The sequence below is a fragment of the Tiliqua scincoides genome, chromosome 1, assembly GCF_035046505.1.
Source record: "Tiliqua scincoides isolate rTilSci1 chromosome 1, rTilSci1.hap2, whole genome shotgun sequence".
Taxonomy (NCBI): Eukaryota; Metazoa; Chordata; class Lepidosauria; order Squamata; family Scincidae; genus Tiliqua; species Tiliqua scincoides.
Genome location: NC_089821.1, coordinates 150,143,470 through 150,287,185, shown reverse-complemented (window position 1 = coordinate 150,287,185; position 143,716 = coordinate 150,143,470). Strand labels below are relative to the sequence as shown.

General features: G+C 41.6%; 1 protein-coding gene across 6 annotated transcripts; it reads left to right on the top strand.

Moving 5' to 3' along the window:
- The first annotated feature begins 23,081 nt into the window (after positions 1 to 23,081).
- Positions 23,082 to 125,960, top strand: FBXW11 (F-box and WD repeat domain containing 11). Of its 6 annotated transcripts, XM_066611156.1 has the most exons (15): positions 23,082 to 23,368; positions 37,351 to 37,430; positions 55,518 to 55,619; positions 89,519 to 89,581; positions 91,457 to 91,682; positions 100,728 to 100,914; positions 101,853 to 101,943; positions 111,679 to 111,816; positions 112,773 to 112,891; positions 114,466 to 114,715; positions 116,593 to 116,711; positions 117,863 to 117,973; positions 118,442 to 118,520; positions 120,705 to 120,892; positions 123,543 to 125,960. In XM_066611156.1, the coding sequence occupies exons 3-14, from the start codon at positions 55,569 to 55,571 to the stop codon at positions 120,864 to 120,866; spliced, it is 1,596 nt and encodes a 531-aa protein (XP_066467253.1). In that variant the 5' UTR covers positions 23,082 to 23,368; positions 37,351 to 37,430; positions 55,518 to 55,568; the 3' UTR covers positions 120,867 to 120,892; positions 123,543 to 125,960. The 6 variants fall into 6 exon arrangements, with proteins under 6 accessions (XP_066467253.1, XP_066467246.1, XP_066467275.1 ...); XM_066611149.1 differs by lacking the exon at positions 37,351 to 37,430; XM_066611178.1 differs by lacking the exon at positions 55,518 to 55,619.
- The last annotated feature ends 17,756 nt before the right edge of the window (positions 125,961 to 143,716 follow it).

Below are 143,716 nucleotides of genomic sequence, written 5' to 3'. Positions count from 1 at the left end.
TTTTTACATCTATCAATCTGTAAGTGTTTCCATTTGTTATGAATGGCAACTTCTTAAAATTACTCTTTCCCATTCCCCATCCCCTTTTGTCATGTTTTGCTAGACCAGGGGTCTCCAAACTTTTTGGCCAGAGGGCCACATCAAATATCTGGTGTGGTGTGGAGGGCCAGGAAAAAATTTTAAATATAAAATTTAAATAGAGATGGAACTTAGATGAGTGAATACATGAATGAATGGGATCATTCATTCAACCTCTCTGGCCCTCAGAACACCCTCCAGATACAATCAGAGCATAGTTCTGGTCATGTTCAGTTGAGTGGGCCACAGGCTTTCAGGGGACAAGAGGTTGGCCACGGGCTGGAAAGAGGCTTGCTGCGGGCCGCATCTAGCCCCCGGGCCGGGGTTTGGAGACCCCTGTGCTAGACTATAAATTATTAGGAGAGTTATGTAAGTGGTAATTCATACTGTGCCTGGGTGTTAATGTTAGGCACTCTCACTGATTGTAAATGGAAAACTGCACTTTCAACATACAGACTGACATCTATACTAATGATATGAGGTCAGATATGTTTGTCCTTTTCAGTGTGATACAACAAGTAGACAGTTGTGACACTGGCAAGCAGCATTTTATCTGAGAAGCGAACAAGATGTGGGAGGCAATTACACAAGATCCCTCTTTGGTATGCAACCAGCTGTGAAGGGAACTAAATCAGAAACTGCTGGTGACATGGCTATTTCAGCAAGCATCAAACTTCACAAGCTCAGAAGGCATCTCGATTCTGAAATGGTTGCTTATTTCTAAAATGGCAAACTATGTGCAGGAACTTAAAATGGGTGGAACAGAGAGCTCAAGTTGACCACAGTGAACCAAATCAAGCCATGTGCTGCTGCTGTGCTGGCAGCAGTGTGTTAGGCCAAAGGCCTCCTACAGCACTCCCCACTTGATGAGTTAGGCACTACTACCCTATACTAAGAGTTCATAGGCTAGTCTGGCCTAGACAGTGGGCTAACCTGATGGTGTGGACCCTGACCCCTGCCCAACTTGGCTGTTCCCTGTGCTACAGGAGAGTTTGCAAACTGAAACACAGCTTGGTACTGAGCAGGTTAACTGTTACTTTTTATATGATCCTTTTTCATGATTACTAACCTCTGACGTGGAACATTCAACTCACCATATTCTTCAATCCAGTGTTGCCTTTGACTCGCCTAAAGTCAGCATGAGGTTTGTTACCCGGAGTGCTAGATCCCAATTTAACACTCTGAGGGAAGGTATAGCAGGTAACAGCTTGTTTATTGCTGGTACCAAAGCAAGGAGCCCAGTTGCCTCAGATCATGTGCAAGTGTAGCTAAACACAGCTAGCTTTTTATACTCATTTCAAACATAGACAAGCATAGACAAAGGGTCCTGTAAAATTCCATCCCTGCCATACTCAAACACCCCCTTTACCCCTCCTTTTAGTTGTTGCTTTGGCAAGATAACACAGACCAGCTCTGTCTGGTCTTCAAGGACTAAGGCACTAGAGAGCCAGGCACTGGGTCAGGGGTGGCTCACAGCTTCCTGCTAACAAACATTTTAGTGCCAGAGTCAGAACTGATGTTAAAATGGTGTTAATTTGGCCAGAGTCTAGTGAGAGCTCTTGGCTCATGGCATCACAGGATCAGTTAAGATTGCTGTCTTCCTCTACTGTTTTTGCTGTCTCAGTTTAGACCACTGAAAGAAACGGTAAGCTTGTAAGGAAGAATTTGGGGACTAGAATGTATGAGTGACATTCAACAGTGAAATTATGTTCACTGTTGTATCCTACTCTGGTCCTGGCAGCGGAAGAACTGTATGCATGCAACTTTAGCAAAGGTGAGCTGACGACTACTTAATGCTTGGTGTGTTTACTTAGTGTGTTTACATAGATGTGCACTATAGTAAAAATATAGTCATTCCCTACCCTGCCAGACCTTAACTTGAACATTAATTCCTAAGCATCCCCAACTGAAAATGATCCAGGCTTTGTGCATATGCACCAAGTAAAAATAAACCAGCTGCTGCTTGCAGGAGGGGAATTCTGAAATCTGCAAGATTGCTACTTGGGGACTGTAGTTCAGCAGTAGGACACTTGCTTTGTATCCAGAAAGCCCCAGGTTCTATCATTAGTACAGTACCTCCACCTATTGCTAGGAAAATCTCTAGACCTGTGCTTCCTAACCCTTTCTGGGTCACGGCATCTTTTGAGAATCTGATAGAAGTGATGGACTCCCTCCCCAATGTGTGCACACAAAATTTTGTTTGCATCTGTTTCACGGACCCCTCCTGTAGCACAAGGGTGGTAGCAAGGAACAGCCAGGTTGGGCAGGGGTCAGGGCCCACACCATCAGGTCAGGCCACTGTCCATTAACCTCAGGTTAAGAACAACTGCCCTTGCCTGGAGAGCTAATCATTGCAGACAAGAATAAATTGGGTGGACCAATATCTCTCACTTAGGGTAAGTCTTGTACATACTTTTTAGCTGAATTGGGAAAATACAATGTGCTTATCAATCTAGTGTCCACCCATCCCTTTATGTATCCCTCTCCAATAACCCCACCAAGCAAAACTCTAACTCTTGTTTCTCTTCCCTTCCAAGGATGTCAGTAACCTAAGTGACATGATGTCATAGTACTAGCCTTATGATGAAAGGCAACCTTGCCTCTTGTTCAGTAGTACTGTGTACTTTCTGAGGGAGGAGCCAGAGGTCTATACTTGGCCAAGCATTTCTGAGGTAAGGACTTTGTGGGTTGGCTATGAGCTTTTCCTAGGGCAAGCTTTCCACTGGATATCCAAGGTTAGCAACACTGTATGGTATCCAGGACAAGTAGCTATATAGACATTGTTCCCTCAACAGCTACAATAACACTGGAATCCTGTACATACTTAATGTGGAAGTACATTCGACTGAATTCAGTGGAGTTTGTTTAAGCAGGCATCATTACACTGTAAGTTACTGAAGTGGAAAGTATCACTGAGTTTGTAGGATGAAGGTCCAGGGTCCTCTGTACAAGAAGACCTTACAGAATGACTGCTCAGTATGTTGGTATCTCCACAGACATTATCAGCCAGTGTCCTTTAACACAAGTGTCCTTTAACAAGCCACAAGTATAAACACTTGCACAGCACTTCACATCCATCATCTTGATCTAGTCCTTAAAACAACCCTGCCAGATGGGGGGCTGAAGTACAAGGCTGGGCCTAAGGCCACTTAGTGACAGTTCATGGCAGAGAAGAGAGTCCAACTGGGGAAGTCACCGTTTCTAGTGCACAACCTGCAATCCCATGCACAATTACTCAAAAGCAAGCTCCACTGAACACAGGGGAACTTAACTTCTGAGTGAACATGTATAGAATTTTGCTGATTGTCACTCTCCTACACCAGCTCTACTGAACTAGGTGGTTTGAATGACTCAGTATAGGCAGCTACTTATAGACTCTTCAGGCTTCTTTGCAGTGGTTTTGGTTGTGATGTTATCAAGTATTATTATTAACAGTATTTATATACCGCTTTCCAACTAAAAGTTCACAGTATCTTGTAGTTCTTTTGGTTACAACATGAAGTTCAAAATTCAAGCACTTTCATCACTGTTCAGCCAGTGAGGATTTTCTTTCTATAGTGGCTTCTAGAATTGGCCTAGCTGTTTTTCCTTTCGCATAGCACTAAATAATGAACAACAGAGGAGTAGATACAGCTCCCCCAAAACTTCATGAAGTAGGGGAACAGTTCTGGAAATATAGTTATAAAGGGAATAAAGAAGTAAGAAACAAGCCACTTCCTTGAGTGCCTGGTCTCCCACTTTTCTGCAGTCTGATATGAGCAGATGTGGCTCTCCCTGAAAAGGTTAGCAGGGGCAGGGAGGTTCTGCACCAACTTCTGCTGTGCTTACTATTTGACAGTTAACCCAATACTTCTCAGAGGTCCTGCTGCTGCAGCTAGCTTGGGCAGAGGCTGTGAAACCCTCAACCCCCCCTTTTTCCAAGGTGGTAGAGTGCCATAGACTTGTGTCCCACAATGTTGTTTTGTGAAAGGTGAAGGCTGGATAAGCCATTCATAGGGGTGCTTGAAAATAGTTTTATTTTTTAGCAGATTTCATGATGAAAAAGGCAGCAAATGACGTTACGTGTTTTTATTTCAAGTTCTCACTTTTATTAATTTTAAATGTGTACTAGGTAGGTGACAAGGGTGGTGCAGTGTTAGCAGATGCAGCCACTGTATTATTTCTAACTGGAAAAAATAATCTATTTTAATCTCTGGAAAAATATCAAACCCCAAAATGCTGTGTTTATGTTTTTAATAAACCAACAAAAACAAAAAACCCACCTCTGTCACAGATGTGACCAATGGATGACAAAGCAAGATGTGACTTACACTATATAACCCCAAAATTGTTTGTGTTGAATTTTTGATGTTTCTTATACAATTGAGAGGTGCTAATTCCAATGGTAAGCTTAGTTTTTTGTATCAAAACTTTTTTAGTTACCTTAAATTTTGTGGTTTTTTCTATCCATTATTGCCCAATGCACTGTAATACACAACAGCATAGTGTACATTACACTAAAATATTGCTGCTATGCCAAAAACATTTTTGAAATCTCTGCACCAATATTAAGATAAGCATGAAATATTTTGATACACAGTGTTTTTAATCCTGTTAGGCTTCGTTTTTCTTTAGTCAACAGCAGCCGGATCAGGACCATGGCAGGAAAATAGGGTTAATGCCCCCTAACTCCACTGTTTCAACCTGCTTTCTACTAAGGAAAAACTATTAAACCTAACACATACTCTGACCGCTCAGCAGCATTATACTTTTCAAGGTTGCTTTTCGATGCAATGAACTAATAAAGGCCCAAATCCTAATCAACTTTCCAGTGCTGATACAGCCATGCCAACAGGGCATGCACTGCATCCTGTGAGGAGGAGGGGTGTCACGGAAGCCCCTTCAAGGTAAGGGAATATTTGCTCCCTTGGGGCTGCATTGCTACTGCCTCAGTGCTGGAAAGTTGGATAGGATTGAGTCTGAAATGTATTATTTTGTCTCAATAAATGGAATTCAGTAGGATAAATTTTTGTGCCCGTTTTTGTGCCCGTTGGGTAAAAAGGCGGGGTACAAATTAATAAAATAATAATAATTAAAAAATAATAATAATAAATTTAGGACATTTCAGAGACTAGAACTGACTGAACACAAACTCCTTGAAAATGTAATTATAAAAATGACAAATGATAGGTTAAAAATCAGAACACTGACATCACAGCCCTATGCATAGCTTCTCAGAAGGAAGTCCCACTGAGTTCAACCTATTCCAAAGCAATCTTCTATAGCAGGCATGTCCAGCTTCGAACAGGTCGTGATCTACTTTTTCCAGCCAAAAGTGCCGGTGATCTACCACCATGAAAATTAAGTTTCATATTAGTTTCAAATTAAATTTTAACCCAATAAAGTTGGAGGATTCTCCCCCCATTTTTAATGAACCTTCTGTCATTTACTTGGATGTGATCAGCTGTTAAGCAAATTAAGCGAAAACGAAACAGACGAAGATCCAGTAAGAACTGCGAGGGGAAATGGAAAATACATTTTTTCTTAAAGTTTAATTGAGTAATAACTTTCTTTAACTGTCTTAATAACATCTTTAACTTTTATTGAGTAATTTGTATTAAATTTAGGTTGAGTATTGATCTAGGCTGATCTTGCACAATCTTTAATATTTCGCTCTTGCTCATTAGTGAGATGTCTGAGCCTGCATTTCATCCACCAGCTTTTTGAAGTTGGGTGAATATTGCATGAGGGCCAGTTTCAGGGAATCCTGGAGATGTTCATCTGTCATGTTCGAACATTGTATACTCTGTCGTTTTCAGATGGGAAAACGCAGATTCACACAAATAAGTTTTGTGTAATAAGGGGCACAAATAAGGGGCAGGAGGTCTGGTTCAGTTGGTAGAGCTGCCGCCTTGTATGCCTAAAGATCTGAGGCTGCCAGTTCGAAACAACCGGAAGTACCCGAGAACTGACGACAGACATGCTGATATACGGATGAGCTGATCCTAGGTGGCAGAGAGGAGTTGCCGTCAAGTGGAGCGTGGGAGGTGAAGGGCCAGAGAGAGGCCAGACCGGGAAGGAATCCAGCTGGAACGAGTTGTTCTATGAAAGACTAGAACTACTCAATTGTAAAAATCCCTAAGGGGGTTTAGAACAGCCTGCCTGTGTAAACCGCCTTGGATTAAAGTCTGAGGAGAAATCTGACGACCAAAGAAAGGCGGTATATAAATACCTGTATAAATAAATAAGTTGAACCGAAACAGGAGTGTACAGCTTCACTGCATGTTCTCAAGTTGGGAAATTTGTCTCTAGGCACTAGCTTCCAAAACGATTCTTGCTCAGCACGGGTCTTGAGAAAAATGTCGTTTTTAAGGGTTAATATTTCATTTTCAAGAGATGGCTTGTTCCATGAGTAATTTTTACTGATAGCAGCTGCAGTTTCTTTAATGTCCACATCTACTTTGAATGGGTATGACAAGTGCTCCACAACTGTTCCAATTTTTTGGAAGTCACAGAATCTATTTTCGAATTCCTGGATAACAGAACAGATTTCTGTAACGTACTTCTCGTTCTGAAAAACAAAATTTGGATATTGTCCCAGATGATCCTGCATATTAGGAAAATGATCAAAAGTGTTGTTTGCAAGGTCAGTCATCATCAGCTCAAATTTGCTCTTGTAGGATGAAACTACTCATCTCGCCAATGCATTTGTTTTTACCTTGTAGTTCAAGGTTCATATCACTTAGTTCGCCTGTAAAGTCAGCGAGAAATGCCAGATCACATAACCACTCCTCATCTTCCAACTCTGTTTGGTCATCTCCCCTTTCCTTCAAAGAACTTATTTCATTCAGCAAATCACGAAATCTTTGCAGAAATTTGTGCCTACTTAGCTACCTTACATCTGTGTGCAAAATGATTTCTGCTGCCCCTTCATCAAGAGTAAGATTAAAAAGCTGTCTTTGAAGTGATCTTCCACAAACTGAATTTACAATTTTGAAAGTGATGTTCATGACAGTCTTTGTATTGAGTCTCTTGCTTGCCAAAACTTGCTAGTGAATGATGCAGTGCTAAGAGAGGAAATCTGGGAAGTCATCATGCTGTCTACAGAGGGCTATGAAACCGTTAACCTCACCTGTCATTACTCTTGCTCCATCAGTAGTGATGGAAACAAGTCTATGCAATGGAAGATTACACTTTGTCACACAAGAATGGAAAGAACTGAATATTTCCTGACCGGTAGTTCTCCCTTTTAAAGAAATCATTCCAAGTAGTTCTTCTTTAACACTGAAGTCTTCAAAAACCATCCGGATAAAGACTAGTAACTGGACTATGTCTCTTATGTCTGTAGATTCATCCAGTTGGAGTGAGAAAGCAACACAATTTGAAACATCCTCCAACAATTGTTCAGTTGTGTCTCCACACATCTTTTCTATTTGCCGCATGACGGTGTTTCTTGACAATTGTACATCTTGAATAGCAGCTATGATCTCTTTCTTATTTTTAAATCCTTCAAAAAGATTGACAGCTGCTTCAAGAAAACAATCTTTTACAAATTCCCCTTCAGTGAAAGGTTTGCATTTCTTTGCGATCAGGTTGCTGACCTTGAAGGATGCTATGGTTGCATTGACCGAATGTGACCTTGGCTTCGCCATCAACTGTTGCTGAGTAGCCAATTTTGATTTAAGTTCTTTGAGCTTCAGTTTACGAATTTCACTTTTGAGTGGAAAATCAGCATCAAACTTATTGCTATGCAGAGTCTTATAATGATGTTCCAGATTACCCTTTTTGGGCAAGGATACTGGGGCATTACAAATTAGACAACAACACTTGTCTTTCACCATGATGAAGAAGTAGTCCATTTCCCATTCATCATGAAAGTGGTAGGTTTTGCTCTTCTTTGGAACACTTATACTGTGATGGCTGGATATAAGAAGGCCAAATCTGCTAAGTTAGTATAAACAATGGCTGAATCTGGTCCAAACTGTCACTGTCCCAAAGTATTAAAGATCAACAGGAACTGAAGACCTCTGGATGATGTGCAATACAAGGACTGGAGATGCCAAAACCACACATGCAGTTCTAAAAGTAAAAATAAGAATTCATCACACTGGCACCAATAATCAAATACCACCAAACAATCACCAAAAAAACTCAAACACCTGTCCAGCAAACCAGATAAAATCAAATACCGCCACACGCAATTTAATAAATTCTGCACACAGTGTAGAATCAACTCAAAGGCAAGGCGAAATAAAATTGCAGTGTAGAATCAACGCAAAGGCTAGGCAAAATAAATTGATTTGAACCAATTTGAAGGCAAGGCACAGGCAAGTTAGAACAAAATTGGAAAAGCCCGCCAAAATCACCAAATTCTTGACACTTTCTTGTGTCTGCCCGAAAACGTTTAATGAAAGCGAACTATAAAGTGACCAACGACCAGCACAGGACACAACTAATAGGGCAAGTGTATTCAGTTAAAGCCCGGGCGAATGAATATCGCCTGGTATATAACACACTTCTAAGGGGTGTTGGGGCGGGGGCAAGAATGGGAGATTCTGAGAGGCAGGAGACCAGGTATGATGCTGGGCCTGTGGCATCCCGTCGCAGGCGGCGGCCTCCTGGGGTATCCACAAACTATTGGCACAAAAACAACAAGCGCCCCCAATACACCCGCAGGCAAGATTCCCGCAGGCAGGGAAAAAAGACAGGCAAAGGATCAGCAGCGACGGCAAGCCCTTGGCAGATGACCTGCCGGCATGAGCTCTCTCCTAGCGATGGGGCAAGCTGCTGGAGAGATGGAGTCAAGTGGGGCTGGTGATCTACTTCTGACCCCTCCGCGATCTACAGGTAGATCACGATCTACCTGTTGGACATGGCTGTTCTATAGGATGGCAGCCAAATTTTCTTATTAAAGATGAAGGGAGTATGTTGTGAAGTTTTTTTTTTCCTGTGAACAGATATTGGATTAGGCTGATGAAGTTGCCATTTATTGATTTTTATTTTTGAAGTGGGCCAGACCAGAGCCACTTCAAAAACTGATGTCATGAAGCAGGTGAGACTCAGCTTGATAACTTAAGCCTTTTCTGCCCATTGTTGCATATGCACAACAGGGACCAAATGTGTACACCTGTGGGTCGGGCAAAAATGGATTAATTGGGTTCTTCAGAATGCAAAGTAGTTCAGAAATGATGGACCAATCTCTAGGAATTAAAAGAAACTGGAGTTCATCTAGATGTGCTTTCTGGAAAGAGGGTTCATTCTTAGCATTCCCTTGATTTCCAATTTCTAATTAGCCAGACATGGCTGAATAGTGCTTCACTTTGCTGTGCACATAAAACAGGAGATACTATTCTCAAGCCAGGATCCCAATAGTGTGGAGCTGGACTGGATAGCGGAGTAAGAGTAGAAGATGGTGATGTCTGCACTGTTATGTGTGTGCTGAGGGGATGATGCATGTGTAATGATGCGAGTGAAGAATACTCTAGGAAGAGGAAACAAAAAATAGAGGGTGCTAGCCCCATCTCCACTGCTCTCTCTGTCTCCTTACCCTTTTGCCAGCATTAACATTTGCTGGGGAGCAGCTGTACTGAAAGCCTCCAAATGTTTGCTTGTGACCTCGGATCCTGGCAACTATGCTGGCTCATCTGGGTTTCAGGCCCGAGCAGGGGTGGCCCAACCATGAGGCAGCTTGAAATGGTCACATGGAATGGCAACCTTGGAGGGTCAATGAATGGAGCCTGCCTGGCTGCTGCCCTCTCCTGCTTGCTGCACCACTAGAGAAAATGGAAGAGGATTGCAGCAGCAGCAGCAGGACAGCCGAGGAGAGAGAAGAATAAACAAAGAAAGCTGCCTCAGCCTCCTGCCTGTTCAGTGCTTTCCATTCACTTATAAAGTGCATGTGTGAGTGGGATCCATAATCTAAGGGACACACTTAAATGAAATCAGTGGGATTTACTGCTCCATAAATATGGATAGGATCAGATTGGTGTACACAAGGACTAAAATGCATTTAGACATACTCACTTTGTGAAAGTCAATGTGGTGTAGCGGTTAGAGCATGTCGGACGCAGAGTGTGGCGGCCTGGATTCAAGTACCCCTTAAGTCATGAAGCTCACTGACCCTGTGTTAGAAACTGTGACCCACCGGTTTGTTGTTGGGCTAAAATGGTAGGGAGGAGAAGCTTGTTAACTGTCCTGAACTAATTGGAGTAAGGGTGGGGTATAAATGTAGCTGCTATGGATGAACATAATCACCTGGAAAAAAACTGCATGCCTTGAAGTTCATGTCAAACCACTCATGCACAAAGACAGTTAGAAAATTCACCCTCAATGATCATGATTAGAAAACTGCTTATTAAGTTTCTTTCTCCTCTTCCTGTATTCCTGGAGACTGTGGAGTGCTGCTCATACAGTATCTGGCCAAGAATCGCCAACGATGTTCAAGGTACCCAATCTCTGCTGTGTCATCACATTTCTTCCTGGGTGACCTACATAGGGCACCTGGAAATGTAATTGTCACCAGTTTCTATCCCTGTTCCTATCAACACAATCCCCCATCCAATAGCTTCTCTCTCTGTCAGGTTACGCAGGAGAGCAAAGCAGATCTGTCAGCCTACATCACTGTGATGGGACTGATAAAGGACCATGACTAGCAAACCAAGAGCAGGAACTGACAACTATGGAAGTAGAGGGATGCTAGAAAAAACTCCCTTTCTGCTAACATTGCACCTTGTAGCTATAGAGACTGAATAGAATTCATCTGCTGCCATCCTGATGTCAAGTGGTATGTAGAAATATCCTGGTGAGTGTGTTTTGTTCCACAGACCCCCTTCTCTTTCTTCTGGAAGTATTCCAACTACACTTAGCCTAAATTGGGAGACCTTTCTGAAATCCTGAGCACCATTCCTGCATTGTTATGAGTAGTGAAGGGAGTCAAGGTGGGTTGCCCCAAGTGGCATCCTGCACCCACAGGCCAGCTCTGCCTCATCCTGTTCCCTTACCTCAGGAGTGTCTAACTCATTTCACACAGCAGGTCGAATAACATTCATAGCAGCTTTTGAGGGCCAGAACTGACATAATTGAGCATGAACTGATGTCACTAAGCAAGTGATAACCAGAAATTTCCTTTCTTTCTTAGGAGCTCATTAGCTACAAATGATAGGAAAATATGCCAATCTTGCTCATATTTTCAAGATATGGGAGAGCCCAATTATCACTTGGGCTGCCCTTTCAGCAGCGCCACTTCTGCCAAGGTGTTACTTTGCAGCTTGGCTGAGAGATGCTCTGCAAAGTGATGCCTCAGCAAAAGTGGTGCTGTTGAAAGGGCAGCCAGTGTGATAATTGGGTTCTCTCAGCACCTCAGCTTTTTTTTCCCCCCTTTCTAACCCTTCTTGTTCTGCTGAGTGAATTGTTCTTTCTGATGGTGAAATGGACTGTATGTTAAATGTGTCAGGTAGCAGGCCAGAAACATCATTATTCCTCTCCACAACTCCCTGCAAGTAGCAAGTTAGTAGAGCAGGGAGACATCTGGGCTAGGGCCTTTCTCTCTTATGTGTCCCTCTGAATTCTACCACCTGACTGTTATGTGTATAGAGATGTTGAGAGACAAGAGGCACTTTCAGTTCAGGTGGAATCCCTGCTCACATATATAGTGATAAAAATGAATCTTCCATTAAGATGTTGGCCAAGCACAGATGATAGACATGGAAGAAAGATGTACTCGAGCGATGACATCTTCATGTTTTAGTAAATGGCTGACTGAAAGCAAATTGAACATCAAGGCTAAAGCTGCCATTACCAATATTATAACCACCACCAGAATCTCATGGAAACAGATAAATAAACTAACTTCCCAACAGAAGAAAGTGAGAAAGATTGCAACAAAATGTTCCATCTCCCAATCTGAATGTCCCTTAGTACAGACAAGCCAATTCCTTCTCCCTGCCTACCCCACCTCCCTTTTGCTGTGTTTTTCTCCAATCAACACCTCAACATCCCATAGCTCCTGTGGGCCACTATATGCATTGAGAGAGTGCATGGGAGGGGGGGGCGGTTACTTGTTCTCCAAATATGTAGAAACCACAACCTTACTTTGGAGATGCTCTATTTTGCTAATAATCAGATAAGTATTCAACCACCTATACTGTCAATTACTGCTTACATTCACTAGCAATATTGATCTTTGTTAATTTTATTCATGTGTACAGCTTGCTACAGCAGTGGTTCTCACACATTTAGTACTGGGACCCACTTTTTAGAATGAGAATCTGTCAGGACCCACTGGAAGTGATGACATGACTGGAAGTGACATCATCAAGCAGGAAAATTTTTAACAATCCTAGGCTGCAATCCTACCCAAACTTACGCAGGAGTAAGTCCCATTTACTAACATTGTTAAAAGAATATATGAAGTAGCTTGTTAAAAGTACAGGTCTGTAACATTTCCCCAAATGTAATCACATACCATGGTAGCATCAAGTCTAAAATATTAAAAAACAAATATTTAAATGAAGGGGACCCACCTAGTGGGTCCCAACCCACAGTTTGAGAAACACTGTGCTATAGGAATACTTAAAGCCCAATCCTATCCAATTTTCCAGTGCTGGTGCAGCCATGCCAATGGGGCATGTGCTGCATCCTGTGGTGGTGGGGCAGTCACAGAGGCCTCTCCAAGGTCTGGAAAGATCTGTTCCCTTACTTCAAGGCTGCATTGCAGCTGCACCAGTGCTGGAAAGTTGGATGGGGCTCTTAGTCCTCTGCCTGTCCATCATTATCACGGGTGGCTGTTCAACAACTGTATTTCTATGCATAAGTGACACTTCTGATTTTGCATTTGCCTTGCTTTCTCACTTTTGTTCTGTCTCTAGTTAGGTGACATCCCTTGCTGCTGGTACTATTTAGTTTCAACATGGTTCTGTGGTGGCACCCAGTCCGCACAACTCCTTATTCCTGGTTGGAAGGCTGGTTCCATCACTACCATTGTTCCAGCTGGTGTTAAAGACATTCTGCTTAGTTTTTGGAGCCTAAATTGTTGTTGGTTATAGTTGAGCAGCTCTGCTGTTCTGTAGCTATGCTGTTTCTGATGTTGTGGTGGTTAGCTTGGCGCTGTTTCCTGCAGGGTTGTTTTTTTTTCTTGGCTGCTATTTTTTGTTATATTGAGTTTATTTTTATTATATTACTGTAGTATATTGTCAGCTGCTTTGGGCATCTCCCTAGCAGAAAGGAAAAAGTGGAGTATGGTATAAGCATTTAAATAAACATAGTATGAAACATTTAGGCTGCATTTTTAGAGCTTTCTCTCTCTCTCTCTCTCTCTCTCTCTCTCTCTCTAATCTTCAGCTTCCAGTGCACTTGGGTTGCATTCTTTTTTTTAGGTTCAAGCGTGCTAGCCACACTAGAATTTTTACAAGTGAGCTCAGTGCTAGAAAAGATAGCCGCTACCATGCTTACATCACTTCCGTATTTTCTATCAAAAAGAATGCAGGAACCTGTAGGAACATGGCTGCCTCCATAGTGTATGGCGTATATGGTGAAAACATGGCGACTGCCATACAATTGATTTCAATGAGGGAACACCATTTTGCAGTTTTTAAAATAGCCACGCAGGAAGCATGCTAGCAGTATGTAGGAAGTGTCACTTCTGCCTATTTTTCAAGCTAAAATGAATGCAGTCTTAGCCAAACTGAGTGGAAATGATTCATTGCTCTCTGAACAACAGATGAGCCATTTACAAATCTGGTTTTCAACATACATAACCTTCGAAAAAGTAAAATTCTAGGAAATGATTCTCACAGCATAGTCTGAGGCATGTTTACTCAGAAGCAGGTCCCACTAAGGTCAACAGGGCTCACTCCTAGGTACACACGCGACTGCAGCCTCAGAGTGGTATCAAGATTGTCACCTCATGCAGGATACTCCCATCTGCTACTTCTCCACTTTAAAAACCCAAGCTCAGAAATAATATTTAGCATTTAGATAGCACTTTTTACAGCACTGAGACCATTTATTTCTGCAGTGCTTTCAACAGTTCCGTAAGGCGGGTCTGTATTATTACCCTCCAATTGCAGGTGGAGAGCTCAGGATGAGACACAATGGCTTGCCTAAGGCAACCTACTAAATTCATGGCCGAAACTAGGTGTGAACCAACCAGGAAGTTCCTTGTGATGAAACAGTTGTGGTTTCTGTGGAGGACTTTCCCTCCAATTCTGAGGTGCTTCAGGTTTCAACAGGAGCTAGTCCATTAGAAAACCGGGTAAGCGGGGCAGAGGAAAAGATCACCACGCCTGAGGAGATTTTCTCTCTTCTGCGTGGGCGGTTCTTTCTCTCAGGCTGGGCAAGACAGGGAGAGCCCACTCTCTGGAGAGCAGAGTGGAACGCTGCTGGGGAGAGCCCCAGGGACATAGACAGGGACCAAGTATCAGCCCCGGGAGCATTAGGTTCTGTTTGTGCTGGTCTGTCCTCCCCCTCCAGACACTGGGAGCTCTTGGTCCCCTCAGCTTAGGCTAGTCCGAGTGGGATCCAAGCTCTCGGCTAGTCCAGCAAGGCCTGCTTGTGTGAGGCTTCCTTGCAGGGCCAGCACCACTCAGGGGACGCTATCTGTGAGGAACCAAGCCTGTTTCAATTGTTTTTTCCTCATCTCTTAATAAAACCTTTTGGCTTAAAACCCTTCTGCGATTAGTGGACTTGTCAGCCACCCCACTCTGCAGGTACTACTAGCAGAGTGAGGGCACTTTAACAACCCTGAATAGCATTCTTTGGGAGGGGTTTTTTCCATGGAACCCCTCTGGGAACTGGATCTCTTGGGCTGGTGGCAGCAGACTAGATCTACCAGGTGTTGTCCCACCAAGCTGCATGCCTGAACTGATTGGAACTGATTGGGGGATAAGAAGAGAGTGAGAGCTTGGCGCTAGGCATCACTGCCCTAGATCAGCGGGTGGTCGCTAGAAGTACCCCTTCATGACATTCCTATTCACAGTTAAGGCTGCATTCTATGCATGCCTAGGAGTATGTCCCATGCTTACAAATAAACCTGCATATGATTGAGCTGTTTGGTTCCTTAGCACTACACTACACTGGCTTCTGGAGGGTCAGGGAAAGAGACTGGCTGGGCTTGATGGCCTCAGAATAGAAAAAAACAATAGCAAATCCTCTCAAACCAAGCAGAAAATAAATCCCCTCCTCACTCCTTTTCTGGTCTCATTCTTATTCTGAGACATCACTCAGCTTGAAAATGCTGAAAATGATGTTAAAATTTCAGGTCAACCCTCAGGATCCGGCAACCCCATCTGGCAAATACTTTGCTAATACCAAAAGAATGCCTTTGGCCACAATCCTAACCAATTTTCCAGCACAGACAGAAGGGCAATGCAACTCTGAGGTAAGGGAACAAACATTGCTCTACCTTGAAGAGGCCTCCATGGCTGCCCCCCAAAGGCAGGATGCAGCACATGCCCACTGGCATAGCTATGCCAGTGCTGGAAAGTTGGTTTGGATTGTGCCCTTTGAGTGTGTCAAGGGTGCCTTTGCCTGCTCCTCATTGACAAGCACCACCCAACCTGCATGACTGGCTGTGCCGCATCAAACTACAGGTGAGAAACACATGATGGACCGTTTCCCCAAGCAAAAACCATGTCCTATATACACAGAAAGCTAGTGTGTCAGGGACATATACAGGCATATATAATGTCATCCTATGAGCCCCACCAGCAATTTAAAAGCATCTCATATAGCAGGCTGTGAAAGGTCTCTGACTGAAATCTTGGGTAGAGACTATCTACTGCCAGCCAGACACGGCTGGCCCATCCTTGAGGCCAACCGAGGCAGCAGGTTGCCAGGGGAATACCCACCTCTGTCCATCCACTCACTCCCCCTTCTCCTGGAATGGAGAATGAAGATGGAGTCAGAACAGAAGAGGAAGTGCGGCAGAGAGCACCACTCTTCTCTCTGCCACATTACCTCTTCTGCAATACCTCACTCTTCTTTTTCCATTCCAGTGCGTGGGAGGAACTAGAGAAGTGAAGGCCTGGAAAAAAACTGGAAAAATTCAGAAAAAAATGGTCTTTTTCTGTTTTTTTCCTGAAGCCTTTTTTGTTTGTTTTTTCTGAAAAACTGAAAAAAGAAAAAAATTTGATTATAGAATGTTTTATTTTAACATGATGAATAAAATATTTTAAGACAAGGTGTTAAAATATTTTCCAAATCATTTCTAAAAAATATGTATGGTATCAGATTATTCTAATTTCTGTGCACTGAGGACAAGCAAGTCCTAGGTTACAAACCAAACTCTCCAATGCAAGAACAAGATGCATTTCTTCCTTTAGGAAGTGCTGCTATTGTCACAAGAAAAGAAAAAAGGTTTCAGTTTTGTTTTTTGCATGTGGGTGGGTATGTTTGGTTCTGTTCTGTCCTCTTCACTAGGCCTCAAAACATTAGAAGAAAATACAGAGCAACAAAAAGGAGCTGAAAGTATATACTTAATTTAAAAAGGTAAGTGTTTACATTTATCTGATTCCAGAAAACTGAGAGCCCGATCCTGTGGTCCGCGGTACACACAGTCGCAAATGTGCCTTAAGGCATGTTTGCGGGGCTTACCCCCGGGCTCCCACTGGAGCTAGCCCAGCAGCGGCTGGAGCTGGGCTGGCGCGTTGTGGGCACCCAGGTTCCGTGGTCTCCCGGACCACCGGGCTGCGGAACAGGAGGTGGGGGTGTGGTAGGGGATGTGGGGGAGGCATTCCGGGGAGGGGGAGGTGTGGCCAGGGACGTGGGGGAGGCATGTCAGGGGCGGGGGAGAGGTGGATCCGCGAAGCCGAGCTCCGCAGGATCCAAAGCACTCAGGCAGGGCTGCTCGCCCAACATGAGCGCCTTTACTTTAGCGGTGACCAAAAGGTTGCTGCTAAAGTGAGTAGCCCCATTGCGGGACTGCTTCCCTTACTTGGGGGAAGGGGACAAATGTCCCCTTCTCCAGAGGAGCCAGCGCTGGAGGTGCAGGATCCGGCGGGAGCCCGCCATGGAGCCGCCGGACCTGGGCGCTGCAGGCAGCTCAGGATTGGGCTGCCCATCATTTAGCTACATTCGTTTATCTTTATAACCTTTGTGTAAATAATAATTTAATTACTACTAATCTGGTTCTTTACTTCCCCCACCCACAACCATAGATTAGTGTCTTCTTGCAAACTAGCCATTAAATTATTTTTCTTTCCTACTCCCCTCAGGAAAATGGTGAGATCAACATCTAGCATATGGAGGCATTTTCACATTACAAGTTTTTCTGAGAAGAAAAATGCGATTTGCTAATATTGTCAGATGAAATATGCATTTCCAAATGCTACCAGGATGACAAAACACATTCTTGTATGTAACAAGTGTCCTGCCGATATTAAAAAATCCTTCATGGATCTAAGTGAATAAGACCACAGTGACAAAAATACACATAAGTTTTTCTCAACATTCTCGTTCAAGAAGTCCTCTTTCTACTCCATCTGTAACATCAGCACCAGCACAAAGTGTTGTCCCAGCAGCAGCATCTTCAAGTAAACAGATACTGAACACAGCTGCATCCAAAAATTATTCAATAACTTCATTTGTAGACAAGATGACACCTGTAGATCAGGAAAAAAATTGATCAAGCTCTTGCAAGAGCAATATATTCTTCTGGAACACCATTTTCAATAACTGAAAATGCATACTGGCAGGAAGCTTTGAAATTACTAAGACCATCATACAATTTGCCCAGCCGACATTCTTTGAGCAAGCCTCTTTTGGAGTTGGAATATGAACGTGTAATGGAATCTGTGCATGGAAAAATTAATGAAGCACTGTGTCTTGCACTACTTACAGATGGATGGACAAATGTGAGAGAAGGAATTATACATTTTGTTATAACAACACCTCAACCAGTTTTTTTTACAAAAGCATTGAAAAAGGAGAGAACAGACATACTGCAGAGTAAATCAGCTGTAAAATATGAGAAGTCCTACAGAAAACTGGGAGTGGTGAAGTATTGGCTTTGCTCACTGACAATGCCAGCAATATGAAAGTAGCCTGGTAGATCATAATGAATACATCTCCACATATTACTCCAGTAGGATGTGCATCTCATGGGCTAAACTTGCTTCTTAATGATATTATGAAACTGGGCACCCTTTAAATGATCTATAAACGAGCAAAAGAAGTTATAAAACATGTATTGTAGCTGCAGTTTTTCAAGAAGCAAGTAGAAAAAATGCAAAGAATAAAATACTGATACTGAAGCTTTGCAGTAAAACTTGATGGGCTGGAGTGGTGATCTCCTTTGAAAGTTTACTAAAAAACAAAGAAGCTCTTCAAGAAACAGTAGTAATTGAAGATCTTAAAGTACCCAGGAATGTAAGAAACCCTGTTCTGGATCTGGATGTCTTCTGGGTTCAGCTGCAAAATTCCCTGAAGATTCTGAAGTCAATTGCTGCAGCAATCACTGCATCTGAATCAGATAGTGCACTTTTGTCAGAAATTCCTTATCTAATGACCAAGATAAAAACAACTGTTTTTGAAAATCTCAGTATATCTCCACTTATAACTATAGAAGAAAGTAAAGTAAAATATTTTATTAAAAAGGGAAGAATTTTGCCATCCAATGCTGCTGCAAATCTGCTGGATCCAAAATTCAAAGGTGGAAATATAAGTGATGATAGCACTGTTACTGCATTTGACTGGATTACAAAACAAGCATCACATTTAGAACTTGATGTTGGGAAGGTACTTTCAAATGTTGCAGAATATAGAACATCTTCAGGAATTTGGTCCAGGAATGCAATCTGGGATTCTGCCAAACATATTCCTCCTGCAACATGGTGGCAAGGTCTTTGCACAACACAGCCTCGGACTCCTCTAGCTTCTCATCTTCTTCAGATTCCTCCATCTTCTGCAGCATGTGAAAGAATCTGGTCTATGTTTAGAAACACCCACACTAAATCAAGAAATAAACTGACATGTGAGCAGTGGCGTCACTAGGATTCATGTCACCAGGTGTGGGAGGCCTGCGCGTCACCCCATGTAGTGGGCAGGGCAACACCCCAGGTGGTGGGCATGGTGATGTACCATCGCCCCGCCCCCACTGATTTTTTGGCTGTACTTTTTGATAGAACACAGATATTTCAATGTGTTCTGCATGAAATTACGCATTGATTGATATATAACATGATGGTATTATTCCTCCAAACTCTGATTTTAGTAATTTTGAAAATTTTGAAAATTTAGTAATTTTGAAAACTTGTAGAGTCTCACACACACACAAACCTCTCACACTTACTAACACCTTTTTGCAGCAGTTCTCAAACTTTTAGCACCAGGACCCACTTTTTAGAATAACAATCTGTACAGGACCCATTGGAAGTGATGTCATGGCCAGAAGTGACATCATCAGGCAAATTAAGTATAAATAATTAAATTAAAATAAAGGCAATAATAAGGGGGAGCCAGTCCTGTTCCACCAAATGAATTTTCTCTGTAGTCTGCCTGCAATAACACTCCCCCAAAAAGCATCAGTGAGATTTCCAGCCCTCCCCAGTGCCCAGTTGAAAGTTCTTATATTTCAAGCATATCAAGACCCACCTGACTTTACAAATGCAAAATAGAAAACATTCCCCTTACCAGTTCAAGCCTCTTTTTTGTCCTTTGTAGTGGGGGGGGGGGGCTGCATTCTGGAGCATTTGTTGCACTCCAGCTCCATTGGATCAGGACCATTCTGGTGGCCTCACACTTCTCTTTGCCTGACCTGCCCAGGAGCCAAGGTACGTCTGCCTACTTGCGAGTAAATGCGACTGTGAGGCTGCTTTGCTTTCCATAGGGCTCAATAAATTTGCAGCTGAGAGGGAGGGACCTCCTTCTCCGGTGTTTTGGGGGGCTGCATTCATTGGATCAGGACCATTCTGGTGTCGTTGGAGTTCTCTCACCCTGCCCTTTCTGACGGACTATGGCAAGAATGCCTACATATGAGTAAACGTGTGATACGGCTCAGTTTCACTTTCCATAGGGCTCCATGCATTTTTTCTTTCCGGTTTTTTGGCCATAACTTTTGAAGGAAAGGAGCTATTTCAATTCAGTTTTTTGCTTTGCATTCTGCTGGACATTGTGCATCCAACGGTATATGGTATGATGGGGTTGCTCCTAAAACCGCAATTTTAGCGCGTCATCCCCCCTTGTGCATCACCCGGTGCGGCCTGCACCCCCCTAGTGGCGCCACTGCATGTGAAAGGGTAGAGAAGCTTGTTTCAATTCAGGCAAACCTTCAGTTTTTAGAAGTCCATAACAACTATGATAATGACAGACACAACAGAGTAGCTGCAGAAGCAGAGATTGAAACTGATACTGATAATTACAGCTCAGAAAATGATTCTGATTAAATTTCATGCCCATTCATTGAAACTTAGTCCCACTCCTTTCTATACACTTCCCCCTCTTCAATTCTTTTTATGAGAATGGGTTTTTTAAATTTTTATTTAACACTGTGGAGAGGAAATATGAATACTTCTGGATTTTTAAAAATTGTTTTGTGGAGGTTTTCTTGTCTATTCCACATAAACTAGTAAATAGTTCAGGAGATCGTTGCTCCATTTGTTACAATTACAAATAAATATTATTTAAAAAGTAAATTATATTTGTAATAATTGTTTGGCTACACTATGGGCGCAATCCTAACCCCTTATGTCAGTGCTTTCCAGCACTGCAGCTCTGCATAAGGGCAATGCAGCTCTGAGGTAAGGAAACAAACATTCCCTTATTTTGAGGAGGCCTCCATGAGTGATATTCAACTGCAGGATGCAGCACATGTCCCATTGGCACCGCTATGCCAGTGCTGGAAAGCACTGGCATAAGGGGTTAGGATTATGCCCTAAATTTTTTAATATGCTAGTTGTGATAATTTTATGCCAAGTCAAATTGTTCATAGTCATATTTTATGTTCCTAAAGTAACAGAATGACTTTCAATCTGAAAAAGAAAAAAAAGTGCTAATGTAGCATTTTTTCAATTTTTCTGAAAATGTCCATTTTTTTCAAAAAAAAAAAAAAAGGAAAAAAATTGGTTTTTTTTCCAAGCTTTAAAATTTCTGGAAATTTTACATCTCTAGGAGGAATAGAGGCTGGGAAATCACGACATAAGGGGAGGGGGGGTGTCCGTTTTTGGCACCTTGTTTCAAGTGCTCGGAATTCTTACATTAGCCCTGAAGTAAGAGCATAAAGAATTGGGCTCAATCAGGACTGGCCCAAGACCACCTGAAGTAGCATGCCCAATGCTGCCCCATTTACTTGATGATGTACCAGCCTGTGAGCCTCCCACTCTCCGATGTTCTAGCTCAGCACTCCACTCCCCATTTCCTCTTCCTTTCTGTCCCCCTCTTCTGGCTTTGTTCCTTTTTTTAGCTAGAAAAAATCCAGAAGTGACATTTCCAGCATGCTGGTAGCATGCTTCCAGCAAGGTTATTTTAAAATCAACAAAATGGCATCCCCTCACTGAAAACAATTGTATGGAGGTCACCATGTTGTCACCATACACTGCATACAGTATGGAGGCAGCTATGGTTGTGACAGGTTCCTGCATTTGTTTGGATACATCAGAGCTGCTCGAACTGCAGCCTAGGGACGTGACTGGGGGACAGGGATGCTCTGGGCAGTTGCGTTTGCCTAGATGTCCTGTTGTGTAGCGTTCTGGGATGCAGGGCAGATGACATGACTGCCCAGAGTGACCCTGTCTTCTAAATGAGGAAAACTTTGAATGGCACACTAGTGGAATGCTTGGATGCGGTCTGGATGGGGACTGCATTCCAGACATGCAGCAGTTGCAAATTTGAGTGCTGCTGTGATAGATAAATAGGCAGAAGTGAGGTAAGCATAGTGGTGGCCATCTTTTCTAGCTCTGAGCTCATTGGAGAAATTCTAGCATGGCTAGCACTAGAACCGAAAAAGAAGCTAAACAAGCACGCTGGAAGTGCAAAAATAAAGCTTTTTAGGACTTCTAGTGCTAGAAGGTAAAAAAAGAACTGGTTTCCTCTCCAGGCAATAGAAGTAATAGAGGCAAAAAGGCAGACAAGTATGGGTGCCCCACCAATTTGTTGTCTGAGGCATATGCTTCAGTTGGCCTCATGGAGGGGCTAGCCCTGAGCTCTATAGACAGATGCAGCAGTGTCAGCATAAGGCAGTCTCATCTGCTCGCATCCCTAAGGCCTTCATGGCTAACCCTTCTCCTGCAACCATGACAGATGCAGTTTTTTATACCAGGGACTTCCAAAGCGTCTTCCCCTGATCAAATCTCATTATCATGTTGCTAGCTGCAGACACCCTATAGAAATCAAAGTGAGGAGGGGCCCTGCTCTCAGGAGAAGACACAGAGCCCCAGCTGATACCTGTCTACTCAGAAGTAAACCCCATTGTAGTCAATGGGGCTTACTGCCAGGAAAGTGTGGCTAGGATGGCAGCCTCAGAGCCCAGTCCTAGGCCTGTCTACTCAGAAGTAAGCCCCATTATAGCCAATGGGGCTTACTGCCAGGAAAGTGTAACTAGGATGGCTGCCTCAGAGCCCAATGCTATGCCTGTCTACTCAGAAGCAAGTCCCATTAGAGTCAATGGGGCTTCCTCCCAGGAAAGTGTGGAGAGAACGAGGCCACTGAAGGGAAGGGGGTGGAAGAAGACAAGGCCATCGCTCGGAGGGCGAGATGGTGGGTAGCTAAGAGGCCTTTGTAGCCAAGAGGGGCCCGGCGATCTCCCCCTTCCAGGTCGAGGCCTTTGTTCCTCCCCTCGTTTGACTGCTACGAAGGCCTCAGGTAACAGCTAAGCCGCCCCCCCCCCCCCGGTCAGCACTACGCCGCTTTTTCGTTGCGCCTTCGAGCAAATTCTAAGAAGGGGGAGAGGCAAAGAAGCCCCTCAGCATGCCGGGAAACAGTCTCTCAGAGCCGTTGCCGCGAAGCATGTCGGTCCTCGTAGTCCTTTCCCGCCGGTTCTCGCAAAGCGCGTCGGGAGTGGTAGTTCCCCCTCCCCCTCCAGTGTGGTGGCTGCCGTTCCGCTGAGGGGAGAAGACGTCGGTGCCGCCGCGGCTGCCGCGGCCTTGTCCCTCACTTCCGCTTCCGGGCGCGCGGCCGAGGAGGAGGCGGAGGCGGGCGAGTCGATCGTTCGGTCGGTCTGTCAGAACCGGCCTCCTCCTCCTCCTCCCTGGGCTGAAAGGGGGTCAGGACGGGGTTTCCCCACCCCCGTCGAGGAGCCGCCGCTGCCGCCGCCACATTCCCCAGCACGGCAGCCGCCATGGAGCCGGAGTCGGTGATCGAGGACAAGACTATCGAGCTGATGGTGAGTGTGAGGGGCCCGGAGGAGGAGCAGCGGAGGCGCCGCGCGAGTCGGTGGGGAGGAGGGCGGGGAGGCGCCGGCGCGCTGGGAGCGGGCTTCGTAGGCCTCTCCGGGGCAGGGCGGCCTGGCCTTCCCCGCAGGAGGGGCCGCGGCTGGGAGCTCTGCTGCCCGTGCGGAGGAGGAGGCGCGAGCGTCGAAAATGCCCTCCCCCGGCACCAGTGGCTGCTACGGTACTCCCCCCCGCCAGTGCCTGTGCGCCCACCCGGCAGCCCCGGCAGAACACGCAGGCCTGGGTGGTGGGGGAGGGGAGGAGAGAGGCGGAGGCCCGAGAAGCAGCCTCGGGACCGGTGCGCCTCTCCACTCCGGCCCCGCTCATTGTGCGGACCCAGCGTGGCCTGTGGCTCGAGGGATGCTCTGAGCAGGCGGGTCCTGCGACAGAAGAGTCTCGCTTTGCCCCCCAGCCCCCAAAGGCCCTCACGCTGAAGCAGTGGCTTCCAACCTTTCTCGTCCCGCTGGTAAGGCACTAAAGTGGTCGTCCGTCTTTGGACAATAGACAAGGCACACAGTGCTGCCGATGGGGGCTCGCATCCCCCAACGGCCCTACTCAAAAACGACTCTCTCCCGCATTCCCACAGCACCTGCCGCGGCCCAGTGCTTGAAAATGACTGCACTGAAGCAAAGTTAACAAAGGGGGGCTGAAATTAGAATATTTTCTCTTTTCTAGTCTGAGCTGCACGCTTGAATCATCACATCAGGGTGATTAAAAGCCCGATGCTATGCCTGCCTACTCAGAAGTCAGTCCCATTAGAGTCAATGGGGCTTACTCCCAGCAAAGTGGAGAGGATGGCAGTTTCAGAGCCCTCTCCCACGCCTGTCTACACAGAAGTAAACCCCTTTATAGTCCATGGGGCTTACTCCCTGGAAGTGTGGAGAGGGTGGCAGCCTAAGCCATTTCTACCCAAAGGTACATATTCCATACAGGGATCTATGTACACCTGTGGGCCAGACAGGAATGGGTTAAGCAACTGTAGGTTTAATAGCAGATTAAAATGCTCCCTGTTTTGCCCTCATCCATGGGGTGAGCAACAAGGAAGATGCTCTGTGCTGAATGGCCTACTTGCCTTGTAGGTTTGCACTGATGCACTGGTTTCCTTTTTGCAATATGGTTGCTTAAGATTTCTTAATCAAAAACAACCTCATTTAGGAAGAGCTGGCCCTTCATGTGCACTTTTATTGAATGTTGTAATATGTACCTATACTTAAAGGTAATTGAAGATAATTTAAGCAAGATGCAGATTTTGAGTTAAGAAAGCTGTAGTATCAGTTAATGGCTTTGGTTCTTTATGGTCATGATCATTGCACTACAGCTGTGGAAGGGTAGCAAACTAGAACTCTTCTGCATTAAAGCTTTTTTAAGATTGGCAGATAACCCTTCTGAACATGTAGCTGGAGTAGCAGCCCAGTCCACTTACTCAGAAGTAAATCCCATTGAGCTCAGTGGGATCTAGCCCCAGATAAAGGTGGTTGGGGTGGCAACCTAGAAAACTGTTCCTCGTGGGATATTGCAGAGCTGTAATGTATGCATGTATGTCTTGTTACTGAGATAGATAAGGTGTATATGGATATGCACTATATAATCCATAGCATCATATGTTATGATTGAAATGAGGTGTTTTTAAACATGGGTGGAATGGAGTCTTAGCCCTTGCATGATATTCCTGGTTGCAAACTGGTTGCTTCTGTACATATTCTAAATATGATTTCTTAATATCACCTGTCCAAGATCTAAACAGCATTGATAGACTGGATTTTTTAAGAATTGGTGTTGACAAATAAATAGAATAATGCTGCTTATTTGCATTTTGAATTTCTTTTAGGGAGATCAGTTTTGAACGGAACTACTACTGCTGCTACTATATAAAAAAATGAAATGCACCATTTTTTGTCATAAGAATCTCCTTTTGCTTGTGGATATCTTGGGTTTATCTGACCTAAAATATGGATTATATCAGGGGTGTCCAGACAATTTGGCAGGAGGCCACATCATCTCTCTGACGCTGTGTCAGGAGCTGGAAAAAAAAAAGAATTAATTTGTATTTAAAATTAATATATTAGAGATGGAACATATGAATAAATGGAGGTATCATGATTGCTCAGGGCTTATAAAAGGCCTTGAGCAAAACACAGACATGAAACAGCAAACAGCGGAGGGAGTCCTTAGCCCACAACTTGCACAAGAGGTCAAACAGTTACCCCTTCTATGGACAGCGCAGGCTCCAGCAAGTCTTTGGTGGGCCAGAGGCTCCTTAGAGACTGGGGACTCCCCGTGGGCCAAATTAGGGGTCCCTGAGGACCGCAAATGGGCCAAAGTTTGGGCACCCCTGGAGTATATGAAAGAAAGCATCAAGACACAGTGGTTCATTGCGGGGAATATGTGCATGAGGGAGCTTCCCATTTGTCTCAGTGGAGGGTTATATGCACTTGAGTATTTAGCTGGAGTTAAGAGCCGATCTTATGTGTTTAGTCACTTGAATTGTTGTCAAATACGCAAATGCTATTTAAATGTGAAGAATTTGAGGCGTAAATGTTCAGTAACACATAATTTTGGGTGTGTGCGCGCACTTGAGTGCGATTTTCTTAAGCTCATTTTTGTGCTTTAGAAAATGTGCAATATTAACATAGAACGTTAAATCAACTTGTCTTATAGTCGATAAATATATAGCAATTTACCCCATACATGGTATAATTTAGGGAAGTTCAAGTGTGCTACTGCTCAACTCTTCATTGTTTGAAAATTGCATGGCAAACAAGATGGCCACGGGGCAAATGGAATTGTAGCAGCAAAACAGAAGGCCAAATAATTGCACTTTATTGATAGAAGCTTTTAAAAAATAGAAATGGGGATAAGTGATCTGGCAGTGAGCAGAAGATGGAGATAAATTACATGTACAATGTGTTATTTAGGCTTCTGTGTAATAAATATTTTACAGAATCTTTTACTCTAAACATTGCACTTAGCTGGAGAATGATAGCAATTGGAATTTATTAAACCATCAAGCAACTGTGAGCTTTAGAAACATTTGAACTCTCTAAGAATTTTCTTATTGTTGCTCAATATTTTAATCTGTTAATGAACATCAGAAATCAGAACATCACTCCCGTACAGTAATTTTTATTACTGGTTAGTTTTTCTTCATTTCTTGTTGATCACTATGATACTCACTGATTTAGTAATGTCACATTACTGGGTTCATACATCAGTCATAGCCATACTAATAATGTAGGGCTCCACAGCTCATAGCAGAGCAAATGCTTTGCATGCACAGTATACCAGATTTAGTCTGTTATCTTCAGTTGCAGAATTGCTGGTGTCAAAACTGAGGAAAAACCTTTGCTTGATACCCGGAGAGCTGCTGCTAGTCATAGCACGGTCATGCGTAAGCTGCTTGAACCATTCACTAATGAGGCTATACTATATCTCCAAAACTAGACGTGCTAGGGCAAAACGGATGCCATTTTTGGAATCGGCATCCCAAATTCATATGAAACCACCATAAAGTTTGGGAAAAGCTTTTCTGACTCTCAGTATTGTAGGCCTGCGTATTTGACCCTCCCCAAACTCTGGCGGCACATCTGCAGATCATCCACAACACACCAATGTGTGTTTCAGCACAGAGGCTGAAAATTGACTGCTTTATACTGTCAGTTTCCATGTATGTATATTAGATGTTATGAGAATGGATAAAACCTCAAAAGCAGGTGGTGACTTTGTTCATTGGACTGTCTTACTCTGAAAGCTACTGAAAAGAAGGTTCATTGGACTGTCTTACTCTGAAAGCTACTATAGTTTTACTTGCACATGCTGTTTGTAGCATTCTGAGAAATCAAAAGAAAAAATTGTGCAAATAATCAGTACTGCAAATTTAAAATAAGTTAGCTGAATTTCAGGTGATGTAGTAGATATTCTCGAGTGCTTCTTGTGGTGTTCAGTGAGACATGTCAATTTTAGACTGGGTAGGTTGTTTACTGAAAGAGGTACAATTTTGTACTTATCTTTTACCAGAACTCATGTAATTTCTACCGTGTCCTTCATTTGATTGAGATTGCTGTCACCATACAAGTATTGGAATTTGGAATATTAAATTCCAGAGCCAGGATGGTGTAGTGGTTCGGGAGTTGGGCTTAGACCCAGAAGATCCAGGTTCAAATCCTCACCAGCCATGAGGACTCCCGGTTGACCTTCAGTCAGTCACTCTCTCTCAACCTCACCTACCTCACAGGGTTGTAGTGAGGACAAAAGGAGCAGAGGAACCATGTACACCACCCTGAGCTCCTTGGAGGAAGGGAGGTACTAAAATGTGAATGAATGAATGGATTTGATACTGAATTTCTTTGGGCCACAAGGACTTACCTTGTAAACTGAAACATGATACTTGATGGGGACATTGATTTTTGATCCTTGGTGAGGTGGTCTGTTAGCTGGAATACTTGATAAATATGAAAAATTGTGAAAAGATTTTTAGTATGACAGTGTCAGCATAATAATTTAAGCACCATATTCTGCAGTAGCATGCTGTGTGTGTGTTCAAAAAGCAGCTTTGGCTTCATAATACTTTGGAAATTCTATAAAATAAGTTTGGACAAATTTGATAAATCAGACTGCCTCACCTGGCATTCTTGTTCCATTATTAATCTTAAGCCTTGATCTTACTAAAATTGTAGGCATTTATAGACTTAAATATGTTTATATTTTGGAAATTAAGGTAACATGCATAAATCCCTAAATATCAGCTATGACAAGTTGGTAGCAACAAATATGCAATGTATTTTCTTACTGCCTGTCTCCAAAGTTGAGGGTGGACATTTTTGTACAGTGGATTAAAATTTTAGTTGATTCAACGTGCATATGATTAGATCTGATATTTATAGTGAAATAAAATGCAGTAGTTGAAGAAATTCTCTTTAAAAGTTTTTAGATTATCAGAACATTGCACGCACACACAGAGGTTATAGTTAGTTTTCATCTTTATCCAACTTTGGTTGCTTTGGTTGACAACAGTGACAAACTCTTTCTGGCTAAACAAAAAAGCATTTGGTTGTGTATTTGTATATTGAGGCTCCATGTCTCATGTATATTGAGGCTACATGTATTTGTATAAGAGGCTCCATGTCACCTCTTAAAACAAAGAACACTAGAACTGTCTGGCTGGATAATACCATATGATCAGTTCTGTTGCCAACTGTGTCTAATGACATGCATGCAACTTCCTCCACCCCAAGAACAGGTGCCCTTGTAGTTTCTTTTATAGAGTATCCTGCTCGCTAGCAATTGGCCAGTTAGATGCAGCTGCACTGTTCTCCTCCTCCCCCCCCCCCCCATGTTGTAAGAATTCATTTTGTAGGGTTCTTATCCATGCAAAACTCATCTGCTGCCTGGAGTTGCTCAAAGTGAAACTTGGGTGGAGACCTATTGGGAAGGGAGGAATTCTGCTGGGAACAGAGTGCAAAGCTCTCAAGCCTCTTTTAGCCCCAGTAGGTGACTTGTGCTCCCTCTGGTGACTCTCTCAAGTGACACCCTTATCAAGGATATTGCCCCAGAGGCCCTGCAGAGACTCTGGGACTGTCTCCCGGTTTTCTAATAGGAGGTGTGCTGAATGGGAACAGAGTATGCTTATCCTGTGTTTCTTTCAACCTTAGCAGAACTACTTTTGTTCTATTGTCATACAGCCCACCAGAAAATGTGTGTGCTTTGTTACCAAAATTGTATTGCAGGTGCTGGCTGGTGAAAGAGAAACATGTGCAGGTGCACAATAGCCTTTACATTGAAAGGGTTGGCTCAGAAGACAAGGTGTTTGTGTGGGGGTAGTGGTCTGATTGCTCAGGGCTAATAGTCTGACTGAGACAGAATTTTTTATTGGTATTGCAGCTTTAATTTTAATATACACTGCTGGAGTCCTCAAATAAGTGGGTGGTCTTGCCATAGCTTTTTTTTGCTTTTTTAATATTAAATATTTTATTCAGTACAGGTGAGAAAAATAGGTTAGATTTTGGGCAGGTACTACACAGGTTACACATAAGGATATAGCCCTAGATTACAACATGCATTATAAAAAAAGGAAAAAAAAGCAATCAAACGAGTGAAAAAAACACAATAATCTTCAATACAAAACCTATCATATTTGCCATTCTAAAAATTTAAATTTATCTAAACACTTGATATTGTTTAACTAAAATTATCCAATCATAAAAAGGCTTCCAATATTTTCTTACTCTACCTAAATCTCTCTCTTTCTGTTAAAACTTCCATTTCTGCTATTTCATAAATTTTGTCTATTAAATTTTCTCTAGTTGACACGTCTGTAGATTTCAAATATTGCGTAAACAGTATTCTTGCCGCTGTAACAATATGTACAATATGGTATTTTCTATATTGGTCTTTAATTTCTGATGTCACATTTAGGAGGAATATTCTGGTGTGAATGGTAATACACAATTCAATATCTCTTGCAAGAATTTATGTATCATTTTCCAGTATTTCTTTGCTTTTTCACATGTCCACCACATATAAATTTAATTTATATAAAATGTTTTATAGATGGTATTTAACTTCAGAGAAATTGGCAAAAATGTATTCTGGGTCATCAAACTGGTGTTGGAAATGTAAAGAGGTTGAAGGAACCTTTTATCATATGTGGTTGCCATTGCTGTTCCACCAGGTGGGACTTCAATTCAGTCTGTCTGTTCTCCCAAACTAGTAATTGTTGTAGTAAAGCTGCTGGTATGGCCTGCTGAACGAGTGTGGATGTGGAACCCTTGTGGCAGTGGCAATTTCACAAATAATCTAGGTGTTGAAGGAAAGGTTTTTATACCATATGTCACTCTTGACATATTGGGAACCTCCCCCAAAGGTCACTCTCCCCCTGGCAGCCTCCTTATTCACATGCAGATGATTCTTATTGGACTAGGCTAGGGTAAACACATGGGAGAAAACAAAATGTCTGGTGCCACTTTAAGACTAACAGATTTGTTGTACCATGAGCTTTTGTGAAAAACAATTCACTTCCCCAGATACATGAAGTGAAATCCTCACTAGGCAGGTACATAATATGCTTAGGTACAGAGAAAAGCATTTGAAACTAGGAGTGGCAGATGTCAGGAAAGCAAAGTGGCCTAGTCTTGTGACACATTTAAAAGTATCAGGGAAAGTGTTAGAAAATAAAATGACCCAGAGCTTGACTGAGAACTAATTAGATGGGCCAAATGATATATTCACACCAGATATATTTATATATGTTGTTAAAAGTGTAACTTCTTTACTGTGAGCAGGTAATAGTCTTTCCTTACCTTCTAAACAACATTTTATTTTCCCCCCTCTATTTTGATTGATTAATTGGCAACATATTTTGAATTTCACTAAGTGATAGTACTGTATTCAGTGTATTCTTTTCATTCAGCAAAACTGAATGCAAACATTTGTACTATTTGTCATTCTTATTTATTTGTCATGGTTTGTACCCGTTTATATGCTTTCTTAATTTTTCCGCTTTCCTTCTTATTTTGCCAGACTGTTATTTACTGAGACTCTTGAACCATAGCAGAAACATTTTCTAATTTCCATAAAAGTATCTCTAAGAAGGAAATAGGCAAAAAAACAAACAAAAAAAAAACCCTGAATGTGGTAATATGGTTTCCATTTTTAATTTCAGGGCTTTGAAATCACCATATATCCACTTAGTATGGACAGAAATCAAGCTCTATTCAGCAGTGATATTCCTGTAATCTTGTTGTTTCTTGATGTTTTTTCCTCTGAATGTTGCTATCTATATGAAATGCAGTAGTTGAAGTAGAACAGCTTTGTAAGCATATGCAAAGTGTACTTTGTACAGTTCTTACTGACTTTCACTTTCATCAAGTATGTCCATAAATGTGTTAGAGCTTTTGCACAGCAAAAGCAGAATGAGCAGAAATGTTTGTTTCCTTCTAAGGAAAAGAAGAACTATTAACTGAAATGGCCTGAATCCTATGCCAGTCACCTTTCTCTTATGGTAAGGCCTCCCCAAAACCTATGAACCAAAACTCAGCAGAACCAAAAGATTCTATATAAAACCTGCCATGTTCCCAGCAATCAGAGGTAATAGATAATTAGTTTGATTTGTTTAGTGTCATAGGTACAAAAAATTGAAGTTGTGGCTAGCATATCATTTCTCCAGCTGGTGAATAGAACTTTTTACAGTGTTATACAAAAAAAATACAATCCGTATAAGATTCTTACTGATTGGCTGTAATGGACTTTGGTTGTAGAGCATAAAGATAATTGATATTAATCATGATGAGTGTATCTGAGAGAAATTAGTCTTCATTTTTATATCTTGTACAAGTAGTTATGACAAGCTATTACAGGTATAACCTAATTATCCATGAATTTTTACCCATGGTTTTATCTCAGTGCAGTGAGAAGGGCCCTTTAAGTTAAAGAAAAAAAGTCATTTAACAATAACCTCTTGATGTGAGAGGGCAGCTGGCTGACAATCCATCAATCATTCTCTCTCCAGGCACTTAGAACAGCTTTACTCCAAGGCAAGTGATCCCTCCCTTCCCCCTGAGCATGTAAAAGAATGCTAACTGGCAGTGATTACCATCCTGCATTTCCCCCCCTCCTGGTGAAGGGAGGGGGTTGCTGAGTAAAGCTTTTCTAAGTGCCTGGAGAGAGACTATTTGTCTGCTTCATGCATTACAAAGGTCAGCAAGGCTGTTTTTAAATTACTGAGCAAAGGGACATTGTTTTTTAAATGGATTTGCTTTAATGCTATTTTTACCATCCACTGAGTTCTGGGAAGGGAATCCTCCCCAATAACAAGACTCAACCTGTACTTGGAACTCTTGATGCAGATATGGAAAGAAAGGGCTACTTTATTGTGAATCTATCAGTGGGTTTGTTTTCTTGGATGATGACTCTGTTAATTTTAAATTTGTCTTCAGCTACATGTTCCTGTGTCCTAGCAAGAAATTCTAGAATATAACTTCTGTATTTAATAGTATGTGATATGGCAATATATTTTATGGTTCACTTTGTTGTTTATAATTCAGCTTGACACCCGCTCAGATTAAAAAAAAACACCTTAAGCGTTCACTGATTCGTGTGGGAGAAGAATACAGATTTGGTGGGTGGAATATTCTCACTGTATTTGAACTACATGTTGCAGTTTTTTATGGCTCAAACATTAGGACCAAAGGTAACTCTAATTCAGTATTTGTATCCAAATGTGCCCAAGAAGTCTACAAGAAGGATATGAGGGCAGCAGTCTCTTCTTGTTTGTCTCCAGTGTCTGCTGTTTGTTTGTCTTCAGATGTATGCTGCTTCTGTAGTTGAAGATACCACTTGAATATGGTGGTGATAAATGTTGATGGTTCTATCTTCCATATTTGCCTTCTTAAAAAGTCATCTAAACTAATGGCCTTCATATTTTCTGATCATGAATTCTGTAAGACAATTATGCATTACTTGAAGTATTTCTTCTAGTCTGTCCTGAATGTACAGTCAATCAGCTTCATGGTGTTTGCAGCTCCTCTAGTGAAACCACCAGTTTCCTTTAAAATGACCAGGAAAATACTGGTGTTGTAAATTATTCATTCTGTACTGCATAAGCACAGACACCTTGCTGTGATTGACACTTTAGTTTTGTAGTCACACATAGTTGTTGCAGTTACAAAGTTTACTGGTGTGTTCAAGCTGATCAGCATCACGACTGCAATTCTAGGTGTTTACCTGGAAACGTTCCTTGTTGAAAGATTTGCTTCTATGTGTTTAGGACTGGAAGGTCACTATGTTGCATCTTCTGATCTTTTCATTTAATAGACATTTATGCTGAGGAATTAATATAATGTCATTTTAAGTATATGTAAATAAACTGAGTCAAATTACCACATCTGTCCAGTACATGCATAATGAATATAAAGTTTCATAATTGACATTTTTGCCATATTTCTGTTTCTTATTCATCTATATTTAAATGCAGTAAAGAATTCTGTGTTAGTGGCAACACCTCAAGCTGGTGTTGACTGTGAATGGCTCAGATTCTAGAGAGAAGCAGGACAAGGGGAAAGTTTAGAATCACCATTGGGGGTGTCTAAGGAAGTTAGAATTGAGATTTGGGAGAAGTAGTCTAGGGAAGAGACAGATGGAGAGGAGAGCTGCATGTCATCAAGGCAAAAAATTATATATTGATTTGATAATGACCAACCAAATAGTGTTCCAGTAATCTGGGATTGTTGCTACCAGTAAAACAAAACAAAGCAAAATGATGAGTTGGAAATCTGGATTAAAAAGTTAGACTATGGCTGCTCACTGCATTATTATAGCTACTTGTTTGAGGTTGTGATGGGGCAGTTTCCTGGACCAAACGAGGAAAATAAGTGATGTGTTGGTGTTGTGATGGGTAACCGAATGAAATTGCCAAATGAAGGTGTGACCATATTAAGACATATTTCATGCCAGAGAATAATAGGAAGTGAAAGAATATGTCCAGTATCGTGTGTTTATAATCTATGGAATGGCAGCATTTGAATTACAGTTCTGGTTGCCCCATGGTAAAAGAATATCATAAAGCTGGATAAGGTAAGGAAAAGAGCAACCAAAATGTTCAGGGGGTTGGAGCACCTTCTTTCTAAAGAAAGGCTAAAGTGTTTTGGTGCTTTTTAGTTTAGAAAAGAAAAGATGACCAGCATGGCGGGAAATGACATGCTAGACATTTCAAAATTATGGGGTGTGTGGTAGGGAGAAAATGGATAGTATCTTTCTTCCTTTCAAATTTAGAATTTGGGAGTCAGCTAATGAAACGGATTGGCAGCAGGTTCAGGGCATTCAAAAGAAAGCGATGCTTCACGTAACATATAACTTAAGGAATTCACTGTCACAAAATGTGATAATGGTCTGGATCGGGTGTCAGACATAAGGCCCGGGGGCCGGATGCGGCCCACAGAAGCTTTTTATCAGGCCCTCAGGCTCTGAGCTGCTGAGCCATGCTGAGGTTTTACTGCTGAAAAGGAAGCCCACTTGAAAATTGAGCTGTCCCATATCTTGAATATGATCAAGATATGTATATTTTCTCTTCTGTCATTTGCAGCTAATGAGTTCGCAAGTGAGAAAAAGTGGTTATTTTTGGTCATGATCTGTTTAATGACATCACTTCCTGCCTAATGACATCACTTTCGACCATCAGCAGGCATCATGAATGATATTCGGCCCTCTGTGAAATGAGTTTGACACCCCTGGTCTAGATAGCTTTCAGAAGGGAGCAGGCAAATTCACTGAGAAGTTTGGTGGCCATTAGTATTGGTGACTGTGTAACACCAGTTTCAAAGGTTTCAAAGGTTTCAGTTTCAAAGGTTGAACTGTATGGTCCTAAACAGTTGCTGGGGGCAACAGTTGGAGATGGCTGTTGCCTTCATGCCCTACCTGTGAGGTTCCTAGATGCATCTGGCTAGCTTCTGTTGGAAACAGGATGCTGGACTAAATGTACCTTTTAGTCTAATCTGGCAAGTGATTCTTGGCTTCTTATGAAGGCTGTTCACGTGTTGCCTTGCTGAGGTTTGTGGAGAGCTTGCAGGAGGCTTGGATGTACAGTATATCTCATTTCATTTATCCTGTTATTATTACTACTTGTTGTGTCATTTGTCCAGTGTATAATAGTTAATAGTTTTGTAAAATATGGAGACTTCAGTTGCGCCATCACTGTAAAGTTAATTAATCACTCTATATGCTTAACATTTCATTCTCAGCTGTCTGTAGTATGCTTATGTGAATGTCCTACATGTGTCTGGGAAGTATGAGAATATGGATGAAAAGCATAGGCTCTTCCCATTCTCAACTCCTAGCAGATGTATGGGTAGGTGCACTTATATTTTTCATACTTCTTTTGAGTGGAATTGGGTGTCTTGTTGACTTAACATGACTTAATCAGAGGAAGACTAGTGGGAAACTGGAGTGTAAAAGAAATACATTTTATCCTACTTCAAATAGTGCTTTACAGTAATAGTACCATTTAGTGACCATCGTCATTTTGTTACCCAGTATCCATGGAGTCTTGTGTGCTAGTTTTATCTATTATATCTGTTTTTTATAACGCAAGTTGCATGATGTTGACCTGTGACATTTTTATTTTTGTATGCTATAACAACGGAATAAATAGTAAAGAAGGGTGACCCCCCCACTGCTAAGGAGTATGTAAAATGACTACACAAAGTCTTGTTGTACCCAAAACTCTCTGGTTTCAGCATAAACTTGTTACTACGTTCCACCATCAGATACATGAAGTTAAATCCTCAGTTGATGCACATGCCCCCATGAATATACAGGATAGAAAAACAATTGTAAAAGGCAGAGTCTAAGGGGTATAGGATGAGAGTGGTTCAGTAAGTGACCACTGTTATGTAAAATACACTGTGGAATCACAACAAAAGTATTAGCATATAAAACAATCTGTGTATATTGAGGTAAATAAAATATTGAGGAGCGAATAGTGGCTTCTACACAGTTTAGATAGGTGGGTCCAGATTGTAAACAAGGGGACCCATGGTATGCAAGAAATGCTGTGGGTGACTAATCTTATGTGATGGTCAAATGACTAGTTCACTGTGCACAGAATAAACTGCAGTTATTTCCTTCTGTTCTTTAGTCTTTTTCCTTCATTCATGAAATGGATGTGTCATAATTACAGAGATGTTCCCTGTATGCTTCATGCCAAGTAATGATCTTCTTCTGTCTAGACTTGTTGGGCAACATTAATAGCAAGCATTCAGTGAACTGTATATTCTCTGTAATATTTTTAGAGGGAGGTAAAGTTGACAGTCTTCATAGACTTCTTAGTGCACAGATAGCAATGAGGGTCATTAATCGATGAAAGTGGTTGTATTGAAATATAGTCTTGATGCTGTTTATTTTTTTCTTGCTTAGATTAAAGCATTATATGATTTTACTGGCAATAAGGAAAGTAGAGGTCAGGAGAGCAGGTAGCAGACCTTTCTCATTATGTACAGTTTAAGTCAGGATCTAATGATGTTCCTTAGTTTTAACAGAATTGGCTTTGTGGCTGGTATAACACACTAGGAATGCTGCTGTCATTACTATGCTTTCTGACAGTGCCAAAGTGCCACTGGTCACTTTGGTTAGAATATGCCTTTGGTTTCTTCTGTGTTTATATTTCCAGATAGTGCAATCATTGTGGTCTATCATTGAAATTTAGTATAAAATTTCAGACTTTACTGGTTTATATGAACATGTCAAGACATCTGCTTGACATTGTGACTAGGAAGAGATCAAACTGTATGTAGGCTGTGGTCCAGAGAACAGAACAACTACTTCCATTTGCCCAAGGAATTTTGGGCTTGTATGTCTTGAGCAACAATGTTTCTCCCTCCTGGGGAGTTTCAGAAGCAGTTTGTAATTTTGGTGTGGGTGTCTGCCATTCAAAGAAAAAAGTAAAATCAAAACAAAAAATTTCACAAAGCACACCAAAGTCCTTGAGCATGCCTTAAGTGGTTCTTTGGATCCTGCCTATAGTTTGCAGGTCCTTGCAGCAGCCAGTCTATTGGTACAGTTATATTTTGAGGAGAAACATGTACATTTTAATCTTCTAGAAATTGAATAATGCCTTCCCTAGGACAACTGGTGTTTGAAATGTCATGGCTGTTTGTAATTTATCTGCCTATAAACGTTTGTGTCTGCCTATAATCAGTGACTAATAAAGACCATTTTCTCTGGATTGGTTGACTCAGGTTTGAGGAAGTGCAATTTCTTGTCTTTAATTTAGTTTCTTGTCTTAGATCCACCAATCCGGTGACCCACTTGACTTAATGGCTACTGGAACCTTGCTAGCGATATAGGTTTCCTTATCTTTCTGACAGCATTAGGAGTGCATATTGGAATTCGTTCAAGAAAAGAAGTAGATACACCAAGCTGAAGATGATTGGCTGCTCTCTTTTGACAGACAAGTGTGAAAAGGAAAGCCCATTCGAATCCCCATTCATTCTGGATTGGTGGATCTGAAGCACAGAAACAGAATTTCAGGTAAGAAATTCCCTGTACTAAGTAGTGTTACTAATGAGTAGTTTGGTTAACCAAAACCTTTTTGCTGCATAAAAACTCCCCCAACTAACAGTTAAAAGATGGCAACAGGCCACTTTGATTCAAGAAAAAGATTAATTAGTACATTTAATTCCCCATAATCCTTTCCTCGTGGATAAGACTTTTAAATTACTTATCTCCTAATGAAATGAAAGGTTGTGGTGGTGGTGGTTCTGAGTAAAATACTTTTAAGTATGTGGTTCTATTCATAAATCAGACTCTTTTCAGTTTTATTTTTTCCATTTAAGGTTTTGTAGTGTGGGACTAGATTTAACTTCCAGCTGAGCAAGGTTTTTGAGATGGTCATTATAGTTGTGAGTAGGTCGCAAACTAACAGTAGCTTTCATAAGAGACTTTTGACCAACTTTAAAGCCACAGATTTTGATCTGTGGTGGATGCTAGTTGTGTTCGCTTTTATTTTCTGGTAGCAACAGGCAAAGAAGGAAGTTCTATGCAAAAGTTTATCTTGCTAGCAAAATAATGCATTAAAAAATTGGAGTGCTACATGATTATCTAGTGCAGTGATTCCCAAACTGTCCAGGACCCACTGTCCACCAGTGGGTTATGACCCAATTTTTGTTTGGTCGGAAAACTGACAGGGCAGATGAGGCTATGTGCGACAAGGGCTAAACAAGCTGCTACTTGGTGGGAACACTACTGCCCAATCACCATTATAACCATACCCTTTGGTATTTATATGCCAGGCAGCGGCCTCTAAAAAGTTTGAGAACCACTGATCTGGTGGCATTGAGCAAAGTGAGTTATCTGCCTGTTTACCAGAAGTCAATAAAGTTGAATTTTTTTTTTGTAACATAGAGGTTTTCTTTAATCCAACCTTGCAAACAAATATGCAAAATTGTTGGTCACAAACATTTTAACTAGCTTACTTGCTTATATAGTTACTTTAATTTTTTTTCCCCAGCCCTGCCATTTCTGTGCCACATCTTCCCCTCTCAGCCCATGTTTTGATATTTGGCTGTGTTCATTTGAAGTGTGTATGGACAGATCTACAAAGCTCTGTGCTTAGATTTGCTTAGTTTTCAGTGCAATAAAACAAATTTGTGGCTTGGGTCCCAAGTTGCTTTTGTGCGAATGGAAGGCCTTTTCATTCCTGCAAGGGGAGGAGATAATTTCCCAGTTCTAACCCTTCATGTGACGGTCTTTATGTTCCATCCTACAACCCTTTGGAGGGGGCCGTGACTTAGGGTCCAGTGCTGTAATTCTGCTGCCTCTGGGACAAGCTTGGATTTTTATCCTGAAAGTTTTAAAATAGTGTACATCTTTAGATCACCACTCCAATAAATGTGAGTTGTGAATTCCTGCTAGTTTACAATAATTTCCCTGCTCTATACAAAATATTCTTTAATAGTTTCTGTTTGAGACTAATGAACAGTGATGCATTTAAAATGCAGGTAATTTCTGTGACAAAGGTGAAAATTGAGTGCACAGACACTTGAAGGCTTGATATTAATGCCAAACCAGTGTGTTTGGAAGACTTCCCTGTTCAATGTTGGCATTTTAACATCTGATGGCACCTGGGGATTTTGAAACACCTTTGCAGCACACAGAGAAAGCAAGGGGAATTTCTTATTTTTGTGGAATATGGGAAAGCCATTTGAGGTTGTTCTGCAAAAGACACGGCAAAATTTCAAAAGAGTTGTGTTAGAAGCCAGTTTTAAAAATGAAGACAAACTGTGTTGGGATTTGACTCCAGCACTTCTTATTTTAGAAATTAAGAATTGCCATCCTCTTCCTGTTTAGAGAATGGTAGGCATTAAGATGGAGGTATTTCCCAGTTACATGTGTGTTCGAACAACAAAAAGATAAGACATCCTCCTTATTCTTCAATTCTATTTTCTGGAATTATTTCATGCCAAGTGTAGCTCTTGGAGCTAAACATTTTATTGAATCAGCTGGATCTATTGCTGGATAAAATTGCTACTTTCCTGAGTAATCAGTCTGTCCAAGTTGCCACTTACTGTCCATGCTTCCTATAGGCTCCGAGACCCCATAAACCATGTTGATTTGGGCTATAAATGTACTATGAATACCTGTCATGCCTCAACTTTTTAATATGACTGTGAGTCACTAGATTGTGTATTAGTAATAGTCCATCTGGACCACTTTTGGTGCAAGGAAGCTCTGTGTGATCAATATTTATTCCAGGATCACTTTTGGCTGTCGTTTGGTCTAGAATATTGTTAAATTTCTGGGTCAGGAAAACCAAAATACTGATTCCCAGATATCACTGCTAATGACATTTTCTGTAGCTCACGTACATCACTTGTATTTTTTCTCAGTTGGGCACTTTGGGTTGTGTCTTAAGGAATACATGTGGAAATAAAATGGCATATTGCTTTGTTCCACGTGTAGTTGCACAACTGCCTGCAGAAGAAATTGCACAACATTGGGGGTACTTTTGTGTGTGTCATCTTGTGTAACATGTTGTCCAAGCACAAATCCAAATGGATTCCATTTGGATTTTATGTGCAGGAACTTTGTGCTATCCATTTTGTGTACACAGATTCCCTTGTGTGAATGGGAGGAACTTATAATGCAACACTTTATTTTTATAATTGTTGCATGTTATTCTGTCTGTTACTGTGCGTATCAGGAATCAGATGCAATTGGCTGACTGACCAGGATGGCAACTTATCTGGACACTGGATGGATTCTCTGTTCAGTGATATTTATCCCCTTCTTTCAGTCTAAACTGGCATTACAGTGCCAGAAGCTGAAGGAGGATCAGAGCAACTGTGATACAGCTGTGTCTAAATGCTTCATTTAAGGATTGCAGATGGGCACTTGTCTTGGGTAGAGTGAATAGTAGATACTGCACACACCCAGTATTGGCTGAAGAGGGATACTTCACTTGTGGGGAAGGCTTTGTAATCTATAAGTAAGTATACTTTCAATGAACATGTGAAGCTGCTATATGGAGGCCATTGGTTCAGTATCTATATACTGTGGCTGGCAGCTGCACAGATGGGGTGGACCCTACCTTGAGATGTCAGGGATTGAACTTGGGAACGTCTGCTTGCAAATTCCTACAAGTTTTTCCAGAGTGTCCATAGTCTGTCTTAAGGCAACAAATCTTTCTACAAGCACAACTCTTTGTTCTGCATCCTGTGGATCTGTTACTTAGTGAAGAAGTTAAACATGCATCTTTTTTTTTAAAAAAAAAAAAAGATGTTGACTGGTTCTTTTTATTGTAAGCAGTGGTGGCCCACTCATTAGATGAGGTGAGTGATGTGGGTTGAATCTGCGGCAGATTGTAGGGGGGTGAGAGGGTGCCCCACACCAAAGTCTGCTGCTGCCACCGCCTCTTTCCAGCCTGCTGAAGACGCAGCCTGCACTTATCCGCTTTCCTTCTGTTAGAAGCTGAGGGAAGTGGATCACCCACCTCTTTACATTGCTCCTTGCACAGTTTTTTCAAACATGGAAATGCAGGACCTCTGGCTTGCAGGGACCCCGCAAACAAAGGAGCTCCTTCATTCATTCCTCCTTCATTCCTTTCAAATCACATGTGGAGGTTCAGTACTTATGACAAAACTGTTAAAAGAGCACGTTAAGCAGCCGCTTCATTTTAATTGTGCAGAGGTGATGGGCCTGGGCAGCATTCTGGATTTGTGAATGCTGTGAGTGCTACTGCTGATTTTTAAAGCATCAGGGGAGTGAAATGTAGATAATCACAAAATGCTTTCTTGCACTTTGTGCAGTGAAATGCAGTACTTGGTGATTCCACATGTGATTGATTGCACAAGCACATGCTGAAGATATTGTGTCATAACAAAAGTAAAATTTTACACCTGCCAGTGATGTGCTGTGGAACGGGTTTCATGCATGCAAAGTCTAGTCAGAAGTTCTTTTGGATTTCTGTATGCCGTAGCCTTGCAGTATCGCTTCTATGTCCACAAGGCTGCTTCTGCAAACAGATGAATAACTTTAGGATAAAGCCTTATATATTCTTGTATTTATGTTTATATAAATAAATAGAATCAGTAAGTTTGTGTAAGCAAGTACTTACAGTAAGTAAGTACAAGTACAGGTCCAGCCTATTTATACACTGATTTTTTATACACAGATTTGACTCAACACGAATGGCCCCTGCAAATGAGAATGTGCTGATCCCTGGAGAAGGGGAAAAATGCATCCCTTTAAAATCAGTTTTAAAAACTGAACAGTCCTTTAACAACAGCCTCCTTAAAGAGAGAGAGGAAGAGAGGGCAGCAGGCTAACAATCTATCAATCCTTCTCTCTCATGCAGACCCCTCCCTTCCCCCAGCACAAGAAAGAAAGGTGATCATTTTGCATTGGTGAAGGGAGGGGCTGAGTGAAGTGCTGATGGATTGTCTTCTTAATGACTCTTATCTTAGAGTCAAAAGGTCAGCAAGGCTGTTTTTCAATCACTGGAGCAAAGAAACTTTGTTTTTAAAATTGATTTGCTATAGTGCAGTTTTTTTTAATCCAGTGAGTGCTTGGAACGGAACCCATGTGAATAATTGGTCTCAACCTGTATAGAGCAGCAGACATATCACATTGTTTATGAGCTTTTTGAACAAAATTCAGTACATCTGCGTATATAGTACTTTCTACATGTGTGATTTTTCTTGAAAAGAGCCTCCTCAATGGTAATCTGTTTAGTCAGCCTTTAGGAAATACACACTGCTGTATACAGCACGGAAAGACGTTGACTTTGTTGGTGTTGCATAAGAGCTAAGAGTTTGAGTTACAAATTGGGAAGTCCTGCAAAGTCACTAGATGACCTTAGGCAAAGCATTCTTCCTCCCCCATCTGCAATATGGGGATAATACTGACCTACCTTACAAGGGTGTTCTAAGAACCGCTGTAAGTTAAATGTATGTTTAAGCACTTTTGCCCTTTCAAAAGCTCATTGTCACTATTTATTATTGGAGCCGGCCCCTAATTGCCTGGGGTCAGTTTCTACTTACCTCAACTGAGTGCTGGCCTCTCTGCCCAAATCACTTGAATCTGAAATTAAACTCAATTAAAATCCATGAGTGTGTATATGTGGATCAAGCAGTTGTGACTTTCTAGAGCCCATAGTCTATCTGCAATTTAATTTTTAGTAGTAGATGCAAATGTTTACACTATCAGAGAAAGAATGAACTGCTTTGAGCATAAGTCGCTGTACCGCCCAGTGCCCAAATGAAATGAAATATAGGTATGAGCAATGGAAATTCCCTGACAATTTATTATGTCAGATGTGTCAAATTATGTCAAATTGTGTTGAGCACAATTTCTTTTCGTTCTTACTGTAAAACATCAAAGCCAAAGTAAGCATCAGAGACTACTTTTAAGGTCTTCACGATGCAGTCAGGGATGGGGGGATGAGTAGAGAATGTAGAGCCTTTGAGTTCATATCTGTCAGATTGCCTGGCTGCATCCCTCTTGATATTAGATATTACAGTGACTATTGAAAGAATATGCTTATGGCTCTGACCAAAGTAGATAAGATAGTGCCAGAACCATTTTGCTTAGACCTGGGTCTGTCCCAACCATGTATAAATCAAGTGGATAAATAGAAGCCTGACTTTTAAAGCAAATGGGATATAAAGGTGGTGTGTGCCTATGTATACTCAACATTCCACCTGCTCATGGATTATTTTTCTGCAGTTGTTCAGTTTCTCTCTTTTTCTCTCAGTTACTCATTGCCAGTACCAGAGGACAAAGAGCTTCTCAGGGAGAAACTATGGGGAGACAAGCAGCAGATGTGCAGGGAGTATTCAGTTCTGTTTCCCTCTCCAGTGCCCCTCTTACCTTAAAATTTGGCTGCCCTTCAATTTATATGTGATTGGTCTAGGCGTAGTTTAAGCAAAATGATCTGCTGCTTTCTTGTTCTGTTTGGTCCTTAGAGAACCCAGGAAGCCTGACTTCAGAGAATGTGTGACAAATGGAAAAAGTCCATTCATTGTTATGTAGCAGTATGTTTAAAGGTAGCAAATTAAGCCATTTCTGCCCAATGTTGCATGTATGCAACAGGGACCAAATGTGTACAAATGTTGGGAACTGCATTATTGTTTACCTTGCTTTGTATTTTGTTCATATAGAATGGCTGATGGTGAAGCCCTTCCTGATTGGGTATGGGGTGAGGACATTGGGGTGCTAAGAGAGATGATTGAATACAGGGGCCCCCATATCAATGGATCCTATATCCACTGATTCACTTATCCATGGATTGGTTCCAGGCCCCCGCAGGGTGCACATACCCTCCTCCAGAGGTGGGGGAGGGCTCTGCTCCCCTTGCCTCTGAAGGGGTCTCTGAGCTCAGCAGAGGCCAAGGACGTCTGTTCCCGGCCTCTGCCAAGCTCAGACTGAACTCTGAGGCTTAAATAATGTGACTTTTGGTTTCACAGAGAAACCAAAAGCTTCAGTTTTAAAGCTTTATAAAGCATTGAGGGGCCTGACCTAGAGTGACTGCTATGCTCCTGTTGCCTCTGGAGGAGGTGGTGACCCCCCTGGACTGCGGGGTCGGCGATCATCCGTACCTGTGGTTTCAGTTATCCACAGGAGGTTCCAGAATGGAACCCCAACAGATAAGGGGGCATGCCTGTATTCCTGAAATGAAAATCAAGCAAAGTGACCTTGAATGTCAACTGTATTTTGGGAATGCTGAGTGATTTCTTCTAAAGACACCACTTAACGTCCAAGTGACTAAAGACAAATCTTGGAATATTCTTAAAATAGACTTTTGGTCTGGAATTTTTTTTCAGTGATGTAGTTGCAATAGCAACTGTAGCCTGATTTCTGAAAAGTTTCTTTCATTCCTAAGTACTTAAGGAAAAAGCAAATAATATATTTGCAGAAGTTTTGGCTGCTGGTGGCTGGTTTGGTCTGTTAGAAGAAAAATCCTCCATCATTAACCTATTTGAGATTGTGGATTTTTATGATATAGAAATGTTTTAAGCACAATATTCTGCGAGTATTGGAATTATGCACCCATGCATCCTATTGAAGCAGGAGCGGTGTTAAGATAGTTTTGGTATATTTTGTGTGGAAATTGTGTACCCTATGAATAATTTGGTTTTGGTATTGAGAGGAAAGTTGAGCACCTGTTGCTTTTTGAACAAATAAATAACTCCCAGTGTGTTACTGGCTTCCAGATGTTGAAATAGTTCTTCAAATCTATTACTCCAGAAATAGACCATATGAGTTCAATTAGCCCTGTTACTTATGAAATGAATGTCATTCACATCCCATATTTACACTGTACTGTGGTTCCATTCAGTCCTTATAAAGCCAAAACATTGTTGATGTATAGTATTTTGTCTTCCAGTTCATGTGATTGCTAAAGTTACTTGTTTGGAATACCCACTATAGTATTTTCATAAATGTTTTGCTTATAAGATTAAGGGCACAGTTCCCTTGCATTGCAGGTACATCCCCTGTGTGCAGATGATTCTGATATAGCTCAAGAGAAACTTGTTTTCAAGTGCAGTGGGCTATTGGTGGAATTCATGTTTTGTGTATGCTTGTTTCCGGCTAGGTACTCATGCTCCAACAAAATAAACAAACATGCAAGGCATTGGGATATAAGTAGCGCACAAATGTCCCTTTCCCCCCTGCTATGTTATGCTTCCTACACTTGCCTTAGGAGAAGGCAGGAAGATAGGGCTTATAGAAGCCTTATTGGATCTTCTGCACATGCTGCAGTGTGACTGTATAGTCTGATAGGGAATTGCAATGCAAATGGTTTTGGTTAAACACGCAACACACACTTAACTGGTGGAATGATGAATTTGTTGTTCAGCCACACAAAATAAAGCACAAGCCTGAAAAACAAGTACACAGGCTAAAAATAGGCAATGTTTTTCTGTATTCTCTCTCAGTGAGCAGGCTGTAGACATGTTGGCTAAACTGATAACATTCATTAGTACAAGAGAGGTTTATGGGAGAAGTTCTTCCAGAAACTGAGGTCTTAGAGCCTGATCCTGTGGTCCATGCTGTGCCTATGTGGCACGGACCACAGTCGCAAACGCGCCGTACCGCTGGGCTCCCGCTGGAGCTGGCTCAGCTCCAGCCAGCGCTGAGGCAGCGCGCGGCGGGCTCCCAGGTTCCACAGCTCAGCAGTCTCCGTGACAGCCGGGCTGCGGAATGGGAGCTGGGGGCATGGGGGAGGCGTTCTGTGGAGGGGGGAGGCGTCGCTGGGGGCATGGAGGAGGCTTGTCGGGGAGAGGCGGGTCAGCAGAGCCGAGCTCTGCAGGATCCAAGGCACTCGGGTAGGGCTGCATGACCAAACAGTCACCGCTAAAGTGAGTAGTTCCATTGTGGGACTGTTTCCCTTACTTGGGGGAAGAGGACAAAGGTCCCCTTCTCCTTCGGAGCCTCCCGCAGTAGTGCGGGAGGTGCTGGATCCGGCGGGAGCCCTCAGTGGAGCCGCCGGGTCCCGCAGCTCCGGGCAGTTCAGGATTGGGCTGCCCAGCTGCAATCCTATCCTCACTTACCTGGGAGTAAACTCCATTGACTATGATGGGCCTATGCCTTCATAGATTGGGTCTCAGTATAATTTCTAGGTTAGTTTAGTATTAATAAATTTAGTACTATCGTATAAAAGTGTACCGAGTTTAAGTGGACTAGAAGCTAAAGAGTTACAGGGGAAGTGGGATTGTTCTGTGTCTGACTTTATTTGCTGTAGCTTTCTGCTATTTGAATGTTAAATATCCTTGTCCATATTGAAAGAAAATGACACCCTCACTTTGAAGAATGACATGTTTGCTTTGTAACCTGAGGACAATGGTACCTCAGCACCATAATAAAACTTCTGCACTCTGTCAGAGATGAAAATGCAATTAAGAATTGTGACAGCGTGGCAGAAGGGGCAAAGAGAATATTCTTGACGTATGACACAGTCTGTCGGCTTTAGTTTCTTCTAGTCATGCTTGACTTCAGGTGTGGTATGCTTTCTTGCCCTCTAGGCAAGGATGACCAACTTCTGTATCTGGACTTTAATCTAGGATTCAGAAATGTATTTTGCTACACAAATTAAGTTATGGCTGCTATATGAAGTGTGTGTGTGTGGTTTTTTCCTGCTAGTTTTCTAAAGTTCTTTGAAGTTTCTTTCTTGAATTATTATGAGCTGCCTCCAGTGCAGAAGATGGGATATAAGTAAATAAATCCCCTTGCAAGAGATTAGGCTCCATAGTAAAGTTGGCATAATGTAGCAGTTCACAATTGTGCAGCAAATGTACTCAACTATTACTTACAAATATGTACACTTGCATATTCCATGCAAAATTTAGAAGAGAGGTGTCACATGTTGTAGAATATTTTTACTACTCATTTTTTTTCCCTTTTGGGTGTCACTGTCGGCCTTTTTTAACATCTTTTTAACATCTTTTAATATTTTTTACAGGCCTGATTCTTTTATGACTTGCTGCTGCTCTATGCTCTTTTTACCTATTTTTTATTCTGACTGCTGTTTTTTATGATGTGTTAATATGTTTTTACTTGTTTTTAAATTATGTTTTTAATCTGTTGTAAGCTGCCTTGAGTCCCTTCGGGGAGAAAGGCGGGGTAAAAATAAAGTTGTTGTTGTTGTTGTTGTTTAAAAGCTTTTATACCACTTTTCCTTACCTCAAAGCAACTAATTGTTACAATTTTAATTGCTCTTAGCACAACAAAATTTGGTAGGGCCAGCAGGCAACCATATAAAATTCTTATGGGCTAAATTGGGGAGTCTCCAAACTTTTCAACATGAGGGTCACATCGTATATCTGACACAATTTTTGGGCTGGAAAAATAATTTTAATAATCATAAATATATATAATAAATACATGGAGAAACAACGTGCTGAGAGTTTGATTAAATGCAATAAATGGTTGGGGTGGAACAGTAGCATAGCTGGAGTGGTGCAAAATCATAAGTAGTGAAGGCTTGTAAGTAGTGAACACAAGTGTAAGCAGCCTCTCCCACCTGCCCTTGGGTCCATTCAGGCAGCAACAGCTTTGGAGGAGTATAACCTTGCTAAAGGAGTTCTTTGCCAAGTTGCATATTGTCCTCTTTCTCTTATCCTCTGTACTCTCAGCCCCTTATTGGCTGTGGTGATGATTAATGCAGTGAGTCTTACTGTGGTTGTGGGAGGTGGGTGGGTTCAGCTATTCAAGGGTGGAGTCAAAACATTCTCCTGGGCTAGTGCAAACCCTTTGCAGATGATTAGGCATGTTTTTGGATCCTAAAACCTCTATCTTTTGTAAAATTCTGATTTGGTGCAATGCTATTGCTAAGAGACTGGCCAAGTTGTTTACTGTAAGTTTTAGTATAAAAGTATACTTGAACATAAAGTTGCTTGTAAAAATAATGCATATCTTAGTGAAGTCATTTTTGATGTCATTTTGAAAAAAGTGGCAGATTTATTATAGGATTTTTGTTGGTTATGCTCTTGCAGTTACATCTGATTATTGCAAATCACTTTCTAGCGCATTACATTTCAGAAGCAGTTTTCCTACGTTTAAACTTTGTAGAAAGTAGCATGACAAATATAATAGAAATATAACTGTATTGAATTACTGCATTTAAACAGCCAAAGCCAGAAAGGAAAACTGTTTTCCTCCTTAGTATGAAATAACAAAAACAAGCTGACTGTAATGATGGGGATTCAGAACTTTTCAAAGATGGGATTACCAGTCCAGCAATTTTATGTACTTTTCAAGGTGATCAGAAAAGGTTAGGGTGCTGAAGAGAACAAGTTGATCCATTTCATTAGTAGTCAGATGAAACCTAATTTAACTGACTGGTGCTCTGTAAATGTATAGAGCAGTGGTTCTCAATCTGGTGTGTCGTAACCCACCAGTTCATGTAATGCTTACCCCATCCCTTTAAGGGGAAGAGGTGAGGCAGGGAAGCTATTCCCAGGATCACGTCCCTAAGGGGGGGTGTGTGCTTTCACTTACTTGAGTCCCAGTGAGGGCTGCTGGAGGTGCAGGGAGCCCCGTGCAACCCTCCGCAGACTTGAAATCTTGAAACGGAGCAAATGCAAAGCACTTCCTGTTTGCAGGAGGTGCATTGAAATCACTCTGTTTCAAGATTCCAAGCCTCGGGGAGCCCTGTGTAGGGCTGCGCTGGGCTTCCTGCACCTCCAGCAGCACCCCTCTGGGACTCAAGTAAGTGAAAGCACCCTCTCTGCCCCCTTATGGACGCGATCCTGGGGATCGCTTCCCTGCCCTTGCCCTTCCCCCACAAAGACTTACTGAGGGAGTAAAGCGCCTTCAAAGTTTGAGAACCACTGGTATATAGAAAAGCATACATTCTTATCACCAGTGATCACAAATCAGACTTCATTAACTTGTTCAAGATTTCCATACAGGCGCCTCTCCCACACACACACACCAACATTTTTATGATCTACTTTTTAATTATCTGCTCTTTCGACCCTTGTGTACTGCGTGTAATGAAGGGACGGGCTTTTGGGAGGTAGGAGGAGCTCCTGCCAGTATTCCTGTGGAGGAAATGTAGACTAGCAGAAGTCACATACCAGAATTCACTTCTATTGGGCTGTGTCATGTGCTGGGAAAGTGCCATCATTGTCAAGGTCTTAAAGGGGTCATAGAATTCTCAGTGCGGCTAGCTGCCTTGGAGGTGTCTTGGATTAGCACCACTCCTTGTGGATGCTATGGGAAGGTGCTGCCTGATGTATTACCTGAGGAAATATTGGCTTGCAGAGAAAGATCTTGAGCACATGTGGTGAGAGAGCTGGAGACCTTCTGAGATGACTCTCTGGTAGGGACAGTGTGAGGAGTAAAGAAGCCAAAAGATAGCAGGACATTTGTAAAAAAAAAAAAAAAAAATCGGGTTCCACATTTTGCCAATTTCTAGTTTTCAGTAGATATAAGCTCACATGATGTATAAGAGAGGATGCTTGTACTCAACTGTCTAAAACTTCCTCCAATTCTTAAATGTCTTCGCTCATTTTCCATTGCTACCCTTTCCCCATGACTGGAATTCCATCCCAAAATTCCTCTGATGCTGTCATCTGTCTTTTCAGATCTTTCCTCAAAATCGCATTTTCCATGAAACTTATGGTTTAATATTCTTCAAGCATATCACCTGCAGAAGTTAAGCCTAAGCATATGTAACTGCATTTTACAGAGTGGCTACAAAGTCCTTATGCATTAAATTGTGCAGATTTGGGTTTGAAGCCATTTAAGCCTGCATAGGGATATTCTGGCCACCCTGCACATCCATACAGTGTATCTGTTCACATCCATTTCTTATTATCCTTATCCTTCCCTCCCTTTCCTTTGTTGTCTTCCCCAATTTCAGAATTTAGATTTTAAAGACTTTTTGGACAAGGATCTATTTTGGGTGTGTTTCTATATTCTGTAAAATGCCATGTAAACTGATGGCACTTTATAAATAATTATTTAATCTGCCATTGGAGAAACTTGTTCTTTTTAGGGACCAGTGACATGAATCCTTCATAATTTTAACATATATGGAGCAATAATTTAACTGTTCTTCCTTCTCTGCACTGCAGAGAGAAAGGGTTAGAAACCTAAAGAAACTGAGGTTAAAAACTGGGAGAATCAGACAAATGTCTGAGTACAGAGATCCTGTGGTCTTTTGAGGGCAGCATATCCCATAGCATGGGAGATACAAGCTGCTCTAAAGAGGTAACAGTTAAACAGATGCTTGTTGAGGAAGCTGTCCTTGATCTTTATATTTTACCCAAGCTTCTAATCTAGGATGAAAATACCTACATTTTTCATTTGACATAAACAGCGAATGGTTCATCAATGATATTTGGAGGCAATAGGTTTAAAGGCTTGCACTCTTTTCATCCCTTCTCTTTTCATTTTTGGGGGAAGGCATGTCATGATAGAACACCTGCTTGTATATAGAAGGTCTTTGTTTCAACTCCAGGATATTGGTTTGCAGGGCTGGAGAGCTGCCATTGCTCTGATAATACTGAGCAAACTGAACCAGTGGTCTGACTTGATGGTGTCAGCTTAATTTTATACAGTGGTACCTCGCATAATGAATGCCCCGCGCAGCGAAAAACCCGCAGAACGAAAGCGGTGTGCGAAGTTTGGCAACTCGCATAACGAATTTTTATGACTTATGCTTCGCATAACGATTTTTTTAATTGTCCTGGTTTGTCTTAAGGGGGGGATCTTCATGTCCCTTTATGATCCCGCCCACCCTAGTAAGGGGCGGCTCTTCATGTCCCTTTATGATCCCGCCCACCCTAGTAAGGGGCGGATCTTCATGTCCCTTTATGATCCCGTCCACCCTAGTAAGGGGCGGATCTTCATGTCCCTTTATGATCCCGTCCACCCTAGTAAGGGGCAGATCTTCATGTCACTTTATGATCCCGTCCACCCTAGTAAGGGGAGGATCTTCATGTCAGCTTGCTCCCAGGAAAGTGTGCACAGGATTACAGCCTTCAAACTCCCCACTCAGAATCCCCCCATCGCTCATTCACCCTCTCACTGCCCCATTTCCTTCACGTTTCCCCCCATGATCACAGCAAAAGCAAGCAATTGAGTGCAGCTGCTGTGTCCTCCCCAGCTTAGAGCACAATCCTGTGCGTGTCTCCTCAGAAGTAAGTCCCATTGTGCTTACTCCCAGGAAAGTGTGCACAGGATTACAGCCTTCAAGCTCCCCACTCAGCATCCCCCCTGTTTTTGAAATCCTCTGTACAGTATGTATGCCTTTAAAGAGCACTTAATAAACTGTAAACCAAATTTGACTTTGTTCTGACTTTTCTTGCCCATAGGAACGCATTAATTAAATTTCAATGCATTCCTATGGGAAAATGCGCTTCGCAAAACGAAAAACTCGCATAACGAAAGGACTCGCGGAACGGATTAATTTCGTTATGTGAGGCACCACTGTAGCAGCGCTGCCATCTACAAAGTTGGAATAAGTATTGGTTTTGAACGAATACCTTCAGCTTTACTTTCTCTCTTATAAGGAGGAAACCAATCTTTCCTCCCCCCCCCCCCCAAAAAAGACTAAAAATGCTGCAAAAGGACTGGGAATTGGTATTTAGAGCCCACTAGCTAAAGTGTGAGTACAAGGTCATAAAGTTGTAATTTAGTTGCTAGTAATTTAGAAAACCTTAGGTTGTCAGTTAGAATGCAAAGCTACATATTGTTGGTCCTTATTACAGTACTTTCTTTTGCTATTCTGACTTCGTTTTAAAACTGTTTATTTCGTAAGTTGGACTGTAAGGATGGTGTTCTTTGCTGTTAAGAATGTGTAAGTTTTGTGTTAAGCCATTTCTGACCAACGTTGCATATACATAACAGGGATCAAATGTGTGCACCTGTGGGCTGGGCAGAAATGAAATCTCTTACCACTTGAAACATGTTTGGTTTATAGGAATATTTTGTAGTGCAGAAACCAGTTCCCTGATTCTTGAAACCACATCTCATATCATAGTTCAGAAATTTCACATGGTTCCTTTAATGTGGCATGATTATAGTTTTTAACGTTTTAAGTAATTTTTTTTGTTTTTTACTTGTGCTTGTCTCCTTTACTGTCCCTTATTCATGCTGTTCAAATCAAAGTTACTAAAACAAAGTTTTAGTCTTTCCTATTGAGCCAGGATGGTGCAGTGGTTCAGGAGTTAGGCTTAGACCTGGAAGATCCAGGTTCAAATCAACACTCAGCCTTGTGCCGGTCATTATTTCTCAACCTCCCCTACCTCACAGGATTGTTGGGAGGGCAAAAGGGAGGAACTATTTACAGGCAGGGTGGTATAAGAATGTGAAAAACAAATAAATGAAATGCTCCTGCTTTGAGTTAGAACTTCATCCAAATTAAAGAAGAGCTACTTCCCCCCCCCGACCCCCCCTGACCCTGAATTGGTTGACTGCTTTAAATTAGGCTTTGCTTCTGAAGTAACTTCATTGTTGTCCAGTTTAGATCTTCTGTGATAGGTATATATCAGAGACCTACTTAGGACATTGCAATTCAGTAGATTAAAATGCTAAGTGGTATCATTCAGTACAGCTACTTAATTGCAGTAGTGAAATGTTTTTGGGCCACTGCCTCCTTGGTTCCATAAATTCATCTCCAGAACCCCATATTCTATAAAAAACAGTGTTCAGAGTAGCAGTTTGTGTGATCCACTAAGAAGATAATACATCCCAATGGTAACAATAGCACATTTATTTGAAATCCAATTGAAACTTTTTAGTTTATTTAAGAAATTGATGAACTTGATTCAGTGATATCAGCTTTTCAAAGTCTGAGAGTCGATTAGCAAGAAAGATTCCATATTAAGTAGTTACTTCACTTTCAGTAAATTCTTAGTGTGATGGATATTTTTGATGAAGTGATACCAGTTTCCCAATGTCTGTTGGTAGGAGTGTTAAATCGTCATGTTTAGTAATCTGGAATCTATTTATTTGACTGAAGAGAAGTTGGATGACCACACTAAAACCACATTCTACCAAATCCTGTATGATGATGGAAATGCAACAGGGACCTTTTTAACCACTGTCCATAGTGCAGGATAGCAATTGGAAATTTACTTTCAAAACTCTTGGTACAATTTCTTAAACGTTGGTTTCCACTCAATATCTTTAGCTCAATTAGTTCTTCGACTATCCCAACTTCCTCCATTTGAAAATGGATTTGTCACCCAATCTGGAATTTCCGTCAGAGAAGATCCTCAAATTGCTCAGATATATCATTGTGAAGCATATCCAAATGGTCACAAATACATGCAGACCATTTTCTTCTACCACTTTTCTAGCTCAGGCAGGTTTGGAAATTGGTATAGCTTGCAGCAGTGTTGCTTCAACTGACTGACAGTGGCTCTCCAAGGTGTTAGGCAAGGATGTTTTCATCCCTGCTGTTCGAGCCTTTTAATTGGAGGTGCTGAAATTGAATTTGGGGTGGTTCTGCTTCTGAAGCATGCACTCCACTGATCTTTGGATTGCTCAACTAAATCTTTAAATGAATTTGGGCATTATGGGTAGTTCTCATAAACATTCCTGGGCAATAGTTCATATAGCTAACACCTAAAACTTTTCCAGACCTGTCAATTTAGTAGGAGAGAACACACACCTTGGAAATGCTAAGAGAAGTAATATGAAAATTGGGAGACTTAAGTTCACTACCTGGGTCATATCCTTCTCCATTGTTTTGATACATAAATATCTCAGAATTCCTCAGTTACATGCATCTAGTGAGCCAAAATTCTTGTATAGATACATAACTTCCTAACAGCCCCCCCCCCAACTCTCCAATCCTTTAATTTTACTTTTAAGTCTTGGAGACTTCTAAAACTTGGTGCAGGGATTGAATGGGGGATGTTGCTAAAGATGGAATGATCAGGAAAAAAGAGTTTTAGGGTACATCTGCATTGTGGATTACAGTTGTACTATGTTAATTTTTTGGCTACAATTTCAGAGAGCTACTCAGTTTGTTCACTGTGCGCAGCATAGCTTTAGACCTGTATTTCTCAAACAGCAACCTCGCTTGCCCCCTTTTCAGCACAGCAAATTAGGGAATTAAAAAGAAGTTTTTGATATTGATGCTTCTTGCATGGTTCACAAAATTCTCATGGGATATGTGCAACCCTTTGGGGTGCAACTAAAGTAGATTATAGTATTAACAGTTTTACACACTTCAGAGTTGCAGTAAAAGCTAAATATAGGGCTGATGACATTTGGATTAGAGATGGGGTAAACTGTACTTGAAGTTTACCTGCTTGTTAGAAAATCACTGCATATGTTTTCTCTTTAACTGAGTTGGGAAGCCACTGACCCATTTCTATAGTAGTAGTTAGATTTCTATTCCATATTCCTTCTTAGGAGCTCAGAGCCACATGTAGTCTTCCCCTCGCATTTCCCTTGTATCATGACAAAAGTCCTTTGAGGTTTATTAGGCTGAGATAGTGTCAGACCCAGCCTGGCCAGACCCACCCAGGGTGGCTGATTGGGGTTTGAACCTCTTCTCCAAGTCCCTACAGCATGCTGCCTCTAGGCTTTAGTGACTTATGATTTGAAACTCGTCTAGTGCATGCTCTTGATGAGTTGTTAGATCCTGAATCCATCTTTCTTGAATGTGGGAAGCCATGGTTAGCCCTTATCAAATGACATGTTTGGTATGTAGCACTTAGCAACAGGAATATGACCTGGTAGCAATGGCCCATCAAGTATATAATTTGATGTTGCAAAAATGTTTGTCCCATTTACAATTGACAGGAAAAACATTTCCATAAGATCTTAGCTCCTCATTAACTTTGGAAGACAAGCCTTCATTTTTCTTCAGACTAGATAGAATGCTTTTCTTAAAAGCAGACAAGCCTACCTGAAACTCAAAAGAGTTGCTTGGCAAGTGCAGTTTTTTATTGTGTTTCTGCTCATAAAAACAGAAACTTTATGTAGGAGGCTGGCCATAAATGCTTGGAATATTCAACCTAGTTTCATTCCTGGTGAAGTTTGGAATGTATCATTAGAAACAATTGCAGAGAAACTAATTGGCATAACATGCAAAGAAAAACAGTAGGCTATTTGTATATGCTACAATGGGAGTGAGAAATTTACAAATAGAATAATGAATCGAGTCCCTAACCTATGCCCAAATACCAAACCAGCCTTTAATTTTTTGCAGTGGTGTGGGGGCATGTTTTTGAATATCATTTGCATTCAAGGGGGCATTATAGGCTCCATTATCAAGAGCTCAGTTTTATTTATTTCCTTTCTGAGCTTGAAAACATGGGGTTGCTTAGACCAGTGAAGGCCCCTAGGAAATATGGAGTGCAGTTCACCAAGAACTGCTACTGATCAATCTCTATTTCATGTGGGTTTGTAAGTGAGCCCCAATATAAGTTTCCAAATGGGCACATTATGCATGTAGTAGTAGTGCTTGGTGAATTGTGCTCTTGATAGCTGATCTGGCTAAGCATTTAAGATTGGGATGAGATAATATTGGATGCTTACTATTGGTTAATAAGTACATATCCACTTTTAACATACTAATAAGTGACCTGCGTACAGTAACTTGTGGCATCTAACTGCTTCTTCTCTTCCTTCCTTTTTGTCATCCTGCAGTGTTCTGTGCCAAGGTCTTTGTGGCTAGGCTGCTCCAACCTGGTAGAGAGCATGTGCGCACTGAGATGCCTGCAGAGCATGCCCAGTGTCAGATGTCTCCAGGTGCCTTTCTTCTTTCTTGTTGTAAATGTGTTATGCGTATGCTGTGGTCATTGTTAATCTATCTAGATTCAATTTAAATTGTAAAGTCTCCTGAATGTTTTCTATATGACTCTCTCAAGGTTTTGAAAGAGTCCTCCTTAAGAGGGCATAAAAATATAATGATACAAGTCATTCTAATTTGGAAGTGGCTGGCTTTTTGTTGTACATATTTTGTCAAGTATTGTGATACAAATAAGAGTTGCATGTTGCTTGTTTTCATTTTGAGTTTACGCATTTAAATTTTTTAATTCACTTAATATATTCAGCTTTTGACAATGTGAATTCTCAGCATACACACCACCTGAGATTTTTGTAGTATTTAGAGAAAAAGGATAAAAGACTCTTTCTTGCCAGTGTTAAATAATTATAGTAGTGTTAGCCTAGAACTTTGTTGATTGACTTGAGTTTCCTTCAGGTAGAGGAATGCACATTTAAAAAAAAAACAACTCAGAAGGATAAGAGCATGTACAAATAACAAGATTATTAGTTCTGATTTCTCTAATCACTGTAAATTTAAGCTTTGTGTATGCATTGTGTGGTGGCAGCTATTAACTTTTGAAGGCATAATTTGATCAAACAGTTGAAACTAAGAATGGGAGGGTTTGTATATTTGGTACAAAGACTTAAGAATCCACTCTAGTTTAGAAGAAAAAATATTGATAAACTGTCATTACTATTAAAGTATATTCTTAAGATTTCCTCTGTGATAATACATTTACTGTCAAAGGCGCAAAGATGTAAACATTATATAGCTATTTTAACTAACTCTTTTCAATGTTTATGCATATATTTCAAAATATATACTAAATTTGTGAATGACACTCATGGCAGCTCAAAGGTATAATTTGAATAGCTGAACTCAGTGGTTGGTAGCTTCTTCAGAACATTGGACCATTCTAGAACTTTTTTAGTGGTCAGTTCCAAATGGCTTATCTGCTGTTGTTTTTGTGTCGTTCTCCCTGTTTTAAGGATGTTGCAGCGTGGATTGAATGGGTGTTTCTGTACTGTTTCTGTACTAGGAAAAATAGAGGTATCAAAGTAATTTAGGCCCCTTGCCATGCAATCTATAAACGTCACCAAGAGGAGACTATGTGAGTAGAGTTTGTATTTGTAATTCTGGGCAGCACGTGTAGCCCTTTGTCCTCCACTTCCCTTTCCAACAGAAAAACAAGGTTTCTTTGGCTTTTTTCTTTTTGACCCTGTATACATCCTAAAAATGATTATTTGAAACTTTGAAACTTAAACTCTTTATACAGAATTTGAAACTTAAACTCTTTATACAGAATTGTGTAATGTGACTCATAATATAATCCTGCAACTACCTCTGCCAGCAAAATGTATGAGACATTCTTAGATGTGCAGGTATGCGTTACTTAACAGTGGGGATATGTCCTGCAACTTGTGCTGTTAGGTGCATTTGTCATTGTGCAAACATCAGAACGGCAACCAAACAGTGCCCCAGAATGCTCACGGTTGGTGCCAGCTGCAGCCCTCTGAAAACTGAGTTGCAAACTGCTGGTGGGTCAAGAACTGCAATTTGGGAACTGCAGCTTCATTATAATTTTATAGGACCACCATCAAACAAAATATGTGGCCCATCGCTGACCAGTGGATTGTTATGTGGTGCATACCTGTTTTTGACCAAGTCATTGAAATCATATGGGGGATTTTCTGGTTAGGGAGATGGTGTAGCACTTTGTTCTTTCCTCTGTCAGGCTATACTATGAGGTAAAGAGATTAAATAGCTTGCTAACCTAAAATGTTAATGGAAGCAACAGCGAGAGGAATAATGGTGTAATGTTTGTATCTGGCTTATTTGCCTGCTGATTGCTGACACACCCCATCTTCTTTGATGGGGTTATTTAACAACCTCCTCCCCAAAATGCTGATGTGCTCTGTCTCTCTATAATATTATAAACACCTACACTAAGATCTTGCATGGTAGTTTTGTGTGGAATAAAGGCTGTTGCTTGGGACTTATGTCTGAAATAGAGCCTGTTATATTACCTCCTTGGATGCTGGCAAAAATAAAATGTTATAAAATATAAGGTCTGGCTGAGCACTATGTTCCAGTAACTTATGCTATCTGAACATACAGTGCATGTTCTCTGTAGCATTACTGCTTCATATTGATTTTGCTTTTTTACAATAAGCCTATAGAAATGATAAATTGTCATGCTACCAAGAAATCAGCTGTGCATTGTGATGTTTGTTCCATATATAGATGTATGTGTGTATTTACTACATTTATTGTGTCAGCACTAAAGCTAAATAGTTCCTTGTGTTAATATTGTACTTAAAAAAAAAATATACATATCCTGTGAAATGTACCTCATGGTTTCACAGGAATCCAGAATTACATTATGAGGTGTTTTAGAGGTGACTAGTGGAACTATTTTTTCTACTACAAGATAATTATGTTTTATTGAGCCCAATAGCCCAAGCCCTTGGGGATGTAAATACAATATATATTTGCTTCCTTGTTCTCCATGAGTTCATCAGATCTTAATAACCTGAGTTATTGAATAAAAAAGCAGTTGAGGAAACTGGTCTCAACACACATCAATCAGACCTAGCCCTGGAGTGAATCTTTCTACCTGAAAATGTGTGAATATGTTAATCATTTTGAGTCTCTTGTGCTTTACAGTTTGGATGCTTTGGATGACAGTGCAGAATTGATTGACATTGTGAGATTGGAAGCTTGCTTTCCATGCACACTCTCAACAGTCCCTCTTTGACCAATAATCTTTTCATTTTAATTGTTTAGCTTTGTAACTAGTTCTCTAACTAAGCTTTTGTTTTTATAATCACACTTGTCTGTGCACACATGTGATACTTGTGTATTGCAAAGGGGCCTTTGTACATGGTAAGCTGAGAGCAAATATAGGACTATTGGTAACTTGGTGATAGTTGAGTCAGAAAAATCTACAGTATCAGAATTTTTATGGTGTCATTCTTTGTGGTATGGAATAGAGCAGTCTCTGTACTGCTTTTAAATGATCTGTAGATTGGGGTGTAAGAAAGCTAGGGACCCAATCCTGTCCAACTTTGCAGTGTTGATGCAGCTGGAATGTAGCCTCAAGGTGAGGGAACAAATATTCTCTTGCCTTTAGGAGATCTCTTTGACTGCCCCCTCAGTGCAGAATGAAGCTCATGCCCCATTGGCACGGCTGCATCAGGGATGGAAAATTGGATAGGACTAGACCCTAAGTGTTTCAGATCCCCCCCTACTTGGATAGCAAAATTCAAGATAGAACACTCCTAGAAGGATCTCCCTGAAATGGGTGATGTGCAATGCACAGAATTATTAATGGACTTTAAGTATGTGGAAAAGTCATCTTGGGGTCCTAGTAAAAAGCTTGCTATAAATATTAGCTTTGTGACAGTGAAAAAGTTAAAACTAAGAATTGCTTGAAAATAAACTTGGTTGCCAACTCAGTTATATTTCTCTTGTAAGGTACATTAAGAACATTCTGTGCAATTAAATACTGCCATAGTTATAAGAATTATATCTTTAGAAGTAGGGAAGCTAATAAGCAAAAGGGATCATCTACTGCGTGTGGGGCAAAAGCCTAATATTAATAGTATGCTTTTGGGAGCATGCTTATAAAATTGAGCAGCATGAAGAAAGTAACTAGAGGAGAACTCTCATCACAAGGATTGAGTGTGACAGCAAATTGAACAAAAATACAGTTCTTTACTATTACAGAATGTTGTGGCAGTTAGTGTCGTAAATGGTTATAAAAAAGACCACATAAATGCGTGGAGGATGTGAGCCTTGTGAATAAATATTTAGCATGCAATCAACTTGCTTCTACCTGCTCTTTCATTTCCTTCCTGCCAGCTATCTAGTGGTTGAATGGTCAATCTTTACTGCTTGTGGCACAGCACTGTTGTGTCACTTCCTCTGTCATCTGTCTTTAATAGTAGAGGAAAAGGGCTAACCCAGTGGTTCCCAAACTTACCCTGGTCATGCTGCCCTTCTTGCATAGAAACCACTCAGTTAGCCTGACTAGTGTAATACTGTGCTGTTTCTGTTATATCTTTAAAAGCAGGAGTCTCTTCTTTCTCCTCTACCCTGAAAAACACACAAGTACAGTACTAAGGAATCTGCTGGCTTTAATCAACTTGGAGAATTGCCCTCTGGATTTCTCCAGGCTAGAAACCAGCAGGTGACCAGGCCTTTGTTCCTGGCATCTTGTTCCTGGCAGTTAAAAGGGATTTCAGATAGCAGAGCTGGGAAAGAGACAACTTCCATTGGGAGCAGAGAACACTGGACCTAAATCAGTATCATTGAACTGATGTGATACAACAGCTTCATATGTTTGTGTGTTGGATGGCACTGTGGTGACAGATATTACTGGCTAAATAACCAGCAGAACGAACAGTTTGCTGTTCTGTTCCCTGGAAACTGCTATTTGTACTAGCAAATTATAAATTGCCTGATTGAAGGGTAGATTTGCTAGATATAAAAACCAAATGTGCCAGTCTCTGTGACTTGGGTTTAACAGGACATTAGGGCCATAATGTCCTTGTGTCCCAATTACATCACCAGTCCTGTTGTCAGTTCTTGAATCACTTCTCTAGACTTGTTACTACTTCTGCATTGCCTTCTTAGCAATTGTTCCTTCTAGGAAGAGCTAACAATAATAATGAAGATTCCCTCCCCATTCACTTATGGGAAGGATGGAAGGAGCTGCTGCTAGCTATTAACAAGTTCCCATTTCTATTTGCTAGTAAATTTGGTGGAGGAATACATCCTTAGGCCCAGTGCAGAGCTTTGTCCCAAGGCCCCTGCAGTTTGCTATCCCTACTACTTTTACCTAGTCCTGTTTCTACTGTCCTGATTAAGGTTAAGGGGAGGTTAAGTTTGTCAAGATTAAGGGGAAAGTCTTGTCAATTTCGCCAGTGGGCTTACCCCATCTACCCTTTTTTCCCTGCCACTGCTACTGTTGTTCTGAGGAAAAAAGATGAAGTTTTAAAGGGGAAAAAGGGTTTGTGTGAACACCAAAATGGTACCCTTTAATTCTGTTAAAAAAAATTGACAAAGTACTAGTGAAACTGACATGGGTTCCTTTTCACAACCAATAGAAAACAGAAAGGGAGGCCAGGATGGAAGGAAATGGCAGTGGTGCATTTTAGAAGGATACCTATGGAATTGCATCATAGTATAGTTGCAGAGTGATATGGGTCAGCAACCAGGTAGACACGTGGGGGACTGTCACATTTCACACTTGCTGGAAGGTTGCAGTGACATTTAAAGCAGGAAAGTGATAACTTCTGAAATGTTATACTGCATGTAAACTAAAATGTGAGAAGATTCCTTATTGATAACACAGGCCTACAAAATTGAGGGTCAGAAAAGTTTTTCCCAAACTTTATGGTGGTTTGATATGAATTTGAGGTGCCGATTCCAAAAATGGCATCCGTTTAGCCCTATCACGTCTAGTTTTAGAGAGATAGTATAGTCTCATTAGTGAATGGTTCAAGCAGCTTCCTCCTGAGGAAGCCATGGTGTAGGCTTCCTCATGAGGAAGCTGCTGGAACCATTCACTAAAGAGACTATGCCGTGTCTCCAAAACAAGACGTGATAGGGCAAAACGGATGCCATTTTTGGAATCGGCACCCCAAATATACCCAGGAATTGGTGTAATGTTTAAGAAGCAAAATGTGTGTTGGCCTGTGTAATTTAAATTTTAAAAATGCATTTATTATTTCAGCCCTAGAAATCCTGTTTCACTCCATAAAATTTTCTAAACCACTTTTCACTTTTTTTCTCTTCTTAACCAGGTAATACTTCCTCTCCCTTCCCCATCAGTCCATTTTCTGTTCTGCCTTGCTTTGCATAGTATCTCACACTTTGGCATTAAATATATCTTTTAAATCTTTTTAAAAAAATCATCATCATACTTTAGGAATAAAAATTCTTAATCCAAAGAAAAAGGGGTTTATTTCAAAATTAAGAATAAAAACTGAGTTAGAGATGATGACCGATGAACTGTAAGGTAGAACACCAGGTTATTTTGTGTCCTAGTGACCTACATTTACCACAGTAATTGCATGACAAAACTAGGTCAACTACAGTTTCTGTTTCTACTACATCTGGCCTATTTTATTTTGGTAGTGGGAAAAAGAGCAGGACTTTGTGAACCATGCCACATTTAGGCTTCTGATTTGTCCAGAGAATTTCAAATTGGTATTTACTCTAAGTGAAGGAAGCAGAAGAAATCTATTGCAGATATTGGGTATTTGTGTTCTGAAGTGACACTGTAATCTCAGTCTAATTCAGGGGTCTCCAAACTTTTTGGCCAGAGGGCCGCATCAAATATCTGGCATGGTGTTGAGGGCCAGAAAAAAATTTAAATATTAAATTTAAATAAATAAATTAGAGATGGAACTTAGATGAGTGAATAAATGAATGAATGGACTCATTCATTCAACCTTTCTGGCCCTTAGAACACCCTCCAGACACAACCTGAGCACAACTCTGGTCATGTACAGTTGAATGGGCCAGAGGCTTTCAGGGGACAAAAGACTGACTGTGGGCCGGATAGAGGCTTGTCGCAGGCTGCATCTGGCCCCCGGGGCCGGGGTTTGGAGACCCCTGGTCTAATTGAAGAAGCTAAGTGACTGTTTTCTACAGTGACAGTTTTTGAATGGCAAGTTCCCATTCTGGAAGGGGAAGAATATCCCACAGTAAATTACAGGGAAAGTGTCTGAATTTATTCTTGACTCTTTTGGGAACTGTACAGTACAGATAGTGCTAAGGCAGCTGCTGATGCTGAGCAAAACTGACTTGCTGTGATTCCTCATTGCAGTACAGTGTTGTCAAGGTTGACAGTTTTACACTTGAATGCTTTTTATGTATGTAAAAGAATGTTTGTGTTGACTTAGCTTTTGAGCTTCAGTTCTGAATTTGGGGAACAAGAGGCAAAAATTTAGCATGATAAAATTAACTGCTAATTACTGGCAGAATGTAAGAAGAAAAAGTACTGTTGGATATTAAATCAGTTCTTATTCAAAAGCACTTGTTATATTGTACTTGGTCTTACTGATATTATGGATGGTGCTGACTTTAGAATGGGGAAACCTGGGTTGAAATCCCCATTAGGCCATGAAGATCTATGAAACATCATTACCTTCCAGCCAGAGAATAAAATGAACATCCATGTATGCTGCCCTGAGCTTTGTGGGAGAAGGGAGACATGTAATTGAATAGTGGGAGTGTACAGTAGTTGAAAAGCTACATTGTGCACTAGTAATTAGCTTTCAGACCTCTATCTCATTCCTGCTTCTCAGCTATACAGATGACTCATTTTACTGACAAATGTCAAGAAAATGCAATGTATTGTATGTAGAAATGTCAGTCTCTCTCTCCTAGCTGCCCTGGAACCGGATGTATCAATCCCTTTTTTGTTTGTTTATGAAAAGTGTTCAATAAATGTAACAAGCTTGAGTTTTTCCACACTCTCTCTGCATTGGAGACTCTATCCATTAATGTTTTTAACTATTCTTAACAATCTGTTTTGCTTAGTACAAATGTCTAAAAGTGTTCTGTTTTTGGAATTTTTGTTGCCTTAATGAGTCTGTAGTTGTAGTACTCAGGAGACTTCTTCCTCAAGATTGCTAGGAATGCATTACCTTATGCATGTACGGGAGAGGGAGTAAACTTTGCTTCTGGTGGCAGACTCCTGACCCTGAATTTTGATCTTTTTGAGTTTATGAGAAGCTGCTGCTAGAAGGGAGACACTTAAAAGTGAAAAACTGCCTCTTGGATTGGACGCTGCTCTCCATCTTTCCTGATAGCAACCGTTCTTGCAGAAATTGACTGTAAAAACAAATTGCTTGGGTAGTTTAAAAAAAAAAGTCTGCTACACAAACATAAAATTAAATGTGAGTTGCAGAAAACTTCTTGTGTGCAGTAACGGTGAGCATGACCAAAATTACAGTAGCAAAATACTTGTATGCTGAAGTACACCATCCACAGGATTGATCAAATACCTCAGGTTTCTACAAAACTGAAGAAAAAACAGTTGTGTGCAATTAGTGGTCATTTATTTACCTTGTTTGGAGCCATTTCTCCATTCTGTAATGAGAAACATGCCACTAATCTGGATTTGAGGAGCACGGCACAAGGTCACTGAATGTAGATAAGTTTTCATAGTTTTTAATTTTTGGACTCTGAATCGGGATGCTTGTAATGATGCATGGAGAAATATTTTTCTCCACTCTCAGTTCATGTTTATAGGTGGAGTGCACTTGCTAGTGTGGCCTTGCAAATAAGTCCCTATGGGGTTACCAGCACTTAACTAAGGCTCCATATATTACTAATTTGTGGTCTGAAAGAAAGTGAAGCAATTCTTGTGAAGCTTCCCTGCCTGGAGTCAGTTTTTGATTTGCTGTAAGCAAGTGTCTGTAAGAATATGTAAGAGTACAAAATGGTGGGGAGGGGGTGGAGAAAGAGTTATTCCAGAAATATCCAGAGGAAAAACCTAATTGAATTTAAAGAATGTAGTATTTGGGAAGATAGATCTTTCACTGGTGAGTATAATGGGTCTCAGGGAAGAAATATGGTGGTTGAGGAGAGAAATACTAATTAATTACTGAGATGTTTCCTCTGAGAACCACTGCTCTTCATACATGCATCTCTGGTATGCCAGCTCAGTTCTCCAGTTATTATCTTGAACTAGTCCAGGTTGGATAAGAAACCTCTTTAGTATTGCCTATCTGGATATGGCTGATAATGTCTGGGGCTCACTAGCAGATTGATTTAGGATTTGCTTTCCTGCTTAATTACATTCTAGATTTAGAGGGTGACCTGCAGGCACCTCACAAGACTTCGTAATTTTGCTCATTGTGATATAGTAGTATGATCTTTTTGGCTGGTTGCAGTGGTTTCACTAGGATTTGCGTCACCCAGTGCACATCACCCCATGCAGTGGGTGGGGCAATGCCCCAGGTGGTGGGCGTGGTGATGTACCATCACCCCGCCCCCACTGGTTTTTTGGCTGTACCTTTTGTTAGTACACAGATATTTCAATGTGGTTTGTTTCATTGTATTCTGCATGAAATAACGCATTGATTGATATATAACATGATGGTATTATTTCTCCAAATTCTGATTTTAGTGATTTTGAAAACTTGTAGTCTCGCTCTCTCTCTCTCTCTCTCTCTCTCTCTCACACACACACACACACACACACACACACACACACACACACACACACACACCTGTGTCAACTTACTAACAACTTATTGCAGCAGTTCTCAAATGTTTAGCACCGGGACCCACTTTTTAGAATGATAATCTGTCCAGGACCCATTGGAAGTGATGTCATGGCCAGAAGTGACATCATCAAGCAATTAAAATAAATTATAAATAATTAAAATAAAAGAAATAATTAAATAAGTGGGAGCCAGTCCTATTCCACCAAGTGAATCTACCCTGAAATAAGTCCTGTTGTGGTCAATGGGGCTTACTCTCAGGAAAGTGTGGGTGGAATTGCAGCCTGTGAGCCTAATCCTATGCATGTCTACTCTGAAGTAAGTCCCATAGTGGTCAATGGAGCTTATTCTGTAGTCTGCCTGCAATAACAACCCACCAAAAAGAATCAGTGAGATTTGCAGCCCTCCCAATGCCCAGTTTAAAGTTCTTCTATTTCAGGCACATCAAGATAAAGACCTGCCTGGCTTTGCAAGTGCGAAATAGAAAACTTTCCCCTTCCCAGCTCTAGCCTCTTTTTTGTCCTTTTTAGTGGGGTGGGGTGGGGGCTGAAGCATTTGTTGTGCTCCAGTTCCATTGGATCAGGACCCTTCTGGTGGCCTCACATTCCCCTTTGCATGGCCTGACCAAAAGGCAAGGCACGTCTACCTACTCGTGAGTAAACGCGACTGTGTGGCTGAGTGCTTTCCATAGAGCTCAGTAGACTGCAGCTGCAAGGGAGGGAGGGACCTCCTTCTCAGGTGTTTTGGGGGCCGCATTCATTGGATGAGGACCATTATGACATCCTTGGAGTCCTCTCTGCCTGCCAGAAGGGCTGAGGCAAGTTCGCCTACTCGTGAGTAAAGATGGCCACGTGGCTTCCTTTTGGGCTCAGACTCGCAGCTGGGAGGGAGGGACCTTCTTGGATGTTTGGGGGGGGTGCATTCATTGGATCGGGACCATTCTGGTGTTGTTGGCTTGCCTCTCAGCTTGCCCTTTCCGACAGACTATGGCAAGTACACCTACTCACGAGCAAATACGAGATACAACTCACTTTCACTTTCTATAGAGCTACATACATTTTTACTTTCTAGTTTTTTGGCCTTATCTTTTGAGGTAAAGGAGCTATTTCAATTCTGTTTTTTGCATTGCATTCCGCTGGACATTCCACATCGAACAGTGTATGGCATGATGGGTTAGCTCCTAAAGCCGCGATTTTAGCATGTCACCCCCCCAGGGTGCATCACCCCCCTGGCATGTCACCTGATGTGGCCCACACCTCCCTAGCAACGCCAGTGGCTGGTTGTATAAAACATTTAATTGACTAGCACTCTTCAGGTTCACAAAAGAGATCTTTGATCATACAAGTTCTTTAGTTGTCCATAAAATATGTTTTCATGGTAGTAGGCAGAGATCCTTATTTCTTCTGTGTGTGTTTCTAAACTTTCTAGAGATCTCAGATTCTCTTAACCTCAGGTTTTTAGTGCAGAGTTACTGTATTGGTCCTGGAAAGCAAGAATTAGCTGCTTCAGGGAGTTTAACAGGCTTGCAATTGGGTTTTTGGCAATCTGGGAAGAATTAAAATTGCCTGTTTAAAATTGCCTGTGTAAAATTGCCAGGGGAATAGGGTTAGTGCACAGAGCTCTCCATAGTAATGCTCTGTGTTTTGAAGATTGGTCATATGCTTCTCTTTGTTCTAGCCTTAAGAGCTACTGGCATGTAGGCAGAGTAAGTAGGCAGAGAGCCCATGACTAGCATCCCATAAGCACCGCTGTCTCAAGAGCAATGGCATCTGCATGATTTAGTATTTATGAAATTTATGGAACACTTTGCATCTGATGTTTTCAAACAATGTGTATGTTGTAAAGCAACAAGTAAAACTATTTTAATCATAGTTAAAATTAAAAAAAGGTTCAGTATAACAGCCCAGCAACAGCAAAAATACAAACAATAAGGGAAATGCTCAGAACCACAAGCATACATTTCTTACTTGTTTATGACAATCCAGAAGTGAATGTGCTCAGATTGGCATGCTGGCTAGTTTGACTGGTCAGATATTGACCACCTGTTGCTTGGTTGAGTATTTTCAAATATGTCATGAAGCCATAATACTACTGAAGAATTGGCCTGCTGCCTTCTTAGCACTGTTGTTCTTAAAAACTAACTTTTGTTTTTTATAGCTGCTGGTTTTTAAATTCATTTTTTAAAGCAATGTTGTACCTGTAGCCTGACTCTGGCGTTTCAGGCTAAGAGCCAGTGAATCATTTACATTTCTGAGAACCTTATCGAACGCTGTTTAAATTATAATTCATTTCAATTTTTAAGGAGTTAATTATAATAGTGAAACCAAACCAACGTGTACTAATTCCAGAAGCAGTTTTGATTTTAAGTAACTATTTTGCTGCTTGTAATTGTTTAAAAGCAATGCTTGAAAATATTTGGTCAGTTGATTAAGGATTTTTGGTAGATCAGATGACCAACTTTAGAGGAAGTTGAATGAAGCGGCTCATTGATGTAACAACAAAATCCATAACTGTAAGTTTGAGGAGCCTGTTTTTCCCTGCAAAGCAATCTAAATAAGACAACTGTTCCATTGGGGCAAGCAGGACCTGCTTTAAGCCACTTGGACAGTTGCTCCCAATTGGGTCTCACGTCAGGGTAATCTAGTCTTGTCAATACATGCAGCAACACATTGCAGTGGACACCTAACATCACATCACAGAACAGCAATGATTTTAATTTTGTTCTGAATACTTGTTTATATGGTTTATATTTTGACATTTTTTACTGTACTTGAATCACATAATATGTTAATTATAGAACTGCATAAAAATTTGTTTCTCTGAAAAAGTTAAGGCAGATATGTAAATATATGTGTAATAATGTGCATTTTTTTTAGGATTCTATCGTTCCTGTAAATATGAGTAAAAGACAAAGGGACATCAGAAGATTATATTTAAGTAGCAATAAGAAGAGGGTTATAACCAACTCAAAGAAGGCTGAAATAAATTTTATTTATCTCTAAGATTCTGCAGTCCTTGGTTATGAACCCTGGGCTCTTCAAAAACCATTTTCAGTTGGGCCTCACAGCTCCTAAGGCTAGTCCTGGGGGCAAGGTAAAGAAAAGAGAATGCAGAAGAAAAAAGTGCTTGTGGGGCACCTGAGCATTAGGAGGGGAGCCAGGAGTTGAAAATGCTTTGCATCTTAGAGAAGGAGTCAGCCACATGTACACTTGAGCTCTCCAGCATGCATGTGCAGGGGGTACGGGGCTGCAGAACAGAGGCAGAGAGGGCAGAAGAAGCAGCAGGATGAAGCAAAGTAAGGAGAAGTAATGGAGGAGTACATGTCAAGAGAATGTGGGTGATGACCCTACCACTTACTGGAAGCCTGGCATAACAGTTTGTCCCTTGTGTCTTAAATTCTGCACTTCAGTGTGTTTGAAATGTCAAATTTGTAGTAATAGCATAAGTGCATGTTATAAAGTATTCCCAGGTGGTGATTTCTGTCAAGATGAGTAATATCCTGCAGTGCAGCCTGTTAGTAAAGGCGGTCTTTCCTGCACAGTTCAAACGTTTTCTGTGATGCCCTTCTTTGTCGAGTTTTTCCTCTTGAAATCCATTCCCTGTCCATTGAGTAACTTCCTGTGGTGTTGCCCTGTATTTTGTTTTTTCCATTTAGATCTTGCTTGTTCAGCATGTTGTAAGCCAAAACTTGCTCAGCACGTTTTGTTCTGCCATCTTCCTCCTGTCCCAGTCCTATGCTTGAGTGTAGCCAGCATACAATAACAGGGTTGTCCCTTTGGAAAGAAGAAGTGTCATCATTTTAAAGAAGCCCTAAAGAAGAATTTTATTATTTGGACTCACAGTATGTACATGTCAACGTTACAAAGAAACAGGAAGAGCTTGTATTTCTGGTGAAAAACACCTAGAAAGGTGACACCTCTAATGTATTGCAGTATTAAAGACACCACAATCATACACTTTAATAGTGTATCATGATTGTCATAAAAAGTCAGGGTGTGGGCTGCTATGCACTGTAGATGTAACTGACAATAGACTTTCTTTTAAGTGATTTGTATCCTACATTTCCCTCCAGATAATGTGACCATTCAAGGCAGCAAACAATATAGGCGTGCCCCTGTAACCATGGGGGTTCGGTTCAGGACCCCCCCACAATTAACTGCATATATGGGTGAACAGCTCCCCCTACCCTCTGGAGTCAAGGAGAGCTCCACCCCCCTCACTTCAGGAGTTCCACTTCCGTCACCTCACATCTATCTGCAACCTCTCAGATCAGACTGAGTCCAACTGTGGGAAAAAGTCACTTCTGGTGTCTCCGTGAAACTGGAAGTGACGTTTTTAATGCCTTATAAGGGATTAAATGAAACAGGAAGTGCCCTTTTCCCTTTTTTTTAGACTTTAGCAGGCACAGAGAGCCCTGTGGAGGACTCCCCTCATCCCCAGGACTGCACTGCTGGCTGCAGGTAAGTAGAAAACTCTCCTCCCATCTCCAGCAGCAGTGTGATCCTGGGGATCACATTGCTGCCTCCCCCCCCCCAAGGGGCATTGGCCAGTGCTTCCCAGGCTGGTGGGTTGGGAACCTCTGATATAGAGCAGTGCAATTAAAAACAAAAAAATCCCTGGAACAAAATCCAGAATATGACCCCAAAATCAAAAGCAATTAAGAAATGTAATGTAATATAATCTGCGTAAAATGTTTTACTCCAAATAATTTTTTAAAAAAGCAACAGCATCACTATTTGGATATTGCAGCCCTGCTTTACAAAGTAACTCACTGATTATTCTGAGAGTGAATGTTTGATATGAGAAATTTGCAGTCATCCCCCTACTCTCAGCCCTTGAAGGAAAAAAGCTTCCTTGCCTGATTTGTATATGTGAGAGGGATTTTGCGCCTTAGCATCAAGGTTCAGCAAGGACTTTTCTGATCAGTGTAGATATGTTCATTCTTTTGATCTTGGGGAGCCCTGCTGGTGCACGTGCAGTCTCTTAGGGAGCCCCAGAGCACAGGTATCTTCATGGAGTGGCACAGGGGAATAAGGAAGGAGCCATGATCAGGAGAGGGAAGGATGAGCAAATTGGGCATTGGGCAGATGGCAGCTGCTTATGGTGTGTTCTTGAGGGGGTTTAAGGGAGCCCCATAGTTCCTGGGAGTGCACTTTGAGAAACACTGGCATAAGGGAAAGAAAGCAGTGGGGGAACTATGTAGCAGCCAAGCATTAATAAAATACTCAAGGCTATTTTGTTAAAAAGCAAGGCTAGTTTTCTTCTAATAATGGCGTCTTGGGCTTGGATCCAAGATCCAGCTATGTAAGAAGGCCTTCTCTCTGTATATTTTGCCAGACTAGACTAGAACCATTCTTTTGGGTGCTGTGTGGCTACTTTATTTATGCAGCTATGACTCGAGAGTTTTTCTCAGTAATGGTATCCTGAGATAACCCTTGTCTGAACAACTAAGAATTCAGGATGTTTTCAGCCGTACATCTTTGTTTTATTGCTTTGGCTAAGACTGTATAACACAAAAACTGTTGAATTTTTAACGTTTCTTATACAATTCAGTGGCACTGTTTCAAATGGTAAACTTAGTTTTTTTTGTATCAACACTTTTAAAAGATATCTATCCTATTGTGTAATGTATTGCAGTACAAGTTGTCTTATACAACGGCGTAGTATAATTTGTGGCTAAACTATTGATGCCATGCCCAAAATAGCATTTTTGAAATCTTTGTACGAAAATTAATAAATGTCAAAATATCTAGATAAACACAGAATCATTCAAATTTGGATTTGGAAATTGAGGACTTACTTCATTATGTGAATCTATAAGCACATAAGGAATTGTTTCACTTGGATTAGCAAGTGGAAGAATTATTCTGTAAACGTCTGCTCTTTTTCAGATACGAGCTGCCATACATGGCATGTGGTTCCTTGCTGGTGACAAAAGGTTATCCAGTATCCCAAGCACATGCTGCTATGAGCTTTTTTGTCCACAAATGAGCAGAGATTAATTTTTTTCCTAGGAGAGTAAACAAACAAAATATTTGTATAGGTTTGATGAGAAAATGCTTCTTAAGCTACAGTGGATCAAAGCTTCTTTCTGGATAAAGTGAGTACAGGAGATGAAAATGAGAGGTATTTTTTCCATGTGAAATACGCTTAGATTCTTTTTAATAGAATATACTGTCATTTAACCTTATCACTGTAGGTTATCACAAACAGCTAAACCAGTTAAGGCAAAACTGTGATTATTACAAGTAAGGCTGAGCATTCATTAATATCACAGTGAAACATACTGTGACTTCTCTTCACACTCCTTCATGATTTGCTGTTTTGTAGCCACAAGCTTCAGACTGAGATTTCTGCAGTGGTAGTGGGAATTTATAATTGCTTTAATTACTCCCAGCTTGGAATAAATGCTATACTTCGCTTCTCTAGCCTGTTTTTCTTGGATATTTTGTTGTTTTCTTTGTGTCAGAGAAGACCAAGTCTTACACTAACTTCAGTGTGTTCTAAGAGTATTGAGAATTCCAATTTTAAAAGCCCTATAGTAGTAACTAGCTGTAATCAGTGAGAGGATGACAATCAGCTTCTTGTCTGGTATGGTGTTGGACCACTTGAGGTTGAGGAATTTGTGACGTTTTAGGAGTGGAACCTTTTCAGCTGTGTCAAAACAAGGTCTACCTGGCAAACTCTTGTTTTTGGTCTCCAAATGACAATATTCCTGTAGAATTTACCACGTTTGTCCGCATTTAAGTTGGTTGCATTTATAAGTTGAGGGAAAGTTTTAAGCCCAAAAACATGGCATCGCTATACTCCGTAGATAAGACAAGTGTAATATTCAATGATTTATGAAATTCTTTGAATTAGTTCACTTTGTCTGATTTTACCCAAGGCCAGGTCTTGGAAAAGCTGGTGGTCATTCTCACACATCAAACGACTTACTAGTAATTGTTACTTAAGAACGCTACAGTTAAATTTACTGAAGATTAGTAAAAATGTGAAATCATAAGGTTCACATAGAAATGGTGCCATCTCTATGGGTGTTCCGTGCCAATTTGTAATCATATATGTTTTAAGAAAAGACAAAAATTAATAAAGTTAATGAATGAAAATGTACCTTATGATTTCACTTTTTTGATCCTGGTTGTACATTTGTAGGTTCCCTGAAAATGTTGCAGAACCACAACTTTTTTTTTTGCTAGGCCCTCAGCCCAGCCCACATTCTACCACAGTATGCCAGATGTGAGGGAGAGCATGAGGATGCAGGTCTCCTATTGCTTTGTGTGCTCCCTGAGGCATCTGGTGGACCACTGTGAGATACAGGATGTTGGGCTTTTGACCTGAGCCAGTCAGGCTTTTCTTATGTTCTTAGGTATACACGTTTGGTCCCTGTTGCATATATGCAGTATGGGCAGAAATAGCTTAATTTTGCACAAACGCATCTGCAGTAGGAAATGGGTGTTAATATGTCGAGCGAGCTTTTAAGGCTTGATTTTTAGGCTTAAAATTTTTTTCCTTATATGCGAGTATGTGTGGCAGTGTCTGGTTTTTTAGCAGTAACTTCTCATTAGTTGAGATTAGTTTAAGTAAATGTGTGAATTTTATTAGATTTTCCTTGAAATTCTTTTAATAGAATTAGAGCTGCTGTCATTCCCCTGTTCATGACTGTTGTTTATGTTGTTGGGGCATTAAAGTACACTTGACATGTTGCATAGGATTAAAACAATGATGTGGATTCAGAAACTGTCAATTCATAGCCTTTTTTGTCCCCTGAAATACACCAATCCAAGGAATAGTGATATCAAGCAGAAAACTGTCCATTTCTAAGAATGCATTGTTTCATGGAGTTAGTAGCAGAATAATAAACGAACACAATATCAGTTTCTCAGTGAAACTGGAAGCTACATTTTTAATGCCTTATAAAGCATTAAAACGTCACGGAATGTTCTGGTTTCACAGAAAAACCGGAAGTGGCGTTTTTTGCACTACTGGGCTCAGAGGACTCTCCAGAGGTGAGGGGAGTTCCACTCACCTCTGGTGGGGGTGCATACAGGGGGGCCCCATGGACTTGGTCCACAGATAAGTGAATCCTCTGATATAGGGCCCCCCCATACTGCCTAGTGCAACTTGCATGCTGTTTATAGCACAGTGGGACACCACTGCTTCCCCTTCCACCCATGTGAAATGTATATAATAAAAATTTCAGATAGTTGGACTGATTAGCAAGACACAGTGTAGGTTTAGATTTGTGATTGTTTGGTTAACAGTACTTGGTTGGTTCTCAGGAGAAGGTCTAAAAGCTGGAAGTCTAATGATCAGAACATCAAAAAAGCTCCCAAGGGTGCAATCCTAACCAATTTTTCAGCACCAAGGTAAGAGCAATGCAACTCTGAGGTAAGGGAACAAACATTGCCTTACCTTGAGGAGGGCTCTGTGACTGCCCCCCCCCCCAATTTCAGAATGCAGCACATGCCCCTCTGGCACAGCTAAGCCAGATTGCGCCCTAAGTGGTCTAATACAGAAAAGGAAAAAACAGTGTGTATGGAGAAAGGGATAGCACAAACTAGCAATATACTACCGCAGACACTCGCCTATAGGGTGAAAAATTTGTCCCAACAGAAAAATTTGTCCCAACCATGCTCACGAATCAGCCCTTCGCCTTATCTGCGGGGCCACTTGGGGTCAGGGCTGTTTCAGGCACACTGCAGAGCAGCACTGCTACTGTGGAGGGTGATGTGCCACCCGCTCCCCCACTGCGTGCTTAGGAAGCGCGCAACTCCACACCTCAAGCGGGGAGCCTGATGGAGCTGTTCGACTCGCCTGCTGCTCCCTCCTCCTCGCAGCTACTCGCATTGCAGTCCCGCCCCCTCAGTGTCCGTGAGCCTGGTCACCTCGGCTCTGACTTCCTCCTCCTCTGCCCCTGCTAGTCTTCGCAAGGACAGGAAAGGGGAGCGAGGGAGCCTGGAGCATGGTCCCATGCGTGTCAGTGGGGCTTATTCCCAGGAAAGTGCACATAGGATGGCAGCCTTTGAGCCCACTCCTGTGCATGCCTACTCAGAAGTAAGTTCCATTATTGTCAGTGGGGCTTACTCCCAGGAAAAAATTGTAACTTGAAGATGGGGAGAGAGACAGAGGGCTGCTTCTTCATGCAGAGTTTGCAGCTCTGCATCTGCTTCTTCTGAGCGAGAGGGAGGAGGGGAGCCCCCCACACAACCTCCCTCCCGCCCGCCCCGACTCCTGCACTGCCTGCTCTCTCTGCCCTTCAACCCCAGCCCCTCTTTTCCCTCCGCCAGCTTTCACTCTGTTGAACTGTTTTCTCCCCCTTCTCCTCGCCCGTTGTGCCCCCTTCTCTTCTCCCTTCTCCACTGTCCCTCTTTCTCTACCCCCTATTTACAAGCCATGTGATCAGGGAAACTGATTAGAGCAGCAGCCAGCAGTTTCCATTCACACATCCCCCCAAGACAGAGAGCAGAGCTGAACCGGCTTCCCAGAATCATCCCACTTCTTTAAGAGTGAAACCCCCCTGACAGCCTTGATCCTGCTGTAAATCAAGAGGAGGAAACAGCCCTCAGACCAGGTGAGGGTGGGCTTGTTCCAGCTGCAGGATGCACCTTCCCTGAAAGTGGAAACACTCCCATCAAATGACTCACAAGCTACAATTTAGAGCACCATTACTTACGAATAACACCCAGGGAAAGCAATGGGTCTGCTTCTGAGTAAATAGGGTTTCAGCTATGTGCAGCTGCACTTGGTCACAGCCATTTGCTTGTCTCTGCTGTGAATTGAATTGCACACTCCCAGTTGTATTCTAAGTTGTATGTTATATGCAGAGCTTCTGGCTTAACACACCAGATACCTTAAAGGTGGATTTGATTCATAGATCTCCTGCAGTGGTTCCCAGCCTTTCTCACTTGCATATCCCTTGGCAGCCCATTTCCATAAATTGTACCCTTTATATTAGCAAAACGTCTGTAATAATACAAGCCCTCATCTCCTCTATATGAAAACCCAAACTTCATATATTCTTCACAGTATTTTCTCTCTTTATCTGTTTAAAGAACAGAAGACTCTGCCTTTGCACTGTTTTGCACCAGAAGTGTCCTGAGAAATTCTGAATGATAGATCACTTTTTTATGTTTTAGTTTTTTTCCTGTGCTGGTTTTTAATCACTGGTTCTTACATGAATTGATCACCAAAATTAGCTATTGGTGGGGCTTTCACAGTCAACTAGCTACCTCCCTTCCTGCCTTGCTGGCCCTACAAGACATTCTGGAGCACTGCCATTATTCCATTCTCTTTCAAGTACCCCAAAAGGTCCTGTTGAGTGCCCCTGGAGGTACATGAACCCCAGGTTGGGAACCACTGTTCTATTAGTATGCTGTTTACAGTGCAGTTACTCTCTGATAGTGTTTACAAAAAGATGGTGAAGACCAGAATTCAAAAGTTTATGAATAAAAATGAATCTTATGATCTTTTACTATATTTTTAATAAATTAGAGACTGTCAGTTCTTAGGTAACAATTACTGGTAGGTTATTTTTCAGGATCTGGCTTAGGGTAAAATCAGACAAAATATAATCAGACCCCCCCCCCAGTTTATGACTCCAACTTATCTGAGGGTCATAGAAAATTCTATGCCTCTTGCCTCAAAACCTGCCCTCGACTTATCTGTGAGATCGACTTATAGGCGGGTGTCTGCGGTAAGTGCTGCATTTTTAAAAAAGCAAATATAAAGCTGGTATGCTTCTGAAATCAAGTGCACGAATTCCTTAAATTGGATGAGTGGGGTAGATGGATGAACAACACCTAGTAGTTTTTTTAGTAAACAATCTATCTGGAAAAATTGGGAGGGGGGGGTTGAGGATCTGTGTTGTCCAGCCTATCCACTATAAAGGATATGAGTTTGACCTACAGTGTATCTATCTACATTTCTCTTTCTATCAGAAAGTAGATACCTGCTAAAGACTCCTGTGTTTCTGAAAAGCCTATTTTTAATGTTGAGTCTTGTCTGCTGCTCTGTGTGTCTTTGTGTGTTGTTAAGATGTTTTTTACACTTTTGTGTATTACGTTATGTTGCAGAAGATGTTGCTTGGGGACCACTGCTCAGCCCCATGCCTATAGCCTCTAAACGTCCCGCAGTGCCATTTTATTTAATAAATATATTGGTATCCCACTTTTCCCCACTGTTGTGGGCCATCAAGGCAGCTAACATCACTATACACAAAATCAAGTTAAAACAATAGTACAACAATCTAAAACCAGATAGAGAAGCTGCAGTAAATATTAAGAATACATAAATTTAAAACTGAACATAGCAGCAATAAAAGCAGCAATAAAAACAGTTAAATAATAATAAAAGCACCAGCAGCTGGTAATAAAAGCAATTAACAGTATTAAAGCATCAAGGAATAAAGCAGCATTAAAAATACTAAACTCAATAGAAACAGTAAGAACCGCAGCAACAGCATCTGCAGGGGTTCCATTCTGGAACCCTTGCCTCCAAAGGGGGCATACATGGGGAGACCCAATCTGTGGAAAAGTGAATGGTGCATACGGGGTCCCCCTGTATATAGTGGGAGACAATGATCATCAAAATGAAAAGGAAAAAGAGAAATTTTGAGCCCATGTTAGAACGCCTGGGGCGGAGGAACTTTTCAGGTTTCATGAGAAGAGACTTCCGTAGCTGCTGTGGATCTTGTCCTCTCTGCTATTGTGACAGCTGCATGAAACTGCTGGGGGAGATGGTCATACAAGTGACACCCAACTTTGTCTTTGGGTGAGCCCAAGTCAACTCAGAAATAAGTCCCATTATAGTCCATGAGACTTACACCCAGGAAAGTGTGGATAGGATTGCAGCCTCTGTCATCTTCTCCCAAGGAGTTAGTAGATGTTCTGAACTGTGGTTTGACATGGTGATGAGTTGGATGTGGACTAATAAATGGAAATTTAATCTTTATAGTATTAAATATATCATGTACCAATAGGGGAGCTGATCTAGGTGATGGGTATTTAACCTGTGCTTGATGTGGCTGTGCTCCTTCTGAAAGAGCAGATGTACTGCTCAGGTGTGCTCATGGATGTTTCTCTGCTTCTAAAGAAGCAAATGGCAAGGTTATTATCATGCTGTGCTGATTCTTTGGAGGAATAACCTCTTGACAGAGTTGGGACTGTAAAGAAGACATCTACAAGGACAACATCATCTGAACCCAAAGTCTGTACCCTCAGCAAATTTTGGAGGCAATTTGCCCTAATATTTCCCAACTCATTACACTTATAATGTGAAACTGATCTTTCCCCAGGCTGGGAGTTTAGTACCAGACTTCCCTGCTTTGGGGCTGTTAAAGGAGGAGCCCGTTCCTCTCAACAGGGCGAACTGCTCCCATAATCTCTGGGTCAACTCTCTCCACTCCTTCAAAATTGATTTTCCAGATTCTGTTCAATAGTTTCTGCCCAAAGCCCAGCTTCTTCAGGGATCTTAGGCTTCTTATCCACTACTGAACACCTGATCTCTTCCAGCAGTTTTCAGGAATTATTCTGTCTTAATAAGTCTTAATAAGACCATGTAATAATAAAACATGGCAACTTTCCCATGTTTCAGTCTCTGCCCCCTTTACCCCTAAATCATAAGCCAGACTCAGCTGATCTGTTACTTGAGGGCAGGACTCAAGAACTCCTAATAGTGTGAAACTTTCTCCTAGAACATTCGGTTGTAATCTAAACCTATAATTCTCTTGAAACATGGAATAAATATAATCATTTTGTGTCACGGGACCCCGTTCTGCAGCCACATCCACCAGGACCCCACTCATCTGAGGTTGAAGGGACTTCATGTAATCTCCTTCACCAATCCCATACTCTTTGCAAGCCTGTTTGAAATTAGTCATAAATGTCTTGGCATCTTCTCATATGTGGTAATGGAGAATTTACTAAAGTCTGGAGCTACAACAACAGGAACAGATGTAAGAGAGGAAGAACCTTATTTAAGCTTCTCCAACTCAAGTTTGGATTCTATCCACAAGTTCTCCAGTTCTATTTCTCTTTCTACAGCCTTCTGCCCCACTTCCCTCTCTGCAGCCCTTTGCTCTGCTTCTAGCCTGGCCTTTCCTAACTCCAGTTCTCTTTCAAATGCAAAATGGTTTTCTTCTATCTATGATAGGAGCTGCTTCTCTTTTAGCTCCAGCTCTCTCTCATTTCCAGCTGGAGCTTCACCTGCTCAATCATAACACTTTCTCCATTCCTGCTTCCAGGTGATACTGATTGGATACCACCCTCACTCTAATTTCCATTGTGGTGCTCTTTTATGTTCAACCCCTGCATGAGGATGAATGCAGTCTTGCCATTACACAACAACATTCACAAATACAGGTCCAACCTTGTTATATACAGATTTTTTATACATGGATTTGACTCAATATGAATGGCTACTGCAAATGAGAAGGAATGTCCTGATCCCTGGAGAAGGGAAAAAATGCACCCCTTTAAAATGCTTTTCGTACTGTTGTAGAGATTTTTATCTCAGCATGATGAGAAGGACCCTTTAAATTAAAGGAAAACAGTCCTTTATAGTAGTTAGAGAGAGGGCAGCCAGCTGACAATCCATCAACCATTCTTTCTCCAAGCGACCCCCTCCCTTCCCTCTCAACACATGAAAGAAATAATCCTTTCTAAGGACCTGAAGAGAGACTGATTGTTGGATTGTTGATTGTTGTCTTAATGACTCTATCATAACTTCACAGAGGTCAGCAAGGCTATTTTTAAATCACCTTTTAAAATAATCACCACAGAGAGAAGGGACTTTGTTTTTTACATTGATTTGCTATGGTGCAATTTTTGCCATTCAAGAAATAATGAGACTCAACCTGTACTACCTTTCTGTTTTGTTCTTGCTTATGTTTGTTCTAATCCTTAAAAAAAAAAAAAAAAAAAAGCAAAACTGTCTGCCTTCAACTGTTTCAAAAAAAATATTTTTTTAGCCAATTATACCCAAACGTTAAAAATTTAACTTAAAATCACCAGGTTCAAAATCAATAATTGTCAGGGTCTGTGTCCACACCTGCTGCCACTATGTCATGGCTGAGTAGGAGGGTTTTCAATGATAGCTCCACTGCTAGGGTCTAGGGTGGTCTTGCTCAGGCCAGTTCGGCACTGGGAGGATGAACGAAAATGGCCAACGCCTGCTAGAGATTTGTTGTCATTACAGTCTCTGCATCAGCAACACATTCTTCAACATGAAGCTCCAACATAGTCTCTTGGAGACACCTAAGATCAAAGCACTGGCACCAGTTCGACCTGATTCTCACCAGATGCTCCAGCCTTCCCAACATCAAGATCACACGCAGTTATCAGGGTGCTGCCTGTGACACTGACCACTCCCTAGTGTGCAGCAGAGTGAAACTGCAAACTAAGCGACTGTATCACTTGAAAAAGGAAGGAAGACCTCGCATTGATACCAGCAAGACCCGGGATCAGGGAAAAGTGGAGGAATTTGCACGAGCGCTTGAGGAATCTCTTCCAGGCCTGGCCGATGCAGATGCATCCAACAGATGGGAACATTTCAAGAATGCTGTTTACAACACGGCCTTGTCCATATTCGGCAAGAAAACCAACAAGATGGCAGACTGGTTTGAAGCCCATTCTGAGGAGTTGACACCAGTCATTGAGGAAAAGAGGAGAGCTCTAGCAGCATATAAAGCCTGTCCCAGTGAGCGCAAGCTGCAGGTCCTCCGAGCTGCTCGCAGCAAAGTCCAACAGACTGCCAGGAGATGTGCTAATGACTACTGGCTTCAACTTTGTTCCCAGATACAGATAGCAGCTGACACGGGCAACATCAAGGGGATGTATGATGGTATCAAGCAGGCCCTAGGTCCAACACAGAAGAAAATTGCCCCTCTGAAGTCTGCCACAGGTGAGGTCATCCAGGTCCGGGTACAGCAGATGGAACGCTGGGTGCAGCACTACTCTGAGCTGTATTCCTGAGAAAATGCAGTAACCAAGGAAGCACTGAACAACATTGAGTGCCTGCCTGTGTTGGAGGAGCTTGACAGTGAACCAACTCTAGCAGAACTGCACGTGGCCCTGAACTCCCTCACCTCTGGCAAGGCACCTGGGAAAGACAGCATCCCTGCTGAAGTCCTAAAGTGCTGCAAAGAGATCATTGCCACTGAGCTGCATGAAATCCCCTGTCTCTGCTGGAGAGAAGGTGGAGTACCACAGGACTTGAGGGATGCAAATATCGTCACGCTGTACAAGAACAAAGGCGACGGGTGACTGTAGTAACTACCACGGCATTTCTCTCCTTAGTGTTGTAGGAAAGCTGTTTGCCCGAGTTGCACGGAAGAGGCTCCAGGTTCTTGCAGAGAGCATCTATTCAGAATCGCAGTGCGGATTCCGAGCCAACAGGTCCACCACTGATACAGTATTCTCCCTTAGACAGCTTGCAGAGAGCGTCTATCCAGAATCACAGTGCGGATTCCAAGCCAACAGGTCCACCACCGATATGGTATTCTCCCTTATACAGCTGCAGGAGAAATGCAGAGAACAACGACAGCCGCTCTTTATAGCCTTCATAGATCTCACGAAGGCTTTCGACCTGGTCGGCAGGGATGGCCTCTTCAAGATTCTCCCCAAGATCGGATGTCCACCCAGGCTCCTCAGCATCATCAGGTCTTTCCACGAGGACATGAAGGGCACTGTAGTCCTTGATGGTTCAACATCAGACCCCTTTGACATCCGAAGCGGAGTGAAGCAGGGCTGTGTTTGGAATTTTCTTCGCTGTCCTGCTGAAGCAAGCCTTTGGAACTGCAACAGAAGGCATCTATCTCCGGACCAGATGAGACGGAAAGCTCTTCAACCTCTCCAAACTGAGAGCAAAGTCCAGCTGAAATGTCTGTGTGACTTCCTCTTTGCCAACAATGCAGCTGTCACCGCCCACTCTGCCAAAGAACTCCAGCAGCTCATGAACTGTTTTAGCAAGGCCTGCCAAGACTTTGGACTGACAATCAGCCTGAAGAAAACACAGGTCATGGTTCAGGATGTGGACTCACCTCCCTGCATTGCAATCTCTGTGCGTGAACTGGAGGTTGTCCATGACTTTGTGTACCTTGGCTCAACGATCTCCAACACTGTCGCTCGATACCGAGCGAAACAGACGCATCAGCAAAGCAGCTACCACGTTTTCCAGACTCTCAAAGAGAGTCTGATCCAACAAGAGGCTGACGGAACATACCAAGATCCAGGTCTACAGAGCTTGCACCTTGAGTACACTTCTGTACTGCAGCAAGTCATGGACTCTTCGCACATAACAGGAGAAGAAGCTGAACGCTTTCCACATGCGCTGCCTCCGACGCATCCTCGGTATCACCTGGCAGGACAAAGTTCCAAACACCACAGTCCTGGAATGAGCTGGAATCCCCAGCTTGTATACACTACTGAAACAGAAACGCCTGGTTGGCTTGGTCATATTGTGAGAATGGGCGTTGGTCGTTTCCCAGAGGATCTCCTCTATGGAGAACTTGTGCAGGGAAAACGCCCTACAGGTAGACCACAGCTGCGTTACAAGGATATCTGCAGGAGGGATCTGAAAGCCTTAGGAATGAACCTCAACAGATGGGAAACCTTGGCCTCTGAGCGTTCTGCTTGGAGGCAGGCTGTGCAGCATGGCCTTTCCTAGTTTGAAGAGACACTTTGCCAACAGACTGAGGCAAAGAGGCAAAGAAGGAAGGCCCATAGCCAGGGAGACAGACCAGGGACACACTACACTTGCTCCCAGTGTGGAAGGGATTGTCGCTCCCAAATCGGCCTTTTCAGCCACACTAGACGCTGTGCCAGAACCACCATTTAGAGCGCGATACTGTAGTCTTTTGAGACTGAAGGTTGCCAACAAGGTCTAGGGTTTAGAACAGGGGTGTCAAACGTAAGGCCCGGGAGCCGGATGCGGCCCGCAGAAGCTTTTTATCTAGCTTTCAGGCTCTCAGCTGCTGAGTAATGCTGGGGTGACACTGCTGTGAAAGGGTGGCCCGCATGATAATTGGGCTCTTCCATACCTTGAAATATGATCATGATTTGTGTTTTTTCTCTCCTGTCATTAGCAGCTAATGAGTTCTTACATGAGAATAGTGCTTATTTCTGGTTTTGACCTGTTTAATGACATCACTTTCTGTAATGACATCACCTCCGGCCCTCAGCAGGCATCATGAATGCTATTTGGCCCTTTGTATGAAATGAGTTTGACACCCCTGGTTTAGAAAGTTTAGAAAAATGAGAAAAAGATTTTCCCAACAATGAGGCATAATTTGCAGTTAGAAAAAAATGCTAAAAACTTTATAAACAGCTGAAAAAAATACGATAAAATTGCTATAAGACTCTTTCTGGCACTACATATCACTTTGACTAGCCAACTAACAGCCCAATCCTATCCACACTTTCCTGGGAGTAAGCCCCATTGACTCCAATGCATAGGCTTGGGCTGTAAGTTCCTTTTAACTCAACTCACAATTCCCAGAGTTTGTTCCTCTTTTCTCCCCCCCCCCCCCGGGATCCAAAAGGGAGGGACGAAGGATCCATTCTTGGAGAATTTTTCTGCCCAATAATGATAGAGCCACCAGTTTCCAGTTAACAGCAGTACTGCTCCTCTCCCTCTAACATTTTACACATGAGGAGTCTTGACCAAAGGTCTACTCATAGACTCTGTTACAAACAAGAGGGAAAAAAACCAACAGTTCATGACAGTGTTTCCCAGCTTTAGTTGATGCACTAGCTGCAACCCTTGCTTAAGAAGTTAACCACCATCTCCCGTGTCCCTTTGACACATCTCAAACAAGTTCTATGTGAGGCTGCTCTTTAGAAGTATTGAGAAACTTCATCTGATTCAGAATGCTGTGGTCAGATTGCTGGTGGGTACCACACAAGTGGAAGCATGGTATTCCCATCTTGCGGGAACTGCACTGGTTTTCCTTCAATTTCTGGGTCCAATTCAAGGTGTTGGTCATTACCTTTAAAGCTGTATGCATCTTGTACCCTTGATATGTTAAGGGCACCTTGAATTATGGCTTTGTATGCCATCATAAAGCAAGGATTAACTGGCATACATGCGAGATGGAGCCTGTGAAGTGAGCATCTATCCTTTCTTAGGTTGAGAGTCAGACTGCTCGGGAAGAAGGTAGTTTACTTCAGTCAACAAGAGAGGCAGGCAAGGGCATAACCAAAACAATGCTTTAAATTGAATTAAAATATTTTAGAGACAGTTCTTTTAAATGCGCACACACAAATGTACATGCATACAAAATGATGTTAAGACAAAAGTATGTTACAGTAAAATCTGTTTCCATGATTCTAGTCTTATTAATCCATTATCCTGTTTCATATATATTGAAATAAGCATTGCTTTTTATGTAAAGAGCACCTGTTGACTTCCTTTTGAGGTTGAACGTTAACATGGGACAATATAACACAGATATTAATTTGATATTGGAAGCAAATCATCATGGGGATGCAGTTATGGACTTCAGGAGATGGGCTATATAACTTACCAAAGAAATCAACTCAGCCTGTTTGTGTGATTTAAAAAAAAAATCTTGTTTTATGCTCTTTGTCTAACCTCTGCAACTTGGCTGTAACCTCAATAAAAATTTGTGACTCGGCCAGAGGAATAATTTGGAGGCATTCCTCTGATGTGACATGCAATTCTTTTTCAGGTTCACCTGTATTTCTGATCTGCTCAGTGGATCTATGACCCTGTATGCTAACTCAGAGGTGTCAAACATAAGGCCTGTGGGCCGAATGTGGCTCCCTGAAGCAATTTGGCTGGTCTCCCCAGCCAGGTAACCTCTGTGTCTGCCCCCTTAAGAGGTGGGGGACAGTGATAGTGGCAATCTGATTTTTTTCACAGTGGGAATGTGGGTTTTTTCTACTTACCCGGGGGTTGCTATGGCTCACAGACCCGGGGAGTCTTCAACCCTCCCTGTGCTTCCAAATTCTGTCTGTCTGTCTGTCTGTCTGTCTGTCTGTCTGTCTGTCTAGAAGCATGGAGGTAGGCTCCCTGGATTCTTTAGAGAGCCATAGCGACCCCCCAGGTAAGTAGAAAAAAAACTCTTTTCTTCCCCAGTAGCGGTAGAACTGTAACTACTGCATTGCCACTCTTTTCTCTCCCCCGCAAGCACTTACAAGTTTCCAAACTCTCCTGGAACTGCTGGTATAAATCATCATCATTACAACAAATGTTTTTGAGAGACCTTTAATAAATCCAAGTCAGCATTATATATCACTTCTCAGTTTAATAAGCATGGCATTGTTTCTTTGTAATTATCACATTTCTCTTTTGTTCTGAGTCATATCATGTTGACTACAAAAAAGATCCAAGCAAAACTTTTTTTGTTTAAATTTCATTCATAAGTCGTCTATACTGGTGCCTCTTGCCGCATCTTGTAGCACTGAGAGCAGCCAAAATAGCCAGCAAGAGTTTGTGTTGTGTATTGAGACGAGGATCAGAAGGTGGCTCTTATTCTGAATCTTCAGGCAATTCTGTCATGGTCCTCTACATCATGGATCTCTAAACTTTTTGACCAAAAGGCTGCATCAAATAGCGGGTACAGTATTGAAGGCCGGAAAAAAATTAAATAATAAAATTTAAATAAATACATTGGAGATGGAACTTAGATTAATTAATGAATGGGTTCAAATGTCCAGGACTTCTCCAAGCGCCAACACAGCCTAAGAAATAAAGCACACACTTAAACGGCCCCCATTCCCCCACCCCAGAAACACAACTTCAGTTGTGTTTGGTCAACTGGGCCAGAGGCTCTCAGGGCTCAGAGGCTGGCCGCGGACCGGATAGAGGCTGGCCCCAGGCCCCATCTGGTCCCCGGGCCGGGGTTTGGAGACCCCTACTCTACATCAAAGCTGTTTCTTCCTGGGAGGCAGGGGGGTGCTAGAAGAAGAGGGGCAAGGAAGCATGCCTTACCAGTGGGAGGTGCTCCTAGCCCCTTTTCTCACCTTGAGAGTCTCGCCAGCAGTGAGGAATAATTTCTCCTGAGTCCTCTTACTACTTTTGCCATCTGTAATTCCATTGGACTCTCTTGCTTGTTGTGTCAATGGCACTGGCATACTTGGGGTGGACAGGGGAGCAAATTCCCTAGGTGGCACTCCACGGGGTGGGGGGTTGCACTACTAACCTTCCCCACAATCAGAAGACCTTTTGAGGCATTTAAAATGCTGAAAAGTGGCACTTACAGTTTTTGCGGAAAATAGAAGTTACATTTTTAAGGTGGGGGGACAGCCTTTTGTGGTCCTGGTCATGGGTGGCACTGAGGCCAGGTTCACGATTGAGTGCCATAGCCATAGTTAGGGGCAGCCTCTCATGCAAGGGGCCAGCAGTAGACCACAGTCTCCTCTCCTACTTTCTCACACCAGCCTTCCTGCTAGTACAAGCTCAGGAAGGGTTAGTGTGGGGCTGTAACACATGGACAGAATAGGAGGGCTGGATAAGTAGGAAGCAGCAGATCTGTATGTTGTTGAGCTATTGGACATCAGCATGTGTGTTGGAGACAAATAGGGGGTCTGTGATTGATGTAGTGCTGGCCAGTCACTGAAGTGTCAGGATGAAATTTCAGGGTGTCATGGTGACCTGGTGCTTGTAATTTGTCACACCTGGCTCTATGCTAGCCATATAACATGACCAATTATAGTTGCTACTTATCCAGTTTTGTTTAGGAAATATCTGAAGTATAAATGGGAAAAGTGACCAACCTCCCAGGTGACACAAGGTTTTCAGCCCAGTCAAATTACTGGAAATGAAAATAGTCCAGAGATCACTTACATCATGTAATAGTTGTATTGAACAATTTTTCAGCAGTTCTCATCTTGGTCATCAGGGGTACCTACTGTGGTGGGAAGATTCACAGTGAGAGCTGTTGCCCTTCAACATATTTTGGGTAAAGGGTTTTGAAAGTAAAACCCATAACAGTTTGGCACCTGCATTAGTGTCACTGCATGAGATTTAGTAGTTTGGCCTCTGTGCAGTCCCACATTGGGGGCAGTTGAGAAACTAGCCATTGAAACATGTAGAGCTCTTCTCTGAGTGGGATGTATTCTCTCCATCCCGCAGCTGTGCCAAGAGAAGTGGAGAGCTTGTCTTCCTCAATTTTTCTTTGCTGCCAGCTAAAGCGGAGCTTCAGAATGGCTCTTAAGTATCTTAGTAGTGTTGTGAGTGTTTCTTGATTTATATGTAGTCTCTTGAGACCTCTTTAGTAGTAGAACTTAAGGGAGGGATCAGGAGGTGTTTTGAAAATTTTTCCAATGCTCAGTTGCTACATTCAATGGCACTGAGAGGACTTTTCAAAAACTACCCATTGTGTTAGGAAAGATTTTCTTTGTTTGACCTGTTTTGTATGAAAGGTATAATATGACAATATCACACTTGTCAGCAATTTACCCCTTCGGCTCATAGTGATACTGCTTTGCACTCTAAAATGACTTTGTGGGAGAATGTTTTGGCAGCAGGAGGTAGACTGATTCCTGCCAAAATCCGTCAGAAGCAACCTCTGCACAAAAATAATCAAATGTTGAGATCAGCTTTTGCTCCCTTGAGTTCAAGCACTCAAGTCTGAAGCTTAAGGGGAGAAAAGAGACTTTGTATCAAAAGATGGGTATTCAGGGGCAGAGATGGGAACTGTTATACTTTCAATATCTCTTTGAAAGTGTCAAAAGTAGCATCCTTGGATGATGATAATGGCCCTAGGAAGAGTAGGACTAAACAGTACATCACCAGTAGCTTTTGCTGTGCTTGTCTGTGGCCATGCTTGTCCCTAGTATAAGGGGGTTTTCAGACCATAAACTACTGTGCCCAAACTTACTAGCTTGAAAGACCAGTGATCTGCCTTGCTGGTGTGTCTGCTTTCTCCACATCTTACAGAGATCCCAACTGTCTACACAGCTGTCAGAAGACTAAGTAATCCAGGCAGAATAAATTAATAGGAGATTTTAACTTTACATATACAATGGGCAGCCCTGCACATGACTCTTGAGTATTATCAGGATGAAAAAGGACATGGTCAGTTCAGAGAAGTCTGAATGTGTTTCAAAACTTCTGTTTAGTTTTCTGTTGAAGAAGAAATGGGGAAGATGGAAGGCCAAAGCCTTACACTGTATTCCTCAAAATAGTCTGCTGCTGAATCTCATTGTCACAGATGCTGTATATCAACATACTTGTATGTATTTACAAGACTTCTATACTGCTTTCCAGGACAGGGGTCTCAAAGTGATTGCATAAAGCTTCAGTACAATAAAAACAGCATTGTAGAGTGGTGAGATCGAAAATCATAGTAAAAACTTGAACCAAAATGAAAATAAAGGAATGGAACTGAGGAAATCTTTTGATTCTTAGTATAGTCCAATAGCATCAGGATGAGCAGCAATAATGCTTGAGAAGTAGGGGTTGGCAAGAACATTTTCCTTGAGGCTGGCACGTGAATGGCGGCCTGTCTGTAGATGTTTGCTATCTGTTGCCCTCTTACAGTTTATCTTCCTTGAAGTATGACTGATGTGCTCTTTTCATGTTGCTCTCTTCAATCAAATATTTATTTCTCAATGTATTCTGTCTCCTTCCCTTAAAGAAAGACGGTTCTTTAGGAACCCCGTGAAAGCAGTTGGAGGAAAAGAAGGGTTACCTCAGCTGAAACAACTGGGATGTGAATGGTGGGCGGCTCACCAGGTAGTTCTGTCCTTCAGGGCTAAATGATAGTTCTTTCCCCCCCTACCACTGACAACTGGAAAGCCAAATGGTATAGGTGTTTAAAATAAATGTAATTTAACCTTACTCAGGACTAAGTTCAAAGTGTTCAGTAAGATTTGGGCTGTGATCCTATCTTATCACCTCTGGATACAGCACAGAGATGGGCCCCCAATTTTAATCCCTCTTCTGCTCTTATTTTTGAGTGTTTTGTTTCTATAACAAGCCGCATCTGAGCCATGAGAGTATTAAGTGCAAGAGAGATTTTTTCCGAGGAGCCGTACTATCCTATGCACCCTGAATCTTTCAGACTAGTAGCTCTTCTGATGAAACAGTGTCTCAGAAAAGTGTCTCTGGAGAATAAAGCAAGAAACCTTCAATCATGGCAGTTTCATCTAGATAAAGGGGAAGGTAGGCGTCTAATCCAGAGGGCTGGGCTTACTGTGTTACCTGGGGCTGTGGGTTTCCGCCGCTGGCTCATCATTGAGGAGGTGGGCTACAACTGCCTCTCTAGCTATTGGCAACCACGTGAGCATAGTAAGAGGCAAGTGAATACTCCTTCCAGGCAAAGCAGCTCACCAGTCTTGTCAATTGGGCTGCTTTATGATGCATGGGCAGGCATTCTATATTCCATCATTCTGTATTCCATCTGTCCATGAAAAAACACAGAATTTTCTATTGGGTACAGACACAGAGTCTTGCAAGTCTTTTTTGTTAAAAGCCTTTTTCTAGCTCTAATGGCCAGGAAACTAGACTTAAAATTGTGTGCCTGGTAGAATCTTTGATGTATTGGTAGACTTTCTGGTGACTGCAAGTGGTACTTTAGTCCTCAGTCTCCTTGTCTCTCTTTATCACTTATCTACAACATGCAGCAGGTGGAGGCAAGTTTGCTTAAATTACATGATCTATACAAGCCCCTGAATTCATACAGAACTTGGGTTATTTCTTTTTTTGAAACATTGAGTTTTGTGTTTATATGTGGGATGTAGGCCTATGTGAGCAGGTTCGTAAATCTTTATGTTGCTTAAGCCATTTCTGCCCAACATTGCATATGCAACAGGGATCAAATGTGTACACCTGTGGACTGGGCAGAAATGGGTTAAAAAGCTGAATTTCCTCAGGAGCCCAGTCTTCTCATTTCCTGTAGTTCCCCGAACTTGCACAAGGGGAAGAAGAAATGTGATGTAGACTCAACCATGAAACTGTTGTTCTCCTCTGGTATAAAACTCTTATAATTTTGTTTCTGTCTGGCACTGGTCTGCCCCTATGGAGCAGCTGTGTGATGTGGGGGGAATGATCTTGTGGTAGAGTAAGGCATCTGGCATGGAACAGTCTTCTTTTCTTTTGGATGGTCAGGTAGGATTGATGTGATCACCTCTTCTGTGAATATATGTTGGTTGTCATGTAGTTTTATGAACAAATCAAATCATTAATGTAGTCACATTTATCAATGTGGTACAGGCAGACTAAACCGAAACAGAAATATGGCTCATGTCTAGTATGTGGGAAGGATCTAGAGAAAGGTGGTAACATGTATCTATATAGGTTCAGAATTCAATAACTTTTTGCTGTAAGTTTTTAACCTCCTTTAGACTTCTGTAGACTTTCATACAAATGTTTCTAATTTTACAGGTTTTTGAATGAAAAATCATGTTCAAAATGGGCTTTCCACCAGAAAGCTAGATGACAAACAGGTCCTAGGAACTCCATTTCTGATCTCTTTCCACTGTGGTTTACTGTTGAATGTATCAGTTCATGATGAATCTAAATAGCTAGTCTTTTGGTAGAAACTCAACTGTTAAGGGTATCCTATAATTGAAAGTGGGATTAATAGTTTTGGGATTTGCTTTTTGAAATTACTTTAGAATTTAAAAATGTGTGAAAGAAAAATGCATGTCATGTTTCTGTTGTTCTCCTAGAATACATCAGTAATGGAGGATCAGAATGAAGATGAGTCTCCAAAGAAAAACACACTGTGGCAGGTAGGTCTGATTCTACTTTCTCCCCTACCCCCAATATATTTTCTTGAAATTGCAACAAAACGATCTTTCAGTCCTTCAAAATTCTTTCTCTTTTTGCACATGGCATTTTCCTGTCTTTAGATTTGATCATCAAATAATTTATTTTGGGAAAATTGAGGGCTGTTGCCACATTTCAGCAATGTATCATTGAAATTCTGACTTTGCCTGGACATAATGCATTGCTGGGCAGAGGAGTTCTTGGTGGGCTACAAGATGAGTTAAGGAAATGCAGAAAAGTAACAATGTTTCTTTTTAAGCTTCATCTCATCTTTTGGAGGGTTTACAATTTTGACTTGATAAGCATAGCATCACTATTGTGTTGCCTGAAATTCTTATTTTGGTTGCTTTTGGCTTGCTAGTCTCAAATTGACATTTGTTCAATTAAAAATGCGGTCCCTTTAGGAACACTCACTGCATTGCTGCCACTTGGCATTTCTCAGTGGATGGATGAGGCAGTGTGATAGGATGATGGCCATGTGGCACTAGTTGCTGCTGGTTCTGTGATTCTGTGTTGTATGACAGTTTTGGCTAGAAAGCAGAGCACCTTAGAAAGTGTAGCCCATTTGTGGCTATACTTCTGATACTTTGCAATGACTTCTTTGAGACAAGGCTAAGAACAGCTGATGTAAACTGTCCCTAAAAAAGGTAACACCACTGTAGTGGTAACCCAGTAGGCAGATATTGTTACCTTATGTATACAACTGAGACGGAATGATTGATAGGAATTGCTACTCATTCCAGACCGCTGTTTCTGAAAATTCCAGTTAGTAAACATTCTTGCTTTTACCCCAAGGTCCTAATGTTAAATGTCACTATGACTGTTCAGCAAGTAGTGGGACTATCTACTGTCCTTACAGAGTGTATTGTGAATTGACTATTTCTGTAAACTTTGATTTTAAGATTCTTGCTCACATTCTAGGTTTCATTTTCCTTCATAGATTGCATTAAGCTTTTTTATTCCAGTAGTGCTTTTAGTTCCTTGCAGTCACTAGGTGGTGCTATGAGTGCAATGATAGCAGCTTTGATCAGAGATTAGGAATATCACTGGCATGCTAAGATTAATAGCAGTGGAATGAACATGACAACTCTTTTCTCTATGCTGAATTGTACCTTATTTTGTAGATGCTTTGTAAAGGTATGAGAACAATTTGCAAACCATACCAGTGGTCAAGCTAGGATGCTCAGTTGGTGCTTGCCTTGATGCAGTTTCATATATAATCTTCCAATAATTAATTTAGTAGCAGACTTTTGTGTTCAAGTGAGATTTATGCAACCTTGTTAATTGTGTAGGAACTACAGCTGCCATTGCAGTTTGTATGAAATTAGATCAAACTATTATAGAATTTTTGTGCCTTGCTCATATTGTCGGTGACAGCAAGCTTATCTCATTGCTTGGTCAACCAGTTTAATGCATCGATGCAATGTATGGGGCAGTGATGGCCAAGGAGGTCATCATGAAGTCTTAGTTTTAAAATATTTGCTATTTTAGCAGTTGGCTCCATTGGAGAAGGATAGTAATATGTAATATCAATTACAATAGTAATAAAATGCTAAAAATCGTAATAGCCTCCAAATGGAAAAGAACTGTAAAAAGAACGTATCAAATGATATGGAGTTTAATGTTGGTCAGAAGAACCATGATCCAGAATTGAGGAAGAATAAATTAAAGACTACCTACTTGTAACTTGGAGAAGTCAGCTTTTGTCATGTGGAAAATTTGAGTGCCCATCACAGTGTCATTGGACATCTCTAAAACGTGTTAGCAATTCCGGTTTTACTTGAATATTTGATATTGTCTGATTTTTGTGTTCCTGTCCTTAAAAAAAACAACAACAGATAAGCAATGGAACTTCATCTGTGATAGTCTCAAGGAAACGACCATCTGAAGGCAACTACGAGAAGGAAAAAGACTTGTGTATTAAATATTTTGACCAGTGGTCTGAATCAGATCAGGTCGAATTTGTGGAACACCTTATTTCACGAATGTGTCATTATCAGCATGGACATATTAATTCTTACTTGAAGCCCATGCTGCAAAGGGACTTCATCACTGCTTTACCAGGTACGTTGCATTACATCTAGCAGGGCAAATGTAAAAGATTATGTACTTTGCTGGGACTTAATATCACTTTGTTAATGGAGTCAATATGTTCCATATTGCAGTCAGCTTATACCACTTATGACTGTATAATTGCAGTGGCCACTGGATGCCAGTATTGTTCCATCTAAGCAGATTCTGGATTTTAAAAATGAGATTGTAGCTGAAGTGTGAACTGTATATCTTAAACTACTCCTACTGAAACCAACATGAAAGATTTGACACATTTTGTGCTGCTTCTTGTTTGTTGCTACCTCTCTCCTTGTTGTCTCTAAGAAACTAGTTCAGAAGCAAAGCAAGCTATCTGCTCTTTCAACTAATCTAGATATTTTGTTTTTCATACGCTTGGTTCATGATAAAGACATTTAGTGTACTTGTTTGAGGGCCTTGCTTCAAAACTTTAATTAGTTTGCAAAATGGACATGGGATTTGCCACCGTTAGAGATGGACCAGCTTCCTGATCCTAGACAGATTTGTAAGCAAGCTCTTTGAAACTGATTGAAACTTCTTCCTAGTGTTAAGGACTTGGAGGTAAAACTTATTTTTTTTGTTTAAGAACTATTTGTGCTTTCATAGGTTCTTGTATTCCATATGTTATTGATTAGAAGATGCAAGGGAGGTGTCTTGTTTTGTGTTTCCATGTCTAATGTAGTAAGATTTTTTGCTGCTTTCTACTTTGAGTATTATAAAGCCCCAAATCTAAAAGGGAGAAAAAAAGACAGTGTTTCTTAAGACCTAGTCCTATCCAACTTTCCAGCGCGGATGCAGGTGTGCCAATGGGGTGTGCGCTGCAACCTGTGAACAATCATCGAGGCCTCCTTGAGGTAAGGGAACATTTGTTCCTTTTGCCTTGTGGCTGCACCAGTGCTGGAAAGTTGGGTAGAATTGGGCTCTTAATGTCTTGTGATTTGAGCATTTGTAAACTCAATGACTAAGGAAGTAGTTGCCATGCAATAAACACATGATGTTACTGACAGTGCTTTCTATGAAAGCACATGTAATATGTACATATGAAGGAGGGAAACAAGCATATGCTGGGGTCCTATATCGCAGCTAATGACATGTCTGCATTTCAGTGGTGAAAAGATGACTGAGGCCAAATTAAGGTGCATTGAAACTTTTACTGAAGTGCTTAGAAAAACCACAGTTGAAACTGGGACTCTGTAAATCAGGGGTGTCAAACCTAAGACCAGGGGGCTGGATGCGGTCCACGGAAGCTTTTTATCTGACCCTCAGGCTCTCAGCTGCTGAGCAGTGCTGAGGTGTTACTGCTGAAAGGGCAGCCCACATGAAAATGAAACATGATCAAGATTTGCATATTTTCTCTTTGTCATTTGCAGCTAATGAGTTCCTAAGTGAGAAAAAGTGTTTATTTTTGGTTATGACCTGTTCAGTGTCATCATTTCCTGCCTAATGACATCACTTCCGACCCTCAGAAGGCATCATAAATGCTATTTAGCCCTTGCTATGAAACGAGTTTGACACCCCTGCTCTAAATTATCACTTTCACTGTAAAAGGGAGAATCTAAGTCTATCATGCTTCATAATGGAGCCTCAATGGAAGATGGGTTAGTAGGAGAGAGAAAAGGAGAGGAGGCGAGAGGAGCTCCCTAGAAGAAAAGGCAAGCTGAAGAGAAGGAAAATATGGGACGGAGAAGTGATATAGATAAGGTGAGCTCCCAGAAGAACCCAGGGTAAAAAAATGAAGATTTTTGGGGTGCAGGGGGACACAGTGGATGGCTGTGGCTGGAAATTGTAGCCCAAATGGTGGGCTGCAGGCAAGGGGTTGAACCTAGGAACAGGTCATAAAAATATTGTACTTAGAAGGAGCTGGTCTCTTTGGCCCCAGGCTAGTTCTCTTGACTGATACCTCAAGTTCCTCTGGAGGACTTGTTGGGTCTGTCAAGGGAGTTTGTTTGGTAAAGGAGGCTGAGGCTGATCTTGCGTGTCCAATAAAATGGGTACAAAGAATAGGTCTCACACACACATAGCACTTGCACAACAAGAAGGAAAGAAACAGAGATAATCACTTAAGTATTACTGCACTAGGCGAGATAAGGAAGATATATAAGTGAGTGGATAATATAAAATTATCTTATATAAAATTATATAAAATGGGCTCCTTGGTGTCAGTCTACTGACAGATGTTTTCTTTAAAAAAAAAAGTGCCCTTGTGATTGACAGTGACCTAGTATACCTTAGTTCAGGGGTGTCCAAAGTTTTTGGCAGGAGGACCACATTATCTTTCTGACACTGTGTCGGGGCCAAGGGAAAAAAGAATTAATTTACATTTAAAATTTGAATAAATTTACATAAGTTTACATAAATGAATATATTAAAGATGAACTTATATGAATGAATGAAGGTCTTGCAATAGCTCAAGGCCTATAAAAGGCCTTGCACAAAGCAAGGCTGGCCTTTCCTTTGCTGCCGCTACTGCATCACAGACATGAAACAGCAAGCAGTGGGGGAAGCCCTCATCCCACAGCTTACGCGAGAGGTCAAACAGTCGCCCTCACACTGAGAGCAGTTGCGTTGGGCCAGTGTGGGTTCCAACAAATCTCCGGAGGGCCAGAGGCTCATTGGAGACTGGGGGCTCCCTGAGGGCCACATTGAGAGACCTCGAGGGCCGCATATGGCCCCAGGGCTGGCGTTTGGGCACCCCTGCCTTAGTTGAATATTCAGAGATTCAATTTGTGATATTGAAAAAGTTCCTTTTCTTTGTCCATCCTCACTCTTGATTTGTAATTCTAGTAATTGAAGACTACCTTCAGAGAAGTTTTAAAGAGAGAGATTAAAATAGAAAAATTTGTTCATACAATGTTATGTCTTCAGAAGGTCCTCTAAGAAAGAACATGCTTTATCTCATGGGACCAGAGCAGCTGCCAGATTCTCCTTTGGGTTAAAGGAACATTTGTTCGCTTACCCCATGTAAAGCTTCACTGGTGCCAATGGGTCTTTTCAGAGCTGCACCTGCTATTTAGCAGGCACAGAATTGAAGGGGCCTATGTTGGATGGCTTGGCTTGGGAGGGGGCATGGGATTTGGTGGCAGCCTCTGCTGCCATCCCTGGGCTTGATCCACCCTCTGGCCCACCCTCCCTGCCCCGAAAAGTCTTCCTACCACTCGGCACTCCTGGCCTGCGTCCTTCTGGCACTGGCCTCACAGTTGGTGTCAGAATGCCTTGTGGCACTTTTGTGATGCCCAGCATTGGCAGTGAGGCTGGAACAACCATGGTAATCCTGATAGAATTGAGCTTTAAATGGTTTGTGTGTACTGAGAATATTTCTTTAAAACAAGAATTACCTTCCTTATGCAAGGTCCTCAAGTAAACAGGTGTCCTACCAAAAATATGGTTTGCTTCCTTTTTCCATTCCTATATGCTCTAACTCAGTGGTTTTCACACATTTAGCACTGGGACCCACTTTTTAGAATGAGAATCTGTCAGGACCCACTGGAAGTGATGTCATGACCGGAAGTGACATCAACAAGCAGGAAAATTTTTAACAATCCTAGGCTGCTATCCTACCCACACTTAATCAGTAGCAAGTCCCATTTACTGTCATTGTTAAAAGAATATATAGTAGCTTGTTAAAAGTACAGGTCTGTAACATTTCCCTAAATGCAGTCACATACCATGGTAGCATCAAGTCTAATAGATTTAAAAATAAAAAATTGAAATGAATGGGGACCCACCTGAAATTGGCTCGTGACCCACCTAGTGGGTCCCGACCTACAGTTTGAGAAACACTGCTCTAACTATTTAGGGGGACAAAGTTTGCCCAAGCATCTGTCTTCTAATTGTATTGTATTGTCTGGAATATATGGGCTATACCAATTCAATAGTCTTAACCTTAAACATTTCTAGACCAGCAAAGCTGCTTTACATTTTCTTATACTTAAAAAAATGTAAGTATTAGACCTTTGAGAACAAAAGGCATTCAAGTTTTTCTGTACCCATATTATCTACCCAGTATGTTAAAGTTTTCCTTTTAATATTTTCAGTGTTTCTAAACTGAATGGGGGATGGTAGGGTGAAGAACTAACAGGACTTCTGTTTCTTACAGCTGTCCCTCTTACTTCTCAGTATACTACCTGCATGCAAATCTGCAAAGATTTTGATAGGTTTATCTAGGTGGTCAGATAAAGGTCTTTCATTCCTTTGTGATGCTGGAAACTGAGTATGTGGTACAAATTGTGCCTTATTTGCGTTAAGAGCTATTTCCATTTTCAGTGACATCCTTAGTTTTCAGATCATAAGGGTAGCATTGTATTACTAACTCTATGAGCTAATATTATTCGGCATAGAAAGATTTATGTTCTGGGGCAGTCTTAAAGTCTTACAAATCAAGAAAGAAATCAATATGCTTGTATAGTTTGATTACAGCACCTAAATGGCCCTGTTTGTTCTGTCAGCTGTTTTGAATTAATATCATAATTGGCTAATTTTACATAAAAATATAGTGTTCTAAAACAAATAAATAAGTTACATCTTAACTTAAAGAATGCTTAAGTCGCTCTCTCTTACTACCATTCATTCTAAGTCTTGCACCTGTCCACGTGTCCACACAGTGGAAAATATTTGTGGTCTCTGGCTTTCTGTTAGTGAAAAAAGTGATAATTAAGATATGAATTTTCAAAAATGGTGGTTGAATGTTTAGTCTACATAGTCTGGTCTTGTCAAGTTAGTTTGTGGTTAGCATGTGCTGGTGAAGATGTATCCTTAAAGTGTGAGCAAGATGTAGTGTCACATAGTTAAGAAGATACTGCTGAAGTAGATTCTGTAATTGAAGCAGCAGGTGTTGAGTTTAGAAGGCCTCAGGTCCTCTTAAATAGGATTAGTTTTTGGAAATATTAGAAAGGAGTTATGTTAGATACTTACACTTGTGGAGACTTGCGGTGACTCTGTGACTCTTGAGCCAGCACAGAACCAGCAAGTCCCATGTCGGACCGTACAGCCCAACACAGGGCTCAGGATCCAGTGGAGCTGAGCTCCAGTGGTCCTGCCCTCCTCCTGTCCCGCTCCCTCCCTCCGCCACGCTTCCCTCCCGCCTTCCCCCTGCCCTGGAATGCCACTTCCCCCCACACCCTCACTCACCCCTCTGCCACCCAGTGGTCCAGGCAACTGCCAGGTGGGCCCAGCTCCAGAGCTGGCCCAGCACAGGCTCACACTGGGCTAGCTCAGCCACTGGGCCTGCAGTAAGGGCTAGCAAATATGCTTTATGGCCCATTTGCAACAACACGCACCGGCGATAAGCCAGTGTACAATGTTCAGGATTGTGCCCTGAACCTCCACAGCATTTTGTAGGAGGTGGTTGATGGAACTCCGGGTCAGTATGGGTTACTAAAGACAGTGGCTAGAATCCACTAAGCCACTTTAGCTGTACCTGAGGATTGCACGAGCCCAACCGAACTTCTTGGCTTTTGTTCCTTTAAATTGCAAATATCTATACTGTATCATATGATGCTTTTGAAACTCTGAATTTCCAAATACTTTGTCATGTGTTATGGGCTACTGCTGTTCAAGAAACATAAGAACAGCCCCACTGGGTCAGGCCAGAGGCCCATCTAGTCCAGCTTCCTGTATCTCACAGCAGCCCACCAAATGCCCCAGGGAGCACACCAGATAACAAGAGACCTCATTCTGGTGCCCTCCCTTGCATCTGGCATTCTGACATAGCCCATTTCTAAAATTAGGAGGTTGCACATGCACATCATGGCTTGTAACCCGTAATGGATTTTTCCTCCAGAAACTTGTCCAATCCCCTTTTAAAGGCATTCAGGCCAGACAAGTTCACAGTTCTGCTGAATACACAGGACTAGTTGGCAAAGCTCCAAGAAGCATGCAGTGTGTTCTTTCCAGTTGTAGATAACTAACTGGAGATAAGTAGAACTCTCTCATCCTGGCTTGTCAGAATTCTGGCAGGTTTGCTCCTGCTGGTAGGAGATGGTGGATGTTAAGGCTAGTGACCAAAGTCAGTAGGAGTTGGATCTGAGTACTTTGGGCTGCTATAAGTGTAGCTTACTGTAGAAACTAAAGCATTTAGGTTTTTAATTTGAAGTCTGATTACTCATAAGCGGCAATCGCAGCCTATATAAGCAACTAAGTGTCCAAACTTTTACTGTTGCTATTGGAAAGCGATCTGCTGTTCTCTTCCATTATAAAGTCTTAGTTTCACCCATTAACTTTGGATTATAGAATTGTTTTGACCTGCTTCATGCCAGTTTTGCTTTACCACAAGAGAGGATGCTTGTGAAGTCTGAAGGAAATTAAACTGTTTTTTGAAATGCAGAAGCATTTAACATTTTAAACATTTTTCTGTCCTCTCTCAACAGCTTGTTGCCACTTCTGTGTTTCCGTCTAATAAAGTCACCATGGAAACTTGTGCTGGTTGCATGCCGCTGGCGCACTGCAATAAGAATAGCTTTTGTGGTTGGTTCTCTTGCGTTCTGCTTCCGTTGATGAAATCAAAATGCTTTGCTTTTTTATTTCCACTGCAGTAGAACTGTATGCAAGAGCACAACACCTCTGAGGTGTGAGAAACTTGTTTCCTGAGTTTTTCAGCTGATAGTTATAAACCCGCGTCCCGGTTTTCCTGTCAAACACACACTGTGGTAAATCCCTCCTGTGTCTGAAAATGTAACACGGGAATGTTGTTTCACTCAGAGAGACCATGCTGGTAACAATATTCACAGTGGCTTTTCCTCAGAATTACTGGTATGTAACATTAGCGTGTTTAATGTTAGGTCCTTTTCCCAAACATTCCTGGGAGATAATAATGTAGTAAGTGAATCTGAATGTTCCTCTGCTGTTTCATTGCTAGCACCAAGCTGACCTTTCAGATAACACATCTCTCTTGGCTTGGAATGGTGAGATTGTGCATCTGTATTTGGGCAGGTGAGGTTGTCTCACCAGCTGTATAGTCAAGACATGGGTCATAAGTAGGTTACTAAGACAGGAAGATCTTAATTACTGATATGACACTTACCTATGAATCCTCACAGTTTGGTAGGAAAGAACTTTGTGTGGCATGGTAGGTTCTACCATGTGCTTGAGTCTGTTTGCATCACATGCTTGCGGATGACCATCTAGAGAAGATGGTTTATTGGATGGGAATGATGCATTTCTGCTTGGAATTTGTGTATTGGATATAAGGGCATATGCACAGTTCTTCAGGCCTCCTTTCTGTGTTTAGTAGTCGGTGTGCAGTCGTGCTTGGTTAGGTTCTGCTTCATTGTCACCTAAGAGTGAGACTAAAATTGAAGATCTGGAGTTACTGTCCCTGTGCTCTGAATATCTGCTCCTGAGGATCACTCTATTAAAGCCAATTATTGTCTTCAGTAGAAGACACTCAGTTTTCACAAAGGCTGGTCTTCTCAAATCTGTCTTTCCCTCACACTCAGGTGGGTGCAGGGGATTGCAGAGAAAAGGGGAGACACATGAAAATCACTTGTCCTCTCTGGCCCTTTGTGCAGATGGAGCATTTTCTGACAGAATTACCCTAGGATACAACCCTTGGTTTTCAAATTGCAAGCTGTTTTAGCAGATTCTTGTTTAACTCTTGTATGGTGCTAAGTGGTTGATAAATTGTAATAGTTGAATAATAGTGGAAACTGTTTCATTGAGAGTACTTGTTCCCCAGATTTCTGTGCAGCAAAATGTGCTATGGTTTTGGTCCAAGGCATTTATCCTAAATTCTCTCTCTCTTTTTTTTTTAGCAAACATTTAGAAGCTATCCCAAAGTTATGTGTAGGATCTGGGAGAAATTTGTTTTAGGTTTTGGATCTATTTAACAGTTAGAATTTGTTTGCTAGCTAACCAGTATGCGTGTGCCCCCTTATCCACGGGGTTTCAGTTCTGGAACCCCCCCCCCAGCAGTTAACTGAAATCTCAGAGACAGCAAAGGCCTGTCCCCGAGGGGGGGCACCCCACTCCAGAGCCGAGGGAAGCTGTGCTTCTCTTGCCACTGAAGTGGGTGCGTGCTGGGGGCCCCCAGATCTGATCCGTGGATAAGTGAATCTGCAGATGTGAGATCCTCGGATATGGACCCCTCCCCTTATTTTACTTATCTGTCCAGGAGCAAAATGTTTCAAGGGATCAAGACTGGGTATTGAAAAGCCAGAAAAATTATGGCTCTGCCAGGTGACCGTCATAACCTACTTAAGTTCCATGGTACAGGGAATCCAATATTTTTTGAAATCAAAAGTTTTCAGTGCTACTGATAAGTAATTCAACTTTCTCAGCACTTTCAGAGAATTCACAAGGCAAACATATTCATATGCTAAACTTTTGACTGAAATTGAGACACATAAGAAAAGTCTGGTGGGTGCAGAGTATGTGGTTTGTTCAATTGGTTACTTTAAGCAAGAGTTCTGAAAATCTGGGCCTTGTACTTGCCATTGAATGTAGATTCTGATCTGATCCAGCTACTGCTTAAGGGGTTTGCCTTTGATAAAAATTGTTTTTAGAGTGCTGATTACCAATTTGCATAAAAAACAAAGACCAGGACCCAAAGAACTGTGCAATTAGTTCCATATGCTTCAGGGTTTTTTTTTTTACTGGAACAGCAGCAGTTCCCTATGTCACATGATAAACCACTTTTGAAACAGTTTGATATGCCATGGGGGGGCCATCCCAGGGAAAAATGAGAGAATCTCACTGGTGCAAGCCAGTTTTTCAGTGTACTTAAAGTAGTTCTCTGGATTCCAGCCCAGACATTTATTTCAGATAGCATCGTTTGGATCTGTAGACTGGTGATGCCTTGTCATCCATAGGCCCAAGGGCTCTTCTAGCTCTTAATTTAGAGGTTTACATATTTGATCACAGTGCCATGTAGTATCACATGGCATTTATCCATAATGGTACAGTTGAATGCAAATACCTGAAAAAGTTAAAGCTGCAGTATTTTTTCAGGGGCAATATAATTTTATTGTGTGGATGATGCTGTTGCAGATTGGGGATTAGTTTGCTGTGAAAAGACTGACAATGTTATTTTTCTCTCTTTCTAAGAACAAGGCTTAGATCACATAGCAGAAAATATTCTATCCTACCTTGATGCCCGGTCACTTTGTGCAGCAGAGTTGGTTTGTAAGGAATGGCAACGAGTTATTTCAGAGGGAATGCTATGGAAGAAGCTTATTGAGAGAATGGTTCGAACTGATCCACTCTGGAAGGGGCTCTCAGAAAGAAGGGGATGGTATGTATATCTGCAAGACTTATTCATGTTCCATCTGTATTAGGTTTAGAACAAAAGCACATAGACTGGGTTCAGATGTAATGTTAATCCATATCCTGGCTTGTTCACAAACTTTGGTTAGAACAGTCTGAAATTAGCAAAGTTTGTGTGCAATGACCATTACTCACTGTTTTAAACCAGGAATGGAAGCAGCAGATTTTCTCTTGTTGTGTGCCATAGGTGATGGATGTGCTAGTAATGCTACTTTAGTATTTTGTCTGAATATGCCCTTGTCTCATGGGTCAGTAATAGAAATCATCTTAAATGCTCAGTTTAAAGATTGTGACAAACATTATTAAAACAGCAACCCCTGTGCTTCTGTATTCAGATCCCCCTTTCAGTCTTCAGCCTTTGTGTTCTATAAATAGTCATTCTCCATAGTACCTAAAACAAGGAATGCCTGTTGAGTGGGGTATAAACATCAATAATGTTTCTAGTGTGCCACATAAATGTGGGGAGTTGTCCAATCAGTAAGTGGTACATAAATTGCTCTCTCCTTTGTGACCAAGATATAGGAAGAACTGCCGTGTCCACATGGTCTCTAGGCTTTGGTTCTCCTTTGCTCTTGAGGAGGGTAGAAGCAAAATGGAGCTTTTAGTTCTGCCTCAGTGCCGAAAGCAACTAGAGGTGAGGGAATGCACCCAGCCATGCAGATTAATTTCCCTCCAGGCCTGCTATGTTAGATATTTATGTTCTTGCCACAGAAACAGAACTACAGCCTTCTGACTCTGCTTCCAGGTCATGAGCAGGAGGGGGTGTACTTGGGGGGGGGGGAGAGAGAGATGTGGATAACTGGACACACTCCCTCTCTTCCTAGTTTGCTCTTGCATTAGTCACATGGATGTAATGGCTTCGGCTGTTGGATTTTTGTTTCTAAATGCAACTTTTTTTTCTTTTAGGGATCAGTACCTGTTTAAAAACAGACCCACAGATGGCCCTCCCAATTCATTTTACAGGTCACTGTACCCAAAGATAATACAAGATATAGAGGTATGTTTTTTAAAAAACAAACAAACATTGTTTTAAAGTGCTTTGAGTTGTAAGCCTTCTTTTCACAAAACTTCATTCTCTAGCGATGTGATGATAAAATATGTTTAGTGTTATATCAGGACTTTGGCTTTAATAAACGCAGGAATGTAATGAGTCCACTGTTTCAGTAGAATTATTTTAAGAGAATTATTCTCAGAATCAATATCAATGGAGTCAGTTCTGAAGCAGTATGAACTTAAATAGTACACAAAGTCCCTTTTGTACATACATGTGAGGTTACGGGGATCTATATATAAGTTGAAATATTTGTAGGTCAAAACATGAGGTTCTTGCTGACCCATGCTATCGCGTCTGTGCAACACCACCACCAAAGGATGTATTGTGCCTGTGCAAAAGTGCCAATGCAGCCACTGTAACTTGGGGAGCCAGTGTACTACAGGTGGGGTCTTGGCAACCATGGTAGGTCCGTTCTTGGACACTCTGCAAATACTGAAAATCACAGATAAGCAGATTTGTGGTTTTCAGCTCCATAAGCCCTCTGAAGAGCACCGGAGTGCATGCTGTCCTCTGAAGGGCTTTCTGAATCCCACGTCCACCTGCGGCCTCTGTGAGCCTCAGAATGGCTCCTAGCACTGAATAAAAAAGCAACTTCTGGTTTCCTGAGGGGGCTTCCCCAGGCCTCAAAATGCCTTAAAAGGCATAAAAATGTCACTTCCGGTGAGGGAAACTGGAAGTCACATTTTTTTGGCTCTAGGAGCCATTCTGAGGGCAGTTGTGTATGGCCTCTGTGGGCTTCAGAAAGCCCTCTGGAGAGGGCTGGAGAGCAGCTCCGGTCCCCAGTGGGGGACCCATGTTGAGCCAGATATGCAGATGTGAAATCCGCTGATAAACAGGCTCCACCTGTACAATAAAGTACAGAATTGAGAAGTATGAATGTATTGCTGTCAATAAGTGCAGAAATCTTTAATTGTACACTGCTCCAGTTCAGAGTGTTGCTTGTCTCAGTTGTGTACAAGGAGCTGTTTTGCGCATGGCGGCTGCTCCGTTTATTTCATGGGGCACAAAAATGTCTGTGTATTCCTGTGTGCTTATCTGCAGTGTCAGAACTTCTGTGCCTAGAATTGAGAACTGGATCGAGGCACTTGGCATTACTATAGGTGGAACAAAACAGAACTTCAGTATTTTCAGAGCACTCAAATTATGACTAAATGAATGCAGTAAAAGTTTAGCTGTTAAATGTGCCCCTTTCACCAGAATAGGGACAAGTATAAATATCTGTGAATAGTGATTTAAAATATCAAAGAGCATCAGGTTTATCTTTAGGATTTTATTGGAATAACAGTACGACAACTCTTCATACTTTTTGCACATCTAATGACAATCAAGGTACACAGGTCTCCAAAATCTTACATCCTGAGAATTTCAGGAAGAGCATGGATTAAAATAGAGGAGAAATGAGGACAATACCTTTTTCCTTCGACCAACCTCACAAACAATCTTTAAATGACAAGGAAGTGGGAAAAATTAACATTTGTTTCCAGCCTAGAGAACCTCTGCCCACTGCTACCTGCTCAGAAGCAATGGTAGTTTGTCATGCACAAATCTTGTATTGTAGAACAGGCTCAAGACAGAGCACTCTTGATTAGCAGCATAATGAAGTCATTAATGTTTCTATACATTCTGTTTCCAGATGCCTGTGAAAATAGCATTGTTCCACTGTATTTGGGGCCCTTTCAGTCCTGCTCCTTCCTCCAAGGGTTGCCATACTTTCTGGGGAATGTTGTTTGGGAGTATCTCTTTTGCTGCTGAGGGGGCTGCTGTTTTCAGGCATTTGTATCCCACTTTGCACCATAAATTGATGTCTGAGGCAGCTAAATGCATGCATTTGCACATGAATTTAATAGCAGTAATTCTGTATCCTTTCTCGGGAATCTCTTTAGTTCTCTTATACTTGTAAAAAGAATTTGAGTCCAAGTAATATTTTTTTTAAATTGAAATTTATTTGGTGATGGCACCAATTCAGTGTAAAAACACAAACTTTTTTTCTGGTGTAAGGCTATAACTATGTATAGGACGTATACTTACCCTTACTTAATAATCTCTTGTGCAGTTTTTCCTTCAACATTCTGGAGGTGTATTACTTTTTTAAAAGTTTAAAACCTGTTTCTCTTAAGCTGCTAAGGGAATGTAAAGTAGCTTTTGCAGTTTCCAGTGCTCTTACCATGTTGGGATAATTTAGACCTAATGCCTTATTTATTTGAAAGATTTATAACCTGCTTTTCTGAAGATCAAAATGACTACATAAAAGATAACACAAATATTTGCATAAAGCATTAAACTATATAACAATCATAATAATTAGGTTATTAAATAAATAACAGTAGCAAGCAAATATAATAAAATACAATCAGACCCTAGTATCTGCAGGGGCTCTGTTCCGGACCCCCACCCCCATGGATACTGAAATCCATAGATACCAGGGTCCCAGTTTAAATACAAAGTGTGTGAAAATCAGGTTTCCTGCCTTCATGCGGCAAAACTGCATCATTTCCAAGCCTCCCAGGGCTAAAAATAGCTCTAAAGACCCACTTCCGGATCTCCCAATGTTGTATAGTATAGAGCTATACTGCATTCAGCCTCTAAATGGGGCTGAATGTAGTACAAAGTGATGGAATGAAATTTTTCCATTCAGAGCATACAGTTTTTGCTGTGTTTTTAGAGATCAGCAGCAGTTCCACAACGCTATAGCCCAACCTGAACCTCTCCCTACCTTCTCCAAAAGCCTTGCAAAATAAAAATGTTTCAAGTTCTTGCTGGATTTGAAGTGTAATCCCCTTCAGACAGGGATTACGAAGCCTCAAAGTGTAATCTCCTTCAGAGATTACATCATTCTTAATGCAAAAGGGAAGGGAATTCACATTAAAGGTGCCACCACAGAAAAGGCTGTACTTCTATCAGCCATCACTACCACTTTGATCAGGGTAGTGATGCGAAGAGGCCTGCGAAGCAGGGACCTCTCAGAAGATCTTAGGGGTGGTTTGGAATGTATGGAAGTCAAGGATTGTATGTATGTACAGTCTTTGAGGTATCTCAGTCCCAAGACACTAAGATCTTTAAATCCAACATGTTGAATTGGGCTCAGAATTGAATGGGCAACCAATGAAGCAGCAGTACAACTATCAAACTTCTGAGTTCCAGCAACAACAGGTGTGGCTGCATTCTGTGGCCAAATCTATACTGAAAGGTATGGCTGTAGCTGGCATATTAACTGAAGCTGGGTGAAAGCTCCCCTGGCCAGAGCTGTCACCTGGCCATCCAAACACAGCAGTGGATCCAGGTGGACACCCAAGCTGCACATTTGTTCCTTCAGAGGGAGTGCAACTTCATTCAGAACAGGTAATTTATCCAATACCTGCATTGTGGTTTTCCTGAACAGGAGGACTTCTGTCTTGTTGGATTTAGTTTCAGCTTATTCACATCCTGCTTCCCATTGCGTGCAGACAACGCTGTAGGACCCCAACAGCTTCCTCAGAATTTGATGAACAGGACAGATAAGCTGAGTGTCATCAGCATACTGATTACATCAAATCCCAGATGGCCTCTGCATGTAGATGTTAAAGAGCATGGGGGAGAACTGAACCCATAGCACACCACAGGTCATTGACCAAAGTGCCAAACAGGAGTCACCCAGCACCATCTTCTGAGACCTAGAAGGAATGGAACTCACTGCAAAACAGTGCCTCCTAGCTCCAACACAGGAGGGCAGAATCCAGGAGGACACCATGATTAATAGTTTCAAACTATTGAGAGGTCCAGCAGGGAGACACAGCTCCAACCACCATCTTTATCTCAGTACCCAGTCTGAAGCCAGATTGAAGGGGATCCAGATAACCAGTTTCCTCCAGAATCCTTGAGACACCGCAACCCACTTGATCACCTTACACAGAAAAGGGAGGTTTGAAGCCAGCTGATAGTTATCTAAAACGGCATAGTCCAGGGAAGGTTTTCTCAGAAGGGGTCACTCTACCGCCATCTTAAGGGCCTTGGCAGTGCCACCTCCTGCATTAACCCATTAAACACTCCCTGTATCCCTTTTGTCAAACTTCCATGGGCAGCTTGTATCAGCCATGATGGGCAAAGGCTTGAGAGCACATATGGTTAACCTCATACTCCAGAGAATCCTGTCCGCATCTTCAGGTAGTAAAAGCAGAAAAGAACTAGAAAAGAACTAGAAAAGAACTAGTTTAACGTGCTCAAAGAAACCTTTCAATCATTAGATAGCAGCCTCAGTGCTGCATATCAAACTTCTTTTGAACCTGAGGAGAAGTTCAAATGCAATTTGTGATATGGCATGGGAACTGTTTTTCAGAAATTATACAGGCATGCCCAAACCCTTGGACATGTCTAAAGTACAGCAAGTCCTCACTTAAAATCATTTCGTTATAAAAAATGGATTCCTGGTCAGGGTCAGTGTCTGTGTGGAGTTTTCGTGTGAGTGTATAAACAGGAGGGATCCTGCCTTTCCCATGATGAAGCAAATGCCTAAGGCAGCTATTTATTTCAGTGTTTAATATTAGAAGTGTTTTTGGTCTTTATTGAGAAGTTTAGTGGTGCTTTTGTGACCAGAAATATGCTGTAGGAACTTCAAATATGCTGGTTTACTTCAAAGGGCAGGCCGAGGAGAACTCAGTGCCATCACAATGGTCCTGATCTGATGAAAGCAGGCTCAACAAACTCTGGTGAAGGAAGTTCCTGCCTTCCCCCAAACTGACAAGAAAAATGTATTGAGCCCTATGGAAATAGAACTCAGCCCCACCTGTGCATTTACTCACAAATAGACACACATGCCTCAGCTCTTATCAAAGGCCACCTAAATGGCCCCAATCCAATGAATGTGGAGCTCAACATATGCTCCAGAAAGTGTCCCCCCCCCTCATCCTTTAAAAAGAATAGAACCAGCTTGAGTGGCTGGTAAAGAGAAAAATTTTTTTTCTCATAAAGCTAGGTAGGTCCTAATAGTCATTTTAAAAAGTGAATTCGGGTGCTAAAATGTTTGAGAACCACTGCATTATTGTGTTTGCTGCAACAAACTATTGGTTACCCTGCTGGATTTAAGAAAATATTTTTGTACATCTTTCTTGCAGTTAGCTATGCAGATAAACATTTCTGTTATCGTTTGCAGTTGCATGTTTTGCAAATGCAAACGATACAATTGTTTTATTTTTACAGTATTTTTTCTAAGTCTTTGGGGGGGGTTTAAAGGACAAGCACTCCCGGTTTTGGAAACATATAGATCTCCTTTACCATTTGTATTCAGTGAAATGATCTCCCTCTCTCATTAAACAGCCTTGTCCACGATCTTTGAGTATTTTATTTCAATTTTTTTGTAAAACTTGGATGAATATTTACTGAAGCTATGACTTCACAGTGCATACTTTGGTAAAAGTCCATAGATGAACAATACTTTGAAATATTGAAGTGTTGTTGCGACATTCTCAAAACAAAAGTTCTGGTGTTTGATTTTTCCATTACCAATGGTAGGAACCACATCTGGCAAAAATTTAATATTTTCTGAAAGACAGGCCATCATAATAGATGTATATGAGCCAGAGGAGAATACATTTTGTTAAACATTTGCCATTATTGTACAATTTAATACAGCTTTTAAAAAACTATCTATTGACTTTTTAGAATATATCATTGAATGCTTATGTCTGTTTAAATCTTAAAGATTTGGGCCAGATTTTCCCTTTCAACAAATGTCAGTAGAGAAAGTAAGACAACACAGCCACATGCACATGAAAAAAGACTTTCACCTGTCCCCCTTGCGCACAACACACTAAAAGTAATAAAAGCATTATCAAAGGATGTGCAGGTTTTGGCTTTGGCAGTCTCTAAGGAGCGAAAGTCCTTGTGGTGGTGTGACTACTCCCAGAGGAGCATGAGGAAAGATGTGTACTACCGTAATTTGTTATAGTGCTGCAGATTATGTGAGCAGAAACTGGTCAGCTACCCTATAAATTAGCTATACATTGACTGTTTGAAAAATAATTCTTACGAGGAATTACACAGAAATATTGTGCACAAGAAAATCAAACCTGTTCTTTTGTGTCCCATTTAGATTTGTGGCCATGCAACTCCACATTAGTCTGTACTCCAAAGTAACATGAGTTGGCAAATTGCCTTTCAGGTTTTACATTTTTCCTAACAAACATCTTATAAAAACACAAAGTTGTGCCTTAAGCTTTCCAAGACTTGTAAGGGATAGGAATGGTTTACCATTATGGAACAAGGTTTTCGGATATAGGTAAATTGCTCTCAACTTCCACAGTGGCAAATGGTTGAGGGCAATTGTTTAACAAGAGCCTTCATTGCATGCAGGGTGGTCCAGTAACTTCAGATACTACAGATATTGTGCTGACCTGCCAGATTTAACTGCTTTAGGAACTCCCTTAAAGGGAAGACTAGTTTTGGGTTTTTCCCAGGAAATTTTATTTAGGTACGCAAAACTTGTTTTTGTGGAAATCTGACTTGGTTCAGTTAATCATGTGCTTGGACACAGTCCCAAAATATTGTACAATTTGACTCTTATTAGCAGACTGTGTTAATAGGCAGATTGCCAGGTGTACTGTTGATCCCCCCAACTCCAAATCCCTGGGACTTTTCCATATTATCCATGATGCTGGGCCAATTGCCTAACTATTCCTTTAAAATTAGTGCAGATATAATTTATTCCTCATGAGCTGTTACCGAGACTGTTTTCTACTTTAGTATCTTGTAACACATGGCATCTCCCTCCCATCTCCCTCCTCCTTGTGGAGATGCTTTCTGTTTAAAATGTGAGGGTTTCCCCCTCCAAGGTTTAGGGAGAGAATCCAGGCTAGGCCATGGATTCCACATATTCAGTCCCAAGCTAGGAAAAAGTTTTGTTGCTTTTTTAAAAAAAAAGGATTCATCTTGATTTTGTTTCCTTAAAAAAGGAAAAGATTGGAAACTTTCCTTTCAGACAGCAAAGAGTGAGCAGTATGATTTCCTCTGTGGACTTCTGGGTAAAGCTGTTGCTTGATTTCCAGAAGTGCATTGTTGGTCACTTCCTTTCTAGCACATGGATAAGCTATGATGGAACTGCAGCTTTGGGCAGCTGCTCACTCCCTCTTGTTCTTTCACCAGCAGCATGAGAACATCATCCTTTTTGCTGCTTCTGTGAAGCTATCTTTGGTGCTTGTCAGGGTCTGAGACCTCAGACACAAAGGTAGAGCTAGGCACATGCAGCCTCTTTAGTGCTCCCTTGACTTATACAAAGCAACATTATGGAGGCTACACCTATGTCTCATTCTCCCTTCTAAGTAATGTATCAGTAACTATGTGGAAAGAAGAATGAGAGATATTCATGCAGTCCCTACATTCCTGCTCCTTTTACAGAGGAGGATACTGTGGAAGCTGCAAAAGGGGCTTGTTCCAAGACCTAGTTGTCCTAATTGAAGTGGTTAGCCTGTGTCCATTATGAACCACTTAAGACTTTAGGTGGGAGCTTGTATGACTGAATCTTTCTCAATACATGACTGCATATCAGGGCGAATGCAAGGCCAGAACTCTGATACGCTAATTACTTGCTTTGGGAAAAGTTTCCATCATGTGGGCCTTCTTCTACATTCTAAATTGCTAGTGTCAGTCACAGGCTTTCTACCTCTCTTAAGAGCTAAGGATTGCTAGAAGGGAGAAGCAGAATGCTTGATACATCAGCAAACTCAAATCCTGCCAGCCAGCCACTCGAAGGCTTTTGTTTACTACAGGCAACTAGGTGACTTGAAGGTTATTTGGCTGTGGCAGACGTAGCCTGGAAACACCCAGTCTTTACTAATAAATTGGTAACTTGCTACAGCTGTGGTCATAGCTGTGCATTCCCTGTGCTTTGATAAGGGTGGAGGTAGAAATTACACAGTTAAATCCAAATTCTATACCAAGAGAGTGCCCACATGAGAGGGAAGGAGTAGACAAGTGATGGGATGTTTGTGTCAGACCTAGGGTGGGTGATTAGACCACTTTGAATCTGCATCAGGCTTGGTAGATGCTAGACAGGCATTTCACACAGCACCTTACCAGGTATGTTATAAAGGCTTCATTCAACAGTCTCTTTTCTGATAGTCCTCCAGCGTGCCCACCCACTCAGCTATATTTAGTTCTCTGAAATCTTTTTTTTTCTTCATACTCCTGTCTGTTTTTACTCCTGCCAATTTCTGTACAGCTGTATACTTTTTGTGTATTGTGGCTACTTTCCCAGTATACTGGCAATTGACACAGTAAAGGGGATTTTACAAATTCTCAAAAATATATGAAATATTTTCCCACAGTAGCAGCACCACATAATGTGTCTCTGAAATTATATCTACTCATAGAATTAAACTGTGCACCTGCACGAGTCTTACTGATTCACAGAGCTCTGGCCTAGGGAGAAATAACACGTTCCAATTGCTTTGATTTGCAGCCCACATTTACTTCTGGTAACTTTATAAAGAAGCTTTGAAAAAAAAAAATCTGCAAATTGCACCAGATGGAAAGCGTGTTTCTTCCTAAACGTTAGGTAGAATTGTTTTGACTAGGTTTTATTTGATGAACTGACTCTTAATGTGCAAAACCTCAAAATTTAGTGATATTCTAATATACTTGCAACTGTTCAAACAGTTAGTTTGATAAGTGTGGGAACCGGTAAACAACCAGAAGTGGATTAACATAATTAAGTGGTTTTAATATACTGAGTACCTCCAGAGTTTCTCAGGATTATTTTAAACCCATGCATTGCAGGGGGAAGTTGATCCTAAAAGCAAGGCTTTGTTAATGCATGATTTAAGTCATCAAGAAAAAACGTCTTTGAAAGAAAGATGGTCATGCTGTGTGCACTATACAACCATATCTGCTCAGACAAGAGGGGCAACTGTAAATCTAACAGATTTCTCACTGACTCCACTTCATATGTGAAGAGCACTAAGTAACATCACTTAATGACAGAGGTCACAGTGCAGTTCAGTGTCAGGTGTCCTTTATTTGTGCTCAGAACTTTCTGAAGTGGTAATTATGGGGCAAAACAGTGTTTCTCGGTGAGATGAAAATGTCCCCATTGTTCAGTTGATAGAAAATATAATTTGCTGCAATTATAAACATAACATTAATATTGTTCATAACACTTATTTTAGAAGGCCAGTATTTTCCCTATTTTTTTGTGCATATTAAAGCAAGGTTTAAATCCATGTGAGGGTGTAGTGTCAGAGTAATATGTGAGATAGATTATACACTTAACATTGTGCTTATTGAGTTTGGTTTTTTCCCCAAAAATATATATATTTAAAAATCTCAATTGATATACATTATATTTAAAAATTTCAAACAACTTAATATCTGCAAAACGACTGATCTTATCCATTCTGATCAAATAGTGGCATTAAGAACTAAACTTCCATTGCATTTGTGTTTGATTTAAGAGTGATTTTGTTGTGCCCTTTTGGCAGTCAGTTAAAGGATATCAGATGTTTTCTTTAACAACACAAAGTAGGTCACAGTTCTGTAGCAAAAAACGACACAAGTTTCATGAATTTCAGTGGTACTTCCAATGTGATAGGACAGAACCTTACCCAAAGAGAATGTAATGCATGAGTAGGATCTCAAGATGTTCTTTAGGGATGGTGGTGATAAACCGAGCAATCCTGTCGCATCATACAACTTTTTTTTTGTCTCTTTTAGACTATAGAGTCTAACTGGCGATGTGGAAGGCACAACCTACAAAGAATTCAGTGCCGTTCTGAAAATAGTAAAGGTGTTTACTGTTTACAGTATGATGATGAAAAGATTATCAGTGGCCTAAGGGACAACTCCATTAAGGTAAAGGCATTCCTTTTGATGCCAATGGGTCATACAGTATTTTGACTTTGGGCTGGTACAACATGCTGCATTTTAGGGGATTTTCTTGGGAAAATCTAGGGAATAAAGATTTTATCTTTATTCTGGTGGGATTTGTCTATTACTGCATATATAATCTGGTTGGTTGCAGCAGAGGGAATTAGTCAAGCCCTTGCATAGAAGTCTGGCATTGAAAAGATGGACTATTAAACTTATGTGACATTCTGCTTCTGTTGGAATAAAAAAAGAGATATAAAAATAGGATGAACCCATGCTAATTGGGCAAGAGGCACTTTTTCAAGTAGGTGCTCCTTTTTTTAGCAGGGGGAGAGTAACTGGCCCACCTCACCCCAGCAGTGTCTGTTCTAGTGGCTGTCTGCTGATATTCATTTGCATCTTTTTAGATTGGGAGCCCTTTTGGGACAGGGAGCCATTTAGTTATTTGATTTTTCTCTGTAAACCGCTTTGTGAACTTTTAGTTGAAAAGCGGTATATAAATACTGTTAATAATAATAATAATAATAATAAATGTAAATTAAGAAAGTGGAAAACAGAGCTGGAAAAACTTACTTCTCTGTTGTGTAGCCTGAAGTAGCACCTATTGCGTATCTTGTTTGTGAGACTTCTGTGGAAACTATACCTGTATATTTAAGAACTAGAAAGATGGAATTCTTTTATTGAGAAATCTCAACAGTCATTTTTCAAAGAAGATGTTCAAACATACTTTACTGAGTTCCATGATTTCAGGGTTCTCCCTCATGTTCAGCACAGTAACTTTGATATGTGCCTTGTATGTGGTTGTCATCAAAACATAGAAAGTACAGAAACAAATGAAAGAATGATAGAACCTGTAGAATAGACTCAGTTTGCCATTGGTTTACAGCAAGAGAGTAATTGACTCTGCATTTAAATAACTCACTTGGATTTGTTTTTTGCAGATCTGGGATAAAACAGGATTGGAATGTTTAAAAATATTAACAGGACATACTGGCTCCGTTCTGTGCCTGCAGTATGATGAAAGAGTCATTGTAACTGGATCTTCTGACTCCACTGTGAGGTAAGCATTGAACAGTTACAAACGTGATGAGGAAGTGACTGAGTTAAAGAAGATACATAACCAAAGGTTAAGCAATCTTTAAAACCGAGAGGGAGGAAGGATGCTCAACTGAATCTAGAATAGCATCTTCTCTGTTTCTAGAAATGGGTAACCTTGAGAATTTATTAGTTAGATATGAACCCCAGGGGCATCGCGATAGTAGTACCTGCTAAAGTTACTCAGATTTTTAAAAAAACTATACTTGGGCATGAAAATTGGAGGAAGTAAATAACATGATTATGCAGGAGTGGTGTTCTTGGAGCCAGGGTATCTGAGAAACTATCTTCTTCCACATGCACCGTCCTGACCCCTTTGGCTGAAGATCAGCTATGGACAACAAGGGGCAGGTCCTTCTTATGGTGATGCTATTATTGTGGAATTCCCTTCCACTTGTGTAACAAACTGTGCCCTCCCTGCTTGCCTTGTAGCAGGGGTTAAAGACTTTCCTCTTTCATTTAACCTTTCCTTCTTGGTTCTGCTTGTTTACTTTTGTTTTATTATTAAGAATTTAATAATTCTTTTATTATTAAGAATATTTATATACTGCATTTCAGCACAGTATTTCACAAAACAGTTTACAGAGAAAATCAAATAACTAAGTGACTTTCAGTTACTTTTTGACTGTTTTGTGGAATGTTAAATGTGTTTAACAATCGCTTGTTGCTTTTATTTCTGGTTTTGTTAGTTTTTGTAGTGCAATTGTGATTTTATGAATTTTCTCAGCACCCCAGAAATTGGGGAAGAGGTAGGGTATAAATATTTTAAATAAATGTTATTGCCATCCAGCTAATTTTTTTTTATGTGAACTATAGATTTCAAAACAAGTACAAGTTGAGTCTCATTATTCATGAGGGTTCAGTTCCCAGAACTCACCTGGATGGCAAAAACAGCACTAAATCAATTTAAAAAACAAACTCCGTTTGCTAGGTGATTTAAAAACAACCTAGCTGATCTTTGAATGTTAAAATAGAGTCATTAGGCAAACAGTCCATGAATCAGTCTCTCTCCAGGTGAGCCAGCAACCCCTCCCTTCACCCAGAGCCAAATGATCTTTCTTTCACAGGGAAAGGAGGGTTCACTTTGCCTTGCAGTGAAGCTTAGTGCCTGGAGAGAGAATGATTGATGGATTGTCAACCGGCTGCCCTCTCTCACATTAAAGAGGCTATTGTTAAATGACTGTTTTCCTTTAATTTAAAGGGCCCTTCTCATTGGGTTGAGATAGAAAAATCTGTGAATAATTAGGTTATACCTGTAATCCCTTGCATGACTGTCTCTTTTACAATAGTAAGAAAAGCAGTTTTTTAAACTGATTTTAAAGGGATGCAGTTTTCCACTTCTCCAAGAATCAGCACATTCCTTTTCATTTGGAGTGGCCATTCGTGTTGAGTCAAATCCATGTATAAAAAATCCATGTATAACAAGGTTGGACCTGTATTTAGAAACAGTGTGGCCTTGGTAGCCTGGGCTAGAGAGCTTTTCTTTAGAAATGATCTGTTTCATAGAAATTGACCTAAAATCAATGTTATTTCTTACAGAGTTTGGGACGTGAACACGGGTGAAGTCCTGAACACACTGATTCATCACAATGAGGCAGTGCTTCACTTGCGTTTCAGTAATGGCTTAATGGTGACTTGTTCTAAGGACAGATCTATTGCTGTCTGGGATATGGCCTCTCCAACGGACATCACCCTGCGCCGAGTATTGGTTGGCCATCGGGCCGCTGTTAATGTTGTAGACTTTGATGACAAATATATTGTATCAGCTTCTGGTGATAGGACCATTAAAGTAAGTGTCTCAAAATGACAAATACATAAAAGAATGATGCATCTAAGATTATTGGTTCCCATTTGGGATAATTTCCAAGGGTACTTAGTGTTTATGCTTTTAGCTTTCATCTAGTGGCCTCTGTTTTACAGGATTTTGGACCCATTTTCTGTGGCTTTTGTCATCCTAAGGGTGCAATCCTAACCCCTTATGTCAGTGCTTTCCAGCACTGACATAAGGGCAATGCAGCTCTGAGGTAAGGGAACAAACATTCCCTTACTTTGAGGAGGCCTCCGTGAGTGACACCCAACTGCAGGATGCAGCACAAGTCTCATTGGCACCGCTGTGCCAGTGCTGGAAAGCACTGACATAAGGGATTAGGATTGCACCCTAATGCAGCAATGTTAAACATTCATATAGCTCCTTTCAATTTCTGATTGGCCCTTGAAGTCTACAAAATACTTTGAACAAGGCAGCTTTTGAGTTATTGCCAAAATATTTTAAAATTTCAGCTGTCGTTCTAAGCATGAAACTTACCTGTAGTCACCTTATGCCAGCTCACTTACTCAGCAATGATGTTTAATTTTGCTTTCTCTGAGGAATTAAAATGATATGGAATTATCCTCTGCCTTTTATGATGGAGAATAGCCTATTGCAGACTTGTAATTGCAACTTAAAAAACTAAAAAAAGGAAATTGCGAATTACTAATCTCTGTTAAAATATGCAGGTCCGCCTCTCTGTGCTAATTCAGGACCCATGGTTTTAACTAACTCTAAACCTGAATGGAGGTCAGACCTGAGCTTCAGACTGGAGATGTTCTCCTGTCATGTCCAGCAATGTTTCTGAGGTCCGCAGAGGCTGTGCCCGACCTTTACAGGCCTCAGAAAGGCCTTCGAAAGGCCTCTGGGTGTGCCAGAAATGCATTTCTGGCTTTTCCAAAAACCAGAAGTACCCCTCTGCGGGCCCCAGAACACCTCCGAACAGCAACCAGAGAACATCTCTGGTCATGTCTGGAGGTCCTAGGGACCAGACTCATGGATTTGTTTATCTACTGGTTTCAGAATCTAGGGGGTGTGAGTCTGGGAATGGATCCCCCACAGCTACCAAGGCCTGACTGTAAACAAAGCAAACAAAAAAACAAACAACTCAATTGTGACAGCTTTATTGGTTTAGGTCAGGGGTTTCCAAACGTTTTGGCAGGAGGGCCAAAGAGTTAATTTACATTTCAAATTTGAATAAATTTACATAAATGAACTTATAGGAATGAATGAAGGTCTTGCAATAGCTCATGGCCTGTAAAAGTCCTTGCACAAAGCAAGGTCTGCCTTTCCTTTGCTGCCACTGCTGCATCACAGACATGAAACAGCAAGCAGTGGAGGGAGCCCTTGTCCCACAGCTCACACGAGAGGTCAAACAGTTGGCCTTCATGCTGAGAGCAGTTGCGTTGGGCCAGCATGGGCTCCAGCAAGTCTCTATAGGGCCAGAGTCTCATTAGAGACTAGGGGCTCCCAGCGGGCCGCATTGGGAGTCCTTGAGGGCCACAAGTGGCCCCAGCACCAAGGTTTGGGCACCCCTTGTTTAGGTTACTGGTTTCACCTAAAAATATTCAAAAGTTACTGGTGCAATTAGAAATAGATGTCTGGCATGAAAACTGTTTTTCATCTTTTACAGCATTTATGTGTTAGCATTCTGCACAATAAACATGGTTTGATTTATTTATTTAAAATATTTATATCATGACTTTCCCCGTCAAGAGGTTGCCCCCATCCCCACATATCAGAAAATACAAATGTCCTCGGTATTTCTCAGGGGGGCACCCAGTTCAACCCAGCAGCATTATAAAATATGCAAGCTTGTCCCTCTATAGTTTTAGTTAACTGTTTTATTTTTCCCATAGGTCTGGAGCACAAGCACATGTGAATTTGTTCGCACTCTGAATGGGCACAAGCGGGGCATTGCCTGTCTCCAGTATAGGGATCGACTTGTGGTGAGTGGATCATCAGACAATACAATTAGGTAGGTGGCATACTTGCTTGGAAAAACTGTACATGCTGTCCCACCTACCCTGTGAGAGGTTGATCTCTCCTGGTCTTACACTCCTTTACACTCACAAATGTGTCCATTGGGAATAAATGCCCCAGCGTTTTGACAAGCAGAGTGTCAAGCAACATGCATCCTCTTCCCTAAGTGCTTGTAGTTCATGAACAGATGTGTAATCCATAAAATGAATTATGAATGGAAAAGTATGGTGAAAAATCAGGGTAGAAATATGAATGAATTTATGAATTCTGATAAAGTTTTGATCGGAAGATTACTGGAAAAAATTGGATCAGTTTTAAACCTCTTCCCTGTTTCTTGTATAAATTTGTAATATATGTGGCTTTTTGCCATTGTAATAGTCTTCCTGTGTTGAGTTTCCCCCAAGTAAGCACTGGAGTGCCATTCTGTGCTTGCGTGCGCTCTCTCTCTCTCTCTCTCTCTCCCTCTCTCTCTCTCGTCTTCTAGAAGAGGAAGGAGCTTTTGTTTGTGTACTCACTGCACAAAACCTGGTGACTTTTTATGGCCAAGTTTGGGATGGGGAACTTGGGGTCAATGTGCCCTGTAATTTTTGGAGGAACTGCATGGAGCCCTAACAGAGCTACAATGGGCTCAGTAATGCTGTCATTGTGAAAGCTCCAGAAGGCTGTGACAGAAGCTGCATAGATCTCCAATTCAAGCTATGTAACCATGCAGCTTAGGGAGAGCACCTCCTGGAACTCTGTGGTACAGTCCTCAACCTAGCACGTGCAATATTGATTGGGAGAGGACAGGGACCTAATCAAGTCCTTTAAAATGCTACTTGTAATACTATATGGAAGTCTGCATAATAATGTTGAAAAATTATTACTGTTATACCTCCTCTTAATGCATTAAATTATTTTGAGTCAAGTAATCAAATACAAGCATCCATGCAGGGTAGCACTGAATCTCTTGAGGGACTGGTGAACATTCTTTCAGGCAACCTGCACAGGGGTCCAGAGAGTGGTTTAACTTTCACCTTTTTTTTTTTTTTTTTTAGTGTAGGCTTATTTTTCTGAAAAAATATGTAGTTGAGCTAAATTAGCAATGGCACAGGGGGATGCATGTTGTATACAAGCTTTTAAAAAACCATCTGTGTTTTCCTGTAGGCTTTGGGATATCGAATGTGGGGCTTGTTTAAGAGTGCTAGAAGGACATGAAGAACTGGTGAGGTGCATCAGATTTGATAACAAAAGGATTGTAAGCGGTGCTTATGATGGGTAAGTGCATAATGCAAGCGCTGGGTTTTATCCTGAGCAGTGCAAGTGCAAGCTGTCCTCACCAACCCACTTCCCCAAGGCAGCAACCTGAGTTCCCAAGCAACAGGTCCTGAAAGCTGGGGGACCCTCAGGAATGATGTGAAATATGTGATGGGTGGGGATTGCAGAGTGAAGGGAAGAATCCTTGAAAACTGCTTGCAGAAATTTCTGCAAGCAGAGCTCTGCTCATGGACTTTCGTCACCCCTGGCAGCTCTGGGATGCCAAATCAGTCCTGTGGGTTTCCTGATCCTCAAGCTGTTTTTCAGAGGGCTCAGAGAACTGATCTAGAAGGGAGAGAATAAGAAAGACAGCTTGCACTCGTGTTGCTTAGAATACCTCTGCCTGTTTCAACTCTTAAGGTTCATTTTCTGTAATACTTAGAACTTGTATGTTTTTTACAACTTATCAACATTCTCTTCATTTCATAGCAAAATCAAAGTTTGGGACTTGCAAGCTGCTCTTGACCCTCGTGCCCCAGCTAGCACACTCTGCTTACGCACATTGGTGGTATGTAGAGATTGCTGTATTTGTGGTTTTACAGTAGTTGTGTATGTAGTCATGCTGACTTTCTCTACTTTCTAACCCTCCGCAGAAATCTATTGAATGCCTTAATAACAGAGCTGAAATTCAGTGCTTTTTTGCAAAGTGATGCAATAAGAACTATGAATACAAGAATTAGTGAGATATTTCTGTATATGAGAATTTCAAGTTATCAGGATTAGTTTCAAAATGTTCTAACATGTCACTGATGTGGGGCGTTACTCCCATAGCTCTGTTTGGGAGTGATGCTTTCCTGACTTTAAGAACATATTTCATATCTTTCCATTTAACACCCCCAATCCTGCTTCTCTGTTTAGAAGTGAAACATAGAGGCGAAAGATTAAGTCACTCTATTCATCAGTAAACTATTATAGTCTGATTATTATACTAGAGTTCGTTCTTTGATACGTTTGTACTCATCAAGACTGATGGAGGCTTGTACAATTAAAATTTGGTGTTCTTCCTTTAAAAAAAAAAACAACCCTAAGAATGGGCTCTTAATTGCTTCTTCCAAACACTTTAAAGGGATTCATGCCAAATTTTACACATGCGAACATTGGGAATGTGTACTTTGTACTCAGAAATTCGTATTTAAATACAGAGTGTAAAGTGAGTCATTAGATAAGTGCCTGTTTATGTTGCTAATAATGCCCATGTTGTGGCCAGTAGGCCTTTGTGTACGTGTTCTTGCAGCCCCTGAGAGTCTGCCTCCTTTCTCTATCTGATGAGTTGACAACACATAGACAGGGACCTCCAAATGGAAACTGCTCCTGGGGATAGTGACCTTAGGCAAGCCATAGAAAGTGACAGCATCACCCTCCTTTTCATTTTAGTTTGAGCTTCCAGATTACCCCATGCTTCACAACTACTGCTGCTGTGCTCCCCCTTGCCTTCTTTAGCATGTAGGTGTTCTGTATCCTGCACTCAGGGAGAAAATGGGGGAGATGCAACAAAGGCTTCTTGACCTTCATTGGGGCCTGTGACTCTGGAATGGTTTTCCAGTGCTTTGCACTGGATATATGACAGTGGTCAATTAGCAGTTGATTTTAAGAAGCAGTTTGGAGGGGAAAAATAACTTACCAGGTGCCAGGATGCCTCATGGAAGGCCCTGGAGGTCTCCTCTGTGTTGCTTCAGCATGGCCCTCAGAAGCCACTTCTGATTTGCTTCTGTAAACCGGAAGTGTCTTCCAGAGGCTTCTGTGGGCCCTTCCGAGGCCGTAGAGGCCCTGAGAGACACAGAGGAGACCTCCAGGGCCTTCCATGAAGCATCCTGGCACCTGGTAAGTCATTTTTGTTTAGTGACCAAGTCGTAGGGCTGCTTAACGACGGGGTTCATGGAACATAACCCTGTCATTAAGCGAGGCATACCTTTATTTAAAAAATAGCCAAACATTTCATATTCCAAAGCCTAATTTAAGTCTTTATTTTCCATATGGAAATAATTCTCAAATGTCATGCTGTATAGACAGCTGCTCGTGTTATGCAGAATATAACTGCTTGTGTTATGCAGTTATTCAAATATCTCCATTCAAACTTCTTAAAAAATGCATTGACATGTCTACTTATGGGTATTCTAAATAGATTCCTTTCCCATCTGGGCTTCCAAAGCAGAAGTTACTTCAAGAAAGCATTACTCATACAGTGATTTCTAAATTTCTGATAGTAATGAGTGGGTCTTTCCTGTCACATTAACTTAAAAAGAAGGCAGGAAGGTATGGGAGACAAAGCTACTCCCTTTGTCTAGGGGTGGTCTAGGAATTCCAGGTTTGCTTCTATGTCTGTAAGAGCCCTAGTCTCAGGGGTTTGGATCTATTCAGTCACTGCTATAAACAGGTCACTGAAGGGGTCTTTGCTTCAAATCAGAATACTTCAGCACAGTTTGCCTTGGATGAGCTTCACATTTAAGGATGTGCTCCTGTCATTCACACTTCATGTTTGCTTTGGGGAAAAAACCAGTTTATCATTGTTGTCACATAAAGGATAAAGTGACTGTGACTTCAGTGGCTTGAAGACTTCAGTATAAGGCAGATTAATATGTACCACTTGTTTATAGTTCCTCTTAATGAAGAAATGAATATTTTGAGTATAAGTATGAACCTAATGAAAGGAGTCTTCTGTTCCTCTAATCACAAACTCTTTGCAATTTTTCAGGAACATTCAGGACGCGTGTTTAGACTCCAGTTTGATGAATTTCAGATCATTAGTAGTTCCCATGATGATACCATTTTGATTTGGGATTTTTTAAATGTTCCTCCCAATGCACAAAATGAGTCGCGCTCTCCATCCAGAACATACACTTACATCTCCAGATAACAGTCTGCAATTTACTACTTTCCAAGGTAAACCTTATCTTCTTTGTACCTGATGTGAGTGCTTCCATTACTGGTTGGTGGTCCCAACAATAAGGTGACTTATCGTTAATGCTGCTGTTCAGCCTTTCCAATCTGGCAAATGTAAATTATTAATATATCTAGGCATTGTAACCAATTAACCGGTTAACCTTCTAATGTAAGTATTTTGCAATTTTCTGGGTTTGTATAATAAGTGTTGTACTCTGTCTGTGGCATCTTGATATTTCTCAGATGGGTTTCCACAGATGCTGAGGTCCATGTGCATGTGTTCATACATTTTCTGGCAGTGTTTCCTGTGGGATGTGTTTTATGCACACAAAGTTGCCTTGAGTAGTTTGAGAGAGTATAAAAGTTATAGCACTGGCCTCTTCCCCTGGAAACTGCTGAATTGTATGCATCAATTTATGTTCTTTGCTGCCACCTAATCCGGGATAGGATGATTCTTCTTCAGTTTTCAGAATAATAGTTTAGCACTACATGTTAATTTTGTAACAACTTCAGCATGCCACTCCAAATTTGTTACTGTTGTAGATGTAGGAAGTGGGATCCTGAGTTCATAGATAAATGAATTGGTACATTGGTTTTGCAAAGGCCCAACGTATACTGAGGAAGGCCATCATATTGCCTCTATTATTGCACCATAGAAATGGCACAAAGCCTTGCAGGAAGATTTATGGTGTTCGATGCCAACACAAACATGAATAAGGATGGCCCTCCTTCCTGAAAATGCCAGTTATGTATGATATATTTGTTACATTCAGTTCTACAGCATGACCAAGAAAGCAAAGCATGCCTAAGACTGCAATCCTATGCATACTTGGGCGTGTCTCATCAAGTTCAGTGGAACTTACTGCTGAGCAGACATGGAATGAGCTGGTCTGCTGGTGTTGTATTTTTCCCTTTCTTCATTTTATGGGATTTGTCCACCATGAATCCAGTTGTCAGTACCACATTTTGATTGGTAATAAGCTCTTTGCTTTCTCTTGATTTATGTTCATTACAGTTGATAAGCTACAGTTGATAGCTATGATTACAGTCAATAAGCTATAATGGCTGTACCTAGGCCATTCTTTTTGTTCCCTTGTACCACTTTTTGTAGTGGTGTTTGCTGGCTGGCTAGCTAGCTTGCTTGCTTGCTTGATGCACTCAGTGTTATGTGTAGACATTGTGTCACTCGCTGAGTGTTGTGTCAAGATAATAACTGCACATCTGCTTTTCAAGTGGTGATTTAGAAATAGTTTCCCAGGAATGAGTGAGACATCTGACCAGGTATGAACAGTAGTCTACTTCCTGCAAAACTTGAATGGACCCTATCCAGAGTAACAAATTGATTCCTGGATGTGTGATAGAGAAATCTTAAGTGCACAGACTGTTGAGAGAGACTGCCTCTGGTGGTAAACATCACCCTTCCTACAGTTGAGGTCATACCTAGTAGTAGAGCACAAAGTTTCCAAACAGAAGTTCTCAAGTTCCTTGACATCTCCACTTAAAAGGATCTTGAGTTTTAGAATTGGTCCTCAAGAGGTCCTGTTAGTTGGCACAAACATTTGGCCAGTTCAGATTATACTTGTCCGTCTGAGCTATCACCACAGTCTAAAGATGTGCTTGCTCATGATGTACATGCACAAATTTCCTAAATCACTTGGGGGGAGGAGTTTATCTGATTTGCCATCTAGACACATGGCTGCTATCAGCAGTGCATATAGAAGACAGCTTGGATGAAGACACACCTGCTAAAACATACAGGGAAGCAAGAATGCACAGGCCTTTAATCATGTGGGGCTGATTGGAGCACTCTCCAAACCAGCCCAAATTTGGGCTAAATGAGCCGATGGTTTGTCTTTCTATAAGACAGCTTTATCTGTTCCACAGTATTTTCCACATGACAGAGCAAAAAAAAAAAGTCTCATGAAACTGTGAAATAACAAATATTGCAAGTGATAGTTTTTTATATTCCGTGCTCAAATAATGTATGTCTCTAATTTTTTTTTTAACCAAATCATGCACCCCTTTTTATAGAGAGTCCTAAATGAATATGCCTCTTCAAAGTCTATCATTTCTGACAACTTTGGCACTCTTGGCTATAACAAAATTTTATTGCCTTCTGTTGAATTCCTTTTTTATTGTAACAAGATCAAAATTGTTTCCATATGATAATCTAATGTAATCCTTTATTTAAACATTTAAGAAAAAGCTAAAAAATGTTGAACCTCTTAGTCGTGAAACTCCCATGGCCACGATTGAACACCCTAGGCTTTCTCTCTTGGGGCGAAAGAAATGTAAGATTAGATTTAATTATTTGTGCTTAATTTGCAATAGCTAGCATTAGTTTTGGGAAAACCAGCAAAAATACTGTACTGTTGTGATACTGCAGAGGAAACTGGCCTTGTCTGGTTTAAAAGATCTTTATTCAGATTGGTTGAGTCTCTCTTAACAGTGGAATGTGGCAATTTAGTTTAAAATGTGTAAAGACATTTTTTATACTTTACAGTGAGGGACAGTGTGCAAATTAAACCCTTTCTGTAAAAAATAAATTCAAATGTTTTACCATAAATGGAAATCTGAAGGGTTAGAGAAATGTGTTCCATTCTAAACCACTGTTGTAATTAATTCAAGCTTGCCCTTTTTCTTTTTATAGGATTCCACAGTCTTTGAACTACTGGATATTTGGCTATTACATACCTGAAGACATTAGCCACAGCTAAGGTCAGAAGTGGTTCTAGATGCTGTGTAGATGCAAAGCAGCACAATTCTATATCTAAACTTATCTTTTCCAGTCCGTCAACTCAGTGGTCTTCTCTAAGGAATTGACTAAGAATTCACTGAGTCCAGGTAGAAGAAATTCAGTCTATCCTTCACAGCAATGCAAGATCCAAAGCTTCATGAATAAATTGCCCATATACACTGTACTATGGCTTGTTTTTCCAGGAGTAAGATGTCAAGGGAGGACTTGACCTAATTTATATTTGCTTTGCACTTTTATCTGACTCTGAAGAAGAAAAACATTCTCAGTGAAATGTGGGTGCCAAACACATACCCAGAATGTACAGGGCTTTGCTTTCAAAGTCATCCTCCTGTAGACTTTACATTTCATGACCGATGCAGATCCTGTTTTGTTTGCTAGGAGTATCAGTTGGACTGGTAGAGATTTCTGAATGGATCAGTAATATTTCGGATGATAGTTTACTTCTGCACAGTAATTTGCTTTAATTTAAAGATTGTAAATTGGGCTAGATATCTAAACTAGGTGTACAGCACTGTCTTTTCTTTTACTTACGCTCTGTACTACAGCCGTCCTACTCCGAATGTTTGGTGTAGTCAGAACCTTCATGTGTGCTTGCCTCATTATTTCCAATACCGTAACTGTATAAGCATGTAGATATAATGTACATAACCTTGTAACCTCCAAGTGCTGGGAGTAGGGTCTCCTGATACTGTATACAGATGCCAAGGCATAAGCTTTTTAAGCATCAAGGCATTCTAACTACTGGCATCGTATGGGGTTGAGATGTATTACTTTAGAAATATTTCTCTGCGAAAGAGGATTTTAGTATTCATTAGGGTTTTTCCTTTTTAAAAAAATTGGGATGAATATCTTAATGTTACTTCTAAAATGTTAAAAACTCAGAGTTAAAATTTGTTTTCTGTGCTGCAATATTTACCAATAATCTTAAACTTTTGGCCAAATTTTCATATATAAATAACATCTGTGAAAATCTGTTCCAATAGTCTTTGGATGATCATGCTTATAAGATGAATTGAAGACAGTTGACTAGCCCACTGTCACCTTGTGGAAGATGATCAGTGTATCATTTAATTCTGAGAAACCTAGGCTTTAAGGCACACATTTTTGGCACTTCCTGTTTTAAAGTATGACTGGCCATGGCAGTTAGTCATATACTTTCCTATACAACAGTAAATTCCCAAGTAATACTGTCTCTGTATCTTTACATTAATGCTGGGCAATATTGTTTAGTGATTTCTTCTAATGCTCATTTGAAAATGATTAACTCATGAAATATAATATTGGTTGGTTTAGGAGCAGTAGTTGGCATGAATATGGATACGGTCATTCCTTAGTCCTAGAGTTTTGTATTTGTTTTTCCTTTGCTGTCACTTTGCTGTCAGCCTTTGCTGTCACTCCTGATTTTTTTTCTTCTTCTTCTCTGCTCTCTTTCTCTCCTCCCTCCCCCCTTTGGTTGAAGGGTCAAGGAATGTTGATAACCAATTAAAATGACCAATGAATGAATATTGTTTATTTAGTGGAACAGCTATGGCTGGATATTTCACTCACGCACCTGCCAGCTTGTCAGTCAAATTTTTAAAAGGAAAGCACACACCCAATGGTTTGAAGGTCAACATGAGCTGCTTCTGGTGTTCCACTCTTTGCCTTCCTAGGTGTTTCGAATCAGCTGTTTTAAGTTCTTGAATTTCTTTCTGAACACTGCTGCAAAGACTTATTGCACGGATAGGATCAAACCTTGCAAAATACTTGAGGACACCTTCCCATGTTCTCAGTTTTTAACATGGTTGACATATGTGGATGTGAGTTCATCTCTCCCCCCCCCCAGCCGCCCAGTGTCATCTAATCGCTGTAATATGAATAATTTCTGTTGCAGCCTTGAAGACAAAGGTATTTATGGAGAACTGTCCTTTTTAATGCATGTGTAAGATTAAATTCATGTTTTTCCATGGGAAATAATGGTATTTGAAGATGCAGCATAAACTACTTTTGATTGTGCTTGGTGTAACATAGCCGTGGAGTTTGTGACTGGCACCCAAGGAACTTGGTTCCTGGGATTAATGATAGTGATCCTGGCTGTACTCTGGACTTTGTTTCGCTAAACATAACTGAGCAGCTATATGTTACTGCTAGATTAATGTTTCAAAGCACTGGGATAGTCTTATTCTAACTTGTAATTATGTTTGCCAGTTACCTGTTTGGAAAGTTTGTGTATGAACAGCTTATTTGACAACTGTTGAATTGTACAGATATTGTTCATGATATAAGGCTTTGTACTGTGGAATGTGCTTAATAAAAAAAATCTAAACTTCATTTGTTCTTTATCTCTAACCAAATAGAAGGATTATGAAAGTGTACAAATTGAATTGTCCTAATTCTTGTTTAAATAAAATATTCCACATGTTTCCTGAGTAGCTTTCCTCTGCCCAAATACATACTAGTTCATTGGGTTCCAAACTGTGGGTTGGGACCCACCTGTGGCTCGCAAAACTGACAAGCTGATAGCTGACAAGGAAAATGTATTGAGCTGCATGGGAACCAAGATGGAGCAGCAAGCAGCACATGTGTGCCTTTACTCACAATTAGGCAAACCTGCCTCAGTCTACTTCAAAGGGCAGGCCAAGGGAAACACAACGCCACCAGGATGGTCCTGATCTGAGGAACACAGGCCCCAAAAAACTTTCATGAAGTAAGCCCCCCTTCCAAGCTGACAAAGAATATGTTTTGAGCCCTGTGGAAAGCTAAACTGATCCACCACTACAGTCCATATCCAAAACGGGATTCCCATGACTGATTTTTAGAATTTCTCTATCAAGACATCAACAGAAGCATTCAGTTGTTTCCATTGTCCTATCTAACTTGGCCCAGAGACTGAACTACAAATCAGGAAGCCCTAGATTTGTACTTTGATTCTGCCATATACTCACCTAGAGGTTTAAACTAAGCATCTCTTTTTTTAAAAGCAGCTTCAGATACCTGTTTGCAAGATGGGGATTAGACCATTGGTCTATCTTTACAGTGTTGTTTGCAAGGATTAGGACAAGATAATGTATGTGAAGTGCTTTCTGTGTGGAAGAGCTATGTAATTGGTGGTGATAATGATTATTCAAAGGCAAAACTTGCATCTAATAAACAGACCTCTTTTTCTTCCTTGACATTTTGTATGACACCATTTTCTGAAGCTAGTTCCCCAGGGTCTTTTGGGACAAGCTGCTGCTTAATGTGAATCTTGGACACCTTACTCATGTCTGGCTGTTGGTATGTATCCCGCCATTACTCTGCATCCACATAGAATTGTCTCCTTACGCAGTTGTTGTGGTGATGTAAATTCTTTGCTCCAGTTCACCTCCCAAGGCACCCTGTAGTCTGAGTTACTGATCCGGGTGGGGGTGAGGGTGGGGCTTTGGGGTCTTCCAGACCCATAGCCAAACCTCAGTCCTTGTAATTTTCCCCTCTTATTCTGTTTTTTCCTGTGCCTTTCCCTCCCTGCCACTCTCGTAATGATTCCAGCTTCAACAATAATTAGGCAGGCCCTGAAAATAACTTCACATTTGATCCATTTCTGCCAAGAATCTTGCCGTTTTGGTTCTTTTGTGGGGTGTTTCCCCTCCATCTGCACAAACAGAAATGGACTAGCTTTTTACCTCAGGAATGAGAAGATAAAAAGAAGATTATTTATTTTTCCACCAAAGTTAGAAATATTTTATAGAGTTTGCGAAAAGTTTTTGTTTCAGGAAATTTCATCATGTCTCCAGGAAAAAGAACCCCTAATTGGCCTCAGATTTACTAACAACCTTTTCATTTTTGAAATTTGAGGAGTTGTAGGTCATCTTGAGGTGACTGTAGTTAGGGTTGGTTTAGTTCCTCTGTGAATACCTCGTTTCTGCAACAGTTTTCCCCCTTTAAAAAAAAAAAAAAGCCACTATGTCCTGCTGCTCTAATAGGCAATTTTTTGGCAAAGACTTGCATACCTTTAGCATATGGAAATATTTTTAAGAACACATACCAGGCATTCAGTCTTAAAAGTGTAATGGCCCCCACAAAATTAACAAATGCATATATAGGGTTTTTAATTGTCCTGAGTGTGTTCTTTTTAAAATCCCTCCCTGAACTTTAATCAACTAAGGATCTTTGAATGGCAAGAAGATTAGCAGAACCCTGCAGATTCAGACCATCTATTGTTTTCAAAAGTGTTTCAGCCACATGTTTTCAGTGTGGAATCCCACAAACACTACAAGAAGGTTATGGCTCTCCTCTGTTCTTTGTTTCCACTCCATCAACTGATAGCCAGTCATCTAATACGCTGTCATCTAATAAATACATTAAAGATGTACCCAGAGGGACTTCTCTACAAAGATGACTAGACTTTTCTTGCATTCCCCCATGGGGGCTCAAACCGTAGACCGTGGTCTTCAACCTTTTTCATTCCACAACCCCAATGAAGTAAGAGATTGGGGACCCGCCACCAATCCTGCCCCCGTTTCCGGGACCCAATCCACCTGTGTCACCATCCACCCCTGGCTGTCCCATTTCCCCCTACCTCTTGTGTCTTCACAACAACCCTGTGTGGTAGCAGCCTGAGCAGGGCTAGCCTTTGGAACCGTGGGGCAAGACAGCAAGAAGAGGTTGTGAAGGTTTATATCAAGAACTCAGCTTTGATAGGGCAGTACCAGATTGGATCCAAATCCCCTCTTGCACAGTCTTTAAAAGGTTGTTGCAACCCCCCAACTGAGGCTTCATATTGGGAGTCCCAACTCAAAATTGAAGAACACTGCAGTAGACCATTAGATGAAGAGTCTAGTGCTCAGACCCAGTGAATGATTGAGGTGCATCTGACATTGAAGCGAAAGGATAAAGGATAAAACCTGGTTGATACTTTGCATAAAATCTCCAAGGAAAAGCCAGGTATAATTTTCGTTATCGAAGATCTGATTATCAACTCAGCAATCCAGGCATCAAGAAGTGGTGGGTAAGGTTGTGCACACAATGATGATTTTTGCTTTTTAGCAGGGGCCAGGAGTGTGGGAAGATAAATACAAAAGAGTCATAGATGGGTTCATCATTGAATAGCAGAGGCTAGGTAGGTAGGCCCAAAGCACTCATCCATAGAGGAGGCTTCCCATATGAGTCTTCAAGACTATTGCCGAACTATAACTCTTACCTGGTCTTCTTTCCAGTTTGGAGAAAGAGCCAGAATTGTAGCTATCACCAAAATATGGAGAGTTGGTCACCCTGAGAGCAGATAATTCTGCTGCACTTTGGCATGGATAGTGTGGACTCCTGAGGAAGATGGAATCAGCCTAACACATATACTCTAAACATATACTCTTAGTAGATAACAAAACATTGTAGTTGGCCATGTTTGGGCCATTATAAAATTTACAAAAATCAGGTAATGCCTTTATTAGAACCAATCAAAAAGTAACTTTGTTATGTTAGCAAGCTTTCAGTTTCTTTATTCGGTTAGATGGACAGTAAGAGAGGGGCAAGTGAAGGCCTGTTATATGTTCCCCAACAATCTGCATCTTAGAAAAGCAAAAGATGGGGTGATAGTTTCCGTGACTTCCATTGAGATTTTCTAATTTATCATCATGTGAGTAAACACAAAATGCTACAACTGTATTTACAAAACTGGTTGTGCAGACAGTGTCTGGTGTTTCTTATTTACTACTGAGCTAAAAGTAGTCTTATCACACCAGAGACCCTTTGGCATGAGAACTGGGGTGCAGAATAGGCTCAAAACATGGTTGAACCAACTGTCATGTTTGGGTTCATTCTATGTAGCACCAAAGCATTCTGCAGCCCTTTCTAAAATTTCAGCCCAGTGCAAGTCCCGGAATGGACCAAGCAGTGGATTAACAGAGGGCATTCTGAAATACAGGCCTGGATCGTGGAATGGATTTGTCACAAACCACCCTGCTGTTGTGTCCTGGGCAACATCCAAGGTACTTTACTGGATCCAATCAAAACACTACAAAATAACAATAAACATATGAAGAAAACCAGGAAAACAGCCAGCCAAGCAGCCAAAAAAGGAAAGCAAGAGGAGCAAAAACACAAAACATAACCTCATCACCCCAAAACCCAATAAGCGGCTGCGTCTTACAGACTACCCCCTTTTTCTTTCCTCACAAAGCCTCATGCCACTGTCTCATTTTGACAGTTTGGCAGAAGGCTACTAGCGATGGAGGTGGACAAGCAGGCCTCCCTTGAGTTCCCCTCTGAAAGGAGCCTGCCTCAAATACCCCTACCAACTATCCTTCAGATAGCAGGAGGACACTGGGTAGAACCTCGGAAGATAACGTAAGTATTCAGGTAGGTGTATATGGGGGGAAGCCAAAGAGCTGGCTATGGGGGGGGGGGGTGTTTTATGCATAGGATCACTTACAACGATGATGGTTTACAAGAATATCTTTGACACTTTGGCCTTTGGAATTTTTAGTGGATGTTAAAATAAACTACAGAAGAACCTAGAAGGAAACTGGGATTATAAACAATTGCTTCAGAAACTCTTTGACAGAAATTACTTACACCTTATGACAGCTGTCGGTCAGAACCCTGGGATGACTCCAGAAGTTATGTAGAAATTGCCCTTCATTGAGGATTTTGTCATATTTTTTTAAACCCGATTCCGTCAAACCATTCTTTGTTAAACTGGGATTATTTTCATGAAATTTTAGGAACTGTCTATTAAAAAGTTGCACAGTGTAATATTTCATTTTTTAAAAGTCTATTCTATTTTTCCACTTGAAATGCTTCCAGGACATCAGTTCAATCTTTTATTAATAGTTTGATTGATGATATTTATTAGGAAAAAGAGTCCCACCAGGACTCTGACACTTTGGCTGGATCTTTTACACCGCAAGTGGATCTTTAAGAAAGAGTTTATTTTGGAATAGAAAAATCCCTACTGCATTCAAAAGGATGAGGAGTTTAACGTCCCAATTAATGCATAGTAATCTGTCTGTTAGGCCCCACCCCCCAGCATATACAAAATGAACATTGGTTACCTCACCATGCAGCCAGTTCCTCTATGGAAATTATGCCCATTGTAAGCTTACTGGACAGTGATTTGAATTAAATCTGTAGATGATAATTCTTTAAGAACTTCACTGTGTATAAGTCTCAAGATGCTGCATATGCCATTCAACATCCCTGAGTGTCAAGCAGTGTCAGAGATCTCTTTATTTGTGGAATAGACAGTGTTAGAGGCTGGGGGATGGAGTTTAAGCCTCTCTTGTGAATGCTTACGTGTCACCTTGTGTCTGTATTACTTATGGTTATTAGTCATTTGTGCATGGTTAGCGTCTTCCTTGTGTCTGTATTAGGGTGCAATCCTAACCAGGTCTACTCAAAAGTAAGTCCTATTTTGTTCAATAGAACTTACTCTCAGGAAAGTGTGGTTAGGTTTGCAGCCTTAGTTATGTAAGCAAAACTATCCCTAAAGTCAACTTGACCTGTGGAACGAAGCTCCCTCCATGAAATTCAGGCATAGTATGCTTCCTCGCCAACCAAATACCTGCCTCCGGTCTAGGCAAAAGTCTAAGAACATGGGCCTGCATTCTGGGGTGTTGTTTAGGGTAGAGGAAGATGGCTTAGGGCACAATCCTAACCAACTTTCCAGCACTGACTTAGCTGCGTCAATGTGGCGTGCACTGCATCCTGCAGTTGGGAGGCAGTCAAGGGGGCCTCCTCAAGGTAAGGGCATGTTTGTTACCTTACCTTGGAGCTGCATTGTGGTTAGGTCAGTGCTGGAAAGTTGATTAGGATTGTGCCCAGGTCTGGGTTACACAATATGGTCATGTGACCACATCAGAAGTGTGGTTTGAAGGTGGTTAAAGTGATTGTTTCCAGCTGTGGGTGTGACCGTGCCAACAGTGTGTTTGTGCTGAAAGATAATGTGGTGTTGTAGAGTGCGCTTGTGCTGCGCTTCTGTTCCTGTAGCTGAAGTTATAGAGGTAACTTCTCTCTGATGGCCGTAAGCTGTGCGTTTTACAGGATGATGGTGGTACAATAGAATTGTAGAATGTTAGCATTGGAAGGGACATTGGAAGCCACCCAGGCTAACCTCCTGCTCAGTGCAGGCAACTCCTACAGCATCTCTCACAGGTGATCATCAAGCCTCTGCTTGAAAACCCCCAGTGAGGGCCAACCCACAACTACACAAGGCAGACGGTTTCAGTGCCAGACCATTCTTACAGTTAGGAAATTTTTCCTCCTGTCTAGCCTGAATCTACTTCCCTGTAGTTTCAACCCACTGATTCTAGTCCTGCCCTCAGGAACTACAGGAACCCCATCTTCTGCATGATAGTCCTTCAGATACTTAAAAGCAGCAACCATATATCTTTTCTCCAGGTCAAACTTGTCAAGCTCTTTTAGCCCTTCCTCATAGGACTTGGTTTCCAGAGCCCTCATAGTTGTTGTCGCCTTCTTCTGAATTTGCTCCAGTTTATCAATGTCCTTTAAAATGTGGTGCTCAACACTGGTTGCGATGATCCGAGTGAGGTCTGACTATTGCAGGACAGAGTGGAACTCTTAGTTCTCAAGATTGGGGCTCTGCTTTGATTCATGCCGTCCAGCATTGAATAGCTTTTTTTTTTTTTTTTTTTTTTTTGCTGCTACATCACACTGCTGGCTCATGTTCAGCTTGTGGTCCACAAAAGCACCCTGATCCTTTACATGCATTCTGCTGCCAAGGGAATGTCCTCTCCTTTCTGGGTGACAGTTGCTAACATGTTTGGAAAAGAATCTGATATTTTTGCATCGTGGAAGGAAGTTAAACAGATTATTTAGGTCTGATCTCTGTGTGTGGCAGAATGAGATGGTAGAACTAATTGTACTATATTAGACTTCAGGTGTGGGAGGACATTTCTGAATGCTATCCTATGTTAAAAATTCCCTGCAATTAGGAAAAACATCACTGGCAAAGGGCTGGGATAGAGCCTTTCTCATGGCTGTGCTAGTTTTCTGCTTGTGTGTGTACATGTGTTTACATGGGTAAGCATTCAAAACTGAACCCCCCCCCCCCCCCGTTTCATGGGTATAGCTTATTCCACTAGTTCTGCCTTTTTATGCCCCTCATTCTCTTGCCTGAGTAAATCAGGCCTTACTTACCATGTTAACTTATTGGATATTGTTTTGTAGCTTTAAGGTCTAAATGTAGGTAAGATTCCAGCTGATGGGAGCACCAGACCCAGTAATAAGAAGGGATGGGCAAAAATAACTTGGTTCTTTAGCTCAGGTTACAGACAAAGGCATGAATGCCTCACTCCAGAATATATAAATTATGATCTATTAAGTAGACTACAGCAATAATGAGGAGGGAGGGTTCAGATGAGTAAGCCGGTGAGGGGGAAAAGCAAACATGGTGAGTCATGCCCAGACAGAAGTCCGTGTCTGACCACATGAGATAGCACAGCTTAATGCTTTAGTCAGGGCTCCAAGTCTAGACAATAAATCAAATGGATTTTTTTGTTGTTGATAAAACACATTTTCTCCACAGCAGTTGGATTTAATATTTCCTGGATCCATAACAGTCTCTCGGCTTAGAGTGGCAGATGCTTTTCCAGGGCTGTGTTAATGATGGCTGAGATACCTCAAGATCAACATGGAAAGAGTTCTTCTGAGGCATGTTGCAAGAGGCCATGGGGGGGGGGCACCTTCTGCCTTCTTCCTTCCTGTTCCTTTCCTCTTTCCTCATTCCCTTCCCTTCCAGTGGCTTACACTGCAATCATTTCTCTTGTTGATTTCTCTTCTTATTTAACATCATACTTTTTGTTCATTCTGTTTCAGCACAATCCTATATGTGTCTGCTTACAAGTCCCATTGGGATTTATTTCCAGGTAAATGTGTTAAGCATTGCGTCCTTAGACTTCTCAACTACTGTTGAATCGAGGAGCATGTTTTCCTCAGTCAAAAGATGAAAACTGCCATATCTGGTGTGTACTATTATATTATTAATACAATGTCTATCCTACCCTTCTTCCAAGGAATTTAGGATCACACAAACGCACACTCTTTTAACTTCACAACTGTCCTGTGAGGTAGGTTAGGCAGAGAGTTCATTACTGGCACAAGGTCACACAGAGAGCATCATGATTTTGAACTCAGGTTTCCCTGAGCCTAGTCTGACATTCTAATCAACACCATTCTGGTTCTCAGCTAATAAGGGTGGCTGTGCATATAGCATAGATAAAATGTACTACAACTGCGAAATTTAAGTTGCAAAAAAAAGTTGCAAGAATTTTACACTCCTTATCTCCTTAAATGGCAAGACCATATCATCCTACTGTATATACCCCATCCATCCATCCATGTTCTACCTTTTGAAAAGCTCAAGGCAGCTTCCACTACTCAATAAAATTGATCTAAAAATACAAAATTATGAAGAATAAAAGCATATGTATTAAGACTGCGATGAAAGGAATTCCTTATGAAATCAGTCCGGGATGACATTGGGCCCAATCCTATTCAACTTTCCAGCTCCGGTGTAGCTGCAATGCAGTCCCTAGGTGAGGGACCAAATGTTCCCTTACCTTGTGAATGCGTCCGTAATTACTCTCCCACCACTGGCACAGGGCTATATGGTTGGATAGGATTTGGCCCATTGTTACTAGTGCTGTAAGGACAGACAGAAAGGTAAGGCTGAAATTCTGAAGATTCAAAATGCTGAGATTTGGCTGCAGAGTTTCATTTTCTATTGCTTTTCCTAGTTTAAAACAAAACAAAACTAGGAAAGCTCTGCTGGGCTCCTAATTCAGCAACTTCTCAAGAGCAAAATAATTTAATCTTTGAGAAAGCATCTGCTGATAGTGAGCTGTGGCAGAGGCATCAATGAGACATGAATCTTTTGGGTGGTAGGGGAAAGCTGTCGGATGAATTGGAAATGTCTGTTATATGCCAGTGGTTCCCAAACTGTGAGCTGTGGCTCCCTGAGAAGCCAGGGGAGTCCTGCAATCCTTGTGAAAAATCCCGTCACCCGATACAATGTATAGGATTATAGCCCTAATGGGGAGCAGTGGCCAATAGCTCAATAGGTCAAGGAAGCCACCAGTCGAAAAAGTTTGGGAACCGCTGATATAAGCCCATGAAGTAACTCAGAAGTAACTCCCATCGTGTTCATTGGGACTTATCCCAGTTAGTGTATGAAACATTGAACTATTTTTTTTTTTTGGCATCCTCTTTCAACTGTGAGGATTATGCTGATTTTTTAGCATTGTCAATATCCATGGCACTTTGCAGAGTGACATAAATATATACTCCTGCCGTGAGGAGTTCACAGTCTTGTCTTGCAAATCCTATGCATGTTTATTCAGAGGTTAAACTTGCAACGTCCAGTGGAGCTGACTCTCCGATAAGTATGCATAGTAGAACATGGCTCCTGCAAATATATTCCCTGTGGAATTCTTTTGGTTGGTGATAGCTGTTTAGTCCTAGTGTAAATACAAGCATGAAAACAGGTAGAAGTTGCTGTAATTAGGGAGAAGAGGCTGATTCTCATCAGAGCTATGTATGAGGAGAATTAACTTGCTGCTAAGTTTAGGCCAGAGTTGGCCAACCTTCCAACTTTAGGGCTCATGAACCTTCAACAGTATGTAGAAGAGGAAATTTCAGCTTTTAATCTCACAGATGACAGAGAAATTCCCTCCTCTACACAATTGTTAAAGGTCCAGGAGCCTTAAATTTGAAAGGTTGGCCACCTCTAGTTTAGGCACTGAGAACAGCATGGTGCAGTCATCAATGCTTTCATTTGGTTGAGGGTGGTTCTGTGGATGTGTGCTTGCTTCATGCTATGGAACCACACTTTTTCTGATTTGATAAAGGACTCAAAAAGCTTCATCATGGTTGGATTTTCGTGCGAGCTGAAGATTGGGTGCCATCTTCTGCCTCATCAAGCCACAGGTCTATCTTAGTCACTGTTATGAACACCGCTTGGCAGTGACTCTCCTAATTTCCAGCAGGATTCTTTCCTGACTCCACCTGGAGGTCCCAGGGACTGAACCTAGGAGCTTCTTCATGCAGTTCATTGACTGCTGAGCTGAAACCCCTCCCAGCTTTGTGCATCTGCCTTGAAGCACTTCATGGAGAAGGTGAAAATCTCTACAGCTTGGAGGAACGACAAATTCATATTTCCGTCCTCCCAATCTTGAAAAGAGACGGCCCATTTGAGTTTTGTAAAGTTCCAAAGAAACATTTGTCTGACCTCTGAAACGAAATTAAGCGACATAACATTACTCAGATAGCTATGTTCCAACTTGAACTCTGCTTCACCTGAGGTTCAAGAGGTGACCCAGACATGCACACAAACCCCGCGGTTCATTCACCAACATGTAGGACTTTTGGGAATACTGCCGCTTCTTGACCCTAGAACTCTGCTATTCTCTGCTACCCTTACAGACCATCTTCTGAAGCAGACAGGAAAAGTGAGAGTTCACTGAGAAGCAATAAATCCTCACCAGCTTCAGAAGGATTTGGGATGCCAGCCTGAATTCCTGAGATATTAACACCACTGCTAGTTATTGGACAAGGCCTGTCTGACCAGACCAGGCCAAACAGAAAAGTTCCTTTCAGAAGTTTAAAATTAGAAACCAGATATTGTTCAGCTCCACGAGAGTAAAAATTGCTCAGAAACTTGTTTAGCAGATTTTTAAAAGGAGCTTATGTCCAGATATAGAGCCTGATGTCACAATGTTCACCATTACGAGCGTAATATATAGTAGGAGGTGTTCCACAATTTAAGTGGAAGTTGGTGTACTTGTGGCATAGGGGAGAGAGTAACAGGACAATCCTATGCATGTCTACTCAGAAATAAAGTCTCATTGTGTTCAATGAGGCTTATTACTAAAAAAAGTCTATATAGTATTTACCTGAGAGTCTCATCAAATTCAATGGGACTTACCTCTGAGTAGACATGCCCAGGACTGCTCTGTAAAAAACTAACAACCCAATCCTCTCAAATCCCCCCCCTACTGATTCAGCCTGTCAACAGTGTGTGTGCTATATCTTATGGGGTTCAGTGATGGAGGTCTCCTCAGGGTAAGGGAACTTTCGTTCCTTGACCCTGTGGAAAGTCTCTGCTTCCCCAGTGGATCTCTTCAGTTCTGCAGCAGTCATTTTCTAATCTAGATGAAGAGTAAAAGAGATGAGAGAGGGAAGGCATATAGGATACTGGTGCATGCAAGTGCCACTGGTAACTGCCCTCTCCTGCCCCTATTCCAACACTGGCTCTCCCACCACCTCACCTCAGCACTCCACTGTTTCTTTTCCTCCTCACCCTATTCCACCCATCACCCATCCCCACCACTACTCACTGGTGCCAGTAGATGGTGGCCATTCCTCTAACCCACACGTAGTCACCAGCAATTACACTGGTGGCTTCATTGCACTCACTGGTGAAACCTCTCCCAGCATCCTCTCACTTCAACCAGCATGAGTGTGACGAAATGAGAAAGCATTCCACCAGCAGAAAGAGTGGATCCTTTTGTAGCTAAAAATCTCACTAGCATCACACATGGTTTTCGTAATCAGAACCTTTATTGGCATAATATTCACATATACAACAGACAGTTCACAAACCTAAGAAATAATTCCCTGATGTACCACCCATTTCTCTAATGCTATTAGCTGAGCTATGGTGTTTCCAGAGATGCTTTAGAAAAGCCCCCCCCCCCACCTCAATTATAATCGGGTCCTCAGAGGACAACAGTTGCTTCAACTGAGTCTCGTCCAAACAATATGGTTTTTTCTAACTTCACCTACAAGCGTTCCTATATTGCTGCTTGAACTTTAGCTGAGCAGAGCAACATCCTTCCCCCCTGAACATCTGGCCTGCAGAGGTACCATTTCACTTTTCAATTGGAGGGATGATTTTTCAATCGGGCGGGGGGGGATTCACTGTAAGTTTAAAAGGTCTGCTCTCAGATGTATTCAATAGTGAATTGCTGAGCACCTGTCTGTTTTTTGCTGCTTTTTTAAAAGAGCACTTGTGGTTATTTTTTATTCTTCATAATAGAGAAATATATATCAACAATCGCCCAACACAAGACCTCTGTCCTTCAAAAAGTGGTCCCCATTCGGACTGGAGCTTACCATTCTGCTTCCGTGCCACATTTTTTCCAGGATTATCTGGGCAGTCACATCTGTTGCCTGGCATCCCAGAAGTCTGTGCAACAGGACATTTGAGCAGACACAACTGCCCAGAGCATCCTGGTGCCCAGATCTACTGGGAATGAACGCAGCACAGAGATGTAATGGTAAGCTCCACTCACAAAGTGGAGGGCTTTCCCCAAACCTTGAATCTGGCCCCTGGGCTGGGATTTGGAAAACCCTGATATAGATGCTGCAGAGGAATAATAATACCACCCTTGACACCTCAAGTGGTAAAAGAGGAAGTAAAGAAGAAGAGGAAGAGGAATAATTGCACAAGCTGATACACATTTCACTGTCTTAAAGTTAGACCTATTTCTGGGTATATTTGGGGTGCTGATTCAAAAAATGGCATCAGTTTTGCCCTTTTGTGTCTAGTTTTGGAGGTACAGCATAGCCTCATGAGTGAATGGTTCAAGCAGCTTCCTTGTGAAGAAGTCTATGCCATGGCTTCCTCATGAGGAAGCTGCTTGAACCATTCACTCATGAGGCTACGCCATATCTCCAAAACTAGACGTGATAAGGCAAAACCGAGACCATTTTTTGGAATCAGCACCCCAATTTCATATAAAACCAACATAAATTTTGAGAAAAGTTTTTCTGACTCTGTGTCACAAGCCTGTGTTACCAGTGATCTGGAATGGGGGACCTGATGGTCTGTGTGCCTGAAAAAGCTTGATTCCTGGAACAAACATTGATGGTGGGTGTGCCTCTTCTTCAACAGTTTTTTAAACACCTTCTCAAGAATCAGTGCTGAAAGCACTGGTGGCAATGTCCCTTTACTATAAGAAACCCCCTAGTGATTTCTATCAGGTGAGATCTCATGAGGCAAATTTCACATACCTTGACCCTTCAGTGTACATCTAGGTGCATACTGGGATGATTTGGCCTGGCTAACATGACTACTGCCATTTTATGACACCCCAACCTCCATAGCATGCAAATCCTAACTAGCAAGTTGACACACACTCAAGCCTGCGCATGTATATTTGTTTGATCTGGTCTTAATCAGGAGCAAACTTCTAGATTCTGCCTTTCCTCGCGTTTTTCTCCATCTAAATGCGAATGAACCTGGTACTAGAGAGAAATGGGATTCTCCCAACCTTGCGGCATTATGTCAGCCATGACTTGCCCAGCTCTAATTGGCTGGGGGACTAGGAAAGTGAGATGATCGTGTTACCAAATAAAACATTGGAGTTAGTTTCTTTCTTTCTTTCTTTCTTTCTTTCTTTCTTTCTTTCTTTCTTTCTTTCTTTCTTTCTTTCTTTCTTTCTTTCTTTCTTTCGGTTGCACATGTGCATCCTGAGTAAAAATCAAGATGCACAATGCATTAAACAGCAAGCTTTAGAGTTCTACACAATTCTTCATCAGGCTCATTGTACTTCTGCTCAGCCTTTTCCTCCCTCTGTGCTTTGATCCTCATCTGTCATCTTGCTTATACTCCCTCTTTATATTTTTCAGCTCAATGTTTCTTCTTACTATCCTGGATAAGTCCGGCAGCCATCAAGCTGTCTGGGGTACCCCTGAACCTGCTGTGGCATGGCCCAATGCACTATCAGAGGGTGAGAGGGGGCTGCATTGGTATCAGTGCAGGAGTTTGGCACAGGGCCACCAGCAGCTTGGTGCCTTCTCTGCCCATAAATCATGGTATGTTGGTGGTGCCTGAACGACTCTCTTGGGGCCTGCCCAGATAGGACAGGGCCCATGGTGGGCAGATTTTTTAAGGATACCTTGAAGCTGGCCTTGAATGGTTGCAACTGACAATGCTTTCACATGCAAACAACCACCACCCCATTGCTATTTTTGTGAGTTTTTCAGATCAAATGTTTGAGGTCTGCCCATTGCTGCTTAATACTTCCCAAGAACATAGATGTTCATTATAAAATATAACCAGACGTGTTCCTGACTACACGATGGTTAGTTTATAAGGCTGTATCCAAAATTGCTGGGAGTATGCTTTTGGAAAGTGGCTTTGCAGTGATGGGGAAACCTCAGACATTTTGGAGGTTTGTTCTGGAAACCTTTTTGGCTTGGAAATTGGACAAGACTCTGCCACAGGGTGGTTAGAGGTCTGGGTGGGGTTGATGTATGGGGATAAATTGCAAATGCTGAGGATTGTTTGGCTTGGGAAAAGAGAGGCTTAGATGGGAAGTTAAGAAGTGTTTAAAAGCAGCCGAAACAATCTGAAAACCATGGAGTCCCCTTTTTTTCAAAACTGACGCAACTTGTCACCCAGAGTAATGCATTCTTCATGAAATCTCCCTCCAGTTAGTAATGAAGCTGGAAAAAAATGGACTGATTGGTTGAATGCTTGAGTTAAAAGACAAAGCGATTCTCTTTTTTGCCCAGTCTGAATGGGGTGTGGTGGTGGTGGAAGGGTCAGACAACTAGCAAATGCATAGAGGAAGTTGGGGGCAGAGGTGCACAGTCCCCTCTCTTTCATCAAGGTGATGGATTCTGTGCGCATGCGTTTGTAACTTGTAACACTGGGTTGTGATCACTTGCTGGTCTGGGCGTTTCCACTTTCAGTCTCATGCAACCAGTTGAATGTTTGAGCTACATGTTGGCGGTATATGCTGTTCTTTGTATGATATTGTATTGTCATGTGTTTCCTGCTTCCAAACAGTGAGAAGTGTCAGGGGCTGCGCTACCCCTGTGCAGACACCCCTCAGCAGACAGCAGATCCCCAGAGAGAGAGAGAGAGAGAGAGAGAGTACCCCAAGTCTCCTCATCTCTTGCTAACTCACAGCTCCAAAACTCTCGCCATGTCCCAATTTCCACTGCAAGCTACTTCTAGCCCATGTTGGTCCAACATGAGGCCCCAGGGCCGCTTGTGGCCCTTTGTGGCAGCCTCTGAAAGCCTAGTTGCAGTCCCCCATGCCTCCTCCCCCTTCAGAAGATTTTCGATCGCCCTGCCACACCATTCCAGCTTCTCCTTTGGAGTCTGGCAGGCTTAGAACGTGGAAGTAATTGGCGGTGATGTCATCACACCACCACCAATTACTTCTGGGTCAGTACATCCAAGGCTCAAGTGCCTCCCCATCTACCAAAAGTTGGACCACCCCATTCTAGCTGTTTCTCGTCTCCCTCTGCTCAGTTGGAGGGTTAACTTCCAAGGTCTGAGTGGTGTCACATTCCAAAGCTTGGAGAAAAATTTCCAGCTAGCAAGAGTCCTAACTTCTGTCATTCATTCTCACTGATGAGAGAGCTAATCATTGATCAATTCTCCTGGTCTATTAGCATGCAAATAGCTTTCCAAAGGATGGCCTGTCAGTAACTTTAGAACATTGTTCTATTATTAGGTCAGACTTCAGAGTGTTTGTGATTCTTTGCCTGCTTCTTCTGGGAAGATCATTATACGGTAGCATAGCCCACCCAATATCCTGAAATGGAGCCATGTGCTTACTCATAGTTTGCTCACCCAATGCACCAACTGGCCTTGCTCCTGCCATGGCTTTAACAGTATCCTGAAAGACAGCAGTAAGCAGGGATAACCTCCTTGCCAGTTTAGTTCCACCATAGGAAAACCTTTGTTTGATTTCTGCTAACCCTCTAGAGCAGGGGTCTCCAAACCCCAGCCCGGGGGCCAGATGTGGCCCGCGGCAAGCCTCTATCCGGCCCACAACCAGCCTCTTGTCCCCTGAAAGCCTCTGGCCCACTTGATTGAACATGACCAGAGCTGTGCTCTGATTGCATCTGGAGGGTGTTCTGAGGGCTGGAGAAGCTGAGTGAATGAGCCCACTCATTCATTTAAGTTCCATCTCTAATTTATTTATTTAAATTTTATATTTAAATTTTTTTCCGGCCCTCAGTACTTCGCCAGATATTTCATGCGGCCCTCTGGTCAAAAAGTTTGGAGACCCCTGCTCTAGAGCAAAGTGGGGAGGGGGAAGGTAGCATAGGCAGCGCAGCCCATTCACAAGGGTGACTGAGACAGTTGCCTCAGACAGTGGAATTGGCAGAGAGTGCTGACCTCCACCTGCTCCTGGATTCAGAAAGGGATACTCTAGCCTTGGTGTTTCCCAGGCCTGCTGGGGAGATCAGATTTCACTCCCTTTTAGCTGTTTACCAGATCAAGGTCTCTTCACTTAATTTAAGCACAATCCTATGTCTGTTTACTCAGAAAGTCCCACTATGTTCATTGGAGCCCACTCTTTGGTACATATGTGAGGGGGATTGCAACCTTTATTTTATTCATTTATACTTGCCCTGTTGGCTCAGACCAGAGCTTCCCAGCAGCTCCTGACATAAAAACAGCCACCACCATAAACTTAAATTTGAAGTGGAAACACAACAATAAAATCATCAGCGTGAAGCAACAATAAAATGTTCAAAAGCCAGTCGTAAAAAGCAGCGGCAAACTCAAATTAAATCCAAGATTTGGGGAATGCAGAAGTTTTTACCAGATATTTAAAACTAGCAGGAAATGGGAGGGGACGTCACAAATTGGCCACCATCACTAGAGAACCCTAATGTCCCTTCTCACCAAGAGCCTGGCCTCTGAATGTTGTGGTACTCCTTTAGGTAGATCTGAGCACGCAGGGAGATTCCCACAGAAGTTGCTCTCTGAGATGTGCATCTTCTTCAGGAACCTCCTCACAATGCATCATTCGCATTTGGAATTTGCTGTTGCAAGATGTCTTGATGATCATTGCCTTAGAGGGCTTTGAAAAGGGTATCAGATGAGCAGGGGGTGGTGAGGAGAGGTCTAGCAGTGGCTCTTCCATGATAAGTAAGCAGAACTTTCCTGTTCTGCAATGAATTCCAGCTTACCAAAGGGCAAATGGTGGCCATTTCCCCCCACCTGGGCTTTGTGGAGTCTGGTTGAGAGAGACCAGCAGAGCTCATCTTGGGTCCTTGTGGTCCCAAGCCACTTCAGGCTTTCCAGGCATGTACGAAATTAGAATTGCACCTGTCGGCCAGTGACGCTCTTTTTTGCCACGGGTGCAACGTGTTCCCTTGTAGCCAGATCTAGTTAACAGTTCTGCCAATGCAAACGTTTGAGTGGGTGGGGGGGACCTATAGTGGCTAGAGGCAGTAAGAAAAGTCTTATGGTTTTTGGCTGAGATGAAGTGCTGCTGGTAATGGAGGGAAGCTCCCTGTGCAAGAACTGGATTAGGTAGGGCAATTTGTATTTTAAAATTAGGAAGTTTTCATCCATAATACCCCCCCCCCGCCGCCACCCGTCTTGTGATTAACAGGACTGTCCGCTGGATGTCATTGTTTCCCTACTGAAAAAGCTCCAAGGACTCTCGCCAGCAATAAATTTGGAACGACTAGTAATATTATTAGCTCAGTTAACACATGGAATTTTCAGGTGTTTGGTGCCTGAAACTTGGCTGAAGCCCACTCAGGAAACAGGTTCTGCTTCTTGTTTGCTTAGGGTGGGGAAGGGTCACAGTCCTGAAATTACTGAAGTTCTATCACTTGGCGAAAATCCTCAGCAGGTGTCAACCAACATCAGGACTGCTGCAGCTGTACCAGTCGGTGCCAGCTGAACATTTTACCAGACCACGTGTGCTCCTCTCCTCATGCAAACAGACTTTGCTCCCTCCCTTTTCTTGCCAAGCATGACTTACTGTCTCCTTGATTCCATATTCCATACATTTCCTGTCTCTCCTCCCCCCCATTGAATCTGTCCCAATCCAGGCTTTGCTCTCACTCCTCCTTTCAGTGCTTCACAGTGCCAGGTTATAAATCCAGTGTAATCAAGTGACGAGCCTTTTCGCAAGCAGCAAGTGCAAGACACTGCATGTCTGAATGCTCACCCCTGTAAGAAACTCTCTGCATGGAAAGTAAACATGTCAGGTTCTGCCTAGACTTCTCCCTGACATGCTGCTGTTTGAGTCGGTGTGATGCCAGGGTTAGAGCGCTGGACTCTGCTCCACCAGAAAATTTTATTGGGTAACCTGGGTCTAGTCACT

Coding starts and splice junctions, on each gene's coding strand:
- FBXW11 (XM_066611149.1), top strand. CDS start 23,324: ATGGAGCCGGAGTCGGTGATCGAGGACAAGACTATCGAGCTGATG. Junction 89,582..91,456: donor AGAAAAACACACTGTGGCAG/GTAGGTCTGATT, acceptor AAACAACAACAG/ATAAGCAATGGAACTTCATC. Junction 101,944..111,678: donor AGATAATACAAGATATAGAG/GTATGTTTTTTA, acceptor TGTCTCTTTTAG/ACTATAGAGTCTAACTGGCG.